This window comes from Narcine bancroftii, chromosome 2 (genome assembly GCF_036971445.1).
Source record: "Narcine bancroftii isolate sNarBan1 chromosome 2, sNarBan1.hap1, whole genome shotgun sequence".
In the NCBI taxonomy this organism is placed as follows: domain Eukaryota; kingdom Metazoa; phylum Chordata; class Chondrichthyes; order Torpediniformes; family Narcinidae; genus Narcine; species Narcine bancroftii.
Genome location: NC_091470.1, coordinates 46812649 through 46956827, shown reverse-complemented (window position 1 = coordinate 46956827; position 144179 = coordinate 46812649). Strand labels below are relative to the sequence as shown.

The window sequence follows — 144179 nt, the reverse complement described above, 5'->3', positions numbered from 1 at the left end:
GTCAAATCATCCCTATCCATTAGGATCGCTTCATATTTTAAAATTCTAGAGTCTGTAAGCCACCTTCCAGCACGTTGTAAGAGAATATTGCGGACTGTGTGAGGGGTGTGAACTATCATCGGGGCACCAAACATAATCTTTCGTCCTTCCTCAACTAAAATAGCAGTGGCTGCGATGGCTTGCACACATTCTGGCCAACCACGACAAACAGGGTCTAAAACTTTTGACAGAAAAGCAACTGGCTGTTTACAGCTTGCCCTCTCTTGTGTTAGTATTCCGGTGGCCACACCGTCTGGTTTCTGGACAGGCAAAATTGGGGTATTAAAAGGTGACATACAAGGTTCGAGTATACCATCTTTCACCAACTGGTCAATTACTGGCTGCAGCCCCTTTCGGCCAGCCATCGGAATTGGATACTGTTTTCGTCTAATTACTTGCTCAGGATCTTTTAAAGTAACTTGCAAGGGAGGAATATCTAACACTCCTCTATTGCCTCTTTTTGCCCATACTCCAGGATTTATTAGTTCCCGATCCTCCTCGGTTAATTCCTGTGGTCTGGTGCCGATAGCCAATTGGTCCTGCAAATCTCGTCCTAACAAACAAACTCCAGCTTGGGGAACTAGTAGAATGTCCTCCGTTACTAGCTTCTCTCTCATTTGTATTCTTACATCTTTTAATACAGGGACTGTAAAATCTCTTCCTCCTACTCCCAAAATCATGACTGTCCCCTCTATCTTAACACCTTCGGGTGGTTGTAAAATACTAGACCGGGCTGCCCTAGAATCTACTAAAAAGGTCATCTTGTCACTGTGGGGTTCTATGCTTAAATTTACCAATGGTTCTCCGTGCAGCCCCAGGGTGTGTATTGACTGAGAACCGTGACCCCCCCTATTCATAATCTGCTTCCATCAGTGCATAAGATTGCGTCTCCCTGGCTCGCATTGGGCATTCTCTCTTAAAATGTCCCTCCTTTTTACAATGGTAGCAAACTAATGCTCCTGTTTCCCAATTTCTACCGGGATTACCACAAGGTCCCGGGAACGGTCGTCGTCCCCGGAATTCCCCTCTACCCTTGCCCCTGCTCTGGTCTCTACTCTCCCACTCCCGGCACTCCTCCCAATGTCCAGGAGCTGGCACACAGACCCTACCCTTTCCTTGCTGTCCCTTCACGACTTTCTTGACTGCCTGCATCAAAATCTAAGCCTTTCCTTTCTGTTTATCCTCAGACCTCTGGACGTATGCCCTTTGTGCGATCTGTAAAAGCTGTGTCATTCCCTGTTCATGCCAATTCTAAGTCTTCTGCAATTTCCTTCTAATGTCTGGGGCTGAATTTGTAACGAAGCCCATTAATACCAATTGTTCACCCGCTGGGGATTCTATATCCAATCCCCCATATTGCTGTATGGCTGTACGCAATCTATTCAGAAATGCAGAGGGGGTTTCCTCGGGACCTTGGGGAACCTCAAATGCTTTCTTAACATTCTGTCCTTTTGGAACAGATTCCTTGATTCCTTTTATCAGATTAACCCTATATTCCTCCATTAATGTGCGACCATCATTGGTATTCTTATCCCAATTTGGTTTTGCCAGGGAGAATTTAAGTTCCCCAGGTATCGCCTCTGGTCCCCCTTGGTGTTCCCTATCCCAGACTCTAATCCCTGCCTGGCGAATCATTCCACGTTCATCCAAAGTGAACAGAGCCCTAAAGATCGATGTTAACTCATCCCATGTATATATATTTGGTCCCAAAAATTGATCTAATTGTTCGGCACATCCCTGAGGATCCTCTATCAGGGAGGTCAATTCTCTCTTAAAGTTACGCACCTCCGTACTAGTCAGGGACACATTTACGAAACTGAGACCCTCTCCCACAGGAACTTCCCGTAAAGGTCTCATCCAGTTAATTTCTGGCTTATCCTCTCCTTTATAATGTCTAGGTTCCTGCTCTCTGGGAAATGAATCCCGGAGGGTCTCACACTGTTTTGAATCAAAGTCTCCTCCCTCTCTTGTCAATTGAGGTGGTAATCTAGTACTTTGTGAACCCCTACTTTCTTCTCCTTTCTTTAGCTGTGGGGGAGGAGGGGAAGGTGAAGAAGGGTAGAGCATAGGAGAGAGGGGAAAGATAGGAGCCGGCATAGGAGGAGCATAAGGTGGAGGAAGGGAATGTAACACATCCCATCCTTGTGTTTCAGGGACAAAAGGTTCCTCATCCTTCTTGTCCTTATATTCCTTTTCATTCAAAACCAGTTGATCAACCGATCCACTAAGCCAGCAGGCTGCATATTCTCTGCTCTCAATATTATCTCTTTGATTTTGATAGAGCCAGATGTTCAATGCCTGACACATCCAGTCCTCATCGGATCCGAACTTTGGCCAATATTCCGAATTCCCTTTTATCGGGTTTTTAACCCATTCCAGACAGCAATACCTGACCATGGTCTGTTTGTCTTTCCCGTGGGTTCTTCCCGCACCTCAATCAGATAGCATTAATGCTAACAGACTTTGCTTAGTTATCTGATCGTCCCGTCCTTCCTTAGGACTATTTCCCTTGCTACTCACACCTCCCATACTAATAGGTAAGTGAAATTCCTCTTACCGGGATCCAGTAGCTATTCCTAGCGCGCTTCCTTAATGTCCTCCCATCATTTGTTCTCAATGCCTCTTCTCAGATATCACTCGGTTCATCCACTGACCAGTCACCTGTCGTCCGTGAGTCCAGCTGAATCAGCTGGGATGCACCTACTCTCATCGTCGGGCACTCTGTCAGTGGAGGGAGTGGGATCCCGGACGAGCCCCCATTTGTGAGAAACAGAAGTACCTTCACAGATTTCGCTCGAGACAAAAATTGAGAACAAAGAACATTTATTATACAACAATGCAAAGTTGGGTGCTTTCCCTTTACACTGGGAATACACACACATACTGGGGCTCACCCAACTTTTATACAGTTCATTTCAGTGTAGAGGTACCCTCCCCCTTACATTCTGCTTCCTGGATGAGTTTGGCATTAGGCAATCCTGTCTGCCTTCGTGCTGTTTCTGTGAACTTGGAGGACCAGGGGATATCCTGTCTGTGTCCCATCATGTCATTGTCCTTATTGACAAACCTGCCTTTGTCCTTATTCACACCTTCCCAACCCTCAGGGCTTACTAACTCTTATATGCAGAACTTGCTAATTCTGTCTAAGGCTTACTAATTACATATGCGGAACTTGCTGACTCTGTCTAAGGCTAGAAGACCTTTATCTTATTCAGACTAACTTTACTTCCTACATTCTATTATCTACCCTTATCCTATTCATACTGGCTTTAATTACACATATATCCATACTAGCTTTCTTCATCTCTCATATTTTCATATTAGTTTTACTCATCTCTCACAATCCTCACTTCAGATTTGGATTATGCTGGAATAAGGCTTTATTAATTGCATGAGTAATGTTGAATAAATTTAGACTCTCACTTGTATAAAATTAGTTTATTTATTCTCCAGTTAGATCACATTGTAATAGAATTTAATCTGGAATTCAATATTAAGAAACAATTACAAATTTTGACTGTTATTTAGAACTTTAAATTCAATTATAAATATGGTTTACTATTCTGTACACATCTGGAATTACATTCTATTACCATGTTCAGACTAATCATAAAAACACCAGAATAAAGAAATTATGTGAATATATAGGCAATAAAAATGAAAGTTCCTTCCATCCTCAAGGTTCAAGCAATATTGAAAGCTTCACTTGTAATTGTTTGAAGTATGGATATGATGCCATAAATAAAATATGAAGGCAGGTAGAAAATGGGAATAAAGAGAGTACAAGGTGATTAAAGGAAAGAAAGTGTGCAGTTTTGTTCAGATGTGGAAGTTTCCGCTGACAAGACCATTTACAGTTTAGATGTGCTTACAAAATTACAAAACCCTTGAGCTTAGGAGGTAGGTGTACTCTTTGCATTAGTCATCTTTTGACTTGGCCACTGGAATGTAAAATAGTAGCTTCTGTTTACACAGTTGTTATATAGTTGTTTTTAGCTGCATGCTGGAATTTGGTTAGGGGCCTGGTAGTATCTTGGAAATGTGAGCTTCTGCTTATCAAAGACTTCAATGTTTATAGCTGCCTTAGTTTCTCTTGTAAATTACGTTAAACAGCTGCTGGGTATTGTCCTTGTGTTATCCTAGTGTCACTTTAGCAGGTTTTAGTTTTCCCGTTATTGTTTCAGCATAAAATTCACAAATGGGGATGTTGTGGAGGCATTCTGCAGATACCACCAAACTTCCTTTATTTTTGCAGCTGAGTTATTTAAAGAGTGGTCTGTGATTAATTAAGTTATTTTGATGCTGCCTCCATAAAATGGTTTAAAAAAAAATAAGATGTTGGGGAACTGAAAGTAACTTCAAACATTCCATCCTTTTCTTTCCAATAAATGGCTCGAAGGTCCTGGGTTTATCCCAGATTTGTGGGTTGGCACAAGACTCAGTGCCATTCATGGGGAGATTTCCACTGGTGCTTGAAATGTGTGTGTCAGTGGATCTCGGGAGAGTAAAGCAGGCAGCAGGTGCAAAACAAATAGAGGTCCTGTGCTTTAAGGTTAAATACTGATAAATTAGGAGGTGATAAAATAGAAAGGTATGACTTTGAATTTAAAGGTGAGCTGGTGGTTGTGACGATGAAGAACTGAAAGACAGTGTTGAAGTTAATGAAACAAATGTCATGGTGATGGCCTCTGATTATAACATGACTCAATGCCTGTTCAATATTTTCCTCTCATCTATCTCATACAGCTCTGCCAGGACCTCTATCCCCACAGCTGTTTAAGCACTTTAGATTATATAACTTATTTCACTCCCTTCATTAGCTAAGTTTGTGGATCTTAAATGGCTGTTTCTTGAATAATCACCAGTTTTTTTTACGCTCAGTGAATGCCCTTTAAGATTAAAGGAGCTGCTTTGAAGATTGCAAGTACATGAAGCCACTTATGCCTAACAGCGTTGAAAAGCAAATGGGCGTTTTCATTCGTGCAAGTGGTTTGGTTAGCGCAAAGCTATTATAGCACCAGCTTGGGTTCGAATCCGACGCTCTCTTTAAGGAGTTTGTACATTCTCCCTGTGTCTACGTGGGTTTCCTCCCACCTCCAACCAGCCTACAGGTATTGTAAGTTAATTGGTGTATTTAGTGGGCATGGGCTCTTGGGCCAGAAGATCCTGTTTCTGTGCTCTATGTCTAAATTTAACATTTCAATAATTTGTTTGAAAATTTCTTTGAAGCAATGTGACCAGTAATATTAAAGGGAAGAGATCTATTGTCTGAAAATATTTCCGATAATAAGGACGATAATTGATTTTCTAACTGACTGCTGCAGGAGTGGTCGGTGCCTCATTTGTACAGAGACTGCCTGGACTTGATAGGATGCTTTCTTCTGACAGCACAGCTGAGCTAAAGAGGTGCCCATGGGAGGAAGTAAAATCTTGAATATGCACCCTGTTAATCCTGATAGAATTGGAGGGAATGTTTCTTTTCTTCTTTGGCTTGGCTTCATGGACGAAGATTTATGGAGGGGTAATATCCACGTCTGCTGCAGGCTCGTTGGTGACTGACAAGTGCGATGCGGGACAGGCAGGCACGGTTGCAGCGGTTGCAAGGGAAAATTGGTGGGTTGGGTTTTTCCTCCTTTGTCTTTTGTCAGTGAGGTGGGCTCTGCGGTCTTCTTCAAAGGAGGTTGCTGCCCGCCGAACTGTGAGGCGCCAAGATGCACGGTTGGAGGTGAGATTAGCCCACTGGTGGGGGTCAATGTGGCAGGCACCAAGAGATTTCTTTAAGCAGTCCTTGTACCTCTTCTTTGGTGCACCTCTGTCTCGGTGGCCAGTGGAGAGCTCGCCATAGAACATGATCTTGGGAAGGCGATGGTCCTCCATTCTGGAGAGTGACCCACAGTCTTCAGCAGCGTGGATTCAATATTGTCATGCTAAATGCTCTGTCTTTAAACCGTGGCATCTAAAGCAATTCCAAAAATGTTGATTGTTATTAGTGGATCTGCAGAAAGTTGTGGCTCAGTGCCTCGTTTTAATTGATCTGTGGAGATGATACCAAATGCCATCAACTGAAAACAAAATGCTGCTTTTCATTGTTCCTAAGATGAACGTGAAGGTCAACATGAACATTGAGGCAGGAAACAAAAAAAAAATTCACATCTTGTAAAGTCATCCAATGGCATTATATTGCCCCTATCTTACTGGTGGACTTTCTCCAGAGCTACCCGAGAGGAGGCTGCTGGTTACAGCTGAATCCAATGGTGAATGAAGTTTATTGCATCTGTACATTATGTATGTGACAATTAAAGTCTTACTTGCTGCAGGTTTCCTAGTGCATAATATACACTAACAATGCTTTAAGTATAATTAACACACAAGAAAAAAAGATAGTAAATAAAAAGAGAAATATATATAAAAAAAATTATCTGTTGGCTGAAAGTACAGCCTATGTAAATTTTGTATTGTTATAATTAGGCGAGGAGTTGGGAGGTTTGAGAGCCAGATATCTGTTTGAAAAAAGACTGTTCTTGAACCCAGAGGTTTCAGGTTTTTGTGTTTATATTTAAACTGTGTGTTTATTTTTTTTAAAATTCAGAGTTTGATGCCTCTGGGCAGTTTCTGTGAATGGCGATCACTTTCAAAAGTTGGATTGGCATTGTTATATATACAGGGTGCAGGGCGCTGCATGGACGACAGTTCCTTCTCACCCAATCTCTGGTATACTCAGTGCTGTGTGAAGAATTTAGCCAAAGTTGTGTCAGTGAAATCAACATAATGGCTGTCCCTGCCAGTAAAGGTTATTTAGTGCACTGTGAATCAGGAGCTCTACGTGGGGGACTTGAGAAGCTATGAAATGACAGCTGTAGAACTTGTTATGAATTGCATTGCACATCATTACTGCAAGCACCTTAAAATTGAGATGGAAGGTTTATTTCAAGTTAAGATATTTAATCAACTGTAACCTTTATGAAAGTTTCAACATGATTTCTAAGGTTTCAGTTTCATCAATAAGGTCATCAGACATTTTGGGTCCAATGTGATACCTTCTGAGCAGTAAAGCCTCCTGATTAGTCTTAAGAGTTGATGAGTGCAGCTCCTGGAATTCTGGCAGGCAAGCAGCTGTGTTTCTCCTATACATATATGGGGCAGCTGTACAACCAGCTGTCGCTTGATTTGAATCATAGAGGCAGGAGCTTCTGTAAATAGACCTGCCTGTAAGTAACATAATACCTGCTCAGACTCTTGACTGCAGATAAGTTCTACATTTCTTCAGATTCCTTATTAAGAATTGAAAACAATTATCAGATGATCAGCTACAGTATCCTAAATGCATTGTCGCAATTTCAGAAAAACTGTCTCAGGCATCCAGAAACTATTCTTAAATTGAACTAAAAATATGGAGATTATTACTGAATCTTTAAAAAATGCATAAAGTTTCTTAATTTGGATTGTTGCCTCAAAGGGTGAATGTTAATTAGAAAGGTCGCTTGATTAATTATATGGGAAACTGAACTGTTTGTTAAACTTCCAAAACTTGCATTTTTTGAAGTAGTTTGTAATTTTAGAGCTCTGTACAAAATTGGTAATGAGGAAGATCACTTTTTTGTGCTCCAGTGATTCTGTGTTGATGATGAAACCATTCAAAAGAACAGGAATAAGTCAAACAATCTCTTTTATGCCTGTACAGCAATCCATTTAGATAATGACTTATCTGATTTTGGCCTCCATTTCACCTTCATGCCTGTTTTCCACCTAAATTTCTCTTTTATTCATTCCACAGTTCCATATTTATGTAAAGATGCCCTCCAGGAATGGTTTCTCTGTACTGTCACCACCAGAATAAATAAATTGGGCTTTGGGCTTCCTCCTCTCATGTTGTGTGCCAACGTTTAGACATCAGCTTTTAGATCATACATATTTTAAAATAATAAATGCAGGAATAGGCTAGTCAGTCCCTCATTCTTGTCCCACCACAAGCCTCGTTTCTCTCATCTGCACAGCTTTCTCAGAGTTCCCATTTCTAGGATCTTTTAAAAAAAATCTACCATCTCTTTAAATAGCCCCAATAATCCTACACACTTCAGTTTTAAATGTTCACCCTCTAATTTTTTTAAACTATGCCATTGAGTTTCTTTCATGAGTGCAAGCATCTCAACATCTAAACAGCTGTGCTCCTTCAAGATCAGAAATGTTTTAATAAAATCACTAATGATTAGAACATAGATCGAATAAATTTAGCTGCTGATTCGGCAATCCTCTCATCCCAGACGTTAGGAGGCTGAATCTCATTTTTATGCAGATGTTGATCCACTATGTGAAAAGTGTAACATTTTTGAAGCTTCATTGATTCAAAATTGGGAGTTCCCCAATTTAGAAAAATTTTGGTAAAATACTTTCTAAACTTTATCAATGATTTTTAAGATCAAAATAGAACCTTAATTGCTTTGTTTGATTTTTCTCATGAATTGGAAATACCTCTGTCTGCAACCCAAGAGAAAGTTTTAGCCTTTACCATACTGATAGCCATCAAGCAATTTCACTTACTCATACACAGTGGTTACATGATTTAGGGTTGGAGAAAATTAGATGCAACATTAAAGATAGAAAGTTTCAATTTGACAAGATGTGGGGCCCATTCATGAACTTTTATCATTATTGGAAGAATTAACAAGTTTGGAGGCTCCTGGGACTCTCGATCTGCTGAATGGAGGTCGCTATTTGATCCATATCTTTACAATTCTTAAAAATTAACCATGGTTAGAGGCAGGTGTTAGATTAGTCAGATTATTATTATTTTTTCTTTGTAATTTTTTATCTTTTTAGAATAAATACATAAATATGGGCTTATGTGTGGTTATCAAGGATCATATCAACAAATAAGATGAAATTGTAGCGGCAGCGACACTGCTACTGAAAGGACACACAACCAGATGGGTTGAACTCAATGAGCAGAAAAACTGGTTTATTGCTGGCTGCCGGGCTGGACTTATACTCCCAGCCTGGACCTGGCTGAGAACTGCGCTGGGGGGCGCCGATGTCACTCGGGTGTCACGTGGTCCCCCAGTGCGGCCTTCTGAGCCCGGTGCTGAGAAGAAGGGGAAACCCCTGGCGGCGCTATTTTGGCCAGCTGCCCTGCCGCGTGGATTACAAGCGGGGCCAGTTCGCCTGCCTAGTGGCATGGCGCCACACAGCTCCCCCTCCCCCCCAGAACCGGCGCCAATGTCCTTTTTAGCTGGGTGGCCTCGCTTGTTGGACTGGGCCACAATCACTGGTTCGGTGGGGTCGACATGAGCTGGCTTCAGCCTGTCCACAGTAAACAGCTCCCACCTGCCGCTGGCGTAGACCCTGAACGCTGGACAACCCTGTATGGCCCCTTGTAAGGTCTCGCAGAGGTGCCGCAGGTGGGCCCCACCGAATAAAAACGTACTCTGCGGGGTGCAGCTCACTGGGGTCGTAAGATGGCCCTGTGTCGTGTCTGGGCGGCAGTAGGGGTGCGAAGGAGTCCAATTGGGCCCGGAGGTGGGGAAGTAGCTCGTGTGGAGTCCGCTGGGGGTTGTGGGGCGCATTGATGAACTTACCGGGCTGTGCCAGCGGAGCGCCGTAGACCAGCTCAGCTGATGACGCCTGCAAATCCTCCTTGGGCGAGGAGCGGATGCCCAGGAGCACTCAAGGCAGTTCGTCCACCCAGTTGGGACCGGTGAGTCGGGCCAAAAGTGCCAACTTAAGGTGGGAGACGCTCGACCAGCCCATTGGCCTGCGGGTGATAGGCCGTGGTGCGGTGTAGCTCTATCCCCAACCTGTTGGCGAGCTATGTCCAAAGCGCAGAGGTGAACTGGTGAGGTGATTCGGAATGTCAAACCGAGCGACCCAATCTTGCAACAGCGCTCAGGAGCAGGAGTCAGTGGAGGTGTCCGGCATTGGGATCACCTCAGGCCAAAGAGTGGTGCGGTCTACCATCGTGAACAGGTAACGGTTGCCCCGGGATACTGGTAAGGGCCTGACTATGTCCACGTGAATGTGGCTGAACCGTTCCCGGATATGCTCGAACTCTTGCATGGGCACCCTGATGTGCCTGTGCACCTTGGACATCTGGCAATGGGTGCATGTTCTGGCCCAGCCCGTGATCTGCTTCTGCAGCCTATGCCAGATGAACCGCTCTGCCACCATATGGACCATGGACCTGATGGACGGGTGCGAAAGGTCATGAATGTGATGGAAGACTTGCCTGTGCCACTGCTGGCTGTGGGGTGCCCATGGAGACATCACACAGGACAGTGCCTTCGCTGCTAGGAGTTCAGGAGGTCTCGGAACCACAGGTCCCTGATGGCAGTCCTGAAGGCTCACGTCTCCTTGTCGGACTTCTGGTCCCGGGCAAGCTGGTCAAAGTCGAGGCTGGGTGTCAGCGCGCAGATGGCCGTTTGTGAGAGTGCATCATGTTGTCCTTCCCTGCCTTGTGCTGAATGTCGGTGGTAAACTCCGACACGAAGAAGAAGTGATGCTGCTGGGGGGCCGACCAGGGATCCTTTGCCATCGCCAACGCCTAAGTGAGGGGTTTATGGTCAGTGAAGATGGTAAAAGTCCTCCCCTCCAAGAAATAGCGGAAATGCCGCACCGCCAGGTACATGCCCAGTTACTCACAGTCGAAGGCTCTATACTTGTGCTCTGGTGGGCAAAGAAGCTGGCTGAAGAATGACAGCAGCTTCCATTGTCTATTCACCTGCTGCTCCAGGACGGCGCCGACGGCTGTGACAGAGGCATCGACGGAGAGTGCCATATGCAGGTTGGTGTGCAGTGGGCGAGCATGGTAGCCTTCGCAAGTGCAACCTTGGTGGCCTCAAATGCACTGCAGGCCTCTGGGGTCCAGGTGAGCATTTTGTGCTTGGCTGTGATGAGGGCGAATAGTGGCTGCATGATGCGCGCGGCTCCTGGGATGAATCAGTTATAGAAGTTGACCATACCCACGAACTCCTGCAGCCCCTTGAGGTTGTCCGGGCGTGGGAACTCCTTGATAGCAGCGACCTTCGTAGCAGCGAGCCTGGCTCCTTTGGCCATGATGGTGTGGCCCAGGAACTGTATGGACTCTTTCCTGAACTGGCACTTGGCCAGAACATAGGAACATGGGAACATAGGAAGTAAGAACAGGAGTAGGCCAAATATGGCCCATCGAGCCTGCTCCGCCATTCAATATGATCATGGCTGATCTAATTTATGACCTAACTCCACCTACCTGCCTTCTCCCCATATCCCCTAATTCCTCTATCATGTAAAAATTTATCTAACCGAATTTTAAATATGTTTAATGAGGCAGCCTCAACCACTTTCCTGGTTAGAGAATTCCAAACATCCATTACTCTCTGGGAAAAACTATTTTTCCTCATCTCTGTCCTAAATCTACTCCCCCGAATCTTGAGACTGTGTCCTCTCATTTTAGTTTGCCCGGCCAGCTCAAAAAACCTTCCTACATCTATCCTATCCATACCCTTCATAATCCTATATGTTTCTATAAGAAGTCGGCCAGCCGGGAGAAGAGGACACGCAGGTGGGCCTTGTGTTGCGCCTGATCCCTGCTGGCAATGAGGACGTTGTTCAAGTAAATGAAGACCAAATCCAGGTCCCTGAGTCCATGAGGCGCTGGAAGGTCTGAGTGGCGTTCTTTAGCCCGAACGGCATGCGAAGGAATTCAAAAAAGCTGAAGTGGGTGATGATGGCTGTCTTGGGTATGTCCTCAGAGTGCACTGGGATTTGGTGATACCCACGCACCAGGTCAACCTTGAAGAATACCCTCGTACCATGCAGGTTGGCTGTAAAGTCCTGGATGTGAGGGATGGGGTAATGGTCAGTAACTGTTGCCTCATTGAGCTATCGATAGTCTCCGAAGGGGCGCCAGCTGCCAGAGGCTTTCAAGACCAGGTGGAGCGGTGAGACCCACAGGCTGTCAGAGTGCCAAATGATCCCCAGCTCCAGCAGATGTGAAAACTCCTCCTTCACTACCTGGAGCTTGTCAGGCAGGAGCTGGTGTGCCTGGGCGTGAACCGGTGGACTCTGGGGATGTGATGGAACACCCCGTGATGCAGTGAGGCAACGGAGAACTGTGGCCTGAGGAGGGCCGGGAACTCATCCAGGATTCGCGGGAACTCGTCCAGGATTCGCTGGAACTCGTCTCTGGGCCTGCTGATCGTGGCCATCTGCGGCTGCTCTGTGAGGGAGGCGTTGAGGTGAATAGCCTGGAAAGTCCAGGTGTCTACCAGGCACCTATCTCGAATGTCCACCAGGAGGCTATGGGCAAGAAGGAAGTCAGCACCCAGGATGGTGGTTGGAAGGGACGAGACGGTGAACCTCCACGAGAACTTTCGCCAGCCGATCTGGAAGTGAACTGTCTTGTTCCCATACGTCCGGATCTCTGTTGCGTTGGCCACATGGAGGGGAGATCCTCAAGGTTGGTTCCTGGACTTGATGGCCGTAGCCGGGATGACGCTGATCTGGGCCCCAGTGTCGACGAGGAAACGCCGGCCACTGACTGAGTCCCGCAGGTAGAGAAGGCTATGTTCTCGGCCAGCCGCTGCAACCATTAACAGCGGCCGGCCTGCTCATTTCCCTGGAACGAGCAGGGCTGATGACATTTCCGAGCCTTGGCTCCCCAGCACTGGTGGTAGAAGCAGAGGCCTGGAGCGGTTGCCGTGCCCCTGGTTATGCTCTTGGTGGCCCCTGCAGGGGCGGGTGTTCTACTGCAGTGCTAGGGGCAGGCTTGGTGTGGTTATGCCTGTGCCTCGTGACCTGCTGGACTGCCGAGCCCTCCGGGAATCGCTCGAGCCATAGCACTTGGGCCTTCTGAGCAACCTTCCTCAGGTTGGTAAAGCTCTCTTGGGCCAGTAACGGCCGGATATCATCAGGCAGATGGTCGAGGAAAATTTGCTCAAAGAGTGGGCAGATGATGTAATCACCCATGAGTGCGAGCATCTTGTCCATCAACTCCACCGGGGACCTGTCCCCCAAGGCATTGAGGTGCAGCATCCAAGCGGCACGCTGCTGCCTGGATAGTCTGAGGGATCCGGTGAGCACTCGCTTGATGGTCCTGTATTTGTCTTCAGCGGGTGGGTGCTGAACGAGGTGCAGCACACGTGTGGCGGTGGCCTGGTCCAGGGCGGCGACCATATGGTAGAATTTAGTCGTGTTGGATAAAATCTGGTGGAGATGAAACTGAGCCTCCGCGTAGCCGAACCAGGTCTCCGGCTCCTGAACCCAGAAGTCAGGCAGCTTGATGGCTATAGCACTGATCCCAGGTTTGCTCATGTTGGATTCAAAGATGTTTGAACCAGTCGGGGTCACCAATTGTAGCAGCTGCTACACTGCTACTATAAGAACACACAACCAGACGGGTTGAGCTCAGTGATCAGAAAAACTGGTTTATTGCAGGCTGCCGGGCTAGACTTATACTCCCAGCCTGGACCTAGCTGAGAACTGCGCTGGGGGGTGCTGATGTCACTCGGGCATCATGTGGTCCCCCAGCACGGGCTTCTGAGCCCGGTGCTGAGAAGAAGGGGAAGCCCCTCCCCGATGGTGCCATTTTGGCCGGCTGACCCGCTGCATGGATTACAAGCAGGGCCAGTTCACCTGCCTAGTGGCATGCCGCCACAAAGTATCCCTTTATCTATATAAAGGGATTTTCAATTTGTTCCATTTATTTTTTATTCAATATTATATTGGACACATTATGAGAAATGGATTAACCGTTAATTAATATATAATAGAATTAGATGTGGATAGGCATATGATACAACCTGCTGTATGCTGTTACTAGATGATTATGTATGTAGATTTATATTAAACAATAAAAAATATTTTTTAAAAAAGAAAATAATCTAGCAAATATGTCACACATGATTTATCTTTCATAAAACTATTTTGACCATAAGGATATGCAGTTCTCCTTATGACACATTAACCATCTAGTTTTTTTTTGAAAGCTGCTTACCCAGTATTCACCTACCTTCACTTCCTGTAACTGGATACTGCGGTTAACACACAATGATTCTGTGAATTTCCTTCTTACTTCCTGTCCAAGTTCGATAAGCTCTAGTAAAGCATTTTGAGATGGTTGTTAAATGAGAAGTATTACATATATACATTTAAATTTATTAAACTTGAGGATATTAAAAGGGCATTCACCATTATCTAGAGTTGTCATAATTATATGACTTCATAGAATATGCTTTGAATATGAATGGTGTTATTTATGGAGCATGTAATGAAGCTCTACAAATTGTTTGCCAACAACACCACCAATTACTGACAATCTGAGTCTAGTGACGTACAATTCACTGATTTACTGGCGGTAGTAGAGGCGTAGAACAGTTGGAGAGTTCCCTGTGGAAAGATGAAAAAAAAGAGGTTAAGTGGTAGAAATCCCCCACAGGAACCCACAAAAGAGAGACAGGATAGTTTATAGAATTGTAAAAAGAATGGGGGGAAGAAAAGGAAAGACAGCAAGAGAAAAAGGTGAAAAACGCTCATCTCATGGCAGAGAGGTTGAAGCTGAGGAGGAGCCTACTCAGAGGCCGAAGATGGCAGTGGCCACACGTTGGCACCTGTACAGGGACTTTCCCATTGGGAAGAGAGCACATGGGAGGAGATGAGTGAGGGCAGCCTGTGGGGGTTAAGGAGCGGAGAGATGCGGTGGAGTTCCTACAAAAATGGATACTGGATATAGTGGGGAGGGATAAAGTAGGAAATAATTTGGAAATAGAGTGGGCCCACTGATCTCTCACCCCATGCCCAGAGCCACACCAACGGCCACATTCTATTCTGGTGAGATTCCTGAGCTTGAGGATAGAGAGAGGATTTTGAGGACAGTGGCGGTGGGGGGAATAGCTAGGTGGGGGGGAGGGAAAGGGGCCTATTCTATCTGGACATAAGCACAGGAGAGAGTATAATTTGGCAAAAAAGGAATTGAATTTACCCTTCTTCACCCAGTAACATTGAAGATTGTAAGGGCAAGAGGGGAAAGAAGTCTTTTTTTTAAGGACCCAAAAGAAACAACGGAATTTGTAAGAACCCTGCCACTGCTACGAGACTGACAATAAATTTAAATAAAGGGGAAAGAGGGATCCAGGGGAAGATTGGATTGTAAATATTGAAAGTGTGGGGACTACAGATGGGCTATGTTTCTAAATACAGTGTTGATGTTTGAAGTGAATTATATATGTTAAATAAAGAAGAGATATGGGGAGGGAAGCATAAGTGGAAGATGGGAGCTTTGGGTATTCTCCAAAATGGGGAGATTGGTGCTAATAGTTGTTGATTTTGTGGGGGTGGAGAAGGATAAATTGTTGGATTGGGGGGGAGAAAAAAGAAGGGTTTTTTTTCCTGGGAAGCTTGGTTTTGTTTGGTTTTGGAATATGGGTTTTAGTTCTATTAACTTGGTTAGTTTTTGTTTGGAGCACGATCACCTGTGCCAAAGATCTATGGAAAAAAATCAGGACCGATGTCAAATAGAAGGGGACAAGAAGGAGGGGGATGGATATAATGGAGTGTGGTCCGAACATAATAGACAAGTCAATTAAATTAATAAGCTCTAATGTAAACAGGATGATTAAAAGAAAGAGAGTCTGGCTTACCTAAAAAAGATGCAGATGGATATAGCGTTTTTGCTGGGGATCCACCTTACAGAGCAAGAACATTTAAAATTAAAGAGAGGGTGGGTGGATCAGGTGGTGATGTCCTCCTTCAATTCCAGGGCCAGGGGAATGGTCATTTTGATAAGAAGTAATGTTCCAGTGGTAGTCAAGGATTTGGTCGCGGACTTGGCGGGGAGATTCTTAATGATACATACTCAGAATCCTGGACATTTATGAATATATATGCCTCAAATTTCCATTATGAAAAGTTCATACAAGATACAAGATAGGTACAAGAGAGGGTGAGACAGGTACAAGAGAGGGTCCCTGAGCCAGTGGCCCTCAACAATAAGTACTCCTCTTTGAGTACTGTTTGGGGGGGGCGGGGAAACAGACAGGCTGGGGAAGGCAGCAGTGGCTGTACTTCTGGCACAAGGTCAGTCTCTGTAGCCCAAGAGGGTAGGGAAATAAAGAGGAGGGCAATAGTTATAGGGGATTCTGTGGGTACATTAAAGAAAACCAGATGGTGGTTTGCCTCCCTGGTGCCAGGGTCCAGAATGTAACTTCTCGTGTCCATGACATCCTAAAGGGGGAGGGAAATGAGCCAGAGGTCGTGGTACATGTTGGTACCAACGATATAGGGAGGAAGAGTCAAATAGTCCTAAAAAAATGAATATAGGGAGTTAGGTAGGGAGCTAAAAAGAAGGACTGCAAAGGGGCTAATCTCTGGATTACTTCCTGTGCCATGTGATAGGGCAAGAATAGAATCAGGTGGAGGATGAATGCATGGCTAAAGGGGTGGAGTAAAGGGCAGGGATTCGAGGTCTCGGATCACTGGGACCTATTTTGGGGGAGGTGGGACCTGTACTGAACAGACAGTTTACATCTGAATCCCAGAGGGACCAGGATCCTGGTGGGGGCATTTGCTTGGGCTACTAAGGATACTTTAAACTAGTGTGGTTAGGGGAAGGGGTCCATATAAAGGAGAACAGCAAAGAGAAGGTTTGTCAGCAAAGAGAGAAGGCTTGTAGACAAAGTTTGGGGGTGGAAAGGCAGATGATCAAGGAGGAAAGGGATCAGTGCCATGATGGGGGATTGGGGGGGGGGGAAATGATGGTAATAAATAATAGAGTTGTCTGTAAATATAGGGATAAGCAGAATGTAAGATGTGTGAAATCTCTAAAATGCAGTTACTTTAATGCTAGGAGTGTTGTAAGGAAGGTGGATAAGCTGAAGGTGTAGATAGACACTTGGCAGTATGATGTGGTGGTGATTAGTGAGATGTGGTTGCAGGAGGGATGTGGCTGGCAGCTAAATATTTCAGGACAAATATTTCAGGTATGATAGAATTGGAGGGGTAAGGGGGTGTGGCATTGCTTGTCAGGGAAGATATTACAATGGTACTGATGCAAGATAGATTGGAGGGTTCGTCAAGGGAGGCGGTATGGGTGGAATTAAAAAATGGAAAAGGTGAGGTTACAATTATAGGGGTGTATTACAGACCACCTAGTGGTGAATGGGAAATAGAGGAGCAAATATCTAAGGAAATAGCTGAGATTTGTAATAAGTACAGGGTTGTGTTAGTGGGGGATTTTAATATTCCTAATATAGATTGGGAGACGCATTCTGTGAAGGGGTTAGATGGATTAGAATTTGTGAAATGTGTGCAGGATATTTTTTTTGCAGGTACCCACTAGAGAAGGGGCAGTGTTGGAACTACTGTTGGGGAATGAGTTAGGGAAGGTGACTGAGGTATGTGTTGGGGAGCACTTCGGATCTAGTGATCATGGTACCATTAGTTTCAACGTAATTATGGAAAGGGATAGGTCTGGTCCGACAATAAAGGTTTTTGAATGGGGGAAAGCCACATTTGATGAAATGAGAAAGGATTTGCAAGGAGTGGTTTGGGCTGATTTGTTTTATGGGAAGGAGTTAGAGGAGAATTGGAGATTATTTAAAGGTAAGATTTTGAAGGTGCAGAATCTTTACGTTCCTTTTAGGATAAAAGGCAGAGCCAAATGTTCGAGAGAGCCGTGGTTTTCAGGGAGATTAGAAAGTTGGTTTGAGATAAAAGGGAGGCCTACATTAAATACAGGAAGCAAGGTATGGACAAGATGCTTGGAAAATACATGGATTGTAAAAAGGATCTTAAGAAAGAAATTAGGATAGCAAAAAAAAGGTACGAGGTGGCTATAGTGAACAGGGTGAAAGTAAATCCAAAGGATTTTTACAAATATGTGAATAGCAAAAGGAGAGTGAAGGATAAAATTGGTCCATTAGAGAATCAAAGCGGACAAATGTTTGCGGAGCCAAATGAGATGGAAGAGATATTAAATAAATTCTTCTCATTGGTATTCACTAGGGAAAAGGATATGGAATCATATAGGATAAGTGAGGCAAAAGGGGTAATTATGGAAAACATAGGGATTAGGAAAGAGAGGGTGTTGGAACTTTTGAGGCATATGAAGGTGGATAAGTCTCTGGGTCCTGACAGGATTTTCCCCAGGACTTTGAGGGAAGTCAGGGAGGAAATAGTGAGGCTCTGACAGTGATTTTTCAACAGACTCTGGAGGGAGGCATGGTGCCGCAAGATTGGCGTATCACAAATGTGTTTTTTCTGTTTAAAAAGGGCTCCAGGTGTAGGCCCAGCAATTATCGGCCAGTAAGTTTGATGTCGGTTGTTGGTGAACTAATGGAAAGCATTCTTAGAGATAATATGTATAAATATCTAGAGGGCCAGGGACTGATCAGAGATACCCAACATGGGTTTGCGAGGGGAAGGTCATGTTTGACAAATCTTGTTGAATTTTTTGAGGAGGTGACTAGGAAGGTCGATGAGGGTAGAGCAGTAAATGTAGTATATATGGATTTCAGTAAGGCCTTCGATAAGGTTCCATATGGAAGGTTGGTAAGGAAGGTTCAGGTGCTAGGTATTAATGTTGAGATAGTCAGATGGGTTCAATGGTGGTTAGAAGATGGATACCAGAGAGTCATGGTGGAAAACTGTCTGTCAGGATGGAGGCTGGTGACAAGCGGTGTGCCTCAGGGATTGATGTGTGAAGTGGGGGAAACCTTCCAGAAGAGGTGGTTGCTGCAGGGTCAATTTTGTCATTGAAGAGAAGGTTGGATAGGTGCATGGATGTGAGGGGTTTGGAGGGTTATAGACAGAGAGCGGGTAGGTGGAACTAGTGGAGTTCTCTTAAATTGGTGTGGATTAGAGGGGCTGAGGTGGCATCTTCCCATACTGTAATTGTTATATGGTTATATATTCTTGAAAGTAACTGAAGGGTGTGTGAATGTCTTGATTGGCGGAGGATTTCAGTTTTTGTCTGGATCCAATCATTGACAAGTCAGCAAAGCAAGTGACAAGGGCCAGGACAGCTAAGTCTACCCTGGCCTTTATCAAAGAAATGAATCTCATAGATGTCTGGAGAAGGCTGAATCTGAGAGAAAGGGATTACTCCTTTTACCGAGACATGACTCCTACACTAGAATAGATTTATTTTTGGCATCAGGCCAATTGGAGGGTAGAATAATGGAAACCAAGTATATGGTACGACTACTGTCGAACCACTCTCTCTTGACTTTATCCATTATAATGCCAGATAAGCAGGCCTTGATGTATATATTGGCATCTGAACATGTTGCTTGTGGGAAAACTGAAATTTTGCAGCTTCATCAGGGCCCACATAGAATTGTTCTGTGAGATGAATTGCCCCTCGACTGAAGACAATTTTCTAATATGGGACACATTAAAGGCTTATTTAAGGGGCCAGATCATTGGATATACCAAAAGCATTAAAAGAGACACATGAAGGAGGTTAGTGCCCTAGAACTGGGGATTGCTCAATTGGAAAAGGATTACCAAAGAGTGGGTAAAGAAAATTACAGGAATTTGGTGAACAAAAAGCTCAAATACGTTACAAACATATAAAACAGAAGGTTGATTTTAAGATCTTGACAGCAGTTTTATGGCCCACAAAGTCTTGTCCTGGCAGGCGAGAATGGAAGAGGACTCGACAACAATTAATGCGATTTGAATAGGTGAAGGCAAGATCTATATAAACCGAAAGAAATAAATGATACATTTGAAAAGGTTTTACAAAGAATTGTATAAATCGGAATTAAGGGGTGATCCCAACAAAATAGATGATTTCTTGCTTCAATTGGACTTACCAAACATGGATCTGGAAGAATGAGGGGCTGAATGCCCCTTTCTCTAAAGAGGAAATCACAGAGACCCTGAGCTCTTTACGACCTGGCAAATCACCGAGAGAGGATGGTTTCCCCACTGAATTTTATAAAAAGTTTAAAGATCTGCTAATGCCCATTTTTATAAAGGTGGTGGATCAGGCGGTGGTGACACAAACCCTCCCGGAGTCTTTCTCAACAGCAATAATCTTGGTGATACCCAAAAAAGGCAGGAACCCATTGAACCCTGCCTGATATAGACTCATCTCATTAGTAAATACAGACTAAAAAATTATTGTAAAAGTATTGGCGAACAGATTGGCAAAATATCTGCCAAAATTAGCAAATCCAGATCGTTGGATTAGTAGAAAGGAAGCAGTCAGCAAACAATATAGCTAGACTGCTTAATATAGTGCATCTGGCATAGTTGGGGGTGGATCTGGCAGTGGATGTATCTCTAGATGTGGAGAAAGCCTTCGACAGACTGGAGTAGGACTTTTTGTTCAAGGTATTGAAGAAATATGGATTGGGTCAAACATTTATTAATTGGATGAAGACACTATATCATAAACCCCAAGCAAAAATTATTACAAATAGGCAGATGTCTCCAGTGTTACCATTGAATAGGTACAGTAGGCAGGGCTGTCCATTGTCTCCAGCGCTGTTCATACTGGCAATTGAACTTCTAGTGGAAGCCATTCGGCAGGATACAGACATAAAAGGGTGCACGGTGGGCCAGGTGGAACACAAAATCAACCTTTTTGCTGATGATGTATTAGTGTATTTGACAAACTCTGGGGGGTGGGTGGGGTCATTGGCCAGGCTGAAGACCACACTGGAAGATTATGGGAAGGTCTCGGGGTATAACGTATATCTGGATAGAAGTGAAATCATGCCTTTGACGAATGGAGATTATTGCCATTATCAACAGGGGGATCAATTCAAATTGCCACAGGAAGGCATTAGTATTTGGGAATAAAAAAAATATAAAGATTTACATAACTTATACAAACTTAATTATCTCCCTTTTCTCTGTAAGACTGAGGAGGACCTTGATAGATTGAGAACTCTGCCCATTACACTGGTGGGCAGAGTTAATTGTGTCAGAATGAAGGGGATGCCAAGGTTCCAGTATCGTTTTCAGTCATTATTCATTTAATTGCCACGGGTTTCTTCAAAACACTTGGTGAATGTATCAGACGGTCCCTGTGGAATGGTAGAATCTCTATGGAAAAGTTGACATGGGATCACAATTTGGGTGGGGGGGGGGTGGTTAAAAATACGAGATTTTAAAAGGTATTATTTTTCTTTCCACTCACATACCACTTTAAGTGATCCCTATGTGATTAGTAAGGGATTGCTTAAGGTGGTATGTGAGTGGGAAGGGATGGTTGAGAATTACTGCTCTAGATCCAATTGTTACTGAAATATTTTCCTTGAGAAAAATTGTCATTGACCCATTTCCTTTGGAGTTATGAAACAGTGCACATAACGAGTCAATTAGGTAGGATTAAAATAGTGGTTTTCAAACTTTTTCTTTCCACACACATACTACCTTAAGCAATCCCTTACTAATCACAAAGCACCTATGGCATAGGGAATACTTAAAGTATGTGTGTGAAAAGAAAAAGGTTGAGAACCACTGGATAGATGCAATACATGAAAAGATGGCAGGAGAATTTATATATAAATGGGACACCAAATTAATTTCAAGGAAAATGAATAACCCCATACTAAAGCATATTCTTCAGATATGGCAAAACATTAAATCAATGTATTGATGGAAGATGGGGGATATCTCCTAAAATGCTTTGACCCAGAACAAGTTGATACCCTTGACTCTGAGTAATAAGATCCTGGACACCTGGTGCCAGAAGGGGATCAGGTATATCGAGGACTGTTACAAACAAAGGCAACTCATGTCATTCGGGCAGTTGAGAAACAAATATGGTTTGTCTAATAGAACATTCTTCTGCTATCTACAAGTAAATATTTTTAAAGGGGAAAATTACGACTTTATGACCCTGCCTAGGACTAGTAATGTGGAGATTCAACAAGGTGTAAATTATTTCTTGAATATATTACATATTCCAGAGTGAGGGCCCGAAGCCAGGATTACACAAGTTGATGGAGAGTTGGGAGTCGGACTTGGGCACAACAATCAATGAAGAGTGGTGGCAAGACCTGTGTCTGGTCAGTGTGACTGGGGCCATTAATGCCAGGTACAGGTTGGTGTAATATAACTTTTTGCACCATTTGTACCTCACACCACAAAAATTACATAAATCAAAGCCAGAAATTTCAGAAATGTGCTTTAGGTGTGGTGTGGAAATTGGAACCTTTGTCCACTCCACCTGGCTATGTACAAAAGTGAGACCCTTCTGGGAAGAACTGGGGGACATAGTGAAAAAAAATATAAAAGTGGATTTTCCAGAAGATCCAGAGTCGTACCTTTTGGGAGATATTGTAAATGTGAGTTCTCGACTGTCCAAATACCAAATTCAGTTCGCGAAGGCTGCCTTGGCGGTGGCCAGGAAGTATATAACAGTTACGTGGAGATTCGACTCCCAATTAAATGCCACACGATGGAATATGGAAATGCAGAATTGCATTTCCTTGGAGAAAATCACTTACAATCAAAGTGTGGCACCATATCTGAAATACATGGGCATGTAGATTGACTAGCTCCCCCTCCCCTTGAAATATGGATATTATAAAAATCTGACCCAGTAGGGAAAGGATTGGAGTTAAGGAAATGGAACATGGCACAGGCAACGTTTGTGTTTTCTTTTTAGCCCTTTTTTTTCAAGTTTGTTTTAGTTTTGTTTTTTAGGTTTGTTCTTTTATTTCTTACTTGGGTGATTTAGATTGTTCCCTTTTTTAGGTCTTTGGTGGGGGCTGTGAACCCCACTTGTATTTATATAATCAGTATGGGTATGTGTTTGGGGGGCAAGGGCAGGGCGAGGGAGACAAAACACAGATTCTGTATGTTCCATGAATATTGAAAAAGATTATATTGATTGTTGAAATTACTTTGAGTATGTAAACAAAATCAAAACCAAATTATTTAAAAAAATGACTCTTTCTTTCTTGTCAAAGTTTTCTCCTGGAAATAAGTAACTCCTTTTAAAGCTGAAAATAATCTTAAATTGATAATAACTATTTCAAATACCTTGGAAAACATTAATTCTTATTCTCAACACTAAAATAGGTAATCTGGTTGGTGTTTGTGATATTTTGCTGAATGCAAAATTAGCAGTTCAGTTTCTGATATTCCATTCTGATATTGCATTTCAGAGGGCATTGTCGTCGAGTAAAACATCATATATAGTATTTACCTCTTCATCTATGACAATACTTTCAACTTTTTGCGTGCTTTAGGTTATGGAAGATAATGACCATGGGTGGGGCATTGGAATTGTATGAAATAATGTGTGGCTGCCTTCTCTTCTACAACCAGCACCATGAAAAGTTGTTTGCGCTCACACTATTGGAGATTAGATTTCCACATACTCAGTCACTGGAAGCCACATCTCTCCTCTCTGGGTTAGAAATATAAGCAACTATTCCTTGGTATGATGGCAAACCCATTTTTGCTGCACACAGTAACGGGTGAAAGATTGATACCAAAGTATTAAATTTAAATTTAACTGTGACAATAAGAAGTTTGCAGTGATACGCATGACATATTTCTCGAATGCTGGTCAATGTAGTAATCAGTTTTGGTGATGTTGCTGGGTGAATTAGGAGTCTGCCATTGATTTAAAGGGATTATCTTCTGTGAAAATATGTGTTCATCTGAAGAAGATGATGAGAAAATGCTTTACCTTTTACATGAACAAGCCAGGTATGAATATCCATTTGAGAAATGCACAATGGATCTGCTCCTCAAATATTCTTATGAAATCAAAGTTCACATTCTACCCAAGTGTGGTAATATTAATATCATCGTTCTGCTGCTTGATTTGTCATTCATGAAGATTACAGCTGATCTTTGGTGTAACTCTCTAAAAGCATTTTTCTCCCATATCCCTGAACATTTTGCTCATTTAACAGCTTCCCCCACCATTTAAGCCTCAGACACAAGGTACTTTTTTAAAATTTTTTTTATTTTTCACACTATAAACCATGTTGATCAAGATACATACATTTTCCTTCTTAAATATATAGTGTCGTTTTCTCCCTCCCCTTCCCTCCTCCCCTCCCTCCCTCCCTCACCTCCCCTCCCATTTATTTAAAGTTCAGAATATAAGATACATTAAACCCATCAAACAATGTTGTCACTCAATAAAAATAAACAAGAAATTCCACTGAGTCAGTTCTTTTCATTCTCTTCTCCTTCTGTCATTTTAGGTGGTAGATGTCCACGGTAGGTTTTCTCTATTGTGTTTCAAGTATGGCTCCCATATTTGTTGACACAAGGTACTTTGATGAAGAATTCACAGCACAAACTACAACCATCACTCCACCTGATAGAGGCATTTAGGTTCGATTCATGGAAGTTTTTTTTCAGTTGGTGCCCAATTGTCTTACTGGAAATAGGATCCCAATTTTAACCAAACAACGACCACAGTAGACATTCTAATTGTTGCTGACCCAGCCAATCTTAAAAATGTAGTATTTAAAAACATTTTTTTCCCTCTGACATTGCTTGTTTGTTGTTAAAACTATTCTATGATTTAGAAATCTATACTGTTGTTCTTTACATATTTCTATTAATTTATCTTTCTGGTATCTTCTTTCTTTGGCTTGGCTTCGCGGACGAAGATTTATGGAGGGGGTAAAAAGTCCACGTCAGCTGCAGGCTCGTTTGTGGCTGACAAGTCCGATGCGGGACAGGCAGACACGATTGCAGCGGTTGCAAGGGAAAATTGGTTGGTTGGGGTTGGGTGTTGGGTTTTTCCTCCTTTGCCTTTTGTCAGTGAGGTGGGCTCTGCGGTCTTCTTCAAAGGAGGTTGCTGCCCGCCAAACTGTGAGGCGCCAAGATGCACGGTTTGAGGCGTTATCAGCCCACTGGCGGTGGTCAATGTGGCAGGCACCAAGAGATTTCTTTAGGCAGTCCTTGTACCTTTTCTTTGGTGCACCTCTGTCACGGTGGCCAGTGGAGAGCTCGCCATAGAACACGATCTTGGGAAGGCGATGGTCCTCCATTCTGGAGACGTGACCCACCCAGCGCAGCTGGATCTTCAGCAGCGTGGACTCGATGCTGTCGACCTCTGCCATCTCGAGTACTTCGACGTTAGGTATGAAAGCGCTCCAATGGATGTTGAGGATGGAGCGGAGACAACGCTGGTGGAAGCGTTCTAGGAGCCGTGGGTGATGCCGGTAGAGGACCCATGATTCGGAGCCGAACAGGAGTGTGGGTATGACAACGGCTCTGTATACGCTTATCTTTGTGAGGTTTTTCAGTTGGTTGCATAATACATATTTTTGAGGTAAAATTTTTCGTGCACCAAGTGGCAGTTTAGCTATTGCCATTTGGTACTTCATTTAGGCCCAGGTGGCGTGAGAGTCAGACTATATTCTCTTGAGCTGCTGGAAATGTGACATCTGCTTGTTATTTGCAGTAAAGTTCAAACCATTTTATGTCAACCCTACAATTCAGGCAAAGAATCAACTGAAACAAACATGCAATAGAACACAATGATTTGTCATTGTTTAAGTATTCATCACGTATTGCATCATAGTAAAATTAATGTACTTTTATCTTGTTAATCCAAACAAATTTCAAATTAAATCTATTTACCTAGGGATGCAAATGTCTTAGATATGTCCATAATTCTAGGTCATATTAATACATAATTTCACAGTAGATCACCTTGTAATTCAGCTTTTACTGGACACTAACTGGTCATTATCTAAAATAGATCCTTCCCTGAGTCACTATTACATTCTCACTTGAATCTGAAATTTGCAGGATGTCTCCAACTCAATTTCAAATTGGTCCGTTGAGCACATGAACATTGGTGTTAGATTCATAATAATCTGTTTGCCAGGATCTGAACATTGATGGCAAAGTCACCAGTTTAATACCTATTTGTAATTGACTAGAGGAGTTCATGGTGAGCCATCTTCTTCATTCAATGCAGTCCTGGGTGAGGCTATTGTCGTGGAGCTGTGGAAATTCAAGTCCAGTAATAAAGTTTAAAATTCAGATTTATTGTCAGAGTGCAGTCATGAAATCACATACAACCCTGAGATTTCTTTCCTACAGGCCAGGCAGAATTTGTACTTATCATAGGGAAAAAAATATTGTACTCAAGAAAAGATACAAACATAAAAAAGAAAAATGTAAACAAAGAAAGTGCAAATTGTGCAGACAGAAAATAAATATTCAATAAAAAATAATGTGCAAAGTAGAGTCCTTAAATGAATCTCTGATTGAGTTTGTTCTTTAGGAGTCTGGTAGTAGAGGGATAACAACTGTTCGTGAACCTGGTGGTGTGAGTCTTGTGGCAGCTCTATCTCTTTCCTGATGGCAGCAGTGAGAACAGAGCAGGTCCTGGGTGGTGTGGATCCTTGATTGCTGCTGCTCTCAGCAGCGTTCCATGTAGATTTTCTTGATGATGGGGAGAGTTTTGCCTGTGATGTACTGTGCTGTTCCCACCACAGGCCTTTCTGCTTAGAGGTAATGGTGTCTCCATATGAGGCTGTGATGCAGCTGAGCTGCACTGATATCTCCAACCTGTGAGTGCAACCTGCAGAATTGCTTGATTTAAAAATTATAATTTGTGTAAACTGTCGTATAATGAACTTCAAGTTTGCTCAGCATTGTAAAGTAGTGAGATACAGGGTTTGGTCCTGGGTCTGTACATTAATTATCTTTGTATGTTAATTGATGACTCTTTGCAGGACACCAACTGCAGCTTAGACAGTGAAGATGATACATGATTACAACAGGATCCAGCTGATCTGGAGAAGTCAGCTAAAGAGTGGTAGATGGAATTTAACTTGGACAAGTGTGAGGTGTTGCTTTTTTGGGAAATTAAAGCAGGGCAGGACTTGCACAGTAAATGGAAGACTCCTGTAGAGTGTTATACAACAAAGACCTAAGAGTACAAGTATATAATTCTTTGAAGGTGGCAATGAAAGTAGACAGGATGGTGAAGGTGGTATTTGGCAGACATGTTTTCAACAGCCAGGGCATTAATTACTACAGCTGTAATATTATGTGCCATCCTAGTTCTCCATCTACAGGAAGGATATAATTTAAGCTGGAAGGGGGAGCAGAAAAGATTCATGAGGATATTACCAGCACTACTAGGTTTGAGTTATGGGAGCAACTGGATAGACTTGGAATTTTCTCCCTGGACTGTAAGAGGCTGAAGGGTGACCTAAAATCATGAGGGGCACAGAGGTGAATCATGGGGTCACAGTTTTCTAGAGTAGGGGAAAATGAAACTAGAGGGGAGATTTAAAAGGGGCCTGAGGGGCAGTCTTTTCCTACAGTGTGATGAGTATCTGTAATGAGCTTCCAGAGGAAGCAGTAGAAGTGGGCACAATATATTTAAGACTAATTAGACAGGTACATGAATTGAAAACTGCTAGAGGGATTGAACTGTACCCAGGCAAATTGGGACTGGTCAGGGAGACAACTGGTCAGCATGGATGTTGGGCTGAAGGAATTGTTTCTGTGCTGTTTATCTCTGTCTCTCAACATCTGGAACATTCTGCTCCTGCTAGGTGTATTTTTGTGTTGATATAATTAGGCACAACTGATTATTTTTACTGAACTGTTACTTAAAGAAAGCTCCCAAATAACCTCTTGAACTGATTGCCAAACCATCAAATTATAAAGTGATGGAATGGGTGTTACCAAGTTTCAGATTTCATTTGCAGAATATATTTACACTTCCTGATATGTAGAATGTCCATTCAAAATCATTCTTATTATGAAATAGGCCATGGCAGGTTTACTGAGACAAAGAGAAAATATTTTGCAAATGCACTGGCTTACAGTGCATTGATTAAATACCTGAAGAGAAAATGAAACGCCATTGGAAGAGAATGGAACTAATCAGATCGCTCTACAAAGTGCCAAACTATAATGTTAGATACATCTGACCTTGTTTTTACGTAACTATTGACTTGTCAGAGTTTTTTTAAAATTGTCACTTAATAATACATTAAAAAAATATTATATACAGTACATGATATACTTAAAGTCTGCTGTAAGGCAGAGTTGTCTTGAGCACTGCCTGGTGTCCCAAACAATAAGAGAAAGAGAAGCAAAAGAGAATCCTTTCAGAGACAGTGAGTGTCTGTGAACTTATTTCCATCGCTGTCATAATCACTGCAGCTGCAGACTCCAGTTAAAACTAACAGCAACCTGAGCTCTCGATCCAAACCTCTTGATACGATCAGGAAGCCTTCAGCACCTAAAGCCGTTTGGGAGCCCTTCTTGCCCTCAGCACCCTCTCTAATATGTGGTTCCTATGAACTAGCTGCTAGAAGCCAGAGCCTTGTATGGGTTCTTCAACCACATCACCAACAGTCCACAGCCTGTGCGAGTCCTTCAACCCCCAAGTTGCCAATAGTCCACTGAGCCCCTCGCTGGGTCCACTGCTGTAGTCACAATCAGTTATAAGAAATAGGTGGGGTAGCAACAGAGATCATTAAGTTGGCTTCAGCGTCCAATAAGATGTCAGAAATTGTGCTTCAAGTATGCTTTCCTCCCTGATCTTTGTGTTCTCTTGGTGGCTGAAGAATTAATTTTTTTAAAACCACAAATGACAAGCTCTCAAAATAGAGAATTCCAAATGTTTTTGACACTGTGCAAAAAGATTCCTTCTCTCAGTCCTAAATGGCTACAAGATTTCTACCACATTTATATTTATGGTGGGCAATCACTACAAATGGTTTAGAAGAATTGTATATAGGATATTCTGTCCAATTCTTTCTATTTTTTTTGTACATTTTACATCAGATAATCTGTACACCCTGTCACTAAAATTACAATTGACTTTAGCAAACTAGGTGTAAACAATAGTTCAATTTGACCAGTTTCAAACTGCACTAAAGCCAGTTCTTAAGTCCTGCATCTATACTTTTACTGCAGCAAACTAAAACCTGCACATTAAGATTTAGTATTTAATAAGATCTAAAAATAGTTTCAATCACATTCTGTGGAGATTTTGGAACCATCTAATTGAAAGATAATTTTCAGTTGTATACAGATGTGGAATCATTTTACAATATTATTTACTGTACGTTTACGGCCATTTTTCGGAGAGGTTGGAAAACATTTCTATCCCCATTGATAGTTAGGGAACCTAAATCAGAATCTGCAGCGTAGTTGTTCTGCCCATAACAGCAATTCGCCATCTGGTGCACACAAGCATAGCCCTCCAAACTGAAACTGACAGTGAATAACAGGCTTGGAAGTTTGAAAATTCACCTCAGAGGAACCTGGCTTTATTTCCCACCACGATTGAAACTTGGAATCCAACAGCAGGGGGAAAATAACAACAAAGGCATATATGCTCAGATTAATAAGGAATTACATCATTTCCTTTTAGTCAGTTCATTAACCTTGTTTAACTTAATTTTGTTATATTGCAGGCAGTCATTCTGTAGGTAACACTTTTACTGCCATTCATTTTTGCATTATGTCTATTTTGCACAGAACATTGCTGGTTCTCCCCTCACATACATAATACATTAATGACACAAAATATCAATCAACTTTGTTCTCTACTTGTGGGAAAAATGTATTAGATTGAAGAGTGAAAAAGAATATGAAGTTGGTAATGTTGCTTGACTGATCTGAAGCTCATCAGCATCTCGACTCTAAATGAGACATACATATACCTTAGTGTAAGAGTCAAAGGCCTGAGATTGCTTGCTGTGTTTGTACTCAATGAAACAAAACTGCCTTAGAGAATACACTGGGAACCAGCCACATTTTCTTTCTTATCCTGAGACACAAAATATTTCGTAAGTCTAGACATGTTCAGAATCTGCATAAAAGCAGTTGTGAATGACTGACAGATTGAATCCTTTTTTTTATATTGCAGAAGTGGGAACATGTGTCAGCTGTCACTGCATCTGCTAATAGTTGGATGTGACAGGGCTCGAGTCCTGAAGCAACAGACTGCAGGTTCAAATTCTAAAATCTTTTGACTTTTTTGAACAAGTGAATCTTAAAGAGAACAAGCTACCATTTCCCAAAACACCAGCAATTTTGTTAAGCTGCAAAGGTCAATTATTCTGTAACCATTATTCAACTGTCTAGTGGAAACACCGACAAAGGTTTTACATCTGCATCAACAAAAACCAGTTTCGGAGGGAAACCGAGGATAGCACTAGATAAATTAACAGAATGGTATAAACAAGGAGGCTTACAACTGCCAAACTTTAAAAATTATTATGGAGCCGCACAATTAAGATACCTATCAGATTTTTATCAAACAAGGGAAAAGCCAGATTGGACGAGATTAGAATTAGATAAAATAGGGGAAAAGATACCTGAACACATTATAAAAATGGGATGAAAAATTGGTGCAACAGAGAAGTTCTCCAGTATTACATCATCTCCTCAATATTTGGAAGAAGATTCATGTAGAAAGAAATAAAACAAATTATCAATTACCAAAACTAATATTGACGCAAAACAAGTTACTCCCTTTTACAATAGATAACCTTTTCTTTAGAGAATGGGAAAAAAAAGGGATTAAAAGAATAGAAAATTGTTTTTCAGGAAATAGATTCTTATCCTTTGAACAAATGAAAGATAAGTACAATATAACTCAAGATACAGCGCTGGCATATTACCAATTGAGATCCTACTTGAAGGATAAATTAGGAAGCAGCTTGAGTTTGCCAGAAGGAAGTAACCTTGAATATGTGATTACAGATACAATGATAATCAAAAGATTTATAACAAATATGTATATTAAACTGCAAGAAAAGGAGAATGAGGAAACAAATGGTAAAACTAAACAAAAATGGGAACAAGATTTAAATATAAAGATAAAAAAGGAAACATGGGAGAAGTTATGCTCCGGAACGATGAGAAATACAATAAATACGAGGTTACGTATGATACAATATAACTGGATACACAGGCTATACATTACACCTGAAAAGTTAAATAAATGGGACCCAACAGTATCTGATAGATGTTTTCGATGTAAAAAAGAAATGGGAACAACAATTCATGCAATCTGGACATGTGAGAAAGTAAAAAAAATTTGGGAAGATCTAAATCAGATATTAAATAAAATAACAGAAAACAATATACCAAAGAATCCAGAGATCTTCCTCCTAAGTAACATAAAAAACAAAGAATTTGGAATTGATTTGGAGGATGCACAAAAAAGATTTGTTAAGATAGCTCTAGCCGTAGCAAAAAAAATGTATTATGTCAACCTGGAAATTGGAAGATAATTTGAAAATACAACAATGGTATATAGAAATGAATAAATGTATTCCATTAGAAAAAATAACATATAGTTTAAGAAATAATATTGAAATATTCGAACAAATATGGGAGCCTTACATTAAATACAATAGCGAAAACCTACCGGGGACAATCATTACCTAAGTTAACAGAAGGAAAAGGAAATGAAAAGAATGGACTCAGTAGAATTTCTGGTGTATTTTTATTGAATGACAACATTGTCTGACTGGTTTAATGTATCCTAGATTGTATACCTTAAATGGACGGGAGGGGGGAGGTAGGGAGGGTGGGATGGGAGGAGGGAGGGGGGGGAGAAAATGGCACTGTATATGTGTGAAAAGGAAAAAGTGTGTACCATGGTTAATGTGATTTATGGTGTGAAAAATAAAAAATAAAAAAAAACAAAACAAAAACCAGTTTCAAAATGTCACACTAGCTTATAGGGAGATGGAATCATTGTCGGATACATATCTATGTGGGCATTAAGTGTGTATTTTAAAATCTTTTATAAACACTAAAGCAAATAAATGTATTAAAGATTAACAAATTAACCCATATATGTGATTTAAAATGGAATACAAGTATCCATTTCAAACATCAGGGTCTCTAGATCAAACCCATTTGAATTAGAATTCAAGACTGTTTTAAAAATGAATGGTAACTTTAAGCTTAGCTGCTTAATTATTTTCATGATTGTATTGCTCCTTAGCCTGATGCTGTTATGTTCAAGTTAGTTTATTTCCCAAAAATTATTTATCAATATTTGTCTCCAGAACCAAGGAGCCTATTGTTGACTTCAGGAGGTATACAATCCAGTGATCACTTGGGACATCAACAGTGAGCAAGTTCTCGAGAGTCACCATCTTGGAGGATCTTTCCTGGACCCCACACACTAATAGCATTGCGAAGAAAGCCCATCAGTGCCATTCTACTTCCTCAGGAGTTTGTGGAGGTTTGGTATGACATTGGAAACCCTGGCAAATTTCTACAGAGGTGTGGTGCAGCTGACTGGCTGCATCATGGTCTGGTATGGGGACACCAGCACCCTGAGTGTAAAACCCTCCAAAAGGTTGTGGGCACTGCCTGGGCATCACATACAAAACCCTCTTCACCATTGAGAGTATCTCTGGGAATGCTGCTGTTGGAGAGCAGCAGCAATCATCAAGAACCACCTCCCAGAACACACCGTGTTCTCGCTGCTACCATCAGGAAAGAGGTGCCACAAAACTTGCACCTGCAGGTTCAGGAACAGCTGCTACCCATCGGATTCCTCAACAACAAACTCAATCAGGGATTCATTTAAGGATTCTTACTTCTGCATTTTATTTTTACAATTCTCCCTGTATTGTTTGTGTAGAGTTCTTAATTTGTTTACATGTGTAAGTTGTGAAGTTTTTTGAACTACCAGTAAGTGGTAAATTCTGCCTTGCCTGCAGGAAAATGATGTCATGTATGTAGTCTGAAAATAAATTGTTACTTAACACTACATTTGTTAAAATAGATAATTTGTGGTTCATTAAGGTGAATTACTTATAGAGTCCTCCAATAGGATGCCAGCATGTTACTATTATAAATAGCAAAGACCCAGATTTGAATCTGTAAGAAATTTTAATGTTCTCTCCGTGACCCACGGGCATTTTTCCCTCGGTGCTCCAGTTTGCGCCCACCCTTCAAAACATACAGGGTCATAAGTTAATGGACACCACAGGATTCAGTGGTCACAATATGAAGACTTGCCTACAAACAGATGGCCATGAATACAGTTTTCTGCAACTACACTGATTGTGCTAAATGTTAACTCTGTTTTTACAGGGGCAAAAATAGCCAAAACAGTAGAAATGGAGTGATCAGAAATAAATATCAACTTAATTGTGCCTTTTGGAAAGGATATATACTTATAAGTGATACAAGAATGAAACAAAAAACAAGTGCAGTCCAGACTCTGCTTGTTGCCGTTTGTTACAAGGTTTGTAACAAGCAATAATTAAAATGCTATCTTACAATTAGAAATCTTACAGGAAAGACTCAGCAGGTTTGTTGGCACCTATGGAATTGAATATAGTTTAATCTTTCATTAGATGCCCTACATTCTACACATACCATCTGATCTGATGAGTATTTCCTGCATTTGAATTTATTTTTTGACATCGCCAATATTTTCATTTTGCTCCATTTAATTGTTGTTTATCAATTTTGTTAAAATAACTTGGATTCTATCAGTCTATTTCATTTTAGATAATAGGCTTCAACCAATAGTAAAAAAATTAGTCAATCAACCAATAGTAAAAAAATTAGGCTTGTACAATGGATTGAAGTTAAAAGAGAAAATTTGAGGGCCAGAGTTAAAACAATAGGAATTGGACCAGATGACAATTTTTTGAACAGGTGCTACTAGCAATAGATGCCGGCAAGGCAACATTAAAGAGGTAAAAAGGCTGGGTATGAATCAGGATTATGGTTTAACAGCTGGATGGATGGATTTCATGAAAATTAGAAAATCATCCAGAAAAGCTTAAAGTGAGTGCATAGAATAATGCCAGAGGACATTAAGGCAAGTAATATTGCAATATATAAGAAACAAACTGGATGGATACATGGATAGGTTTAGAAAGGATTTGAGCCAACGCAGGCAGGACTAGAGTGTGTGGGAAAATTGTGCCAAAGAACCTGTTTCAAACCTATATGAAAATAACAGGGCTGTCTTATGAGATGAACTCCAAAAATATTAAATTGAAAGTAAGCATGAATCCCCTTCTAAGTTTGAGTTAACCTGGCGACCATTTATTCAATATTTTCATTTGTGGTGAGTTGATCTGGCTCTGTTTTCTTTCTATGATTATGTATGATAATTGGGCTGTAAGATGAGATCGGAGTGATCGGCGTGGTTTAGCTCTATCTGTAGGGTTTTTTTTTAAGTTTTTTTTAAAGTTTTTTAAAAATTCAGATTTGTTTTTTCTTCTTTTTTGGGGTTTTTTTTTCTCTTTTTTCATATATTGTTATTAATTATATCTTTTTTTTAGAGATAGTTCACACCCTAAACTGATCAAAAAAATTTTTTTAATATTTTTATTCTGTAATATTATTGTTTAATATCTCTGTATTAATTCATTACTTACTATGTATTTTTTTTATATCTCTTTGAACTGTATGTGTTTATAAATTATAATAATAATAAAAAGATTGAAAAAGAAAGAAAGTAAGCAGTTTTGGTGATCAAGATAATCTGGAGGCCAAATCTCCAGCACAGATCCAAGCAAGAATAAATTTTGGGTAAAAGTACTAAGGGGAAATCAAAATCTGGACTGGGGTTTTTAAAAAGTGATCACAATTGCAGAAATCATTCATTTACTGATCTATGCTGCTTGGTAACATTATGTGTTAAACCAAGGATATTAACCTGAAACTTACACAATGCAGACATAACCTTACCTATTTATTTCTACTCTTACTTTTAACTCCATATTTTCAGCATTTTGTGGCTACATGATTTTAATATCCTTCTGTTATACAAAGATGGGAGTCTAATTTGGGTCACAAAATTTGGTTTTAAAATGCATAAGCATAGATAAATAAATCACTGGGGCCTAATCAGGTTTATTCAAAGAAAGAAAAAATTGTGGGTCCTGGCATAGGATACTTGTAACATTGATAGCTGCAGAGGAAGTGCAGGAACTGGGGAGGAAAGTCAATGTTTTGCCTTTAGCTAGGACCTACAGACTAACATCAGTTGTGGGGAAATTATTAGAGATTTTGAGAGTCTGTTATCTATCAGCATTGAGAAAGGCAAGGACTGATTAGGGATAGCCAGTATGGCTTTGTGCATGGCAAATCATGTCTCACAAACTTGATTTGGTGTATTGAAGAGGTGATTTTTATTCGTGAGGTTGGGCAGTAGACATTGTCTACATTGACTTTAGCAAGGCCTTTCAAAAGGTTCCATACAGTAGGTTGGTCCAGAAGATCAGATTGCATGCATAGATTTGCCAAATGGATACAAAAATTAGTTACTTGGTAAGAGCGTAATGGTGAAGGGTTATATTCAGACCGGAGGCTTGTGACAAATGATGTTCTGCAGGGATTGGCACTGGATTCACTTGTTGGCAATTATTGACATGGATGAAAGCATCATTAGAAAGTCCACTGCTGGTGCTAAAATTGATGGGAAAGCAGACCATTAAGGTCATCTATAATTACCACAGGATCTTGGTCAATTATGTCAATGGGCAGAAAATTGGGAGTTTAGTTCTGATGAATGTGAGGTATTACATGTAGTCAAACTAGGGCAGGACTCTCACAGTAAATGGTACAGCCCAGAGGACGGTCATGAAATCTGGGGTACAGGTACACTATTCCTTGACAGAGGTGAAGAATGCATTTGTGATGCTTGCCATCAGCAGTCAGGGCATTGGATGCAGGAATTGGGACAGAAGTTGCAGCTGTTCAAGATTTTTGCAATTCTGGAGACCTAGCTTTGGAAGGTTGTAATTCAACTAAAAAGGGTGTGAAGAAAAATTGGACAGGGAAGTGGATGGACAAGGGTTAGAGAGAGATAATGGGTCAAGCATATGCAAGTGGGACAAGCCCAGGTGGGCATCCTAATCAGTTTTGGGCTGAAAAATGTTTGTGCTATATTTATATATATAGCTCTTTCTACTTTATAGTGGAATGCAGTTTTTTTTGAGGCAAGAACAGTTGAAAAAAAAATCACTTAAAAAAAATACGGTTTTGCAGCCTTAACTTAGCTGCATATGAGTATTAAATGATGTTATGTACTTATTGCATTGAGAGAATTGCTTGATGGACAAAACTATTATTGCCCTCAACATTTCTTAATGTTTAGTAGGATCGCTTTGTGGAAAGCTCAGATTATCGGCCTATCCCCTTTTGTTAGTGTTGATATGCAATTTTGTTGAATTTGAAAAAAAGAGAAATAAAAATATAGGTTTAGGATGTCTTAATGGCTAAAACAGCTGTGCTTTCATTGAGTCAAATCAACAAAAAGGTTTAAAAAGTTGCATGGCATTTTCTGAGCAGAGATGTTCCAATGTACATGGTAATTTAGGGCAAAGAATTTATTAGCAGATGGCAAATGAGTGGACAAGAAGTTCAAAAGAATGGTCATGTTATAAGTTGCTGCTGTTACTAGTTTCAAACTACATAATCAGTTTCAAACAACTGCAGTGTCTACACTATTACAAGAACAAATCACGACTCAAAATAAACAGCACTGCTTGATTTGATAGCTCATTTAAAAAACTATTGGATCAATTAAATTTATTAATGCCTGACTTTTTCTAAAGTTTAAAGCTATAAGTTTAAAATTAGACCAGTAAACCAACTTTGTAAAATAAATTTGCACTTAAACCACAAAAGCTGTTAACATGTTGCAACTCCACTTAGTCCCCATCCTAATATTGGAGGAGGTATTTCTTTCTTCTTTGGCTTGGCTTCACAGACGAAGATTTATGGAGGGGTAAACGTCCACGTCGGCTGCAGGCTTGTTTGTGGCTGACAAGTCCGATGCGGGACAGGCAGACACGGTTGCAGCGGAAAATTGGTTGGTTGGGGTTGGGTTTTTCCTCCTTTGTCTTTTGTCAGTGAGGTGGGTTCTGCAGTCTTCTTCAAAGGAGGTGGCTGCCCGCCGAACTGTGAGGCGCCAAGATGCACGGTTTGAGGCGAGATCAGCCCACTGGCAGTGGTCAATGTGGCAGGCACCAAGAGATTTCTTTAGGCAGTCCTTGTACCTCTTCTTTGGTGCACCTCTGTCACAGAGGAGGTATAAATGACAATGAAATGGCACTGGTGCAAATCAACTACACCACTTGAAACACAAATTAATTACTGGCCTTAATCCTAACCAGAATTATAAATATAGCCCTTTAGCTTTTCCAGGCACGTCAGTTTCACATGACCAAATACCCAGATCTCAAAAATTACTGTTAATGGCTGCAAAATACTTAGCAATAGCAAGAACTAATGTGCAGTCACATTTTAGTGTCCTAGCTTTGTCCATGCTGCTGGTTTGCAGCTTACTACTACACTCTAGTGGCAAGAAACTGCTTTCAAATCTAAACCTCTCCCCTTCCCTCATCAGGTTTGATATGGGCAACGAGACTGTTGAACAACTGAATGAACTACTCATACTAATTCTCCAAGACTACTATTTATTAAACAGTGTGTGTATGTGTATATAGTGAATATGTATTGTCTGGTTGTGTATGCATGTTTTGTACAGAATACTGTTTGTACTTGTATAATCAGATGATGAACTTTATAATATTCCCCCCAGGGGAAAAAAGTGATCTACTAAAGAATGTGTTTAAAGTGAGGATGAGATTATTTAGAAGATGTACAGAGACCATTTTTTTTTTTTTTTTTGCAGTAGTTGGTGCCCAGAACAGGCAGTCAGGGTTAGTGGTTGAAGTAGGCAGCTTTAAAAGAGGCTTCTAGGTAGACTTGAATATGCAGGCATAAGGGTTTAATGTGGCATGTTTAGTGCAGCTATCATGGTCCAAAAAATACAAGGTTGGAAAGTATATAATCATGTAATTTTGTAGAAGGGATAATAGGCCAGACTATTTGAATGGGGAGAAAACGCAAAAGGACAACCCTCCAGGTTGAGTCGGTGAAGAAGGTAAATGCAATGTTGGCATTCATATGTAGAGAAATTATAAAAGCAGGGATGTGATGTTGAGGCTTTATACGGCACTGGTGAGGCCTCTTTTGGAGTACAGGGTAGTCTTGGGCTCCTTATTTAAGAAAGGATGTGCAGGCATTGGAGAGGGATGTGAAGATTTTCAGGATTTGCAAACAAGGAACATTTGAGTGTACTCCTCAAGTGTTCAGAAGAATGGGGAGGGGATCTCAGAAGCCTGGTCAGAGTAGATGTGACAAAGTGGTTTCCAATGGAAGGGGTATCTAGGAAGAGGGCACGTCAGGATTGAAGGGCACCCATTTAAAAGAAATGTGAAGAAATTTCTTTAACTTGAGAGTGGTGAACCTCAGGAATTTACCACAGGCTGCTGTGGAGGCCAAGTCATTGGCTGTATTTAAGGCAGAGACTTTCTAGGTATCTTGAGTAGTCATAGTATCAAAGGTTATGGGGAGAAAGCAGTGGACTGGGATGATGATAGAATGGATCAGCTCATGACAGAACATAGCAGTGTCAATGGGCTGAGTGCTGTAACAGTCTTTTATATACATTATATACATTTTTCTAGTCAAGAAAAACCCCAAACCATATTGACACAGTAAAACAATGCTGTCACATTAGGAACAATAGCCCCAACACCTTGGTTCTTAAGCAAGGAAACCTATTCAGGTGTACTTTGTTCATTACCTATCCAAATCCCATTTACCGATGGTACAGAAACCATCAGCCTTCCTTTAAAGTCAATTTCATTTGCAGATTCTGCAACTACAATTAGTCATCATGTTACCCATGACATCCGCAAACACATTTAAACTGAGGGTTTGTGGGGACATTAAAGCAGAAGAGTTTGAACAATGAACTTGATTTTAATTTCAAATTCCAAAAGTACTACAAGTACCTATAATAAAAGGCCAGAACAAATTGAGCAATACACTGAAGCTCTAGGGAACAAGATATGGCAGGTCCTGTGTTTGCATAGCAAGGGAGAGGATGAGGTAGGTTTGCTCTTTGGAACTATAATCACCCATTCAGAGGACCTTGCTTTCTGCATAAAGAAATTAATCTCCAGAAACAGTCATCTCAGATTCAAGAATTTCAACATCAATCCTGTACTCAGATGCATTATGGTCCTTCCATTATTCAATGAGTAATTTTCAACTCTTAAAGCAGACTCTGATAAGACTATTGAATTATGGAGAAATCTCAGTTGTCTTTCTTGGGGGGGGGGGGGTTGGTTGGTGGGGGGGGGTGGGGGGGAGGAAAATCACATCCTTGGCTCATACACCCTTTTGAAATTTTCCCAGCAAACTCATTAACACCATGGAGTGAATCAAGTATCTTGAGTCTTAATCAGAACAATATCCAACAGTAGAAAGTTTGTGGCTCACCCCCATATTTATGAAATTAATGAAGCTTTATTGCACACATCTACTTGTAGAATTAGTTTGGTCATGAGGTCATTGACGGGAAATGCATTTTACAACTAGTGCAACTTGCTGTATTAGATAGCTACCACACTTTGAAGTACAAGCTGATGAAAATTACATCTTCATCTGTGCCAGAGAACAAAGGAATATGTAGTTTGGTTTGGCAAAACAGTTAAAAAATTTATTATACAAATACACAATTAAAATAGAATATTACATCAACAATTGCTTCCATTTGTACACAAGTGCAAATCCTTTCATTACAAATTTGACTAGTCCACAAATCTTCTGTAGGATTGGTTTCATGAGACACAGTCATAGCAGAACACTTTATCCTCAGCATCATTTAAACTGCAGTGGAGGAAAATTAAATTAGTATGTATACATCAATACAGATTGTTCAGCATGAAGCCTTAACATATGGCAGCCATTTTATAAGTGATTGCATCTAACCACAAAAACTCACTATGTAAATCTCTTCTGCAGAAAGGCTAGAAGTTGCAAATTACTAGTAAGTCACCCAGAAGGGCAAAAAAATCCCAAAATCAAGCATCTGTAGAACAGTAATTAATCACAAGGAAGCCAATGGGAAGGATCAATGAGATTATTTTACTCAAATCTTGAATGCAAAATCCAGACAAAGTTAAATTTGTTGGCTTGTTTTGATACTGGACTTGATTTGGAGTGCAGCAAAGGTAGTCATGGGGTATTTACTCAACGTCCATCATTATGGCTAGCCAGGCAAAGACATGGATTCCCCACTCATGCATGGGGATTCCCAGACTGCAGAAGATGGAGCAAAGGAACCAGTTTAAAAAAAAGTTTTAATTTAGAACGGGAGATAATTAGACCAGTTTTGACAAAAGCAAGATTTCTGCTACCAAAGAACTTCATTGTTTGGGGTGGGGAGATGAGGAGCAGATCTCTACAGTGAAAAGCTACTTACCACCAAGACCAAGGTGGATGCAATAAAATATTTAGTGATAGATTTGCTCTCTTCCCCCACCCCACTTCCTCTGGTAAAGTCCATTGACAACATGCACTGAGCTCAATTTCACTTTCCAAACAAGTTAATCAGGCTATAGAAGCAATAAATACAATCACATCGCCCAAAATTTAACATTAATTGAAGGCTGCTGGTTTCAAGTTAGAACTTCAGATTTTAAAAGTTTTAAAATACAAAGAACTAAGATTACTTACTCAACAACTGAGCATATCGAACAGAAATTCTTTGTGCAGTGGTCACACATTTTGGTGCAATCTTCGCATAGCAAGTGGTCACATCGTGAGCATGATTCCTTGAAATTGGACGACTTCGTACAGATGAAACAGTTTATAATTGTTGGCTTGATTGATGCTATGTGGACACAAATTTGCACTTTTAGGTCAAACTAATCATTTCCAAATTCAAAAACCAAGTCATTATTTGGCAGAAACTTTTGATTTTGTCAGATTTGAAATGTCTGACATAATCACTAATGTAAAGAAACAAGGTTGATGCTCAGTCATTCCTCCCAATCACCTAACAGAGCAATAGAAATACATCAAGTCACATCTTCATGATGTTTTAACCCTAACTTGGAAGAGAAAAAAAATCAATTCAACAAAACCCTTGGTTATCCCAACTTTAGTTCAAAAAAAGCCATGTTAAGATTTGAACTCCTCCTATGCATATCTTTAACTAATTTAGCAATTCACTACAAAATAACATACTTACTATCAAAGGTAGCTGAGTTCAGTATTCAAGTTTCCATTTCAAATAATTTCACCAAACACCTATTGCAAGAAAGCAATTTCTCTGAAGCATGCCTAGTTTTTGAAGCCTCCAGGGACTCTTCTCCGCCAAAAAGTAAGAAATGAATCAACTAAAAGCAAAGACAACTAAGCAATACCACACACAGTCTAGATTTGTGCTCAAGACTCAAGAATGGACTTTGGAAAAGCAACCCAACTCTGCTTTCAGCATTCCATAAAAATACTGGCTTAAATACCAATAAATCACTTGAAAATAACAATTAAACAATCATTTTAAATATTTTTGTTGAACTCAACCAATTCAAATAAAATTATTTTCTATTTCTAAATTCTAAAATATTTCTAAATTAAAAACTCAACACAAACAATTAAAATTTAAATTGAACTCACATTTGTGCAAATATGATAAACCCCTCAAAAGTTGTCCATTCGGTCCAAGAAAAGTCTGCCCTTGGAGCAAGCCATGTGCTTCACCACCATTAAAAACATTTGCAGGTCCCTTCATGCAGTTATCCTCATGAAGAATTGGATCTAGTGTGCAATTTTCATTTAAATTGCCAGTCCACATGTCTCTCATAAAAGCCTGGGCTCCATTGAACAGTAAACTTTTAGTTTTTTCTGGAAATAAAAAAGTGATACAAAACAGTCAAAAAGATTATACAAGCCTATATGAATCGCAACTTCAACAAGAATTGGGGTTGATTACGAGACTGAGCCAGTGACCAGTGATACATCATTGAAATTAGGCCCAGGATCTTACTGTTGGACATCACATGGATAGTATGATTAGCAAGGTCATCGAGGACATGATAACTGGATAGTGAGGATATTAAGCTATTGCTTTTCCCATTTTACCAACTGCTCCAGGACAAAATTGAATTTAATCTTGGCAAGTGCAAATCAAGGAATGACCACCTACAGATCTCTTAGCATTCTAGAACAGACATAACTCAAAAGTATTTGATGCCATTATGGTCTCTTCACATGTTAGAGGGAAAAACAGACATGTGCTTGGTCAAGAAAATATTTGGGCTGTCACTTAAAAAAATCTTGAGCATACATGGCTATGTTATAGGTAAATCATTATATTGGATGGGGTGGAGGTACTGGAGAGTGAAATACACAAGAACCAGAAGGGGCTCCATAAATGTTTTTTCTCAATAATAATCTTAAGTCATACCAACTATATTCACCATTGGATTAATATTTGTCCAAAGGTAATGGAATCTCAAATTGAAAGATTTAATTTATAGAGGTACATTTGTATTTATAGAATGTGCAATTGCATGCATTTTACACTGTCTTGGACATCAGATGGCAAGAAATTTGCTTGAGATATTATCCAATCACTAAGTTGCTAGAAAGGATTTGGGGGGATATTTTTTTTTAAAAGGAAAGGTTTGATCAGGGATAATCATCTTAGCTCTGTGCATGGGAACTAATCTCCCACTAATTTGGAGATTTTTCTATTTGAAGAGGGACACAAGATTGACAATTGATGTTGCCTGAATGAACTTCATAGACACCTCAGACAAGCTGGTCCAGAAGGTTAGATCACATTCAATCCAGACTGACTGGCTACCAAATTAACATGGTGGTAGGAACCAGATCTTAGTGATCCTCCACTAATTTGCACATAGCTCAGGATGTAATCTAGAAATAAACTTACCACATATTTCGGCATACAAGTCAAATAACCCAAAAAATGGGGCTCAACTTGTACACCAGATATACTTTTGAGACCTTAAATTCAGCTCAAAATCCAATCTGCGCTGATCTGGCGTACAAGTCAATGCTTGAAAAACCGATTTGATGACAAGTCGACCCTTGAAAAACCAAAAAACCTGACTGCAACAGACTCTCATTGAAAACCACAATTAGCACCATTCAAAATCATCATCCTTGTCTGAAAACAAGGCATTTAGAACCCTTCAAAATCGCTATCATCAACTGAAGCAAAAGATGGCAGCAAGCACATCCATACTCTCACTGTTTAAGTCTGTATCTGATGAGGCGGTTTCAGCTTCGTCATCAGTGTCCCACAATAAATCAGCTTCCGTGCCATCAACTGCACAAAAGATACTGCACTTTTTAAACGATTTTATCATCTCTACTTTAACTTTGTCCCATGCCTTGAGCACAAAGTTACAAAGCACATCAAGTGACGTAAAACACAGTGCCCCACCTTTTGAAAATTACTTTTCTGCACTCAACATCCGTGTATTCCATTCCTCAGGCACATGGCTGATGAATGGCTTGTTCAAGAAGACATCGAGAGGTTGCAATATAGAAATTAAACCACCCGGATAACCACCAAGTATTATGTAGTACTAATCTACTTAGTTAAGTGGCTACAAAACACATCCCAGACCAGCAAACTCTGTTCTTTGCATAAACTGCCTGGCCCACACATTGTTTATCCATAGTTTTACACCATTTTTAGCCATCCATCCTTTTTCATGAAAATTTACAAAAATACCTCCAGGGAATTTCATTTTCAGTTTAACTTTGCTTTTGAAGATTACCATGGTTCTCAACTTTGTCCCGTCAGGCATGAACAATAATACTGCAGTAAACCTGGTCGTTTCGTGGCCTGTACTTTTGGTTCCCATAGTTTTAACACCTTTCCATTCCACTGTTCTACTGCCTGTCATGTCAAAATTCATGGGGGTTTCATCATGTATCCAATATTTGCCATTGCAAACTTGTGTTTCTGCTGATTCCGTTTAACAAACGGATGAAAACTTAATGATCAAGATCTTTTATTAGTTTGTGTAATTTTTGTTTTTTTGGCACAATACCGGGTTTTTACTGTTCAAGATCTGGGTGTAACTTGGTCCACTGCAGTGCAAGTGTTCTTATTTTATTTCAAGAGACAATGGAGCAATCTTGCTTCTGTTCATGTACCCATTCTGCAATGTGATTTTCCAGCTCTGGCCAACAAGTGATTATTTTCTTAAAGAACATTGCCTTTTTGGTAGGTTTCTCAAAGCCTCTTCTTTCTTCCTACAATCTCTAACTCACTTCTCATCAATTTTTTTTTATATTAACGCAACTCGCTTCACATTTTCAGCGCGTACTGCATTGTGTTGATTAATCCTCCATGACAGTAATCTATTGGGGGTCAACATACAGTGGTGAATAGGGCACCTCAGGCAGTCAGAAAATTGAGGACAACATATGCCAGATATACCATAAAAACATTAAAATGAGGCTGGGGGGGGAAGAAATCAACTTTTATGCCGGTTGACTTATACACCTTAATATATATTAATTCTCTATAGAAACAAGCACAAATCTATTTACCAACCTAATCTGGTGTAAATAAGCTGCAAGAATCCCCTTCTTGTTGAATATGTTAAAGGACCATGGGACCTCTAACAATTTTCAATATTTCCATCCACCTGGACAGAAAGGCAAAAAACTTGAAGCTCTCTTCAACAATCATTTGACAACGTCTCCAAATTCAGAATGGAATAGCAAATTACACTATTCTTGCATTATGGGTTCTTAATTCTATACTTGATTCAAAGCTCAAAAGACGTTTACAGATTCCTACAATAGTTAATATAGTTGAGCATTTGGGCAATTAAGAAACTCCATTCCCAATAATCATTATCCATTTTGAGGCATAGCCAATCGTCCTGGAAAAAGGGGGGGTGGGGGGAAGGAAGAGAGAGAGAGAGAGAGAGAGAGGCGCCCAGGGGAAAAAAGGTGTGGGACATGACAGAATTCGCATGCAGCGGAAAGAACCCATGTGAAATTTTAAGCAGTTGATCCTCCAGTGTTTCAGTTGTTCAAAACAAATGAGAGGGTCAAAACTTTTTTTTTTTAAAAAGTTTAAAAACTCCAACACGTTACTCTCCAATAGACCCGAGGCCTCGAATTTTTCTCCATTACTTCATATGTTGCATGACCTAAAAAAAACAATCGGGTGGAAACAAGTCGACAACCCCGACCGCCGCTGCCCGCGACAGACAAGGTCTTTTTAGCTTCAGTTCAACGCCGAGGGAGAACGTGGCAAGTCCTCTCGGTGTCAGTCAGCGCACAGAAGGGCTGCAAACGCTCGGTCAGGGGAGTGCAACTCACCCCGTGCCCGGAGGTCTGCCTCGGACAGGGAACGCCACACAAGGCGAGGCGACTTCAGAGTGGAGCCCCACCCCCACCCGTCAACAGGGGGCAGGGGATTGCAGTCGGAGTGAAGTCCCGGGAGCGGGCCCACCCTCCTGCCCGCCACTCACCGTACACCTCCCGCTGGTACTTGGGCCCGAGCACGCCTTCACTCAGCTCCCTCTGGGTCACATGGACCTTCCACTGCAGCGGCGCGGTGTCGCCGAAGGGACTGACTCGCTTCGTCATGTTAACAAGGCACAACCCGCTCTTTCCGCGCGGGCACTCCGACCTTTAACCTGGTGACGCAGCCAATGGGAAGACGACGTGACGGCGGCGCGTGCGCACGAGCGGGGCGGGGTTGGTTCCGTCGCGCCACCCTCTTGGGACCGTCTCCGGGGCAAATGTCTCCATGCTGATTGCTGCTAATTCTTTCTTTGGCTTGGCTTCGCGGACGAAGATTTATGGAGGGGGTAAAAGTCCACGTCAGCTGCAGGCTCGTTTGTGGCTGACAAGTCCGATGCGGGACAGGCAGACACGGTTGCAGCGGTTGCAGGGGAAAATTGGTGGGTTGGGGTTGGGTGTTGGGTTTTTCCTCCTTTGTCTTTTGTCAGTGAGGTGGGCTCTGCGGTCTTCTTCAAAGGAGGTTGCTGCCCGCCAAACTGTGAGGCGCCAAGATGCACGGTTTGAGGCGATATCAGCCCACTGGCGGTGGTCAATGGGGCAGGCACCAAGAGATTTCTTTAGGCAGTCCTTGTACCTTTTCTTTGGTGCACCTCTGTCACGGTGGCCAGTGGAGAGCTCGCCATATAACACGATCTTGGGAAGGCGATGGTCCTCCATTCTGGAGACGTGACCCATCCAGCGCAGCTGGATCTTCAGCAGCGTGGACTCGATGCTGTCGAACTCTGCCATCTCGAGTACAATATCAGTAATCTAAATAAAGTATACTCTCCCCAATAATTTTCTTAGGCTTGGCTTCGCGGACGAAGATTTATGGAGGGGGTAAAAAGTCCACGTCAGCTGCAGGCTCGTTTGTGGCTGACAAGTCCGATGCGGGACAGGCAAACACGGTTGCAGCGGTTGCAGGGGAAAATTGGTTGGTTGGGGTTGGGTGTTGGGTTTTTCCTCCTTTGCCTTTTGTCAGTGAGGTGGGCTCTGCGGTCTTCTTCAAAGGAGGTTGCTGCCCGCCAAACTGTGAGGCGCCAAGATGCACGGTTTGAGGCGTTATCAGCCCACTGGCGGTGGTCAATGTGGCAGGCACCAAGAGATTTCTTTAGGCAGTCCTTGTACCTTTTCTTTGGTGCACCTCTGTCACGGTGGCCAGTGGAGAGCTTGCCATATAACACGATCTTGGGAAGGCGATGGTCCTCCATTCTGGAGACGTGACCAATAGCAATGAGGTAAAACATGAAAGTCTGCAGACACCTGTCACATTTGTGGCCCGAAATGTGAAATTCATAACACTATCACCACATGCTTTACCAGTTGAACATCTCCATGTCTTTATTTTTCTGCTTCCCTTATTTCCTCATCCTGCACCTTCCACCTCCAGTGCATCTGACTTCCGGTCAGGTTAATACATCTCATGTATATTCATTATCATGACATCCCTCCTTTCACCAGCAATAAATTTGATATCTTTATGTTTAAATGTGAACACTTTAACACTATCAATAGCATTTTTCTGTCTTCTGAACCAACAAAACAACTTCCAATTCAAAACAAAAACAACTTCAAATTCCCTCTTCACAAAATGTAACATAAACATGTTATAACCAAATGTAAGATAATAGCTCAACTGTTGTTCTAATACAATGCTCACCTCGTATGCAAAATATAAACATTTAAATTTATACACCTCACATGTTTAAATTCCAATACTTTTTTTTTCATTTAATACCAAATAGTCGACTAAACAAAATGCAATTCATACAGCACTCATACATGTTCTTTATGATGTTCAAATGTTCCCATTATCATTTCTCTTTCTTGGTGAGTAACATTTCTGCGCTTCATTGAAACTCATTCCAACTATCACAAACTTTCACTTTCGTGATAATGCGGGCACGATTAGAAATATGGCACAAAATCTTCATATCGCTTAGGTGGTTTCCTGTCCCGTCTCGGCCTTCCTGCAATGCTACTGTCGCAACTTGGTTGTTCACCCTCAGCACCGGAAATACTGCTCGGTGCGGCCTCTGGTGTTTCTGGTACTCTGGCCACTTCATCAGGAATGCTGGTAACTACCTCTGGAACATCATCTGGTCCCTCTGGTTGAGCATCTCGTATTGGACTTCTAACCACTTCACTCGGTGTCAGTCTGGATTGGTACTTTTTGACACCAGACACGTTTCTTTTGTACAGGACTCCAGCTGGAGACTTGACTGTCACCATACTGCCGCTTCTGGATACAACAGTGTAGGGTTGATGGTAATAAGGTGTGTCTAGCTTACCACCACTCTCTTGCCTCACAAGAACATTATCTCCAGGCATGATGTCTGAGTACCTGGCCCCACGCTTCGAGTCTGCATACAGCTTTGCTGCTCCCTTCTTTTCAGCATTGTGGTCCCTCATCTCCTGGTTGTCCCTGATTTCCTTTATTTCGGGCATTTTTGTGCGGATTTTCCTCCCAAAAAGTACTTCTGCTGGACTTTTTCCTGTGGTTGCATGAGGTGTTACCCAATAGACAGCTACATAGGAGAGTAATGCTTCTCTCCAGTTCTGTCCTTCTGCATGAGCAATCCGTAATCGTTTTTCGATGGACTGATTTTGTCTCTCTACTTCCCCATTGGCTTGCGGCCATTTAGGAGTTACTTTATGATGGTGGATACTTGTGGTCCTCATGTATTCAACAAATGTCTCTGAAGTGAACTGTGGACCATTGTCAGAGTATAGCATAACAGGCAATCCATATCTCGCAAGAATCTCTGCCAATGCTTGTATTGTTTTTTCAGTGGTCGTAGTATCTGCTGTAGTAATCTACCACTACCATGATTGACTCACAGTTGGTAAAGGTTCAAGAAAATCAACAGCTACATCGATCCACAGTCCTGTCGGAAGTTGCGTACTCCGGATCGGCTCTGGAGGATTACTCCTACTTGTGAGTTGACACCCATGGCAGGTTTTGACGAATTTCTCTGCGTCTTTATCACAACCTGGCCACCATACTTTACTCCTGAGGTTTTGCTTGGTACCAACAATACTTAGGTGTCCTTCATCAGCTAATGATACGATCTTCGGTCTCAACCTCTGTGGTATCACCAATCTACACCCCCTCAATACACACTGCCCGATGCAACAAAGTTCGTCTCTAATGGGAATATATGCCTTGTGAATGCACTTGTCCCATTGTCCACTTTGGATACATTCTCTAACTTCCATGAGTTCTGGGTCATGTTCGGACTTTCGCTCGACTTCCCTCGTTGTCACAGCTCCCGGTGTCGACTGGATAGCTACGAAGCGTACAAAGCTCTCTGCTTCTGTCCCCAATTCTGACTTGGATTGTGGGCATCCATCTTTCAACAATCTGGAGATCGGATCAGCAATGTTTGCTTTCCCGGCAATGTGAACTACTCTGTACTTGTACGGTTGGAGTCTGAGCACCCATCGTTCTATCCTGGCACACGGTTTGGACCTGGTGGCATAGATCACCTCCAATGGTTTATGGTCCATGATGAGTTCAAATTCAATGCCATACAAATATGCATGGAATCGCTCACAGGCCCATACAAGTCCGAGTGCTTCTTTCTCTGTCTGAGAATATCTCCTTTCCACATCTGTCAAAGATCTGCTGGCATAGGCAATGATTCTTGGTCCCACATCATGCATCTGGACCAACACGGCTCCTAAACCTAAAGTCCATCCGCTATGACTTTGGTTGGTGCAGCTGGATCATAATACCCAAGAGTATCAGCATTCATCAGACTTTGTTTCAGAGCTGTGAATGCTTTCTTCTGCTCAGAGTCAAAATGGAATGGTACACCTTTCCTGGTTAGTTTCCTCAGTGGTTCTGCCAGTGTAGCAAAGTTAGGGATGAACTTTGCGCAATAATTAACCAATCCCAAGAAGCTCCTCATCTCCGTTGCATTCTGGGGTTCACATGCATCTGCAACAGCTTTCACCTTGGCATCAGCTGGGTTCAGTCCTTCCCATGTAAGCCTGTGTCCCATGAAGTCCATCTCTGAGACACCAAACTGGCACTTGTCTCCATTCACGGTAAGGCCTGCCCCCTGTAGTCTCGATAGCACACACCTCAACCGTTTATCATGCTCTTCCTTTCTAGCCACATGGACTATGATGTCATCAGAAATGTTGGCAACTCCAGGAATGCCTTGAATCACTCGATGGATTTTGTACTGGTAGATCTCAGGAGCTGCATTGATGCCGAACGATAGTCTCTTGTACCAGTACAATCCACAGTGAGTCACAAATGTTGTCACGTCCCTGGATTCTGGGTCCAGCTCTAATTGATGATAGCCCCATTTTAAATCAATTTTTGAGAACACCTGACTGGTAGTTAACTCCTGAAGTACTTCCTCCACTGTTGGTATGGGGTGTCGTTCTCAAATTATGGCTTCATTGGCCATCCTCATATCAACACACAGTCTTATGTCACCATTTGGTTTGGGCACGATCACTACTGGGCTGACCCATTGTGTTGAATGTTCTATAGGTTCAATAATGTCTTGCTCGATCAACTCTTTGATTTTGGCCTCGACTTTCCCACGAAGTCCAAATGGAGTTCTGCACACTGGTTGCGCCTTGGGTTTGACCGTTTTGTCCAATGCTGCACAACTTGATCCAATAACTGGTTGTCCAAATCAGCTACCATGTAATTGAATTCACAGCCAGTTGTCGCAATCTCGTCACGAACTGGGCAACCGTTTCTCCATCTTGTTTTGTTTTGCAAAACAAATGGCGTTGAAATGTAGCATTCGGTGTCACCACATAGTGTGCATTCAGTGCATCTACGGCTCTCTGGTATTCCTCCTTCCTTCCAGTATTCAAAAGCATCTTAAAAGTTTCCCGAACTGCGGGTCCTGTGGTGAAGAGAAGTAACGCCCTCCAAGAAATAGGCCACGACTGTCGGCGTAGGCTTCAAATTCTTCCAGCCATGCCTTCCACTTCACACTCACAGTGCTTGCATCACCCGTCGGGTCAAAATGAGGAACACCTCGAAGTGCTAGGAATTCAGCTCCTGTGACTGCCATGAAGAAAACCTTCCAGCTCAAAGCCACTGATTCAAAATCCAAAATGTTTATCACATTTAAAATCCAAAATGTTTATCCTCATCGCCAATGTCACATTTGTGGCCCGAAATGTGAAATTAATAACACCATCACCACGTGCTTTACCAGTTGAACATCTCAGTGTCTTTATTTTCCTGCTTCCCCTTATTTCATCATCCTGCACCTTCCACCTCCAGTGCATACCATCTGACTTCCAGTCAGGTTAATACATATCAGTCATATTCATTATCATGACAACACCGTGGTTGAAGTAAAAACACAATCTCAGCAGGTCGCGCAGTGTCGACTGAACAGTGTTGTTTGCTGGGGTGGCCCAGAGAGTCTGACTTTTGAGTCCTCAGACCTGTGGCGCAGAAAGGGACCGCCTTTTAATTTCAGCCTGTGGGGCTATGTTTCTTCTCGCATGCATGGACAAGTGCGGGCTTGTCCATGTGTGATGAGGGGGTAGTGTGACGGCGACTCAATGGGCAACATGGCTGTCTTCCCTACCCATAATCCCCCATGCAGCTGGAACCGCTCTGTGTTTCCCTGGTTGGCACTGGCAGAGTGGTTCCAGCTGTATGGGGATTATGAGTAGGGAAGATGACCATGTTGCCCATTGATCCCGCATTGAACTGCCGTCAGGTGCTAAGTCGCCTGATGAGATGCCAGTCCAGAGCGGTGCTCCTGGGTGCTCAAATAAGTGTGATGGAATTTGTTTTGGGCTAACCCAGCTCAGATATTGGGAGGGCAAGCTTGGATAATGGGCAGGCAAGGCAAGGACAGTGGCGTTTCCCCCCCCCCCCCCCCTCAGCAAGTGGGGTCCAGTGTATGTGCCCTACATGCTTCCTATTTGGCCTACATTTCCTTCCTCACAATCATTGGGGGTCCCAAACAGTCCACTGTGTATCCACGGGAGTTATCTATTATATTTGGTGCTCAAGCCTTCTCTACTTCAGAGACACTGCATGCAGACTGGGAGATTGCTTCACTGAGCACCTTCACTCTGTTTATATTAGTGTCAGGGATCTCTCAGTGGCAAACCTCAGCAATTCTGTGCCACACTCCCTTGCTAACATGTCTGTCCATGGCCTCATGTACTGTCCCACCAAGACCAACCACAAATTGGAGGAACAGAATTAATTTTCTGTATGGGCTTTCTCCATCTGGTTGGCATTAACTATGACTTCTCTGATTTCTCCTACTCTCCGACCGTTCTCCCTCCCTTCCCTTTTGTCTTCTTTCCTCCTGCTCTCCTCTCCCTTCCCTGACCTTCTCCATTCACAGAGCTAAACCCCTTTCCCCTGTTTACTTGCATGCCCTTCCTTCCTTATCCACCTATTACTTTCCTGTCTATGGGTCTGTGCTCCTCCCTCCACCATTTTGTTCAGAAGCCTGCCTACAGTTTGCTCATACTTTGATGATGGGCTCAAGCATGAAATGTTGGTAGTGTATCTTTATCTTTGCTTTATAAAGTACACTGTTTGAAATGCTTGGTTTCTCCAGTATTGTGTTTTTACCAATAACAATGAGGTTGATCTTCTAATTAGTCAATTATTTATTGTTTTAGAAAATGCAATTTGGATGGAGGTAGTATTCTGCACAACGTGCATTTGGAAACCAGGAACCAGTAAGTGAATATTGCATACTAGTAATCAGTATGGAATACAGTAAGCAAATCAGTTTGCTGAATGGCATAACATTCAGGAAAAATCAGGTTGAAACAACACAAAATTCCCACTTCATGCTCAAAATCCTAACAAATTGTCTTACAAGCAAATAAATAAAGAAACTTGCAGAGAGTTGCAAGCTTTGGAACAATCTATCACAATCTATCAAAATAGAGTAATTAAGGTAGAAACTGCTAATGTAACTACTGAGTCGTCAAAGCCCTCCTGGATAGAGAATTTGAAAGATTCACTAACCTCTGAGTGAATAAATTTATTTTCATCTCAGTCAGTTCTAACTTTTCACTGAGACTGTGACCCTAGATTCCAGATATCTCAACAAGGGAACCAAGTTCCCTGCATTCACTTTGCCCAGCCACGTAACAATTTTGAGAGATAACACAGGCCTAGGCCAAGCAATCTCTTCTTGCACACTAAACCCACCATTTCCAAAAACTGGTCCAGAGAAACTTTGTTGAACTCCTTCCATTCCAAGTACTGTATCCTTTTTTATGTTAGGAGATTACAACTTCACAAACTCCAGCTGCAGTTTCATCAGAATCAATTATAATTGCAGTAAGATGTTTTTACCACTACTCAAAGCTCTTGTAATAAAGTCCAACCATAACATTTGCTCTCTATTTATTAGCTCTCTTGGATGTTAACTTTAAATGATTTGTGATCAAAGGTATCATGGTCCATATAACCATATACAGCACAGAATAGGCTAGTTTGGCCCTACTCGTCCATACCAGAACAAATCCCCACCCTCCTAGTCCCACTGACCAGCACCTGGTCCATACCCTTCCAATCCTCTCCCCTCCATGCAATTATCCAGTCTTTCCTTAAATGTAAATAATGTCCTTGCTTCAACCACCTCTGCTGGAAGCTTATTCCACATCCCAACCACCCTTTGCGTGAAGAAATTTCCCCTCATGTTCCCCTTATAATTTTCCCCCTGCAATCTCAAACCATTGTTCCCCTTATAATTTTCCCCCTGCAATCTCAAACCATTGCCTCTGGTTTGAATATCCCCCACTCTTAATTGAAAAAGCCTATCCACATTGACTCTCTCTGTCCCTTTTAAAATCTTGAACACCTCCATCAAATTCCCCCTCAATCTTCTATGCTCCAGAGAAAAAAGCCCCAGGCTGCTCAACCTTTCTCTGTAACTCAAACCCTGACATCCTGTCAACATTCTCGTGAACTTTCTCTGCACTCTCTATTTTGATTATATCCTTCCTATAATTTGGTGACCAAACTGCACACAGTATTCCAAACTTGGCCTCACCCAATGCCTTGTACAATTTCATCATAACATCCCAACTCTTGAATTCAATACTCCGATTTATGAAGGCCAACATTCCAAATGCCTTCTTCACCACACCATCTACCTGAGTATCAGCCTTGAGGGTACTATTTACCATCACTCCTAAATCCCTTTGTTGCTCTGCACATCTCAATAGCCTACCATTTAATGCATATGACCTATTTAGATTTGCCTTTCCAAAATGCAACATTTCACACTTATCCGTATTAAATTTCATCAGCCATTTCTCAGCCCACTCCTCTAGCTTTCCTATATCTCTTTTTAAGCTACGGTAATCTTCCTCACTGTCCACAATACCACCAATCTTTGTATCATCTGCAAACTTACTTATCCAATTTACCACCCCTTCCTCCAGATCGTTAATATATATAACAAACAATAGTGGACCCAGGACCGATCCCTGAGGAACTCCACTAGTCACCGGCCTCCAATTTGACAAACAATTTTGAGTACTCTCTGACACCTCCCATCCAACCATTGGTGAATCCATTTCACTACCTCCTTATTTATACCTAATGCCTCCACCTTTTTTCCTCACCTCCTGTGGGGAACTTTGTCAAAAGCTTTACTAAAGTCTAACATCCACAGCCTTCCCAATCTTTTTTTGTAACCCCCTCAAAAAACTCTATAAGGTTTGTTAAGCCCCACAAAACCATGCTGACTACTACCTATCAATCCCTGTTCTTCCAAATATTTGTAAATGCCGTCCCTCAGAACACTTTCCATCAACTTACCCACCACAGATGTCAGACTCACAGGTCTATAAATTCCAGGATTACATTTGGACCCTTTCTTAAACAGCGGAACAACATGAGCCACCCTCCAATCCTCTGGCACTACCCCCGTGACCAGTGACATCCTAAATATCTCTGTTAATGGCCCCACTATCTGTACACTAGTTTCCCTGAGTGTCCTTGGGAATACATTGTCCAGACCCGGAGATTTGTCCATCTTTATCTTTTTTAACACTGCCATCACTACCTCCTCAGTTATCCTTATATGATTCATGACCTCCCCACTATTTTTCTTTACTTCAACTGGTACAATATTTTTTTCCCTAGTGAATACCAAGGAAAAGATATCATTTAAAATTTCCCCCATCTCCTCTGACTTTTCACATAGCCTACCCTCCCTATCTACAAAGGGTCCAATTCTATCCCTCACTAATATTTTACTTTTAATGTACCTATAGAAACCCTTTGGATTTATTCTGATTTGAACCTCAATGTTTCATGATCTGTCAGCATTTAATTAGTACTCAACATTTTTATTTTGTAGACCAAAGCAAATGATTTCATTTTACTACATTCCATTTCATAGAACTATGGAACACTATAGCACAGAAAACAGGCTATTTGGCCCTTTTAGTCTGTACCAAAACATCATTCTGCTAGTCCCACTGACTTGCACCTATTCTATCTCCCTCTAGACCTTTCCCTTCCATGTACCTATCCAATTTATTCTTAAAACTTTAGAGTGAGCTTGTACTTATCATGTCAAATGGCAGCTTATTCCACACTTCCACCACTCTATGAGTGAAGAAGTTTCCCCAAACTTTTCTCCTTTCACCCTTAAGCCATGTCCTCTCATATTTATCTCTCCTAATTTAGTTGGAAAGAGCCTACTTGCATTCACTGTCTATTCCTCTCATAATTTTGTAAACCTCTATCAAATCTCCCCTCAATCTTCTACACTCCAAGGAATAAAGTCCTAACCTGTTTAATCTTTCCTTACAACTCAATTCCTGAAGATCCAGCAACATTCTAGTAAATCTTCTCTGCACTCTTTCAATCTTGCACATATCCTTTCTGGACAACCAGAACTGCACACAATACTCCAAATTTGGCCTCACTAATGTCTTGTACAACTTCACCATAACATCCCAACTCTTATCTCACTACTTTGATTTATAAAGGCCAAGATGCCAAAAGCTTTCTTTTCAACCCTGTCTACCTGTGACACCACTTTCAGGGAACAGTGTGTCTGTATTCCCACACACAAAACTATGTTGATGGTCCTTAATCAGCCCATGACTGTCCAAATACCCATATAACCTATCTCTCAGAACTCCTAATAATTTACCTACTACTGACATCTGGCTCACCAGCCTTTAATTACCTGGTTTACATCTGGAGCCTTTTTTAAACAGCGGAAAACATGTGTTACCTCCAATCTTCCAGCACCTCACCCGTGGCTAAGGACAATTTGAATATATCTGCCAGGGTTCCTGCAATTTCTACACTAGTCTCGCTCAAGCTCTGAGGGAATATCATCTGGCCTGGGGGATTTAAGAAGCACCTCCTCCTTAATCTCCATATATTCCATGACCCTTCTGTTTGTTTCCCTTACGCACTATACCAGTTTCCTGTAAATACTGATGCAAAAAAACTGTTTTAAGATCTCCCCCATTTCATGAGCTCCACATATAGACAACCACTCTGATCTTTGAGTGGGCCAATTTTGACCCTTTCTATCCTTTTATTCTTAACATATTGTAGAAACCCTTCAGGTTTACCTTTACATTATCTGCCAAAGCAACCTCATGTCTTCTTTTTGCCTTTCTGATTTCCTTCTGAAGTATTTTCTTACATTTTCTATACTCTTCTAGTACCTCATTTGGTCCTTGTTGCCTATACCTGCTATACACTTCTCTCTTCTCACCAATATCCTTTGAAAACCAAGGTTTCCTCTACCTGTTAACTTTGCCTTTAATCCTGAAAGGAACACACAAACTCTGCACTCTCAAAATTTCACTTTTGAAGGCATCCTTGCTGGAAAACAACATCCCAATCCACTCTTCCTACCTCCTTTCTCATTTCCACAAAATTGGGCTTTCTCCAATTTAGAATCTCAACTCGAGGATCAGACCCTATCCTTATCCATAATTATCTTGAAATTAGTGACATGGTCACTGGACCCAAAATGTTCACCTACACATACTTCTGTCACCTGACCTGTCTGGTTCCCTAACAGGAGATCAAGTATTGCATCCTCTCTCTATTGATTAAGAAAACTTTCCTGAACACATTTCACAAACTCCAAACCATCCAGCCCTTTAACAGTATGGGAGTCCCAGTCAATATGTGGAAAATTAAAATCTCCTATTATCACAACTTTCTCTTTCTTACATTGGGTCTGGTATCTCTCCACAGATTTGCTCCTCTAATTCTCTCTGACCATTGGGCAGTCTATAATACAATCCTATCACTGTGGTCACACCTTTCCTGTTCCTCAGCTTTATATAGCTGTGATATTTTCCCTGACTACCAATGCCACTCCTCCCCCTCTATCACATCTGAAACAACAGAAACTTGGAACTTTGAGCTGCCAGTTTTGCCCCTCCTGTAACCAAGACTCACTAATAGCAATAATGTCATAATCCCACATGCCAATCCACACCCTAAACTTGTCTGCCTTTATGACAATACTCCTTTCATTGAAATAAATATACTTGAGAACATTTCTATTATGTACAAACCTTTGATTTCTGTCTATACATGCAGATCTCCCATGACCCTTATCCTCCTCCACCCCACTATATGCTCTAATTCTCTGGTTTCCATCCCCCTGCCAATCTAGTTTAAAATCCCCGAGAACAGCACGAGCAAATCTACCCACAAGTATGTTAGTTCCCCTCCAGTTCAGGTGCAAACCGTCCTGTTGGAACAGGTCCCACCTTCTCTGGAATAGAGCCCAATTGTCCAGAAACATGAAGCCTTCCCTCCTGTACCATCTCTTTAGCCACATATTTAGCTGCATTAATTTCCTATTTCTAGCCTCACTAGCACGTGGCATGGGTAGCACTCCTGAAATCGCAACCCTGGAGGGCCTGTTCTTCAAACTTGCACCTAACTCCCTAAACTCTCTTCGCAGGACCTCCTCACCCTTCTTACCCACGTCACTGGTCCCTACATGGACCATGACATCTGGCTGCTCACCTTCCCTCCTGATCCAAAGTTCATCAGCTCCAGTTCTCTAACTTGATTTGTCAGGAATTGCAGCTGGATGCACCTTTTCAGGTGTAACCATCAGGGACAATTATGATGTCTCAGATTTCCCACATCCCACAATCAAAGCAATCCACTGCTTTAGCTGACTCTATTTACCTACTCCTAATTTCATTAGATGAAATTTCCATCCCTGGCCTTACCTCTTTGGAATCAAGCTTTTACAAGTCTCTTGAGTCAAAGCTCTGCTCCTCTCTGGCCACTCGTCTTTCAGCTTCCCCTTCTTTTATTTGTCCCTGCAAATGATCTCAATTATTCTCTCCCACAAATCAACATGCTGTTTGACCCTTCAGTTGCCCTCCGTGCTCTTTTAAAAACATTTTAAGACTTTTTAATCCTCATTCACCTAGGCTGATTTTTTTCCACTCAGCGCTCTCCCGAGTCCGTCGCTCCTCCTCTTACTCCAATAGTCCCGAGATTGCAATGGCCTGAGCCCCCACTCCATGCTCTTTTTAAAAAATTTTTAAACCTCACACACACACACCTAGGTTGATTGAATTTGCTGTTCTTACATACTCACTTAGTCTACCTTTATCCTTTTTTTTACATTTTCTCTCTATTCATAATGCTTTCAAGTTCTGAATCAATATCAAATTGGAAACTACATTTGGATTACAAAGCTAAATCATTAACACAGACTGTGGATAGCTAAGGTTCAAGAAATGATTCCTCCAGTACCCATTAGTCAAACCCTGCCAACTTGAAAAACACAATTTTATTCCCATCTTATGCTTTCTGCCTATTCATCAATTTCAATCTATTTTGGGATATTACCACACTGAATATCTTCATAACATCTAAACACACTGCATTTTATGTTTTTGTTTCTTATTTATAGCCTCTGTAATATTCTTGTTTTTCGTTCACTGTAATTAGGCTTATAAGTCAATAGTTCCCCGATTCGCGTGACTGACATCACAATTGCCTTTATTACATCACTCAGCTAGGCTAAAGCATCCTTGATAGAAAATTGATGGTTACTTGTTAACAAGCAAACTATACTTTTTTTGACGCTTTATTTTATGTTTTCATCTTACAGTTTAATATTGTGAGTAAGATACTTAATTGGGCCAGTGATTAGAATTCATCTATGTACTTGGCAACTTATCTTAAATTCATTATTTGGTTATTGGTTAAAAATGGGTGAAGTATGTGGACCTCTTTCTGTATTACACATTGTCGTCTATTTTATTTCGTTTCCTTTAGAGGTTTTGGAAATAGAATATGAAACTTGATGTGAGGACTGTATGAAGTTAAAGTGAACAACTAATAACAGTTAAAGTGACAGTGAAATCTTTCCAGTTGATTAAATGGTGGTTATTTGGTATTCACTTTTTGATTTTATTCTTTACTCTGCCATTTCCCATCTTGGGTCTATATATTTCTCATGTTTAACAAGTAATGTAACAATTAAAGAAATGTGTTATTTTTAAATGAGATTTTTAAAATAAATATGATAATTAGCAGTAAATAATGCAGTTTCACCTGCCAATGTTCGTCTGTGATGAAATTGGCTGAAAATCAGACTAACAAAGACCTGAGTATTTGGAAAATGTAACAGAATAGTTAATTATCAGTTGCAATAATTTTGCTCTCAAGTCACAATATAGTTTAAAAAAACCCATTTTTTATGATTTCTACCTTCAGTCGTTTGTTATTGTGACAAAAGAAGAGATGGATTATTCCTGTCCCCCAATTGCAAATGAGTGCAGACCAGGGTAAGTACGAATGCAAGTTATTTCAATAGTTTTGCAGAACTCTGAAAAGGGATATGCATTACCAAAAGAATGGTAAAATATAGTTTGGCGCATTAAACATTATCAATGGGAAATGAAGCAACCAGCCAGACTTTATCGGAGGCTCTGCTGACATTTTTTAATCACTTCATTTCCTGTTGATAATCCACCAGTTTCACTGAGATGTAGAAAAAAAAAGTAATGGTTATTGGGTAACCCTTGAAAGTATCACTTGAAAGGAACAAAGTAGTGGCCTCCGTTTTTAAAATCTATGAATATTAGTTTCCTTCTCAACCTTGGGGCTCATTTTGTTTTCTCCAGCATTTCTTCAGATGGTGGCAACTGTAATGAGAGTTTGTTAACTGTGGTTGAAATCTTCAACCTGCCAATATTATGAAAATAATTGCACTAAGGATCCAGATATCGAAAAACAAAATGAGAGGATTACATACTGATGTAATTACATTTTCATTTCCTTAATGTTAACATCTTACTTTGAGGAGTACAAAATGTGAGTATCATGTATATTTCTTCAAAACAGTACTTTCCAACACTTTTTGTGAAAAATAATCACATTCTCATTATCAAAATCACATTAACAAACTTCAGTTGGTTTGTGCCATTTTGAGGATTGTAATGACTTATGGTTCTTGTGAAAGTCACATAACAGTTGTTCTCTCAATATGGGATGTCTAATTTCCTTGACAAAGATGCATTGTGGATACTAAAGAATCGAAAGTTCCTCTCCTTACATACAGGATCTTACCATTGCTGATAATGAGAAATTTTTGCATGTATATCTGATGTTATCTAAAAGTTAGACACAGTAATACTGGCTCCTGACCAGATAAGTCTGGTCCAATTTCATAAATGTTGCAATCTCACCAGAATAATCCATGAAAACAAAATTGACTTTAGATGCCACTTTAGAAGAAACTGTCCAATTACTACACAAATTCATTAGGCCAGAATTTCTAGTTTCAGTAGTTTAATGGCAAATATAATGTTAGATCATTTGAAACTAAAGTTTAGTGGAAAAATAACTGGAAAATGCCATTGTAAGGACAGGGATAGGTTAAAAACACAGCCAATGCCCAGTTAATGAATTATCGAAGGCAACCAATAATATCTATTTTCCTTTCTTCCTTTGGATGTATTTTTAAAAAATCACGCAGATTTACTGACAGAGAATCTATAGGTTTTTTCATGTTAAAAGAAAATCAAATTTGGATTGTACTGAGCAATTTCAGTTAATTGATTTAAAACATATAACATGAAAATGAGTAAAATAATTTTTGCAGGCATAAAGAAAGCAGATAAATTAAGAATATTATAGTCAAAATTGGAAAAAAAAGAGAGATTGGGAAATGTACAAAACAATGAAGAATACATTGCAATAAATCTATCTTGTGGATGTATTGTCTCTTTTAATTTAATTAAATTAGTTTACTATTATAGGTTTTCGAAGTACCCGCAAGTAAGAATTTTGATGTATATTGTACAATGTGTATGACAATAAACAGTAATTTGCATTGTCAATAATATCTGACATTTTAATAATCATTACAGAGAACAATATGTGGGCTTTAATGAACATTCAAATAACCTCCAAGTGCACTCAAATACTCCATCTAATTTATGTTGCGTCCCAACATCAACTACACCTCAAAAGCTGATTCCATTGGATGTGTATGGGAGACCAGATATCAATCGTTGGGTGACCACTTATCATGAGGCTTACAACACATACCATGATCCAAAGGATGTAAGTTAAAATCATCTTTTTGAATGAGAATAGTACACTGAACTATTCTCTATACCCAAGTGTGCGATTAGCTATACATTTTGTCAGTTCTGTGAATGCATTCCATTTGTGCAGCTTTTGAGCCACACAGTGCTCTGAGAGCAACAAAGCTTGCCAATGCAATAAGATTTATTTTAACCAATTTCTCAAAGAATGTGACTTGCTGTTAATTTGTATGCAAGTACATTTATCAAATCAACAAGAACTATAGCCAAGTTGTTATGTATCACTATCCTCCAACCTGTTTCTAGATGAATATGGCATGATCAATTGTGTCCAACAAGGGACATCTGCTGAGAATGCATCCTCATGAAGAAAGGAGGATTTGCTAACGAGTTTGAAGATGAATTGTTAAATGGGAAGATATAGATTATGGACTTTAATGAGGCATTTAACAAAGCATGTCATGTTAGGTTGATTCAGAAGATGTAGGGTTATGGGATCTACGGTGATTTGAAAGTTTGGCTAAGAATTTGGCTAGCCCGTAGATAGTGGTGTTGGAGGGGATTATTCAGGCTGGTGATCTGCAGCCAGTGGTGTTGTTCAGGGACCCCTGTTGTTTATGATTATGTAAGTGACTGGGATGTAAAAGTAAGTGAGTGGGTTAGTATATTTGCAGATGATCCAAAGATTGATTGAATTGCGGGCAGTGTTGAGGGCTATTGAAGGATACAACAAGATATAGATGTTACAAATTTGGGCAGACAAATAGCAGATAGTATTTTATCCAGACAAGTGTGAACTATTGCACTTTGGAAGGACAAATGGTATAGTTGATGATAGGGCTTTAAAAAAAAATCTGTATTTATTTTGATTATTCATGTGACATTTTTGAACTGGGTATTTTTGTGCATGCACCATGGTCTGGTGAGATGCTGTTTCTTTGGGTTTTATATGTACAATCAGCTGATAATGAACTTGAAGAGCATTGATGTGCAGAGGGACCTTGGGGGTGCAGGGTCGATAACACATTGAAAGTGTCCATGCAAGTAGATCGAGAGGTAATGAAGTGGCCTGCCATTTTAATTGACCTCTTAGTAGCCAGCTGTTTTAATTCCACCACCATTTCCACACCAACATGGCCTTGTGTACTGCCAAATAAAGTCTACCTGCTAAATGGAGGAAACACACTCCAACTAGATGGCATTTCCAGTTTCTGTTAAACCCCTCCCCAAATACCCCTCTCTCCCCAAATACCCCTCTCTCCTCAAATACCCCTCTCTCCTTTCCTCCAGCTCTCACCTTTTCCCTTTCATCTCAGTTTGGAGAGCTTCCCCTTTCCCCTATCACCTCAGCATTTTTTTTCTTCTTCTACCCTCCCATCTATATCCTCTTACTTGCTAGCTTGTGCTTGTCCCCCTGCTCTTTTCTCCCTCCTCTACCACTCCTCCTCACACCTTTTTATTCAGGCACCTCCATGGTTTTTGCTCAATCCTCGATGAAGAGATTCAGCCCAAAATGTTGATTGCCCTTTATCTCCTATAGATGCTGCATGGTCTGCTGAGTTTCTCCTGCTCTTCTGTTTAAGACTTGTGGTATGCTTCACTTTTTTCCTGTGGGGCATTGAGTAGAAGAATAAGGTCACATCCCAGCTATATAAACCTTTGGTGAGGCCACACTTGGAATATTGTGTGCAATTCTGGTTGCACCTTACTGGAAGGATGGGGAGGCTTTAGAAAGGGTACGGAAGAGGTTTACCAGAATGTAGCCCTGCTTCGAGGTATGTATTTGGGAAGGATAGGACAAATGGATTGATTTCTCTGGAGCATAGAAGAGTGATGGAGATGTATAAAATCATGAGAGGCATTTGATTGGGCAGATAATCAGAATCTTTTCCCCTGGATAAAAGCATCACATAACATAACCACATGAGTTTAGCGAGGTGGCAGAAGTTTAAGGGAGATCTGGAGGGCAAATATTTTACATAGATTGGTAGGTGCCTGGAACAGGATGCCAGGAGTATTGGTGAAAGCAGATACAAGGATCACATTTTAGAGGGTTCTGCATAGACACATGGATGTGAAAGTGATAGAGCACACATGTCAAACTCTGGCCCGCGGGCCAAATATTTGGCCCGCAAGATCATTTCAAAATTGTATTAGAGGTGGCCCGCCCTGCAGCGAGAGCCGATGCTGTTTTTTGGTAATGTCACCCCCACCATCCTCCCCCTTCATTGCACATCCTTCCCCATTGTAACACGAGAAATTGTAACACGAGAAGTCTGTCGATGTCATCAGCCGGCAAGCCAGTTGGAAGGCTCCCCGCACAACCAGTCACTTCTCCCACCTGTCGAGCGGTGCGGCGGATGGCGAGCGCCTGTGATTTCCTGTCGGCGCCACGGGCATGGCAGGCTGCGCACGGCCCCCGGGCAGCGCGAGCCCCATGCGACTGGCACTGGACGGCCCTTCCACAGCGCGAGCGCACTTCTCCCGGTCGCCACGGCCTTCAGCGCTTGCACCCGCGCTGGTTCGGCCCTGCACGTGAAGAGAGAGATGGTGGCTGTCCGCAAAGGCTGATCGGCAGCGCGCTGGGCCTGAGTGGGTGGGTAAGCAGAGGTGGGCAGAGGGTGTAGGTGAGGAGTAATGGGCAGGGGAAGTTATGGTGGTGCGAGGGGCAGTTAGAGGGAGGGATGAGTAGAAGAAGGGGTGGATAGGGAAGAGGTAAAAGGGGAGGGGCAGGGCGAGTAGGGGAGGGGTGATTAGAGGGTGAGAGATAGGTAGAGGGAGGAACAGGTTGAGGGGAGAGGCAGTAGAGGGGCGTGTATAGGATGGGGTGGGTAGAGGCAGAGCGAGTGGAGTGAGGGGTGAGTAGAGGTTGGGTAAAGGACTGGTCAGGTAGAGGGATGGTGGGTCGAGGGTGAATAGAGGCCTAGAGCCTGAGGAGTGAGCAGGAAATGCTGAGTCCTGATGCAGGCCAAAATGGACACAGCCTGTGAATGCTGACTACATCCCCACAGGGACCAAATATGTTTCCCTCAGGTCAAGCAAAGGGTGAACTTGAGCTACCTACTCCTGACCTGTAACATTATCCTCCTAAAGTTATATCCTAAAGTTTAACATTACATATGTTGAAAGAAGAGAAAACATGCAGATGTTGTTGAAAATTTTCAATAAATATTTAGTTCGGCCCTCGACTCAGTCCAAGTTTTTAATTTTGGCCCTCCGTGAATTTGAGTTTGACACCCCTGTGATAGAGGGAGTGCAAGCAGCAGAGCTTTAGTTTGATTTTAACATCGTTCAGCACAGAAACGAGGGCCAAAGGGCCCGCCCTGCATTGTAGGGATCCATATTTTTTCACAAAGAATCTGGAATTACGCGATTACATCCACAACTGTCACTCACCATTTGCATACATGATTTAGACTCAACAGTTGGAGGTGTGGAGTTATAATTTGCACCAAATCGAGGGGTGAATCTGATAATGTAGACCGATAATGTAATCCAGTGGATTGTTTCATGATTGTCCACCCATTGGTGAAGCTAATGTTTGTAGATAGAAGAGCAGAATGTACACCAACTTCTTGACTGATTTTTTTAAAATATATGTTTAAGGGTATCTTTAATTGGAAAACAGAACAACAAAAAGAAGCAAAGACAGGGTGCAATGGGTGCCAGCATAGTCCAAAGGTAAGTAGAAGATTAATATGTTCAAAGTGCAATAACAATTAAAAAAACACCATTGTTATTGAAAAATAGGAAACTATAAAATATATTTTTGTTTACCAAAAACATGCTTTCAGTTTTAGATGAATTTCCAAGATGGCCATTGTATAGTCTCAAGAGTAGAAGAACATAAGGAACAGAAGAAAGAGTTCTGGTACACAATCCTTTATCCGGATCCCTTGGGGGACAGTGTGTTTTGAATTTCGGATTTTTCTGGATTTCAGAAAGCCCACCCGAATTGTGCTGCTGTATCCACCCCCACCCCCTTCTAGTTGCCCGGCCGTCTACCCCAACCGCGGTCCATCGGCCGCCTGGCAGTCTCCCCCAACTGCCGGTCCCTCGGCTGCCTCCCCCAACTGCCGGTCCCTCGGCTGCCTCCCCCAACTGCCGGTCCCTCGGCTGCCTCCCCCAACTGCCGGTCCCTCGGCTGCCTCCCTCAACTGCCGGTCCCTCGGCTGCCTCCCCCAACTGCTGGTCCCCACACGCTGGATTTTGGAGCTTTCTGTATTTTAGATGTCCGGATGAAGGATCGAGTACCTGTACCTAAGATTGCCGATGACTCAAAATTGAGTGAAAAGTAAATTGCGCTGAGGATGCGCAGAGACTACAAAGATTTATAGATAGGTTGAGTGACTGATGGAGTACTATGTTGGTAAATATGTGGTCTTCCACATTATTTAAATGATAAAATATTGCAGCAAGCTGTTGTGCAGTGGGACTTGGAAGTGCGTGTGCATGAATCGCAAAATGTTGTTATGAATGTGCAGCTAATAATCAAGAAGCCAAATGAAATGTTGGCCTTCATTGCTGGAAGAATTGAATTTAGGAGCTGGGAGGTTCTGTTCCTACTTAACAGGGCACTGGTGAGGCCATACCTGGAGTACTATGTGCAGTTGTGGTCTCCTTACTTGAGAAAGGATATATTGGCTTTTGAGGTAGTGCAGAGCAAGTTCACCAAGTTGATTCAGAGATGAAGGGGTTAACCTGTGAGGAGATGTTTTCAGAATGTTTTTAATAAGTAAAATATTTTTTAAAAATACAGCATGATAACAGGCCCTTCTGGCGCAGGAGACAGTGGTCACCAAATACAGCTATCCCTCACTTTACATCACTTGCTTTTATGCAAGACTTACATTAGTACTTTTCTTCACTAACCAGTGGAAATCTGAAAAAGATTTTTGCTTTTACCAAAAAAGGTGAAAAGCGAAAATAGCGTTCAGTGGGCTGTCGGGAGAACGCAGGGCAGTAGGATCAGTGTGGTGACCGATAGCGGGCTGTCGGGAGAGCGCATGGCAATGGGTTTGAGAACACTCAAAAATTTTTCCCAAATCAATTAATGGTAATTGCTTCTTTGCTTTACACCATTTCAGCTTATGAAAGGTTTCATAGGAACGCTCTACTTTCGGATAGCGGAGATACCTGTTGCACCCAGTGTGGCCAATTAACCTACTTTCCCCAAATGTCTTTGGAATGTGGAAGGCAACTGGAGCACCCAGAGTAAACCCATGCAGATACGTGGAGGATGTAAATTCCTTCCAGACAATGCTGGATTCAAAAACAAGTCATTGGCCGTGTAATAGTGTTGTGCTAACTACAGCACTAAGTGTACTGCCCTATATCGAGTTGCCTAGAGCTATACACACTGGAATTCCGAAAAAAATGAAAGGGGATCTTGTAGAAATATATAAAATTATGAAAGGGATATATAAGATACAGGTAGGAAAGTTGTTTCTACTGGTAGGTGAGATTAGAACTAGGAAACATAACCTCAAGATTCAGGGCAGTAAACTTAGGATGCAGATGAAGAAGAGTTGCTTTTTTCAGATAATCTGTGGAATTCTCTGCCCAGATAGTTCTATTTTTGCATAGTAGGGGAATTAAGGATGTTGGGGAAAAGGTAGGTAGGTAGAAATGAGTCCATGGCTAGATCACCCATGATCTTATAACATAGTAGAGCTGGCTTGACAGGCCAGATGGCCTGCAGCTGCTCTTATTTCTTATGATGAATTTTGAGATGGATGTTGAACAAAGAAAGATAAAGGGAAATTGACCCTCTCCATAGTGAGTAATCTTTGAACTTCAAATGATGATATGTAACTGAAAAATTGCAGAAATTTAAAATTTTAAATGACAAATAGAAAATTCTGAAAACTATTCACAAGTCAGGCAACATTGGAAAAAAAAGGCAAAGAGAGTTGAGAAATTTATCTCCAGGGTTGCCTCCTTTGTCAGTGTAATTGTTACGAGATCAATAAAACAGCATGATATTGCTTGTAGAAGCAAGCATTTTAAAGAGCTCATCAATCAGGAAAGTGACATCCTGATATGGATATTATACCAACCTCCTCATTCTACCTTTTTTAAATTTTTTTTATTTTTCACACTATGAACCATATTGACCAAAATACACATAAACTTTTCCCTCTTGAATATACAGTGTCATTTTCTCCCCTTTTTACCTCCTCCCTTCCCTCCCTCCTTCCCAACCCCCTCCCCACCCACTCAACGTTCAACATATATGATACATTAAACCCATTAAACAATGTCATCACACAATGAAAATAAACAAGAAAATTGTGTCATCTACTTTTACACACTGGGTCAGTTCATTTTGTCTTCTTATTCTGTCATTTTAGGGGGTGGAGGTCCCTCTCAGTTGTGTTCCATGTACGGTTCGCAAATTTGTTCGAATACTGTGACGTTATTTCTTAAATTATATTTTATTTTTTCCAATGGAATACATTTATTCATTTCTATGTACCATTGTTGTACTCTCAGGCTCTCTTCTGATTTCCAGGTTGACATTATACATTTTTTTTGCTAAAGCTAAGGCTATCATAATAAATCTTTTTTTGTGCTCCATCCAAATCGAGGCCAAGTTCTTTACTTCTTATATTACTTAGAAGATCTCTGGATTTTTTGGTATGTTGCTTTTTGTGATTTTATTTAATACCTGATTTAGATTTTCCCAAAATTTTTCCACTTTCTCACATGCCCAAATTGCATGTAATGTTGTTCCCATACAGTGAAAACATCTATCTGATACTGTTGGGTCCCATTTATTTAACTTTTGGGGTGTGGTGTAACCAATTATATTGTATCATGCGTAACCTTGTGTTTATTGTATAGCTTTTCCCATTTTCATTCTTTATCTTTATGTTGAGATCTTGTTCCCACTTTTGTGTGGGTTTACAGCCTATTTCCTCGTTCTACCTTCTTGATGTTACTTTGGGACATATCTCTTCAGTTTGCTTCATGTACATCTAACCCATTCTGTTATAATCTTCCTTCCTTTCAATCTCGTATTGGGAATTGGATGCTTTTTCCTCATTATTACATAGTCATCTCTTCACACAAATTCATGGGTCTCGATCTTGTGTATTCTCCTTCCCACCTGGCAGAAGAGAACATTGAACACAATGATAAATATTAAGATCAGCTATTCTGAAACAAATGAAGATGATTGAGATTTCTGAGTGGTTGGCCATTCCTCCCAGCGGTTGGTGATAAATCACAGTCCTGCTCAGTTGCATTTCACATATTTCCTCATGGAACTAGTGAATGTAAATTGATTATTCACAAATGATAGCCCCACAGTTGAGGAAAATTCTATTTTTTTTTTAAAAAGTACCTGTTCCACAGGATGTTCAGCAAATGATAAGAGAAAAGTCACTCAATTAGAGTGTGCTCCATTGCATGACACATGCCTATCATTCACTGGTGCAATACATAAATGTGGTGGAGAAACTCAACAGGGCTTTGCCATTCCTGATGAAAGGGTCAGGCCCGAAATGTTGGTTACTCTTTATTTCCTATGGATACTGCTTGACCTGCTGAGTTTCTCCAGCACTTTTGTGAATTTGTGAAGCAAATTTGCTTGTTTAACTACCATTCTCCACTGTAGATATTCAAATTTTGGTGGGTCTTCAAGGAAGATAATTGGGCTTTTACCTGATTACTCACAGATCACTTGCAACAAATCAAGATAAGAACAGGGGACAATTCATTTTAAAGAGTACAGGGCCCTTCGTGTTCTCCTGAGCTGGATGTGGATGCAGCCCTTGATGGTCTTAATGCATGGATTTCAGGACTAGCAGTGGAGAATGCTGAATGGATTGTCAGATATACCAGTCAGAGAATGCTTAAATGCAAGAGACCACTTACAATGTGAGTGGCATGATGTCAACATTATTTATACTGATGTCTCTGTATATAGACATACATGATCATGACCTGGCTGAAGAGGTACCAGGTATTGGAACTGGGATGCAAGAGGGTGCTGAAGGCACAGAAGGGTCCCTAATTGTATTGGAGGTTTGGACCTAGAGCTCGGGTTGCCAATAGATTGGACTGTATTCATTATGGCTGTGGAGGCTCGGGAGTGCTTGAGGAAAATCCACGGACACTCGGTAACTCTGGGGGGGGGGGGGGATCTCTCTTTTGCTTCTCTTTCTCTGACTGTGAGAGGCATTTTCTGCCAATGGTGAATCTGTCTGCCTTACAGCAGGCAAAAGATAATTGTAAGTGCTGCTGTGCAAATGATTCTGATGCAAAGTGCCACAGGCTTTAATTAGCTTAAACTTTGTACACCAGTCTTAGTATCTTTTTGCTAGCTCCACGCCTGACTGTCCCATAAAGGGGTTGGCTCAAGACTTTAAATGGGCCAGTGATTGACAGCTGGCAGGTGGGGCTAGCTTCCCAGTTTGCTTACCTGCAGGCACAGTGGTTGCCGCCTGCAGTAGGCTGGTAGGGGTGCGGCCAGTGTATTGGTTGTATCACCACAGTAATATGACACTAACATGACATGACAATAAATGAATCTTGAAATGTTAATTGTGGCAATGAAGTTTCTGCAGACCTTCGAACTTGACATTAAGAAGGCAATTTTGAATGAATCACTAGTTCTTTAGTTTTTGTTTTTTCTTCACTCTAGTATTAAACAGCAAAGTGCTCAGTGGCTCATTGCTCAAAGGATGGTTTGGCCATGGAAGAAATAAGGGTGAGAGGAGACAGAGAGGTGAGGGCTTTGATCAAAGTTCTCTCCTTCCTAATTCATTGCACCTTCACAACCCAATCACACTTCTACTTAGTACTCCTCATGTTGCATAATATCTTGAGGGTCCAGTTTATATTTGCATAAATAGATGCATGAGCATCAAAACCAAGGAATTGACCAAGTGTATGTTGACAGTCACAGCAGAGTTTGGAGGAATCCGCTTCTAACTCTACTGAAGCAGTTCTACCATGTATTAGTCAGTGAAAGTATTAAGATATTTAGTTATACCAGAAGCACATAATGACATTGTACACAATGATACAGAATGCCAAATATGTTTTCCTTGTCTTTCATATTACTATTCACTATCACCTTCCAGTTTTGGGTCTTTGTTTAAATTTTTTTTTAATTTAAATTTTTTTTTATTAAACCTTGCAACCTAATGAACTGATATGAACTGATGCTGAATAATGAGCCCCTGTAAAAGTTATACATTTCTGAGTGAAAGAAATTGGCAAAAATTGTGAGTTTGACATTTGGATGTAAGATTAGTGAAATGATGGAGCTTAAGTAAGTATCCCAGGCATCTTGCTAATTTTGCTCCTTCTGTGGTGGTGATTGCAGCAAACTTTCATTTAGACCAGGGGTCCCCGAACTTTTTAGACCATTGACCCCTTCATGGAATCCTTGATCTGTCATAGATCCTCGAGCATGTGCAAAAATAAATAAATACTAATAATTAAGTAGATTTTTGTTACATACTTGAAAATAAAGCTAAGGCTTTACAACAAGCGATTACAAAAACAGTTAAAAAAAAGCTCTGTTTGTGGCCGGGAAGATGCCAAATGGAGCTGGGACGGAGACTTCAGCCGGAGTTGATGACGGCATCTTCATTCTCAACATCGGGTGCCGTGCTGTCCGCATTGAAAAAGTTGCCTCGGGCTCTCAGGCAGGAGTGGGGACCTTGGGCTTTCCAATTCTTTCAACCTCAAAAGTTCAATTGACCCCCCCAGTGTTCATCAGCACCCCCCAAACCCCCTGGCATTTTTTGACCCCTTGAATAGTCCCATGGACACCCTAGGGGTTAATATTAACCATTTTGAAGACCCCCTAATTTAGACCAAAATATTCTGCTATTCATCTTATGCATCTTACAAGTCTCATTTTGGTTTATACTCAATATATACTCAATAAAGAGTATAGCACCATAGTGCCATGGACAATATCAGGTTGCTTTACCTCTAGGGGAACACATATAAAGCCAACATCTACTCTGTAGATTTTCAAAGAAAATGGTGTGTTGTGCTAGAAGTAAATAAACAATCCACCTATCGAGCTCAGTGGAACAGTGAATATCCAGCAGTTTTTTTTTAGCTTGAAATCTGAGAGGTATATGGAAAGCTGCAGTATCCAACTTAACTCCATGATGAGTCATTGGAGAAACATATGGGTAGCTGAAGCAAGAGGAGCCAAGATAAAAGATGTCATTGTTGACATAGGTTGAAGCTAATATTGGATAACCAGGCAAGTCCCAACTGGTGTTGGGGCCGGAGATAATTTATGATGCGGTTTTGAGAAAGATGCTCTGCATTTCGCTTCTGGTATGTTCTAATGTTAATCCCAGTGGGTGAGTACATGTAAAAGAACTGTCATATAGGATTTTCTAATATGTAGTCAAGCTGGTGAGGTGGGGCCTAGTTCCTGATAAAGCCCTAGAGCTCTCTGAAAAAGGCATTGCTACTGAATCTGCAACTTTCTCAAAGGTCTAAGTTCAATAAATGTTTCACATCAGATTCTTCTCATCTCTAAATACTATTACCACTATACTCTATCAAAAAAAACACCCAAATTTCCTTTGTCTTTTCTCTCTAGGAAATTCATTTTGACAGTAATTCCATTTGTAAACTATGTAGCAATAATTTCACGTATTTTTGTGTGAGTAGTGCAAGAAGAATTGTGGAAAAGAATTGGCAGTATTGGCAGATGATTGGCAATTGTATAATGCAGCTCTGCTGTTTCAACATGTGAATGTGATTCATTCTGAAACCTAAATCTTCTTGGGATTCTGTGTAATCACTTTGACTAACCTTGCATGGTCATCAGACACTCAGGGTAATGGGAGTAAATGAATTAAAAGAATAGCCCAAGCCATTTTCCCTCATACAAATGTTTGAGTCTTCATTTGCTTCAAGCAGCCTTCTTCAATCTCTACACATTACAATGCTTCAGTGACCTATTACTTCTTGCACTGAGCTGCTTTCTCTCCTTTCCCATTCTGATCTTCGACAGTCCCTGTAGTGTGACAGATTGTTATATTTAATATTGTATATAGATATGTTTTAAAGGAGATAGATTGTGGCAGAATTTTTAGTGTAGGTCACAAACAAACACTTCAAAACTGATCTCATTTAAAATCCCAGAGCTCTGTTCAAATCAGACAGTCCAGGCTCCAGTGCCTTTGCAAAAACTTTGAAGAGTGCCTACAAGGACTTCACAAATATATGTTAATTGGACATGCCGTGGAGTAAGGGATTATTGTTTTGGAAAGCAACAGATGAACGAACTCAGAAGATTAGGTCCAGTGCTGCAGTCTGAGTGCAGTTTGCTGTTCTAACAGGGTTATGTGGTTTTCTATGTGGAGAGAGAGAAGTCAGTTCTACAGTTCAGCTGCAGCAGCTGGGACTGGAACAGGACAAGCTGGCAAGCTTGTGGAAAAACCCCATTTTGAAAACGGGTTGTGAGTTCTAGTTCAGCCTGGTCAAAGCCCTTGTGGTCCATACAAGAGGAAAGGACTGGCTGTATGTTTCACTTGAAATAAGGGAAACCAAAAGGAACTTGGTGATGACCTGAAAGAAAGAGGTTATCATCTGGAAAACCCTGATGAGGAAAGTTTCTTTGGCAAGTTACTGATGTGGCTGATTGGAAAGAATCAGTTGTGGGTGTCCAACGAGCAACAAATCCCTCTCTGAAAACTGACAAGAACCTTCCTGAGTGGTAACCATTTACCTTTCAAGCACCAAAGCCTGGTGAAACTCATAAATGTTAAATTCTGTGCACAGTATAAGAATTGCCTGCAACCAGTGAACTTGGAGGAGTGAGAAGTGAGATTAAACTGTGAATTAAACAACTTTTTTTGAACTCGCACACACATTACATACATATATTATGTGCACTTAGAATTAGAAGAGGGTTAAGTTAATAGTAATAAGTTAAAGTTTGATCCTGTTTTCATGTTTAAAGATATTTAAAAGCAATTTTTGTTTAAGTAACCATTTGTCTTGGTGAATTTCTATTGCTGCTGGGTTTTGGGGCCCTCTGGGCCCATAACAATAGACAACATTTTCCTTATTCTAATGTATCCTAATTTCAAAGTATCATCTTCCAAAAGCATGAGCTACAATATTCTGAATTTCAATCTCTTTAATCCAACAAATCAAACTCCATGGCTGCTGCTTTTAATTTGTTGATAAAACTGATAAACATTTTGCATAGCTTCACATTAAGACTTTCATAACAATTAATAACAAAATATTTACTGTAAACTAAAGATACACAAACTTTTAAGAGATACAAAAGATATAAACGAATTTAAAGAATCAAAAAATTCAAATAAAAATTTCTCATGCTTGTGCTTCCTCTACATCCTGAAGAATAATGAGCAAGTCATTAGTCTTGGTGGATATTATGACATTTTATATCATTAGTCACTATGGTAACACTACAAACAATGGTCTCTTAAAGAGATAGGCACAAAATTAACTAAGAGTTAAAAAGCACAAGGTTTTAATCTTTACAGTCCCCTCTATTTCGGATGGAAATGAAAACGGCCAAGAACTGGAAATCATAAAAATTAATTTTTATTCCTGCAATTTAAATTAGGTTCTGCTGAGCTAGAACCACCAGGAAAAGGGCTGTAGATCATATTGATGTTCAGAAAAGTAATTCTGCTTTTATTTCAATTGGTCTGGAAAGAAAGAAAAATAGACTCTGGCCTCGAGCTGTTGTTATCAAGTTGATTGACTAATTCTGGATTATTACAATAAATTTCACTTCATTGTTACATTGTCCCAAAGTGTTTCACAGTCAACTAAGTACTTTTGAAACTGAGAGAGAACTTTTAAAGTCTGTTCTGCTCAACTTCAAAATCTTCTATTATCACAAGATGGTTAGTAAACTTACTAATACCTATATTTTACAATATATTTCTGTAATTATTGATCCATTAAATTTAGAGCGATTTTGAATGAATTAGTCACATACTTAGAACATTAAAATAAAAAAATGATTAATTGTGATCTGGAGTAAACACACAATGCTGGAGAGACTCAGTAGGTCAAACAGCGTCCTTTATTTAGCAAAGGCTACATTTCTCCCAAAACGTCAGTTATGTATCTCTGCCTTTGCTATAGGAAGGACACTATTTGACCTGCTGAGACTCTCCAGCATTGTGCGTTTTTACTTTCACCACAGGGTCCACAGAAGCCTGTTTTAATCGTGATCTGGAGATTAAAGTATGAAAGAAGTAGTCTTTGGAAAATATAATTGGATGTATTTTCAAGAAATGGCATAAAATGATTCTTTGTTGAAAATACATTTTCTTTGTAGATTTCTATCTTGCCACCCCAAGGGACAATCGAACTTTGTAAAGGAAAAATTACTGTCAGGTAGGATTTATGGAGTTCACTTTTTGTACAATTTAAAATGTGTTTGAAGTTGTAACATACAGTCCTGAACTATCTGACTCTCCAGGGGATTTTTGTTAATCTTGAAATCAAATCTGATATGAAGTAACAGTTGAATGGTGGGCAGGACCAGAGTTCTGAGCAAACAATTTTGAGAAGCTGGATGGACTCAGTAGGTGAGGCAGTATCCATGGCACAAGTGCTCAATCAGCATTTTGGGTCAGAACCCTTAATTGAGACCAAAATGGTAAAGGGTGATATCAAATATATTGGGAGGAAGTTGAAAGGGTGCGGGGGTGGGGGGCGGGAAGAAGCTGGGGAAGGGCTAAGAGGTGATAGGGTATTGAACAAAGTGTGAGAAAGGCAGAGAAACAGAGGGAGACTACTCACTTTGGGGGGAGGGGAGGGGTGGGGGGGAAGAGAAACAGTTTTGCAGTGACAAGTAGAAATTCTGCTTTGTCTGCAGGAAAAAGAATCTCAGGGTTGTATGTATTCTGACAATAAATTCAAACTTTGCTTTTCTCTCTAACCATTCAAATATCAAATTTTAAATATGGGAGTAGGTAAAGAAAAGGTGGACACAATGGAACCAGATGCGGAGGTTACCTAACACTGGAAAAATCAATGTTATTTCATTGGGTTTAAGGCTGTGCAGGAGAAATAAAATGTACTGTCAACCAAGTTTTCACTTAGTCTCATCATGGCAATGGATGAGGCCAAGAACAGACAGATTAATTAGGGGAATTATGATTACCAACCAGGAGTTCTGACTTGAACCACAGACAGAACACAGGTGCCCAGCAAAGCTGTCACCCCATCTATGTTTGATCTTAGTCCTGTAGAGGATGCCACATCAAGTACATTGAATGCAGTAGATTAGGTGGGACAAGGTGCACATAAAACTGCCTCACCTGGAAAGGCTGTTTGAGCTGGGATGGAGATGAGTGGAGAGATGTTGGTACAAAGTTTTTATGAAATTACACTGAGAAGTGCCTCAGGGGCTAGAAGGGTAGGTGGGAAGAGCAGACCAAGAGGTGTTTGGGAAACAGGGTTTTAACTAATGAGACATCACCAGGGTTCCAAATGAAATATTTAAACTACTGGGAATCTAATATTTGTTGGGATAGTACTGGTGACATGGAAGGGAATGGGAGATTAGGAAAGAATTGGCAGAAAAAGGGAGAAGGGATTTGTGGCCTTTCCAGTTTAACTTTCTACTGACATTTAGGAATAGGACTCTGATTTGATGTTTCTTTAGCCCCTTTCACACTTGCAAGTGATCACAGGAATTAACTGCCTATCGGTCTTTAAAGTGTCTAGTGTGAAAGCAAAATCAGCTGAACGACGGAGTCAGAAGACGTTATCTCACGCCAAGGATTGACAGCCTCGACTCCTAGTACAATCCCCGGAGGCTGCAGATGCCGTTATTGCAATCAGGCAAGTGCAAAATGGGTAATTGCATTGTGGGATTGAAAAGTCCCAATTTTTGCGTGAGTGCAGGAAGAAAAGATTAAAATGAAGGTATAAACTTTGCCATGGGAAAGCGTAGTGAGAGAGAGAGAGAGAGAGAGAAAATAAATAGCAATAGAAGATAATTTTTAAACAGCCTTGGAAAATTGGTGCACGATTTATAAAGACCGTAGGGAAAAAGCAATGGTGGACCCAACTTCCCAGAATTCTGTGCAGCAGAGAAACCCCTGTATAATGCTCCATGTATGCAGCTGGGTTTACATCCCTTTCTCTGCCACATGGAATTCTGGGAGGGCAGGTCTGCCATCGCTTTTTCGCCACAGTATTTATAAATTGTACGTGATAATGCTACCAACTTTCCCATGCTATATAAATTGTGCACTTTAGCGCTACCAACTTTCCCACTCTGTTTAAAAATTGCTCGCTCTTGCTATTTATTGCTCGCACTTTCCCACGGTCCCTTATATAGGTTTATATAGGTCATCAAAACAACAACAGGAGCTGAAGGGCTCATACTGTGATGTACATAAATTTTAATTATGTTATAATTAGGCATGATTAATTTTGTTCAAATGTAAGATCATAATACATTGATCAGGATTTAGGGCAGGTCCACCATCTCTCGATGCATCATGAAGTCACGAGTAGAAGGTAGAACGGTCCTAATCCCGGGGATGGCTCCTTGCAAGTGTGAAAGCATTCAGTAGTCCCAGTTAGGAATGGTCAAGTGTGAAAAGCCAAACCTCCATTCCTATACCAGGACATTGAACGGCCAATTTAATGGATGCAACTGTGAAAAGGGCTTTTCTCTCCATAGATACTGTATGAGTTGCTGAGTTCCTCCAGCAGTTTTTTTTTGCAACTGACATGAATACTAATTTTTATGACATTTGGAGTCAAGGTTGAGGACCTGCTGTTTCTTTTGTTTGCATCACCTCCTCTGAGAGGACTGAACCATTGGTGGGATGCCGATGGACATATTTCGAACTGAGTGGGGGTAGCTCTCAATTCACATACAGGTCCAGATGTTGAAGATAAAGAATTTGGCCTTATCTAAATTCACGAAATGATTTTTGAAGCTACTTTGTGTATTTTGAAGTATTGTATAGTTTGAAGTAGTTTGTGTATTATTCTGTAAATAATGAAACCGTATATGTTGAGATGTACTGAACATTGGAAGTACATTGCCACTGCATCTTCTATGGCCAAATAAAGGAGATTGCTGTACCAATTATATATTTTTTTAAGAAAAATGGCATCACTCTGAAACAACATGGAAGAACTGTTTGTACTGATTACAAAGACTGATGCATAAAACTGAATATTTGAGAGCATTACTACTGATATCAACAAGTGTAGTTTAAAAATACAATATACAGCAGTTGTTATTTTTAAGAGATTCGTGTTGTGTGACATACTTTGTTTTCAAAGCTTGATAGCAACATTTGGTATAAATTGTAGGTTTAGAATAATAAAATTTTGAAAGTTTAAAAATTGTCTGAATACTATATACAGTAAAATCTCTGGTATTCAGCCCCTTATGGGGATTGGTAGATATTAGATAACTGAATTTCTGGTAGCTTGAGGTTCGTTTAAACTTCTGTATTTTTTTAACCTAATTATTTTGTGATTTTTTTTGCTGTTGTATGAATTCTGGATAACAGTTTTACTGTATTTCACAGTAATATAACACTTAAAAGTGAAAGATTGAAGGACAAAATAGGTTCATTAATATATGATTGTTTAATAAACATTGTAGTGAAGATTATGCAAGAAAAATTGAAGAATTAAAGTGTAAAGTCAGTCCTTATAGTAACTTGCAACAATCAAGTGAGACACCAAAAAGAATCCCAAAGGATGTATACGGGGAACCTGATACTTATCGCTGGAAGACAGAATATGATTCCTCATACAACATTAACTCTGACGCAAGTTAGAATTAACAGACAAGTGAAACTCGATTCATCGATTTGTTACATAATCTCAAGTCATGCATTACTGCCTCATATGCTATAGGGCATTTGGAAATAGGGGCACCAGCAACAGCCCAATAAAGTATTTTGGAAAAGACAAACAATGTTTTTATCTGCTTTCAGTGTCAAAATATTTTACATTTTGACTTTAATAATGTTTATCCATTGCCATGTAATTCAAAAACTATAAATATATTAAAATATTTAATTATAGTATGCTATAAAAATGCCACTCTATGGGCTTATTTTTTTTAATGGAGCTGTGGTATCGAATTTACATCCCATAAGTGAATTGACTGGTAACAAGGAATACAAACAGGACACAAATCCAACACTGCAAATCATGTATTTTTAAACTATGTTAGTTAACAAAATTAAAAGGTGGTTGCAAAAGTATGATTAAAGTAGAAGCTATTAAAACAAATGTGGAGTAATTTAAATGATTTTACTCTGTGTATTTAATTACAAGTATTACATGTTACTCATTCGACTTTTAAAGCAAATTGGATTCGGGTGTTCCATGCCACACCTTGTGTTTTAATGAATGAGAACAGTAAGAATAGTGTTGTAGGTATTCTCTCCCCGCAGTTAAAAATAACTTGCATTACTTTTTATATATATATCTACTTTACACAATATCAGAAATATTTAACCATTAAACAGTCCTGAATTTAAAGATTAAAGCAGTTAGTTATATATCCTCAAAAATTGTTGTTTGTTAAAACTATCAATTCTTGCCCTGTTGTGTATTTAGAAAAGTTGTATCACAGACTCCCTTGATTTTCCAACACCGATCCATTTAACTGAAAGAAAGTAAAGAGAAGTTTCAGTTGGTATATACCCCAAATTAGGTCTTTTTGATCAGTTTTTAAAATTGTAATGAGAATCAGACTTTGGGGAATTATTATGCCACTGAATGTCTTTGATCCATCAAGTCTGTTCGGGCAGTTTGCTATCAGACCCATTCCCTCATTCTTTCTCACAGGTTTCATACCAAATTGACTGGCTTTTCTTTTTTCTACTGTTGTTTTTATACTTCTCTGTATTCAATATAATGCATCATTTTTCTGTCTGATCTTGCAGTCCATTTATTTTTTTTGCAATCTGTTACTATCTTCCCATCATTGATATCCACAACTTGGAAATTTTATTCTGCGTGTGCACAATCAAATTATTAATATATTTATTTTTCCCCACAACTAATATTTGGGAAACACAACTATCCACCTTTCTTCACAAACATCTATTTATCACTTCTGTCTGCTCTTGATCATGAGCCACTCTTATATCCATGCTGTTACTGGCTCGAGGGAATGAGAGGCATCTATTTTGCATAGTTGTCATTTGTGTCACTCTTTTATCAATTTCCATTAAAAAAAATATTTGCATTCCTTTCAATTTTTTCCCACTTCAAAAAATTATTTGAGTTAATCAAACAGAATCTGTAACAAATTTGTACTCCAATTCAAATGCCTCCATCCTCATAAATATTTACCTCATCTGTTGTTATCTCTACTACCTACATTTCTATTGGAATTTTGGTAACGTCCTCCGTCTTGGTAAACACTGATATTCTCACTTAGCTTTCCAGCACTCCCTTCTACCTCAATGAATGTATCATTTTTATTTGTAATTTTACACACCCCTCTCTACTACCCACTTGCACATTTCCTTTTAAGTACCATTCTCTTTGTCCATCTTTTTTTCTTTTTCACTTCTGTTCCCAGATTGCTAAATTTAACTTCTGCTCCACTTGCTTTTTCACTTGACAAGTGTCATACACTTCCTTTTATTGTTTCACATTCTCCATATTTATCATCTGCAGAGCTCCATCTTTGGGGAAAATGAACAAGCCTTTACCTGAAACAATTGTTCTTTAAACTATAACGGAATAGTTGGTGATTGTTAATCTACTAGTGTTTATCCTGGTGAGATTCTATCTCATCCTATCGAATTTAACATTCCGCCAAACAAGTTAATAATTTGTACTTTAGATTTCTCCTTTCCCACCCCATTATTCTCCTCATTCCCCAAACTAGGTCTTAAACTCCCCCACCCCTGCCGCCTTTAAATATAAATGTGACATTTAGTTGTCATGTCACTAACAAGAAATTCTCTTCAGAAAACTCACTTGGGACAGCCACGTGATTTTCAATTAATCTGATGCAATTTTGAGCCTTTGGAGGAAGATCATCCCATGTCCGAGCATTGGTAATGCTGCTTTTCCAGCCTGGAAGTGTTTCATATTCAACTTCTACTTGATTCAAAATTTCCTGGTTTGCTGAAGGAATAATTAAATCACAAGAATGAATAAAGAGTAACTGTAATATTCTTTCAGAGTGTAACAGTAGAAACAAATTAAAAAAATTTCAAGAAATTCATACACAGCTAGTGGCATTAAATATGTTCAAGAGCAACATCAGTATATCATTCTTTACTTCCAAAATCCATTCTTTTGTCTTCAATGGAATGTTGCATTTTGGAGACAGAACACATTTGACACCACTGATCAAGGATGAATATCTAGGCAATTATAAGTCGAATAAGTTGAACAGATAGTATTAATCTAATGGTCAGGATATCTAAATGACAGAAGTAAACTGGTGCAACTAAAGGTATTAATAAAACCTCAGTGCTGGAGAAATTCAGCAGGTCAAAATAGCCCTTCATGAAGATATATGCAAAATGAGGGCAGGAGAGAAGACAGGGGAATGGGTAAGAGAGGGAGAACAGGAAAGTAGGCTAGCAGAACTGGAGAAGTTGATGTTACTGATATCCAGTTGGAGAGGCCCAGGAAAAAAACGAGTGACTTTACAATGGTCATGATCTGATGCAGTTGTTCTTCTGCTTCCTTTACCCAGATATGGGTCAATCAAAGTGACCTTTTCTTTGGACACAGTGTGGTTCAATAATTCCCCTGACAGGGAGGATCAGCTGAATTGTCAATTTCACACAGAGTTACTCTCAGTGTTCCATGAGATGGTGCTGATCAATAATGAAAGCTATTTCCTTCAGTGTTTCACTCACATGACTCTCTCATCACCTGTATTCCTGGATAAAGTAACAAATTATCTTTTTCTTCCTCTAGAGCAGGGGTGTCAAACTCAAATTCATAGAGAGCCAAAATTAAAAACTTGGACTAAGTCGTGGGCCAAACTAAATATTTATTGAAAATTTTCAACAACATCTGCATGTTTTCTCTTCTTTCAACATGTAATGTTAAAGTTTTTCTTATTAAAATAAATGTTTTTCCAGAAGAAGCATTAACAAATGAGAAATAAAATATTCAATAAATAATATTTCTCTATAGCCTTTAAGCTCCTTTTAAATGTATTTTTTTTCACAAGCCAACAAGTCAAAAAAATAACAACATCACTGTTAGGTCTGCTTTGTTCATGAATGAGTGAGTCAAACACCAGACTGAGTCGAAATCAAGGTTCTTTGTTCTTTATTGCCGGATTGTAACACTTGCAACTAACAGTGTTAGTTGGAGAAGGCGCATTCTGCAGTTCTCAGCAAGTGGTGTTTTTTATATACCTTAGGATACGTACTTAGTAAATTATCATACCATGACATTGTCCAATGAATAAACTGTTGCTGTCCCTCTCTGCTAGCCTCCTCCACATCAATTTGTCATCCCCACTCTTATCTTGAGAGTACAAGGTCATAACTGCATCTTGTTACGGCCCAGCACTGGGTGACTCCCTCTACATTCCCAGCTCATGATGTTTTTACCTAACAATCACCCACCTGTCTTGAAAGGTCCTGTTTTCTGTCTTTTATTTGGGCATTTTTCATAAGGGGTTTATTACATGTGAGTTAGGCGACAGTTCGCAGATGTTAATGAAAGTAAAGAGAGGAGGTGGGGGCAATTAGCGGGCTGACGCCAAAGCATTTGCAAAGCATTCTGGGATTTGTAGTATTATCTGTGCATGCGCTATACTGGCACGGCGGCCAGCGGGCCAGCTCTAATACATATTTGATATGATCTTGTGGGCCAAATATAATTATATCACGGGCCAAACTGTATACTTTCACCTTACGTATATCACGGGCCAAACTGTATACTTTCACCTTACGTTTGATCTCCCAAAGTGCAATACCTCACACTCATCTTTAAAAGGTACCTGTTCATGATGAATCTGCCTTTATTCATACTTCTCCATGAACAAATTGGTGTTAACTAGCATGAATGCTAAATAATCTAAGATAATGTGAACTCAACTATGGTTTCAACTCTGATGCAACATTAGGTAGTGAAGATGCCCTAGTCATTAATTCATGAGCATATTTCAGAAAGTATATTTGAAGAAAAAATATATTCCAAATGATTTAAGCAAATGCTATCCAGATAATTAAAATAATTTTAAAAGCACATGTATTTGACAGGTCTCCTTTTTTGAAGAAATTAAGTGTGATCAATCTTATGCTCTGAATATTACTGTATTTATGATTTGTAGTTTGATAATCATTACTGTTTTAAAGATGAATATTATTTTGAACGTGCTTGTTCTCAGCAATGGTACATCAAGAGGTTAGGCTGAGATTTGGAATATTTCAAATGAGCATCCTTTCTTGATGGAAATGCAATTTTTCCTGATTTGAAGGGAAGCTATGTTGGAAGATGACTTAAGGTTATTAATCATTTACCAAAAAAACTTGGTTTCATACAGTACCTGGAAAATATGGGATTCTCTTTCCATTCAGTTTGTATGCTAAACCGATTTTGATCTCATCAAAGGTCTCCAGGATATCCAGCTTCATCAAAGCCAAGCTATGGATTAGAAATAACGTCACTGTTAAAATGGAATGACAAATTCAAATTTTTTAGTAACCACCAGTCATCCACAACTTTTCTGCCTTTTAATGCCTTTGCGTCAGTGTATTTCAAATCGTTATTTTGCATGAAACCTATATTATGTAGATTTCCAAGTTATATGGCCCAGTAGTGCACATATCTTATTGGTTAGAAATCCAGCCACACATTAGAAATGGTTTTATGAAGATTAATAAAAGCTATTATTCCTCAATTGACCATAAACATTTTCTGGAAAGTATCAAGTTTTCTTTTGCCAGCTGTAAGCAAAAACAAGTTAGAAACGTGACAGTTTCAGATTTGAGGGAGCCGAGTGGTGCTTATTTTGATATTTCCCAATGGTATAAGTTGGTGATAGCAAACTGGCAATCTATCTTATCTCTGGATATATATTTGGTAAAATTCCACTCAGTTTTTATCCTTTTTTTTTTAAAGATAGTGTATGTGGTGGTGGATAATTTGTGGTAGATGCCTCCACACTCCCCTGTCCGCTCATCCCTCCCTGTAACTTCCGGTACTATCTTATGTAACCACAAGAGGTGTAACACTTGTTCTGATACATACCTCCTCTTCTCCACCATCCAGGAACCTAAACAACCCTTTTAGGTGAGACAAAGATTTGGTGCACCTCCAACCTCATCTACTGCATTTGATGCTCCTGATGTTTCCTCTTCTCAATCGGTGAGAGCAAGTGCAGACTTGGGGATCATTTTGCAGAGGATCTACACTCTGACAGCTATCCCGAGATCCTAGTTACGTGCCATTTCAACTCCCTTTTGCATTTTCATACTGACCTTTCCATCCTTTGACCTTTTCCATTGTCAATGATCCACACCTCATTTCCGTCCAAGCAGTCCACAGCCCAATGGCATGAAGATTGAATTTTCCATTTTCAGGTAATGCCCACTCCCTCTTCTTCTGAGCCATTTCCATTCTTCCCCCTTCCACCTGAGCCATTTACCCCCTTCCCCATCTATCCAACCTTTTCTACCCTGACTGCATTACAGTAGCCATCTCTACTCTGCACTCTCAGTCTTAATGAAGGGTTCCAGACCCAAACATTGACAATTCTTTTTCTCCCACTGATGCTCCTTGACCTGCTGAGTTCCTCCAGCAGATTGTTTATTTCTCCAGATTCCGGCATCTCCTATCTCCTGTGTTTTTACATATCTTTCTAATGTTACAAATCACACTTCTAGATTCAGATTAAACAATTACAATTTATCATTTGCTTTTTTTTGAGTGGGGGCTTGCTGAATCAGTCTACTAAATGAGCAAATGTAAAAAGAATTAATTAAAATGTTTTGGAATTAAATATGCTGAGTAAATATAATTCTTCACTGATAATGTAGTACATTAAATGAAATCTGCACCAATCTACTTACGCAGTAGAATGTACAATGTACTTACGCAGTGAATCCATTGATCATATTAGCATATTTCAGTATGACTAGATCCAACCAGCCACAGCGCCTCTTCCTTCCTGTTGTTACACCCACTTCATTGCCTCGGGATTGTAGCAACTCACCAATTTCCTGAAACATTGTACACGGTAGTTCAATCCATGAAATATTTGTAACACAACCTCATTTGGAACAAATTCAACTAAGATCACGTGACACTTGTCTTTGATTAAACAACAGATTGAAGAATACAGCAACATCAATTTAGACAATTGGAGCAATGATTTTATTAATGAGTGTTCCACTGCCACTATCACCTTTAGTTTTATCTCTATTTTTGGTCAATTGGACTTATTGCAATACTTCACCTACCTGTTGTAGAAAAGCACTCTAATAACAAACAACAATACCTTGAATTTATTTATGCTTGTATCACAGCAGAACAATTTACAAGAAAACAAGAGAGGGAGTGAGGTTATGATGGGGAATTTAGAGCCTTGATAGCAAAAGACATGTCTGCCATTGGAAATGTGATTAAAGTTGTTGAGCAAAAGGTCAGACTTGAAGGAACACAGACAAGGCCATCGATAATAGATAAATGACAAGGCGATGTGTAGAATTGGTGACCAGGGACAATGGATTTGTTCTAGATAGAGAGGAGAATTTTCTCTTCTAAAGTAGCAAAATGGCTAAAACAATGGACCAGCAATTCAGAGGCTGAGAGTAATGATACAGAGATTGGTTAAAATATTGTGGCAAATAGGAGATTTAAAAAAATGTTAATCTGGAATTAAAAAGTTAGAAACAATTTATCATTGTAAATATTGATTTGTTTTACTCATTGTGATAGTACAGATTCTATCACCAATGTGTATATGTACAGATTGTAGTGTAGGATGACTGTGATTGGCTGAGAGTGTAGCCACACCTACTGGCAGGTCTTAAAGGATTGCTCCTAGCCAGACCAGGTCATTCTGGACTGGTCGACCTACTTGTGATATGCTCCAGTCTTTTAGTTTGGATTTTTGGTTTGGATCAACAATTCTTTGGTTATTTCAACGCGCACTACAATTTTATTAACTAAAATAAATTTGAAGAGATGGAGCGTATGCTACGGCTGGAATGCCTCGACATCGACCCACAGTCAGCTACAGCCTCGAATGACTTTAAGCATTGGGAGAGATGCTTCGAAACATACTTACAGCTCACTGACCCTGCCGTGATAGAGGACAACCATCGACAACTAATATTCATGACTATGGTGTCCCCGAGAGTCTACCAGAGTGGCCAGGACATGACCACTTACTCCGCAGCCATTAAAGTGCTGAAAGGGCTCTACGAGCAACCGGTGAACAGGGTCTATGCTCGGTACAAACTTGCTACAAGGAGACAACAGCCCGGTGAGTCCTGTAGAGCTTATATTCAGGCACTAAGGGGAATGGGCAGGGACTGTGCCTGCACAGACAGAACTGCTGCGGAGACCACAGACGATCTGATTTGGGATGCCTACGTGGCCAGCGTCCGATCGAATGAGGTGAGGCAGTGCCTGCTAGAGCATGGGGGAGAAAACCTAGAGGATGTGATCCGGATTGCAGAGACGATGGAGGCTGCGGTTTTAAGTATTGACATGTACTCTCAGGGCTGGACCCCACACTCTGATGTGAGTAGGATGCCTCCTTCTACCCTACTACTGCTGCTACACTGCCCGATGCAACCCCAAAGCGTTATTTCTGTGGTAGGAACAAGCACAGCAGGTCCCAGTGCCCGGTGAGAAAAGCCAGGTGCCAGAAGTGCCTTAAAAATGACCACTTTGATGTCGTCTGTCACTCCAAAATGGCCACCATCAAACACAGTGCCTTGTGTGAAGCCCAATCACCACTCTCCCATTCAAACACTTTTTCCTCAGAGCTCTTGTCCAATGAGAGCGAGGACTCCACCGTGCGGGAGTGCTTGACATCAAGGGGCAGACGCCGAGCGTGTAAGGTACAACCCACCCTTGCTGCAACGATGTTCACCCTACCTCATGAAGCAACGTCCGACTAGGCCTCAGCCCCAACCTCAATGGCCGCCGCCGCTGCCGACCAATGACCTGCTGCCGTCGCTGGCCAGGGACCCGCCACCGCTGCTGCCAACCAGTGACCCCTCCTGCTGCCAACTGCGGACCCACCACCACTGAGCTAGCTGACCAGGTACCCGCCGCCGCTGCCGACCGGGGTCCCATCGCCACCGAGGCAGCTGACCAGGTACCCGCTGCCGCTGCTGACCAGGGATCCGCCGCTGCTGTGACTGACGCTGCCGACCCAGTACCCATCGACGCTGCCGACCTGGGACCCGACACTGCCGACCAGGGACCCACCACTGCTGACTGTTCCACTGCTGACCACCCAACCGCCGACGGCAAGCAGCGACCCCCAACACTTACTGTTGGCTGCAGGCAGCAACATCAACTCCTCGACACTGCCTTTTTAGGCCCAACTGTTTGCATGACGTCATCATGCAGGACTCCACTGTCCCCATGTCTTTGCATCAATAACCCTCGACCAGGACTTCCCCCATCCTCTCTCAAAAGCAATGGAACTGATTAAAGTTCATGGACACTATACCAATTGCTTATTTGACTCAGGATCAACTGACAGTTTTATCCGCCAGATCTGGCCCACCGTTGCAGACTGGCTATTTTCCCCACTGCACAGAGAATTTCATTGGCGACCAGATCACACTCAACTGGGGTAAAGGGGTACTGTGTGGTGACCCTGAAAGTCCAAGGCATCACGTTCACAGACTTCAAACTATTAGTCCTTCCCCAATTGTGCACCCCTGCACTGCTGGGTTTGGATTTTCAGTGCCAGTTTCAAACCATTTCCCTGCACTTTTGGGGGCCTCACACTCCGCTCACTGTCTCCACCCCGGAAACCTCCTGCCAGCGGCAGTTAGAGCCACCCTCCCCCGTGCCCTGGGGCCTCATTTCTAGTCTCTCCACCCTCCAAGATGCTCTGGCAGCGCTTTTTGCAAATCTCAGCCTGGCTGGAAGCCTGTGGCCACCAAAAGCCGGCAATATAGTTATGAACACAGGAAATTTATCATAAGCGAGGTGCACAGACTGCAGGACGAGGGCATTATCGAATCTAGCTCGAGTCCATGGAGGGCCCAGGTGGTGGTTTTAAAAACGGGGAGAAGCCGTGGATGGTGGTTGACTATAGCCAGACAATCAACCCCCTTCCACGGATCACAGATGTGTTGAATCAGATCACCCAATACCATGTATTTTCCATCATTGACTTACGTTTGGCCTATCATCAGCTCCCGATCCGCTGAGAAGACCAATCTTTCACGGCCTTCGAAGCAAATGGGCGGCAGTATCAATTCCTCAGGGTACCCTTTTTGGTCACAAGTGGCATCGTGATCTTCCAGCAGGCAATGGACCGGATGGTGGACCAGAACGGGCTGACAGCTACTTTCCCGTATCTGGACAATGTCATAATCTGTGGCCATTTCACGGAGGATCATGATGCCAACCTTGAGAAATTTTTTCAGTCTGCAATTCGGCTGCAGTTGACCTACAATTTCGACAAGTGTGTCTTCCGGACCACTCAGCTCGCAATTCTGGGTTGTGTGGTGGAGAACGGGGTGGTTATGCCGGACCCCGACCGCATGCGATCCCTTATGGACTTGCCCCTCTCACACCCAGAAGGCACTAAGATGCTGCTGGGTTTTTTCTCTTATTATGCCCAATGGGTTCCACACTATGCTGACAAGGCACGACCACTCATCAAGACCACCTCCTTCCACCTGTCAACCGAAGCCAGAGCGGCCTTCGACCATCGGACATCGCTGCTGTAATGCTGCACACCATCGATGAGTCCATTCCGTTCCAAGTCAAGAGCACTGGCAGCCACCTTGAACCAGGTCGGCCGGCTGGTAACCTTCTTCTCCAGAACCCTCCAGGGTCTTGAGAGCTGGCACTCCTCTGTTGAGGAGGCCCAGGCCATAGTCGAAGCAGTACGCCGTTGGAGATACTACCTCACTGGCAGGCGCTTTACGCTGCTGACCGACCAACGCGCGGTCTCCTTCATGTTTAGCAATACCCAGCAAGGTAAGATCAAGAATGACAAAATCGCCAGGTGGAGAATCGAGCGCTCCACCTTTATTTATGACATACTATATCGGCCAGGTAAACTCAACGACCCACCAGATGCGCACTCCAGGGGGACTTACATCAACATACAACTGGACAGGCTGCAGAAACTCCACAAGGAGCTCTGTCATCCAGGGGTCACTAGGTTCGCGCACTATGTCAAAGCTCGCAACCTGCCCTACTTGGTCGAGGAGATTCGCTCCATGACCCGAGCCTGCCTGGTGTGCACTGAGTGTAAGCCCCTCTTCTTCCGTTGGAGAACACCCACATCATCAAAGCCACCCACCCCTTTGAGTGTCTCAGCATAAACTTCAAGGGGTCCCTACTGTCAACCAACCGTAACACCTACATCCTTACGGCCATTGATGAGTACTCCCACTTCCCGTTTGCTGTGCCCTGCTTAGACATGACTGCCTCCTCAGTTATAGAGGCCCTGCACAGCATCTTCGCCATCTTCAGGTACCTCAGTTACATCCACAGTGATAGGGGGTCCTCGTTTATGAGCGCAGAGCTGCGGCAGTACCTTCTGAAGCGTGGTATTGCTTCAAGCAGGACCACCAGCTATAACCCATGCGGTAATGGGCAAGTGGAAAGAGAGAACGCCACCGTCTGGAAAGTGGTTACGCTTGCCCTCCGGTCCAAAGGAGGTATCCCCACCTCTCGCTGGCAGGACGTGCTCACTAGTGCCCTACACTCCATCCACTCTCTCCTATGCGACCAATGCCTCTCCCCAAGAAAGGATGTTCTCTTTCCCGAGGAAATCCAAGTCGGCTACGAGCATACCGGGGTGGCTCACAGTTCCCGGTCCAGTCCTCTTACAACGCCATGTCCGGTACTCTAAGAACGACCCCTTGGTTGACCGAGTGACTCTGTTCCATGTGAACCTGCATTATGGCTACTTTGAGTACCTGGACGGGCGGTAGGACACAGTCTCGGTAAGGGACCTAGCCCAAGCCGGATCAGGTGCACCAGTGCCTTTAATCCAACCTCCCCCTATTCCTTCTCCCCAGGTCAAGTGCTTGAATAGAGGGACCAGCACCATCCCACCAGCTCAGGCCAGACTGTCGACAACACCGTTGGGGAATTGAGCGAAGCAGTGGCTGCACCCTATGGGCCTGCCGGCGACATGACTCCGGCGACCCCAATCCCGGCACCACGGCGGTCACGCCGGATGGTCAGGCCAGTAAGCCCCTAACCTCCATCCACCCTGGGGTCGTTTCTCAAAGAAGGGGTGAATGTGATAGTACAGATTCTATCACCAATGTGTACAGATGGTAGTGTAGAGTCTGTGATTGGCTGAGAGTGTAGCCATACCTACTGGCAGGTCTTAAAGGATCCTAGCCAGACCAGGTCATTCTGGACTGGTCGACCTACTTGTGATATGCTCCAGTCTTTTAGTTAATAAAAGCCTTGGTTTTGATCAACAAGTCTTTGGTTCTTTCGACGCGCTCTACACTCATACATTTCAGGGAAGAGGATGTGTCATAATTTTCTTGATATGATCCATGTGCATCTCCCAAATCACATCAATATAGTTGAGTATTGTCTATGGCCTGGTAAATCACTCTTATGGATGAGCAATAAATTTAGCCCTGGCCAGAAATATCTGAATAAAAACAGAATTGTTACTTTTTTTCCCCCTATGATGCCTTTAAGTTTATTTAGCAAATTCTAGGTCAAATATAGATTTTATTACTGTAGGGTAATTGTTCAATGATTCTTGATGTTCAGGCGACATTTATAGACAGCTTTGGAGCAAGCAGTTCAATTAAAGCAAATTCAGGAGAGAAGTTAGTGAGGCAAAAGGGTCAAGACAAGAGCTAGTGAGGTGAAGCAGAAGCTAAGCATGGACAAAAAATGTGAAAACCAATCTTCAGATGTTATTGTGGAGGGCATTGAGTGGATGAGTAATGGCGCATAATGATAAATGATGTAGGAAGGTTAGACTATTTGAGGCATTGATGCAGGATTAAGAAGAAAATACATTGCATGCAATTCTCCAGGTCCAAATGGATACATTGAATGAATGAAGTTTATTGTTATAGATGCAGATACAACATAGGATTGGAATGAAAGTCTGATTTGTTTCAGCTTTTCTGATACACAAAATACACCCACAAATTAAGTACAATGAGCACATAAGACATTATGAAGAAAAATATAAAAGGAAGACAAAAGAAATCTAACAGTGGCTAGTAGGGCAAAAAAAATGTGCTGGGTCTGTGATACAGATTGGTGGATTTATGGAGAGGTTCAAGAAATATTCTGTTCTTGAATGTGTCATCCTGGATTTCAGGCATCTATATTTTCTAACTGAAGATAGCAGCAAGAAGAGAGCTTGCAGGGTGATTAGAGGTCATTTATAATATTAAATTTAAATTTTTACATTTAATTTTAAAAATGTAGACATACAATACAGTGACAGGCCCAAATACCCCAATTAATCTACAACCCCCCCCCCCCATACATTTTGAACTTGCTGCCTTTTTCAGACTGTGCCCCAGATAAATGTCTTCAATAGCTGGGAGGTCTTTGTCCATGTTGGTCTTGGCTATGTCTGACACTTTCAGCAGGTTTTCAAGTTTTCAAACAAGGCTATGTTCAAACCTGACAGGATACTTCCAGCCAATCATGTCAGGATGAAGACTGGTTATCCAAACAGGATTTGGTTATCTTTTTTACATTCCTATTAGATGTCATTAATTGGAGAATAACTGTTCAGTACATCAGGTGGGGTTGAAACTCCATTAAAGAGTTACAAAAAAAAAAGGAACTGGCAGGATAATTGATATACAGGGTATTTCATATACATTTTTAAATATTCAGTTTTCTAATCCACTAATGTGAAAAATTCTGACTTACATTTATTTGTTCAGTTGGGAATGCTCCAATTCCAACTCTCGTGGTATAGGCTTTGAAAACCCCATACACTGCTCCAATATACGATGGAGGGATTCCCAGTCCTGTGCACACACTTCCAGCAGTGCAGTTGGAGGATGTCACAAACGGATATGTTCCTTTTACAAAGCAAAGCAAAATGCAGTTGCTGGGAAAATCTTTCAATCAGCTTCATCAACAACTGAAAAAAAAATCTTGATCTTGCTCATAAATATATCAATGATCTTCAAATCTCCCAGGTAACAGCTGCTCCGGAACACAGAACGGCTGCAAGGCAGAGGACTTAAAATGAAAGGCCACCACCAAGGTTGAGGTCGGAAACATAGAGTGAGGGCCAGGATTCAAACAAGGCTGAAGCACAGGGGTCTGAGACCTCTCAGTAATATTGTCCATATTACTGACACTGGAAAGTAAAATCGATGACCTGAGGGCAAAGCTACTCAACCAGAGATACGCAAGGCAAATCTCAGATGTTTGCTGCACTGAGATCTGCATTGAACACATCAGACACCTCTATCCAACCAGATGGTTTCACGATCCATAGACTGGATCGGAACTCGGATTCTGGAAAAGGGAGAGGAGGTGGCGGTGTGTGCTTTTTCGTTAACACTGGAGTCATGTCGACCTCCAGATCTAATGCCTTAGAGCAAATCTTGATTAAATACAAACCCTTCCATCTACTCCAAGAGTTCTCATCTGTGATTCTCACCGGAGTTTATATCCCTCCCGATGCCAATTACAAACAGGCACTTACAGAGCTGTATGATGTCCTCAGTAAACAAGAGACAGACCAGCTCAATGCACTACAAATCTTAGTTGGTGGCTTTAACCAGACCTGTGTCACTAAAACCTTGCTTAACTACAAGCAGCATTTAACCTGCTGTACCAGAGGTCCCAGCACACTTGATCGCTGCTATACAAAGGAACTCCTACTGTTCTTTCCTAAGACTGCACTTTGGCAAGTCTGATCACCTGGCTGTGTTCCTTCTGCCTTTATACAGACAGAGCCTAAAAAGTGAGACTTTGGAGGTCAGGACAGTTGGAAAGTGGTTGCAGAGGACTGAAGAACGGTTACAGGATTTCCTCGAGTCAGTGGATTGGCTGGTGTTCAAGAAATCTGCTGAGAACCTGAATGAGTACACCAAGGCTATCACACACACTTTATCAAAACAGCTGTGGATGAGTGTGTCCCCACAAAATCATTCAGGGTTTTCCCCAACCAGAAGCCCTGGATGAACAACGAAGTCCAGAACCTGCTGAGAGCCAGATCACAGGCCTTTACCATATATTTTAGCATATGTCAACCCCACCCCCATCCTTTTCAGCCTCATTTTAAGGGTTTTATGGTATATCTGGTGTATAAGTTGACCCCTATTTTCTGGATGCCTGAGGTGTCTCATTGACTGGCGTACAAATCTCCTAATGTCTGAGATGGGCCGTTGACCGGCATATACGTTGACTTCCATAGATCGTGTGGATTGATCTGCTGGCTGTTGGCTGGAGGTGATTGATGTCATGGAGGGTCCATCGATACAATGCAGCACGTGATGAAAATATGAAATGATCTTTAAGTTGAAAGTGATAGAAATGGCCAAGAAAACCAACAATTGCATTGCTGCAAGAAAATTTGATGTCCCATGAGGAGTTGGCTAGAGATTGGAGGAAGAAAGAGAAACTTTAAGAAAAATACCAAAGAGGCAATGATCTTTGAGAAAAGGAATCATTCGTTAGTCAGAGTTGGAAAACCATGTTGCAGAATGGGTACATGAACAGAGGCAAGATTGCTACATAATCACCTGAACAATAAGAACATTTGCACTGCAGTGGGCCAGGTTGTACCCAGACCTCAATGATGATTTTGAGGCTACAGCAGGTTGGTGTAATTGTTTCATGAACAGGAAAAATCTGGTATTAGGCAAAAAAAATTGCACAGACACTACCAAAAGAGCTTGATCATAAATTATAAGTTTTCACTAGTTTATTATACATAACCAGCAGAAACAGAGGTTTGCATTAGCAGATTTCAGAAATATGGATGAAACCTCTATGAATTTTGACATGCTAGGCAATTGAACAGTGGAATGGAAAGGTGTTAAAACTGTGCAAATCAAAAGTATAGGCCACTAAAAGACCATGCATGGGTGACGGGTCAAAGTTAAGACCCAAGGTAATCTTCAAATGCAAAATTAAACCGAAAATGAAATTCCCTGCAGGTATTTTTGTTCATTTTCATGAAAAAGGAAGGATGGATGAAAATGGTGTAAAATTATATATAGACCATGTGTGGAATAGGTGGCCAGGCCATTTATGAAAAGAACAGAGTTTGCAGGTCTGGGATATATTTCATAGCCACTTAACTGAGAGTACTAAAAGTAGATTAGCACTACATAATATTTACATGGCAGTTATCTCAGGTGGTTTGACGTCTATATTGCAACCTCTTGATGTCTGCCTGAACAAGCCATTCAACGACCATGTGTGCGAGGTATGGAACACATGGATGTTGAGGGCAGAAAAGTCATTTACAAAAAGTAGGGCAATGAGTGCTGCATCATTCTTGCTGTGGAACTTCATGTTCAAGGCATGGGACAAAGTTAGAGACTGATAAAATCGTTTAAAAGGTGCGGTATGTGGTATCTCTTGATGGCACGGAAGATTATTTATTGTGGGACACTGATGATGAAGCTGAAGTCGCCTCATTTATTGTGGTTGCCGCCATCTTTGCTTCAGATAACGATAGTGACTGTGATTTTGAAGGGTTCTAATTGTTGTTGTTGTTTTCAGAAAATCAATGAAAATCTGTCGCAGTCGAGTTTTTTTCCCCAAGGTTCAACATACCCTGAATCAGTTTTTCAAGGGTCAACTTATACACTGGATCAGCACAGATTGGATTTTGAGCTGAATTCAAGGTCTAAAAGTATATCTAGCGAATGTCGACCCCCATTTTTTGAGAGATTGTTTTGGGTTTCATGATTTGACTTGTACACCGAAATGTACATATATCCAGATCAATGCAGCAGGAGAAGGTATGACCTGTGGAAAACTATCTCCCAGGTGAAGAAGAAATTCCAGATAAAAATGGATACAACAAGGGACACCTAAATGTCATAATCTTAATAAAACCAAATCCGGTAAAGTAGCAGATGGCAAAGATGTTCTCCTAGAGGAACTTAATGCCTTCTACGCCCGATTTGACCACAGTAACAGCGAAGAACCACCCCTCCGCACCCCCACGTCCCCTGACCATCCCATCCTGTCCTTATTTGAGGATGATGTGGATGCTGTCCTCAAGAGAGCGAATCCGAGGACAACATCCGGCCCGGATGGAGTACATGGCTGAGTATTAAAGATCTGAGCTGATCAACTGCCAAAGTATTCATGGATATCATCAATATCTCACTCCAGCAGGGCATGGTACCCACCTGTTTCAAACAGGCATCAATCATACCGGTGCCCAAGAAGAGTGCAGTAACCTGCCTTAACGACTATTGACCAGTAGCACAGTGATGAAGTGTGTTGAGATGCTGGTGATGAGCAGTGATGTGGATCCATTCTATCGTAGTAACAGGTCTACGGCGGATGCCATCTTACTGGCTTTACACAAAGCCCTGGAACAACTGGACAGCAAAGATGCATACATGCTCTTTATCGATTACAGTTCGGCATTCAACACCATCATCCCCTCAAAACTGATCTGTTAACACCCCACTGTGTAATTGGATCATGGATTTCCTCACCTCCAGACCACAATCAGTGAAGACTGATAAAAACTTCTCCACAATCTCCATCAGTACTGGAGCACCACAGGGCTGTGTTCTTAGCTCCTTGCTCTACTCAATTTACAGCTCTGACTGTAGCTTAATATGACAGTAACATCATCTACATATTTGTCTGATGATACAGTAGTGGGTTGTATAAAGGAAGGGGATAAATCAGCACACAGGTTGGAGAATGAAAATCTGAATGAATGATGCACGAACAACAACCTCTTACTCAATGTCACCAAAACTAAGGAGCTGATTGTTGATTTCAGGAAAAGAAGGCCAGAGGTATACAATCTAGTAATCATTAGGGGATCAAAGGTGGAGAGGGTGAGCAAATTTAGGTTCTTGGGAGCCACCATCTCAGGAGATCTTTCCTAGAATCAACACACCAATGGCATCGTGAAGAAAGCATTTTAGCCCCTCTATTTCTTTAGGCGTTTGCGAAAGTTTGGTATGACACCCGAAACCTTGACAAATTTCTACAAAGGTGTGGTGAAAGTGTGCTAATAGGATGCATTATGAGTCAGGTATGGGAACACTATACCTGTGAGCATAAAGCCCTCCAAAACAGCCCAAGACATCACAGGCAAATCTCTTCTCACTAATGAGTACATCTACTGGGAATGCTGCCTTTGGAGGGCAGCAGCAATCACCAAAGACCCTCAGCATCCAGCACACACTCTGTTCTAGCTGCTGCCATCAGGAAAGAGATAATAGGTGCCATCAGGTTCAGGAATAATTCCTACCCCACCACCATCAGACCCCTCAACGACAAACTCAATCAGAGGCTCATTTAAGGACTCTTACTTCTGTACTTTATTTATTTTATTTTGTTCTCTCAGTATTGCACAGTTTGTTTACTACTTTAGTTCTGTCTTCACCAAGGAGGACATAAGTAATCTTCAGGAAATTGTTGAGGATTGGGGACCTAATGTGAGGGAGGGAATAAAGAAAATAATTGTAAGTCAAGAGGTTGTATTAGTTAAATTGCAGGGATTAAAGGCGGATAAATCCCCAGGGCCGGATGGTCTGCACCCAAGAGTACTGAAGGAAGAAGCCCAGGAAATAGTGGATGCATTAGTGATAATTTTTTCAAACCTCCTTAGATACTGGATTAGTTCCTGAGGTTTGGAGGGTGGCCAACGTAACCCCACTCTTTAAGAAGGGAGGGAGAAAGAAACCGGGAAACTACAGACCAGTTAGCCTGACATCGGTCATAGGGAAGGTGCTAGAATCAGATATTAAAGATGTAATGGCAGTACATTTGGAGAATAGTGGTACCATCAGACGGAGTCAGCATGGTTTTGTGAAGGGAAAATCACATCTGATGAATCTAAGGATGTTTTGAGGATGTAACCAGTAAGGTAGATAGGGGTGAATCAGTGGATGTGGTGTATCTGGACTTTAGTAAGGTATTTGATAAGGTTCCGCACAGAGGAGTAGCATACAAACTTAAAAAGCTCGGAATAGGAGGTATGGTATTAAAGTGGATAGAGAATTGGTTGATGGACAGGAAGCAAAGAGTAGGTATAAATGGGTTCTTTTTGGAATGGCAGCCAGTGACTAGTGGGGTACCGGGGCCACAGTTTACAATATATATCAATGACTTGAATGTGGGAATAGATAGGAATATCTCAAAATTTGCAGACGACATGAAGTTGGGTAGCAGGGTTAGCTATGTAGAGGATGCTAGGAGGGTGCAGAGTGATTTGGATAAGTTAGGCGAGCAGGCCAGGATGTGGCAGATGCAATATAATGTGGATAAATGTGAGGTTATCCACTTTGGAGGTAAGAACAGGAAAGAGGATTATTATTTAAATGGTATCTGTTTAGGAAAAGGGGAGATGCAGCGAGACTTGGGTGTGGCTGCGCATCAGTCATTGAAAGTGGACGTGCGGGTGCAGCAGGCGGTGAGGAGGGCGAATGGTATGTTGGCGTTCATAGCGAGAGGATTTGATTCCAGGAGTAGGGAGATCCTGCTGTAGCTGTACAGGGCCTTGGTGAGACCACACCTGGAGTACTGCGTGCAGTTTTGGTCTCCTTATCTGAGGAAGGACATCCTCGTCATGGAAGGGTGCAGAGAAGATTCACTAGACTGATACCAGGGATGGAAGGACTTGCAATATGAAGAAAGGATGGATAGACTAGGCTTGTATTCTCTGGAATTCATAAGATTGAGAGGGGGATCTTATAGAAACATATAAAATTCTTAAGGGTTTAGATAGACTAGACACAGGCAGGTAGTTTCCAATGCTGAGAAAAACCAGAACCAGGGGTCATAGTTTAAGGATAAGGGGGAAGTATTTTAGGACTGAGATGAGGAAAAATTTCTTCTCTCATGGGGTGGTGGATCTGTGGAACTCTTTGCCACAGGAAATAGTTGAGGCCGTTTCCTTGTCAATATTTAAGAGTAGGTTAGATTTGGCCCTTGTGGCTAAGGCACACATGTCAAACTCTGGCCCGCGGGCCAAATTTGGCCCGCAGATCATTTCAAAAATGTATTAGAGGTGGCCCGCTGGCTGCCGCACCAGTATAGCGCATGCACAGTAATACAACAAATCCCAGAATGCATTGGCGTCAGCCCGCTAATCGCCCCCACCTCCTCTGTTTACGTTGCAGGGTCTCACCGTGGACTCTGGTTTTGGGGCCTGGCCGGTGTCAGGGGAAGCCAAGGCCGCTTCCCAGCGCCCGGAACCGGAGGCCTCGGGCCTGACCTCGCCAGGACCGTTGCCCACTCCCCCTCCCTGCCGCAGGCCGATTCACGACTCACGGTGACGGGGCCGCTGATCCGCCAAGATGTCGCCCTGCAGCGAGAGCTGATTCCCCCGCACTGTCGTTGTCCAACCCGATCGCCTGCAAACCCCGCCATCCCACACACAGGCCTGAGTAAGTATTATGAACTTTAATCTCAGGATAAACGATCTTCCAATAGTTTCATGTCACAGTGATAAATATATTCCTGGTTAAAAATGGTCCTGCACCTGGATACAAGCTCATTAGGCATAAAACCTGAAAAGTGTGTAAATCAAAGGATATCTGTACCAATGGAAAAAGGGCATGGCAAATAACCCTGCTAGAGTTCATGCCCACAATCAGTCACCCATTTGTTTCAGGAATCATGTTATTCTCCCACATTCTCAATAGCCCTCAGATTTTACTATTCGACAGCACACTAGCAACATTTGACAAATCCTCTATAGAGAAATATTATTTATTGAATATTTTATTTCTCATTTGTTAATACTTCTGGAAAGAGTTTATCCAAAACTATTATTAAACATTTATTTTAATAAGAAAAAGTTTAACATTACATATGTTGAAAGAAGAGAAAACATGCAGATGTTGTTGAAAATTTTCAATAAATATTTAGTTCGGCCCTGGACTTAGTCCAAGTTTTTAATTTTGGCCCTCCGTGAATTTGAGTTTGACACCCTTGGGCTAAGGGGATCAAGGGGTAAGGGGAGAAGGCAGGAACCGGGTACTGATTAGCCACTTCAGTATCTTGCCAAAGAAACTTTCCCCCTCAGGGTTCTTCAGATGATAACCTCTTTCTTTCAGGTCACTACCGAGTTCCTTTCTGTTTTTTTTATTTCAAGTGAAACATTAGACAGCCAGTCCTCTCCTCTTGTATGAACCACAAGGCCTATTACCAGACTGAACCATGCATTCACAACCCATCTTCCAAATAGGGTTTTCCACAAGATTTCCAGATGTCTCTCAGAGAAAAATCTGTTTGACTCTCTCTTTTTTGCAAAACCAGATGACCCTCTCAAGTTCCCCTCCAGACTGTCTGCAGCTCCAATAAATTCTTTCATCTGTTGTCTTTTTGTAAACAACAATCCATTAGTGAAGTCTTTTACAAAGGCTCTAGGGCCAACATGTCTTGCATCGGCAGAGCTCCAGTATTTTCAGTAAGATCTGTTTTAAATATCTATATAATGTCACACTATTTAAAAAAATAATTATTTAAAAACCAATGGAACTGGTCCCAAAGGGGTCCCTCATTGACAATTCAGTTAGTTTTCCGCCCTCATTTCTGAATAGGAGGTCCAGTGTTGCCCTTCCCCTCTCTAGTCAGGCCTTCTGCATGAGAAGTTGCTTGGAATTATATTCACAATCAGATATGGATGAGGGCAACAAGTGTGATATGTCCAAGTCTGTTAATGAAGAAAACCATATGGATGTCTGGTCAGTGAGGAGGATGCAGGGAGACATCAAATTAACCTGTGTTCTAGGAGTGGCATTAGGCACTTTACCCCATCCTCCAGGCCAGCTTCACCATTCAGTAAAATCATGGCTCATTTAATTGTAGCCTCAATTCCACACCCTTGTTTATCAGAACTTGTCTTTCACTCTCTTGCTTATCAAAAGCATTTACATCCTTCCTTAAACAAAGATAATATTGTACACAGTACTTCAGAAGCGATCTCCTCAATGACCAATGGAAATGGTATAACTTCACTTCTTCTGTATGCAATTCCTTTAGCAAAATAGTAAATTCTGTCAGCTTTCTTAATTATATTCTGCTCTTGCTATCGCCATGTTGGAGGGTCAGAACTCTTCACTTTTCCATTTAGACAGTATGATTTTGTATTTTATTCTGCCTTATTGACAATTACACATTTTCCTAATTTATATTTAATTGGGAATTTTTTTGTACAGTCACTTAACCCATCGATATCTATTTCTAGCTTCCTTTTTTCCAGTTCACACAGTAACTCTCTGACTATTTTGTGTCAACAGCAAATTGAGTAACCATATCTTCAGGGCTTTCATCCAAACATGATAATTATATGAGAGCTTACTGTCATATAAACAAATGCAAAGTACCATATGCACTGAAACTCCTACTTGTGCAGCCACACGGGTACACTGACCACAATGGTGCAAATTAAATAGCTACAATACCTCACGAGTCAGAAACTGACGATAAATACAAAAGAGGGGATAATTAAGTACAAATATGAGGAGTGTGCAGGCAGGCCATCACAATTAGTAGAAACATTGATTCAACATATTTAAAAACAAAGGTCAGTTGATGGGGTCCTGTTTCGACATCATTCAGTGGGATTTGGGTGCCCTGTTACTTGAATCATTAAAAACTAATGTGCAGGTACTCAACCAATTGGGAAGACAAGTGCCTTATTCTATGGAGATGGTTCCACAGTTGTCTTACTATAGAGCTTTAAGTTGTAATTTATGTCAGTATAGTCAGAAATGGATACCATCTGAATAATGAAATTATTAGATGTTTTTCAAATGCTGCATTTTCAACTGGGAATAACTGCCGGCATATCTATTCCAAGTAAAACTGAATTTTGCTCAATTAAGGCCCAAAATTTAACCACAAATTCTATTCAGTTTCTCGGCCTCGAAGTAAGTGATTGAGTATTTCTGTGATTGGTTCCTGCCTAACTATGCCATCTGGTGGTGAAATCCTGTGACAAGAGTAGGCTCATTACATTTATGATTTTAGACTTCAGGCTTGCAATAGCACAATCAAAGAATTTTGCTGATACACGGGCAGTCTAAAAAGGAATGTGGAGGAATTTTGAGTCAATTCCTTCACTGCAATTTATCCTGCAAGACTCCTACAACTTTTTGGAGGAAGCCTGCAATGTAAATTGTACCGGAAAAATTAGTTAACGATCATCCACTCTACTGCACAACTGTTGTACTCAGTTACTTGCAGTCTAAAAAGATGCCCAGTGTGAACAACCACACGAGCATTAATTACGTTAATTTTTTTCCGCTATTTTTCTGACATTGCAGTCTAAAAACCATAAATGATTGCTCAGTACTGTATTGCCATCTTCAAGCACAGCATGTGTACTGTATAATCAATGGAGACAGATCAGTGGACACAAATTGGCTATTCAAAATTTTATATACATTCAAAATGTATACAAAAATACATGGTCAGCTTTGTAGTATTTAAGTGTTACATAGTAATTTTCACATTGCTATACAAAATTTGAATTGCTGTAAAAGGCAGCCCGCCCACCAGGGTCCTGATGCCTCGGCCACTGATTCTCGCTTAGGCCCTGACCGCCTGCCCTCTGGAGCTCCAAATTACTATAACACTGACTCATCTGGGACCCAGCTGTTCGTGGGCCGGAGCTTCCAATGCCAACTCTTACCACAGCCCCGGGCATCAGCAGGCCGAGGATCTCGACAATGCAGACACTTAACACGGTCCTGACCTTGATGCTAGATCCCACAGGGTCATCATTCCTCCATCACAACTCCTTACCCTTCCCTATCCCCCTTTTACCTCTCCTACTCTATCCCATTTCCCCCTCCGTTCCCCAATTCTTCCCACCTCCCCAACTCTTGACCCTTTTATCTCCTCCCTACTCTCCAGTGACACCCTCTCCACCTCCCTGACGATCAACCCTTTGACTTCCCCAACTCTCCACATTCCCCTCAGACTTCCCCAACTGACTATATCCACCTCCTGACCACCCCAATCCTCTACCTCCCCATCGACCATCTGCTCTGACCTCCCCTACCTACCCTACATCCTCTCACATCCCCAACCCTCCTTCCCCCCGTGACTTTCCCTACCCACCACCTCCACCCTCTGACTGCTCCAACCTCCTCTACCACACTGGCCACTGCTTGGTCTTTACCATCCCCTCTGACCTTCCTCTCTCATAGATGGAACACTCTGCCTCAGTAGAGGCCTCACCTTCATTCCCCTTTTTCCACAATGAGTTCCATACGTGTCTCAATGCCAAACTCTTCTTCTGTTGTCTCTGGCTCAATGCCAACTTCCACAAACAGGATTCTCCTCCCTCCACTCAACCCCTTCTCCCACTTTGAGCCTTCTCCTTCCTCTTAGACACCTCATTCTAGCCAGCTACCTGCTCTGGATCTTTTCATTTCCAATTGCTCCTGAGACATCAACCGTCGCAACGTCACCTCCCCCCTCTCTTATTCCAATCTTACCTTCTCCGAACGCTCTGCTCTCCGCAACAATTCCAACCTCACTATCAAACCCGCAGACAAGGGTGGTCCAGTTGTGGACTGGCACACTGACCTCTACCTTGCAGAGGCCAGACGACAGCTCTCAGATACCTCCTCTTAATTACCCTTTCAACAGAACCCCATTACAGAACATTAAGCCACTATCTTCAACATTATCTCTAACCTCATCACCTCCCTCCCATGGCCTCTACCCTCCTTGTTTCCCATCCTGTACTGCACAGTTCTTACTCCTACCCAGGATACACAAAAACTCATTGTTTCCTCATTCTTCTGCCACCGAACTAGTATCATCTTACCTCATCTCCATTTTATTTCTCCCCGGTCCAATCTCTCCCCACCTACATCCATGATACCTCACGTGCACTCCATCTCTTCAATGCCTTCCAATTCCCTGAACTTGACTGGCTCATTTTCACTATAGTCATCCAATCCCTTTACACCTCCATCCCCCATACAGAAGGTCTCAAAGCCCTTTGTTTCTCACTTGACAAGAGACCTTCCAGCACCACCTTCCTCTGCCTGGCAGAACTTGTTTTCACTCTTAATAACTTCTTCATTGACTCATCCCACTTTCTCCAAATCAAGTAAGTAGCCATGGATACCCACATGGGTCCCTGCTATGCCTGCTTATTTGTGGGCTTTGTGGAGCAATCCACGATAAGAGCTTACACAGGTAAGATCCCTCGACTCTTCCTTCACTGTATTGACAACAATATCAGCGATTCCTCCTGGACGTGATGAACTTGTCCAACTTCATTCACTTCGCTGCCAACTTTTACTCTGAATACCCTTGGTCCATCTTTGGCGACACCCTCCCACTTCTTGATCGCTCTGTCTCCATCTCGGGAGACAAGTTTTCCACAGACAATTTTTTATAAACTGACCAACTCCCAAACTACCCTGACTACACATCTTCCCACCAAGCCCCCTTCTCTTCTCCATCTCTGGCATGGTTAGCTTAGTAGTTAGTGCAATGCTGTGACAGTACCAGAGATCAGGACCAGAGTTTGAATCCTGCGCTGTCTGGAAGGAGTTTGTTTGTTCTCCCAGTGTCTGTGTGCATTTTCCCTGGAAGCTCTGGTTTCCTTCCACCATTCAAAAAAATGTAGATTAATTGAGTGTATTTGGGTGGCGTGGGCTGAAAGGGCCTGATTCCATGCTGAATGTCTGTATTTAAATCTGTTCCCAAGAGGAAGTCTTACAGTCTAGATCATCCGAAATATCCTCCTTCTTCCAAAAATGTGGTTTCCCCATAACCACCATCAACTCAACCCTTACCTGCATCTTTTCCAATTTCCTGCTCCTCTGCCTTGGCCCCCTCTTCGCCCAAGATGCAACAAAAACAGCATTCCCCTCGACCTCACCTACCACACTACCTGCCTCTGCATCCAACACCTTATCCTGGGTAATTTCTGCCACCTTCAAAATTATCCCACAACCAGACATATCTTTCCTTCTCTGCCTTACACAGAGACTGCACCCTCACAACTCCCTTATGCACGCATCCCTTCCCATTAATTGCCCCCTTGGCACTTTACCCTGCAGTCACAACAAGTGCCACACTTGCGCCCACCTCTCATCGCTCACCACCATTTGGGGCCCCAAACAGCCCTTTAAAGTGATACAACACTTCACATGTATCTGTGGAATTACCTACTTACTGCATCTGGTGCTCTCGTTGTGGCCTTCCCTACCTCAGAGAGACTGGGAGATTGCTTTACTGAGCTGTCTTCTTTCCTCCAGCTCTCCATCCCCTTCCCTCTCAATTCACAGAGCCACCCCCCTTCCCTGTTTGCTGCTGTGCCCTCCCTCCCTTATCCACCTATTCCCTCCTGCCTGATGGACTGTGCTCCTCGTTCAGGTGCCTGCCTACATTTTGTCATTCCTTGATGAAGGGCTCAAGCCCGAAACATTGGTGATGTATCTTTATCTTTGCTACATAAAGTGCACTGTTTGACCTGCTGAGTTTCTCCAGCATCATGTTATTACTTTAGTGAAAATACTTATTCAAGTTTTAATATGCAACCCTGTTTCATCATCTGTTTCAGCTACACAGTAACTCCGACCATTCTAAAGTCCTAGCCTGCGTGGCAAACAAGTAAATGATTCAAGAAATTCAAATTTCTGGGTGTCAACATCTCCGAGGATCTGTCCTCGATGACTCCACACTGATGCAATCATGAAGAAGGTCCACCAGCAGCTCTACTTTGTGAGGAGTTTGAAGAGATTCCGTATGTCTCTGAAGATTCTCAAAAAAACTTCTACAGATGCTCTATATGGCTGGTTGCATCACTGTCTGGTATGGAGGTGCTGATGCTCAGGACAAGAAAAAAACTTTAGAGGATTGTTAACTCAGCCTGCAACATCACAGGCACCAGTCTCCTCTCCGTCGAAGGCATCTACAAGAGGCAGAGTCTTAAGAAAGCAGCCTCTATCCTCAAGGACCCCCATCACCCAGGCCATGTCCTCTTCACTCTGCTACCATCAGATAAAAGGTACAGGAACCTGAAGACAAGTACTCAGTGGTACAAAGACAGCTTCTTCCTCTCTGCCATCAGATTCCTGAATGAATAATGAACCACAGACACTACCTTCCTTTGACTTTTTCTTTATTTTGTCAGGTGGTCTCTATAGAAACGTTTGCACTGTGTGATGCTGCCACAAAACAACTTTGGTGACACATTCATGACAATAAATTCTGATTCTGATTCCAGACCTGTGGCCCTCAGCAAGAAAGATGAACATACTGTGTTATAATTCTTATGCTGTAATTTCCCACAGAGTATGGCCTAGATTCTCTTGCTTCGAGGCAATACTCATCTACTTTGGCAGTCTCCATCACTAAAGTGGGCTGCTAGCCTGAAAGATACAACTATGTCCCACAGGGACAAAAAATATGTAACAGAGACAAAGGGGACCAGAATTCTGCAATAATCTTGCATCAACTAACTTCAACTCATTGGTGATGCAATAGTGTGAAGGAAATAAATATTCAATAATAGGAATAATTGTCATTAAAATATTACAATTAAATTTGCGTTGTGCGCATTCTTATTTAACTAGTGAAACGAGATTTTAAAGACTTACCAAAATCTATATCGAGTAATGCTGCATTGGCACCTTCCACAAGGATTTTTTTTGCTGGACCATGAAGAGCTTCATACATAAAGTAAACACCATCTCGTACCATTGGCTTGATACGCTCAGCATATTCCTAAAGTAAGAGTTGAATATTACATGATGTTTCTGTTGAAGAACACAGATGTTTAAGCGCAGGCTGATGAAACACAATCTTTAATTAACATTAAATCTGCAAAATGATCAGATGTTTCCTATTCTTTTCTAAATTACTAAATTATTACTGTGCTATTTTCTAAAGAAAAGTGAGATTTCTATATCAAGAACTTGATAGTTTAATACAAGTAGTTTCAAATTTTTCACAGCATGGCCCCAAAACATCCACAATATTGAAAATTGGTTAAAGCAGGAGTTGATGACATTCAGAGCAAGAGGACCAAGAATTCTATTGCCAATAAGAAAGTGCAACAAACTCGTACTTGGCTTTCACACACGGATTTGATGTGAAAGTTTATTTCTCAATTATATCTTAATGGTAATTTTATAAATTTGAACACGCTTAATGATGCGCTAGGTACTGATTCCCTGCAGAACTTTCCTAAAACAATATAAAGTTATGGTTGCCCAAAGTAGACCACTCGATCCACTGATACTGATCTTTAACTGACGAACCCCCCAAGGAGGACCTGAACCTTGGGAACTGCATTCTACTTACCATCCATAGGTTTCAGCAATGTTATACATACTGGGAAATGAGGAACAGCTTAATCAGTTCCACCCAGATTGATATGGACAAGACGTCTGCTGGTATAGCAATCCAGGCAAGGTTGCTTGGAGGAGATTTGACTGCAGAAGATGACACATATCTGCTACTAATACCTTAGCAAACCTTCGCCACCAGAGTAACTGATCTCTGGAGAGTTAAAGGTACAAAGATAGCTTCCAGTAGACCTTAGGGGTTTAGGCTTTTCTAGCAATAGCTGATCTTTTTTTCCAGTACTTCTGTTGAAACCTCTGGCTCTTGATCATGCTGTAGGATAAGCGGAAACCCTACAAAAGCACCAATTTACCTCAACCTAGATAGTGATCCAAAGGCCAACCTCTGCAGAAGTACAAAAATAAGTTCCAACAATATTCTGGCCTCTTAAGTGAAGAGCAACAATTTGAAAATGACTGTCCAGCAAAAATGCAAGTTACTTGAGACCACTTTAAACAGTCTGGGTGCAGAACACGTCTGTCCAAAAGGATGCATACCAGTATTCTAACATGTCCCACACTAGGTTTTAATTTCATAACATGATCACAGTTTAATATGAGGAGCAATCAATTAAGGGGAAAGAGTCAGGCCTTGCATTAAGCATTCTTGACATTCTCCAAGATCAGGCTCTGAAAATGAGTACATTTCCTGCTGAATTGTTATTCATTTATTAGGATTATTAGTTTCTGAAAAAAATTGAATCTCAAGGAGGTCATTAACATGGTTGATGGGAGTGGGTTGTCCATATGGATTTCCAGAATGAATTTTATGGGTTTCCACAACTTGTGACAGAGAGGGTTATCCAGATGAGGTGAAATATATGGTAAGATAGCAATCCAGAAATGAGAGATGGATCCCTGGACCATGGTCAACAGAAATGGCTGGAATTGGGTTTTGAATCTCGGCTTTAAAGAATAGTGATAGTAAAGAAAATGTACATAATAGTCCTTCGTCATGAAAGGAAACCTCAGCTTTTACAGAAAGGAAATTGATATAAAAAAAAGTAATGCAAAATTGTGTGATGGCGGGGTGGAATGTTGCCAGTTTTTTTTTAAAGAGTCTTTTGCGGGTAATATTCTTCATTATGAGGTCCAAGTGCCTTGCACAGAAAAAAGGGAGCTCTTCCTGAGTCTTCTCTCCACTGTAGGAGTGGATGAGCAATGCGGTTAACTGTCATAGGATTAGAGAGAAGGAAAAAGAAATACAGGTACACGATCCTTTATCCAGAACTCTTGGGGGACGGTGTGTTCCGAATTTCAGATTTAAGCCCACCCAAACTGTGCTGCCGTATCCACCCCCAGCCCCTTCCAGTCGCGCTACCAGTCTCTTCCTCCCTCGCCCGCCCGACTCGCACTGCCAGTCTCCCCCACTCGCCTGCCCGACTCGTGCTGCCAGTCTCCTCCCTAATCGCCCGACTCGTGTTGCTGGTCTCTCGCCAGCCCTACCCCCGCAATCACCCGACTCATGCTGCTGGTCTCCCCCCAATCGCCCTACTCACGCTGCCGGTCTCCTCCCCCCGCCCCGAATCGCCCGATTTGCGCTGCCAGTTGCTCACCCGCCCGACTTGGACTGCTGGTCTATCCCCCTCACCCGCCCAAATCGTGCTGCCGGTCTCCTCCCCACTTGCCTGACTCGCGCTGCCGGTCTCCACCCCCAATCGCCTGACTCCCACTACTAGTCTCTTGCCAGTCTCTTGCCAGCCCAACTTGCGCTACTGGTCTCCCCCCAATCGCCCAACTCACGCTTCCGGTCTCTCCCCAATCACCCGACTTGCGTTTCCGGTCTCCCCCCCAATCGCCTGACATGTGCTGCCAGTTGCTCGCCCGCCTGACTCGCGCTGCCGGTCACTCGCCCACCCAACTCGCGCTGCCAGTCTTACTCCCCATTTGCTGGATTTTGGAGCTTCCTGGATTTTATATGTCTGAATAAAGGATTGTGTACCTGTATATTTTTTAAAAAATCCCAGGTAAAAATTATGAAGCAGATGCTGTAAGAAGTGGATTAGACAAGGATGCCTGAAGGAAACACCAATAAAGAGAATTGACCCAGAAAAAGATGGGCACCTCAGACTCTTTGACAATGGCCTATGTAAGCCAAGGCTTCTTAAAGTAATGTCCAAGCTCTGATCTGTCTTTCAGTTAAAACATATTTCTGTGTGCAAGGCAATGCTGTCCACTGTTCTTGGCCGAACAGAACAAGGTTGAACATGAGGCATGAAAGTGTATATAACAAACAGTTTGACAACACTGCCCATGTTCAGAACTGCATAATTTCTAGGCAAGTACTTCTTTTATACATCACAATTATTTACTACTTCTCTATCAGCCATAATATGAAATATTATTTCAGTACAGTATTGTGGAAAAAATAATCTAATAGATCTTTACACTTTCTTTCACAAACTATTCTTTTAGAGGTTTTCAAATGCAACTGGAAGTTTGACTTCACACCAATTTTTGCTTCATAGAATTATGTACTCAGTGCCCTGAAATTCAATGGCAATCTTGCACAATCAGCTTCTACTACAGAATATTAATATTTAATAAGCAATAGGTCTTGGAATTTTACTTTTGTTAAAATTGGGGATAGCCACATTATGATACTTTCTTTTAAACTTGTGTCCTTGTTATATTGCAGAAATTATTAAAAAAATGATGGATTAGTATGGACAATTACAATATAATCTTGTTGAAAGATTAATTTTGAATTATAACAGGTTAGTCCCAAAGTTATTTACTCTGCTGTGAGAAGTATATTCATCAAGCAAAGATTTAACATCTATGTATTCTTGCAGGCAATTTTGAATAACAAAACAATCAGTAATTTACTTAGGATATTCCCTTAATCTTTTTACCTTTAATTTTTTAAGTTGTCCTTCAATGTCAATTTTCAGACTTGGGAACATGGACTGATATTGATGTGCCAGAAGTTTAAATCTGTCAAAGATACAACAATTATACATTTCATTTCAATTCCGGGTCACATTTTCTGCACTCACATGTCTGTCCATGGCCTTATGTACAGTTCCACCATGACCACCCACAGATTGGAGGAACAACACCCTATTTTCCGTCTGGGCACCCTCCAGCCACAAGGCATAAACATTGACTTTATTGCTTTCCTTTAAACCTGCTTGCCTTTTCTTTCCCCTCCACCTTTTTCCTGTCCTTCTAGTTCTTTCACCCATACAGCCCTACCATTCCCCCCCCCCATTGCTGCTGCCCCTCTCTCCTTTCTCCACCTATCATCTCCCCCCTTTCTCCTCTCCTACCCTTTTATTTGGATGTCTGCCAGCATTCTCATACTTTGATGAAGGGCTCCAGCCCAAAACGTCAGTTATGTATCTTTGCCTTTGTTACTGCTGAGCTTCTCCAGCATTTTGTGTTTTCACAACAATTATAGAATACATCTTTTTCAGCTTCCTTTCCCTCTAAATCAAATGAAGAACTACAAATGTTTACAATACAGAAAATGGCCATTCAGCCCATTCTGAATATGCTGGCTCCTTACTTGAGCAATTCAACCTTATCCCACTGACATCCAACCCTTCCCTGTCTACTAAATGCATTTATCTTGATTTGTGGGAAAATGGCGGCCATGATAATCTGAAAGACTAAGTGAATGAAAGAGGCAATTTGCAAGCTCATAAATCACTGGATGTCTATGAAATGAGACAACAGAGATTCCTATAACAATACAGGAGGCCATTTAATAATTTCCTCACCACCAGACAGTTTCCATCCAACCATTTAAGGAGTTTCCAGTGTCTTAAATAAATCATTAGATTTGTGTACATGTACATCATAAACTTGGCTGTTCTCAATAAATATTTCAACAACATAAATTATATTTAGGATCTAAATGGCTGGCAGCATGATCACAGAATCAAAGATTACTGCAACACAGGAAAAGACTCTTTGCCCTACCAGGTTTACACTGATCTTAAAAAAACAATGGCGGCGCTACCAGAGCTGCTGTAATGACAGCGCTACCTCTGGTGTGGACCCAGGGAGAGTGGATAGAGGAGATACAGTGTTTCTCTGCAGGGTTCTATCGCTCAGTCCAAATACTGACAGCTCTGTACAAGCTTTAATCAGCCTGTTAAAGCAGCTGATGGTAGTTTATTTTAAAATCCTGTGACAGCAGCGTCTGTGTTCGGCAGTATCCTTGAAGGTTTGCAGACTCTGGAGAAGCAGAGGACCAGTGCAGGGCACCAGAAAACAGGGACTACCTCCCATTGAGAGGGAGAAGCAGAGGAGACAACGCTATGGGATGGTGACCATGCCTGCGGACCAGTGAAGGGCTCTGCAGCTACGAACACATAGGTGCCGGGTTGTTAGTGACTCAAGGTGAGCAACCAATGCAGGCTCCGGGCTGCTGGCAACTGATTTCAAAGGACTTGCATCAGGCTGCAGACTACTGGAGAATGGCTCCAGACTGGCTGAAGGGGTACCAGGTATTGGAGCTGGGATGCCAGAGAGGCTCGTGTTCAGTTCTGGTCTCCAAATTATAGGAAGGATATAGATAAGGTGGAAAGGGTGCAAAGAAAATTTACAAGGATGTTGCCTGGCTTAAAATACCTAGAGTAGAGAGAAAGATTGAAGAGGTTAGGACTTTATTCCATGGAAAATAGATGGTTGAGAGGGGATTTGATAGAGGTGTTTAAAATTATGAAGGAAATAGGTAGACTAGTAGACTCTTACCCCTGAGAGCAGGGGAGATTTAAACAAGAAGACTCAAGTTGAGGGTAAGGGGACAAAATTTTAGGAGAAACATTAGAGGATGCTTCTTGACTCAGAGAGTGGTGGCTGAATGGAATAATCTTCCGGAGGAAATAGTTGAGGCAGAGTCAATTCTTTCATTTAAGAGGAGGCTGGATATATACATGGATAATAGGGGGGTTAGAGGGCTATGGGTGGAGAATAATCAGGGGGAGCTAGCGGAGTTGTTTGAGTAAACTGGCGTGGACTTGTAGGGCCAAGATGGCCTGTTTCCAAGCCATAAACTGTTATATGGTTATATGTTATATATGGTGTTGTGAACTTTGGATCTGGAACTTGGGTTGCTGATGGTTTGGATGGAAGTCTATGTGGCTGCAGGAGCACTGGAGGAGAATCCATGGACACTCGGCATCTCTGGAGGGGCTAATTTTTGCTTCTCTTTTTCTGACTGTAAGAAGCACTGGACAATTTCTGCTGATAGCAAATCTTTGCCAAAGCGGAGTCAATTTTATGCAATATTACACCTGTTTTATTACATGACAATAAAGGAACCATGAATCATTGTGCATCAATCAATTTTAATCCCATTAAACAGCGTCTCCCCTGGTTATTCACATGCTCATTCAGATACTTTTAAAAATTATTATGAGTGCTTCTGTCTCCACCATTCATTTATGAACTGCTCTCTTGGTGGAAAAAAAAAATCCTTTCACAGATCTCTGTTTACTGACTCACACTTCAAATCTATGCCCTCAAGTTTAGATACCTCTGCTGTGGGAAGCAGTTTCTTCTAGACCAGTGGTTCTCAACCTTTTTCTTTCCACTCACATACCACTTTAAGTATTCCCTAAGCCATCGGTGCTCTGTGATTAGTAAGGGATTGCTTAAGGTGGTATGTGGGTGGAAAGAAAAAGTTTGAAAACCAGTTTTAATTGTACCCAATTGACTTGTTATGCGCAGGGTTTCATATCTCCAAAGGAAATGGGCCAATGACAATTTTTCCTCAAGCAAAATATTTCAGTAACAATTGGGTCAAGGGCATTGATTCTCAACCTTCCCTTCCCACTCACATCCCCACCTTAAGCAATCCCTTACTAATTACAGAGCACCAATGGCATAGAGATTATTTAAAGTGGAATGTGAGTGGAAAGAAAAAGGTTGAGAACCACTGTTCTAGACTATCTAAGGCCCCTAACATTTTGTATGCTTCACCATCACAAAAAAGATCAATGTTTAATGAACACTGACCTGCTCTTGTCAGAGATTTATTTATTAGGATACAGGCTTGAAGAATATCTGCATACAGTAATGGATTACATTGTTTGTTCTTATAAGGAACATAATTCCTGTTGCAATTAACTGTAAACATTTGTTTAAATAAAATGTCAACTTTTTACATGAACTAAATCAGCTTTAGATTTTAAAACAAACAAGTTCAGAGGAATTTGTGAACTTTTGACTAAAATAATTCATTATTTTTTTGCATCAATTTTTTGCTTTACTGTTCCCTTCTTTTTCTGAATCAAGCAGTGTTGGATCAATAGAAAACAACTAATTTCAAACCCCTGATTCCATGCAACTATGCAACACACAATGCAGGCTGCATAATGAAGCAGGTTATTCCATTTAAGTTCAAATATCTCACACAATTTTGCTGTTGTACCTGGCACTGAAGTCAGTGAAGTCAGCCAGCAGGTCACAAACACGGAGACCAGTTCGTGCTGCTTTTGAAGAGTATGTTGGTCCAATGCCTTTTTTTGTTGTGCCAATACTAGAAGAATAACATATCCTTCTTCACTCCATGGGCAAAATAAGCCTCTTTTATATATTTTCATTATGCTCAAAGCAGAGCAGCAGTTGTCTATTCATTTCATTTTAAAAATAGCTTGGCAAAGGAAAGTTGTACAAGCAAACTCTCAAAAGATAATTACACTTTACATTGTAATAAACAATGCCTTGCACAAAATGAAGAATCATTAATCAAGATGAAAACGATTAAGAACAAGATTAAGAATAATTAAGAATGATTAGGAATGAGATTTGAACATAACATTTTCAGATGAAGATTGGTACACTACTCTCAGTTTAATTAATGAATCTTCATTTTGTGCAAAGCATTGCTTGTTCCAATCCAAGGTGGTGCATAGAACACATACGTCCAAACTTAAATTATCTTGTTTTTATGCAGATATTGATCCACTATGTGATAGTGTAAAATGTTTGAAGCTTCACTAATCTATACGTTTTGGGAGTGCCCAAATTTACAGAGATTTTTAAACTATCAACGATTAAAGATCAAAATAGAATCATGTCCATTAATTGCATTGTTTTGGTGCATTGTTTTCTCCCTCTCAAACTATGTGCCGCTGTCTCCCATATCTAACTTCGGTCTGCAACTCAGGAGAAAGTTCTAGCCTTTACCATGCTGATAGCCAGAGGAGCTATTTTTTTGAAATGGAAAGATGACTCTTCACCCACCCATACACAGTGGTTATATGATGTAATCTCCTATTTGAGCTTGGAGAAAATTAGATACAACATTAAAGCTAGAAAGTTTCAATTTGTAAAGATGTGGGGTCCATTCATAGAATATTATTATGATAGGAAGAATTAAGAATTTTGAATGTTCTGGAGAGTCTCTCTCTGATTTCTGGAGGTCGCTATTCGATCCATAATTTCCTTTTCTTTTAAAGGTTACCTAGATTAGATGGAGGGGGTAGATTAGATTTAGTTTTTTAAAATTTTAATCCAGATTAATTTGTCATATATGGATTTCAACATGGTTATCACAGATTAATTTAATAACTTGTTCTCATATGGATTAAGAAATTGTCCCATTGTCCATTTATTTTGTACTTGTATGTTTATGAGATGACTTTTGTGTTTTCCTTAATATTTTGTATGCAAGTTAATATGTTAAACTCAACAAAAATATTTAAAATAGAAAAGATAATTACATTTTTAAAAAGATTGAAATGGGGTTATTTAGATTGATGTCAGTACGATATTTCATTGTATAATATTCTGTAATGTGATCCAATTCCATTGCCGACAAAAGTTGTTCCACTGACACCATATCTAACTTTTGTAGTTAAATTATGAATATGTTTTAAAATTTGTTTGACAGGATTAGTGGAGTTTTGCATTCAAAGGCCTTAGATAATTGCCTGAAAGATAAGACTATTTATATCTGGACTAAAATAAGACCGTATTTGTGGCTACTATTTACATTTATGTTTGGAAATATAGATATACTTTGGAAAACCCTCTTTCAAAAGGTTTCTTGGTATTTAACAAAACATTGGCATTAATAAAATCATCAGATATTCGTGTAGTGATTTTACAATCAGAAACATTTCTATAAAGTGCAGTACAACTCCAATTATCCAAATTTTGGTTCTCTGAAATCCTCATTTATCTGAAAAAAATTAAAAATTTCAGATAAATGAGAATATCTGAAACAAATCAGAAATCCTCATTTATGCAAAATTTTTTTCAGAGCCCAACTGACTTCACAGGTTGAACAAAAATTCACTCAACATGAAATTTGAATGATGACTGTCCTCATTTCAGGTAACTCCCTCCCCTCTCTTTCCATTTCTTCTTTACCTTCCCCTATTGACTTTTCTATCCAATTCTCCCTCTCAAACTATGTGCCGCTGTCTCCCAGTAGCAAGTCATCAGAAGAATCCCTTGTCCCAGCGTTTTCAAGGAAAGCAACCTCCAGGACAGGAGTGTGGATGTTGGGCTGCTGGCACTGTGGGGCCTCGGTGAGAGGTGTCGGTGATTGGCAGTGGCTAGAATTTTTTTTTGGTGAGAATTAAACATTATTTTAATGCTTAAAAAGCCTTCCCTTGCTGTTTTTTGTTGTTAAAAACCCTGTTACAAGTGATTTGCTGTTGCTACTGGTCTGTTTTTAAAAAATGACCTGTTATCCGAAAAAATATTTATCAGACATAGGCAGTGCCCTGACCATTTTGGATAATCAGAGTTGTACTGTATATGGAGTTTCGCAGTACATAGTGGCCTAGTCATTAACACGTTCTACATTCTAATATTCTGTTGCAATCAACATTTAACACTGAGACACTTTTTACTTTTTCCCCTCTTGTTCTTGTCGCTGGATTTCTTGGAGCCCATCAACTGCTTGATGAAAATCAAACACTGTCAAATTAAATAGAAAAACATTGAGTTGAAAACTCTTAGCCCAACAGGTATACTTTCTGTTTTCTTCAATTTAGTTTGAGAGAAAATATTAAAGGAAATTTTCCACTAATTGTTGGCAAGATATTTGAAGTTTTACTTTTTTAAAATGTCTCTGAACAATTTGACACTTACCTAAATGTGCTCTGTCTGAAATAATAAACCTCTTCTCCCAATCTTTTAAGCCTGATGAAAAAATGTACTTCAGTAAAAGAGATCAACATAGAAATGTAGTGCTTAAAGCATTAAGATATAGATCAATAAATTGTTCAGAACAGTTCCTGTTTGAAGTGACACTGGCTGTGTGGGAAGTGACCCACAAGTTTCATGATACTTTTACAGACTCACAGGATGGTACAATATGGGAGGAAGGCATTTGATGCATCAAGTCCATAATGGAACATGGATAATCCAACCAAATCTCTCCCAAATTTCTGCAAATTCTTTCCTTTTAGTTAATTACCAATTGAATCTTCCCCACAACTACTACTTGCCAGGCTTTGCAGACCAAAAATAGTTTTGGTTCTACTGCCAATCATCTTAATTCTAGGTCCCCTAATTCATGTGCCTTCCATCAATGGAAACAGTTTTTCTCTGAATCTCTTGCTTATACTCTTTATGATTTTAAATGCTTCCGTTAGATCTCTTTTCATCTCTCATCCAAGGAGGACAACATCAGCATAAATAAAGTTTGTCAGCTTTGGAATCCTTTTAGTAAATAATTTCTGTACCCAGTTTAAAGTCTTTACATGTGTAGCATCCAGAACTGGGCATAAATATCCAGCTTGAACAAACCTGTTTTTTTTTCTAAAGTTTATCATTCTTGGACTCTCTGTTCTGAAGTCCTGGATCTTTTATGTTTTAAAACCACTTTCTTAACCTGTTCTGCCACTTCTCACAAATCTCTGGTAAATAGGGTTGGCGCCAAGGGGGGGGGGGGCGTCTGTGGGCATTGCTCCCCAAATGAGGTGTTGTGCCCCCCCCCCCCCCCCACAGTCATGGCATCTCTGGCCATTAGACCTTCCCCCACTCTCATTCGCGACAGTAGCGCCTAGGTTGACGTCCGCTAGTGACTCTCCATCAGCCCCCGGCCGTGTCACTAGTGTGCATCAAATTTTAAAAAAATATTAAAAAAAAGGTCAGTAGTGTCTAGTGATGCTTGACGCAATAGAAAAAGCATCCGTGTGACCCATGTCAGAGGGACGGATGGCGTTAAAGACAGGTAGGTCCCTGCCAGCACCAGAACCCCCCCCCCCCACCGTTGACAGGTCCCTGATAGTACCCCGCCCCCCGCTGAACGAACCCCCTCTCAAAATCACTAATGCCCCCTCCCCTTACATACATTCTGGTGCCGACCCTGCTGGTACAGGGACTAAAGTCTCGGCTTGAAGAGATAAGGAAGAAGAATGTATGATACTGCAAGGTTTGTTAAATAAATATTCTCTCAGTTCTAGAATGTGATGAAGATAAAATCTAAACAGATATACACTTGAAACCAAAAAATGAAATAGTAAAATTCTTGAACGATGTTTGAAAATGTCAGGATGAAACTTTTAACAGAACTAGGATAGGTCAAAATTAAAATATTGTAAGTCTAAAATACAGAGAAACGAGGAATAGAGGGAACAAAAGAGAACTTGTGATAGATGGATTGTTGGAGGATTGAATGATAAAGCTGATAATATAACTAGTAGAAAAAAATGGTGATAAAGGCATATGAATTACACAAGATGTGGATGGGGAGGTATAAATATGAAGACATGAATGAAATCTGAAATTATTAGAATGGAATAAAGTGAAAACCTGTACTGAAAATGTGAAATATAAAATGTGGAATTGCTCATTTTCTGATACTATTGAATCAATGTTGAATTTGGATAGTTTCAATGTGTCTAGTGTGAAGAGAAAGTGGTATTCCTTGAGCTTGCTTTGGACATTTTTTTAAACAGCATAGGAGACAAAAGATCAAGGTTAAAATTTAGTGGGATAGAAATTTAAAATGATATGCAAATAGAAGCTTGGAGTCAATCTCACAGACGAGAGATGCTGCACAAAGCACTCACCCGACCCATGTTTGCCATTTTTTAAAATCCCACTATTTCTACCCATTCATTTTGGTGGGTGTAAGTTTATTTGACAAAGAAAAAGGAGAATCAAGGTATCCAAAGTAGTTGAGAGAGAGAGGTTGTTTCGAGTAAGAAAACTGGCATAGACAGAAGAGGCCAGTCAGGACTTCTTTATTGCAAGTACATAAATTAGCAATTAATTCTGATGTTAGAGTGTCCATTTTTTTTACATTGACTTAACAAAATTGCTAATCTAAAATTATATTTATCCTTATAAAACTATGATTTGGGGACAATAATAGAGGTCTGGTTCAAAGAATTAGTAATAGAATTTCCAACTATGATATTAAGGTAATTTGGGGTGCTCAAAGAAGATTCCAGGAGAAGATGATGACTTAAAATATAGAATATATTTAATTAAATTAAGGAACAGAAAAGCTATTCTACATGTTATAGTCTTTCAATAGTGGAAAAATTGCCAGTATATTGCAAAGTGATGACATTTTTTTGGAAAATTTTATTTATTAAATCAAGATGCATATATGGAAAAATACAATTAATGAATAAAACTTAAAAACAATTAAAAAAATACATACATGATATTTTAAAACTAACCCCTACAACCCCCCCCCCCAACTCCCCAACTCACTCACCCCAACCCACCCCACTCTAACCTACCCCAAAGGAAAAGAAAGAAAGAAGAGGAAAAAAGAAAAGGAGATCAACCATAACAACAAAACTTATCGGTTAATTACCATGGTTTGGAGTAACACCACTACTGTGCGGTCAGGAAATTCAAAAATTCAAACCCATATAATGCAAATACGGGCTCCAAGTTTTATTATAAAAAAATCCACGCAAATTATGTTATCCTCTCCAATGGAATACAAGACCTCAACTCCATATGCCATCTCTGAATACTCAAATCAGTCTCATTTTTCCAAGTAATTGCCAGACATTTTCTAGCTACAGCTGATGCCAATTTCAAAAATGCAATTTGAAATCTATTTAATTTTAATTCTAAACTCAACCTCTTCATATTACCTAATAAAAATACTAAAGGATCTAATGAAAATTTTACTTTCAGAATAACTTCTAAAAATTCCTTACGCCTATTCCAAAAAGGTTTTATTGTTTCACATGACCAAGTCAAGTGTAAAAAAAAAGAACTTACATCCTTATGACATCTAAAACATAAATCCAAAGAAATAAAATTATATCTCCTTAATTTTTTCAGTTAAATATAATTGATTAATTAAATTATAATGAACTAATCGATACGTTACATTTACAATTTTAGACATACTATCCCTACATAAATTCATTCAATCATCCTGAGAAATAAGTATACCTAAATCTTTTTCCCATTTCAATCTAGATTTATGTAAATCCAATTTAAACATTTTATTCTGCAATAAAGCATACATCTCAGATATAAATCCCTTCTTACCACCCTCAGTATGTAAAATTTCAAACTTAGACTGTCTAGGTAACCGTAAAGTATGCCCAAAATTATCCAACAATAAAGCTTTAATTTGATAATAAGAAAAAAGAGTATTTGAAAATATATAATATTCCTCTTTCATTCTTTGAAAAGAAATAAAATATCCTGCTTCATGACAATCTAGCACCAAATGAATACCCTTTTGATCCTATAACTTCAAAAGCTGATTAAGTGTGAAGGGAAAAAGTTTATTTTGATACAAAGGAGTTTTACCTGAAATCTTACCTTGAGTACCTATGACCATTTTTTTAATACCATATATCCATTAAATGTTTCAAAACAGGTAAATTATAATTACTCAATAATTTAGGATTTCATCTATAAATAAACTGATCCATCCTCTTGTCACTAATTTGAGATAATTCAATATTAGCCTATATCAAAGGTTTATCTATTTCAAAGATCCTATTAATAAATTTCAATTGTGCTGCATCATAATAATTTTGAAAATTAGGGAGCTGCAGACCTCCTAATTCATATTTCCATGTTCATTTTTGTAAAAATACCCTTACCATTTAATCCTTCCATAAGAATTTCCTCACCAAAGCATTTAAATCTTTAAAAAAAATTGAGGAATCTTACAAGGAATAGATTGAAATAAATACTGTATTCGAAGAAAAATATTCACTTTAATACAATTAACTCTTCCTATTAATGTAATTGGTAAATTTTTCCATCGATTCAAATAATGTTTAATTTTAGACAATAATGACAAATAATTTAATTCATATAAATGACTATAATTACAATCTACCTTAACACCTGAATACTTAATTTGATCCGACTATTTGAATTTCACAATATGGCTACAAGAAGAATAATCCATTTCAGCTAATAACATAGTCTCATTCTTTTCCCAATTAATTTTATAACCTGATATCTTACCATACTATTCCAACCTGTCATGTAAATACCTCAAAGAATTCTGAGGTTCTGTTAAATATATCAAAACATCATCTGCAAACACATTAATTTTAAATTCATCAGATTTCACCTTAATATCTTTAATATTACTATCTTGTCTAATCATCTGAGCCAAATGTTCAATAACTAATGCAAATAGAGCTGATGACAAAGGATAGCATTGTCTAGTCGATCTGGTCAACATAAAAGGTAAAGATAACTGTCCATTTGTCATGACTCTAGCAGTAGGACTTCTATATAAAGCCTTAATCCAACTAATAAAAAAAGGGCCAAATTTAAATTTCTCTAAAACTTTAAATAAAAAAACTCCACTCTACTCTATCAAAGGCCTTTTCTGCATCCAACGAAGTAACCATTGGTAGGTTAGATCTCTCCCGAGAAGTGTTAATTAAAGGAATCAACTTCACAATATTATCTGCTGAATAATGATTTGTAATAAAGCCCACCTGATCTAAATGAATTAAATCTGGTAAATATTTAGCCAATCTATTAGCTAGAACCTTTGCTGCTATTTTATAATCAACATTTAATAATGAAATTGGTCTATAAGACCCAGCTTTCAATGGGTCCCTATCTTTCTTAAGAATAACTGTAATAATTGCTTGAGAAAAATCCAGAAAAGAATGAACCTCTGCCGTCTGTTTAAATACTTCCATCAATAATGGAATTAATAAATCCTGAATTTTTTTATAAAATTCAAAAGTAAAGCCATCATCCCCTGGAGACTTCCCATTTGGCATGGATTGAAGTGCATCTATTACTTCTTTAGCAGTAAAATAAGCATCCAAATCTTTAATATCCTTACCTCTCAAAGATGGTAAATCAAGATCAGATTAAAAAATTATCAATTTTAATTTCATCCTCCACTACTTCAGAGGTACATAATTTTTCATAAAATTTTCTAAACATGTCATTAATCTCCTGAAGTTTATATGTAATAATTGATTCATCTCTAATAGTATTTATTGTTCCAGCAACTTGTTCTGTTTTTAATTACCAAGCTAATACTTTATGAACTCTTTCCCCTAATTCATAGTACCTTTGTCTAGTTATCTGTAATAACTTTGCAATGAATTATATCATAACTTCATATTAGTTCAAGGTATTTTCTAAACTTCAGTTTAATTTTGCTGTAGATCTTTTTCTAATATCTCTATGTCCTTCTCTAATTTAGTTACATCAGCTACATGTTGTTTCTTAATTTTAGCAGTAAAACGAATAATTTGTCTGCTCAAATGTGTTTTAAAGGATCCCATAAAACAGATTTACTATTAACTGAATACACATTTATTTTCAAAAAGAACTGTATTTGATCTCTTATAAAATTCTACATTTTTCAACAACAAAGAATTAAATCTCCATCAATATGACTTATCAATTCTCTCTGAACCAGTACATGTTATTAATAACAAAGAATGATCAGACAAAATCCTACTCTTATATTCAGCCTTCAATACACGACCTTGCAATTGTGCTGATACCAAAAATAAATCTATTCTGTAATAAGAATCATGTCGAAATGAATAAAAAGAAAAATCTTTCTCTTTAGGATTTAATCTCCTCCATATATTTACTAAATTCATATCTTTCATTAACACCATCAAATGTTTAGCCACTTTAGTCCAAACTACTATTTTTGGAGATTTATCTAATAATGGATCCAAACAATAATTAAAATCACCTCCTACCATAATTTTTTCATATGCTTGATTTCAATTAAGAAAAGAATGCAACATAAATTTCTCATCCTCTACATTAGAAGCATAAATATTCATTAAAGTCTAAGACTCAGAAAAAAGATTACAAATAACAATCAAAGGTTTACCAACTGACTCAATAACTGATTCCAATTTAAAAGATAACTACTCCTCTTGTTTTTGAATTAAATGAAGACGCTATAACTTGTCCAACCCAATCTCTTTTCATTTTCTGATGTTCCTTCTCAGTCAAATGCATTTCTTGCAAAAAAGCAAGATTAACCTTTAATTTTTTTAATATACACCAATACTCTTTTTCTCTTAATCGGATTATTAAGCCTGTTAACATTAAAAGTAGCAAAATTTAAATTAGCCATCATTCCAATTTATTTCAAAAACCACCTTAGCACACATGGTGAAACTTCTCTCCATGGCAACCACACAAAAAAGCCTAAATAATCTCATCAAAAGAAAAAAAAACCCATATAAAAAAGATCCCCCAAAAAACAATATTACCCCCTCAATTATACGGGAGTGACAAATGCCATGAAATGGCCAATGACTTTAGAAGGGTCAGTAGTCAAACCCCCCCCACCCCAAACAGAACAAAAAAAATCAACAAGTCATTTCAAGTATGATATGCTTCCTCCAGATCTCTATCAACTTGATCATCATTGATATCGATTTCAATCATTTTCTTCTCTCACCCTCCATTCTTCTCCTTCTGAAGTGGTGCAGGCTGTTGAGAAAAGCTTACTTGACTTTTCATCTGTTTATTATCTTAGCAAATGTGAGAGCTTCAGCATCACTAAAAAACTGAGATTGAAAGTCTCCATAAAAAAACTTTAAGTACAGCAGGATACCGAAAAGCAAATTTATATCCTTTCTTCCACAAAACAGCTTTGGCAGAATTAAATTCTTTACGCCATTTAATAACAGCTTGATCTCAAATCAGCATAAAAGAAAACTCCATTATTCTTAACTACCAAGGGGCCTTGATTACTTCTTGCATTTTGAACTGCAACTCTTAAAATCAATTCACTTTCTTGAATAGCATAGACATCCAATCAGGATAGAACATGGAGCTTGACCTGGAAGAGGTTTCCTTCTTATTGCTCTATGAGCTCTATCCAACTCCAAACCATTTGGAAAGTATTCTTTCCCCAAAAATTCATGGATCCACTTCTGAAAAAAATCGAACCAGTTCTGGACCCTCAAAATCTTCGACTGATTCTCCAACGCATCAATTTTCTTCAATAAATTATTTCTCTGAAATTCCCAACCAGTAAATGAATCTTCCATCTGACCCATCTTTTCCATACATTGTTCCACATCCTCCTTACAGTCATGAAAATCTTCCTCAGTCTTCTTAAATTTATCTTGTATCTTATCCACCATTTTCACACACTTTGCCACATCCAACTTAATAGATGATATCTTTCCCTTCATATTATTAAGTTGTTGCTTCATAGATGAAAAACCTTGAACCATCTGAGTTGCCAAATTTTCTATCAGTTTAGATATATCAACTTGACTTAGTGGGTCAGAATAATGGAGGTCACATTTAAACTTCATTGAAACCTGTTTAGATATGGGCCTATCCTTATATATAATAGTCTCTTACTCCTCTGTACCTGGATAGGTTTCTTCTTTTTCTAATTCCCTTCCAATGTCACCTTCTTCCTCCTCCATCGATGCAGATGGTATTTCAGCAGATTCAGATATCCCCTCCTGTCACCCTAGCATGGCTGGGCCGAGAGAAGTTGGGCCCTCCCGTAGCACCTCATAATCTGAAGGAGGACGTCTTCAGGCTCCGGTGCCATCTTCCGCAACGCTGCATGAAGTCGGCACCGGAGTCAAGTGAGTCTTACCCAGGGATTGCGGTTGTGGTCTTGGATGAGCAGGAATTGACTCCGCAGGCTCCATTTCAAAGGTAGTCTCAAATTCTTCCATACCTGATAACTGTTTAGATGTTGTTTTTTAACTGTTTGTACTTCTGTTTTCCTCATAATTGCTTTCCAGAATATATTAACAATATTTTCAAAAAGTTACAAAAACTTTAAAAATCGGGTTTTTAATAGTTCTGCCGGGGGAGGTGTTTTTCCACATCTTCTTCCTATGCCATCACGCCATACCCCCCACAACAGGAGACATTGATTACCTTACTACTTTGGGATAAAAAGGCAAAAAAAGTGAGGAATTCTTGAAAGGAGTATAAATAAAACTTTCTTGATCAATGTGCTTACAGCCAGACAAGGAAATGAAATGCAGAATTTAAATCAAAGCAGTCATATCTCAGAGCAACTGTAATTGGGGAACAGTGATGATATCATTAGATTTAGAATGCATTTAAAATTTAAAATATTTAATAGGAGGAGGGCATATTTCAGTTAGGTAATATCTGATCCAATTACTTTTTAAAAAAATTGGCAATTTAAACAGTAATAATTTAAAGGAGGTCTTCCCAGAAGGTGATTACATGAACAAGACATCCAAATCTACTGTTTCCTGTTTGTCTAAAGTTATGGGTGTACAAACATGTCACATAGGGGACTATTTTATTACACACTACAAAGGAACACTACTCAGTAGTTGAACTAAAATACCTGTCTTTTCATTTTTCTCAGCTTCTTCAAACAATCCAGGCAGATGTATTACAACACCATTCCCTAAAGTCGTAAAAACAGTGAGATATATTGGCACATTGAGATATTGTAATCCATAACAAGTTAAATGTTCAACATTCATTTTGGAGTCAATAAAAGACCCTTCACCTTACAGAGAGAACAAAGAGTTCTCTGCATTGATGCCTTTTGCTGTGAAATTCAAGATTTTTGAAGATAACAATTTTGCGACTCTCAACAGCTTTACATCTTCCTTCAATTAGAAACATAGAAACATAGAAGATAGGAGCAGGAGTAGGTCATTCGACCCTTCGAGCCTGCTCCGCCATTCAACGAGATCATGGCTGATCTTAAAGTTCAGTACCCCGTCCCCGCCTTCTCTCCGTAACCTTTAATATCCTTATACTGAAGAAATATATCTAATTCCCTCTTAAAAATATTTAATGAACCTGCCTCTACTGCCCTCTGTGGCAATGAATTCCACAGATTCACCACCCTCTGGGAGACACAGATTCTATTAGACATAGAATTTGTCAGGCCAATCTGCAGTTCACGATGCCCTAATAATGCTATTGCCTCCCTTTTGACTCTAGAAACTGATATTCAGATTTCACTGTAAATAATGAGGTACTTTATCACTTTTTACAAGTTCTTTGGACAGAAATATTTTGAGTAAAGATGTTCTTGTTAAAATCATAACAAATGATCTTTAACCTAAAAGCCCTGTGTGACATTGCATCTTCACAAAGCAAGTATACAGCATGTATGCAGAGTAGTGGAAGGAAAGTATTCTGCCTGGAGATCTGTTCTGGACCCCCTGCTCTTTATGATTTTTATAAATGACTTGGAGAAGAGGTGGAATTATGAGTCAGTAAGTTTGTGGATAACACAAAGGTTGGAAGAGTTGTGGATGAAGCTGAAGGTCATTGAAGGTTACAGGAGGATATAGACAGGATGCAGAGTTGGGCAGAAAAGTGGCAGATTAATTTAAATCTGGATAAGTGTGAGGTGATGCATTTTGGAAGGACTATCAGAAGGATTAATTGTTGGTTACTTAAGAGTGTGGATTAACAGAGGGACCTTGGGGGTTCAAATCCATACATCCCTCAAGGTTGCCACACAGATTGATAGGATAGTTAAGGCGGCCTATGGGATGCTTGGATTCATTAATAGGGGAGTTGAATTCAGGAGAAGAGAGGTCATGTTACAACTCTACAAATTTTTGGTAACACTACACTTAGAGTATTGTGTTCAGATCTGGTCCCTTCATTATAGGAAGGATGTGGAAGCTATGGAGAGGTTGCAGAGATTTACCAGGATGTTGCCTGGACTGGGAAACAAGTCTTATGTGGTGAGGTTAGCAGAGATGGGACTTTTCTCTTTGGAATATAGAAGAATAAGAGAAAACTTCACAGAGGTCTACAAGATAATGAGAAGCATAGATAGGGTAGACATCCAGCACCTGTTTCCTAGGGCAGGATCAGCAAACACCAGAGGACATATGTACAAAGTGAAGGAAGGGAAGTTTAGGGGAGACATCAGGGGTTTTCTTTTCTATAAACACAGTTATGGGTACCTGGAATGCTTTGCCAGGAATAGTGGTGGAAGCTGAAACATTGGGGCATTTAAGAGGTTCTTAGACAGACATATAGATGAAAGGAAAATAAAGAGTTATGAGGTAGGGAGGGTTTAGTACTTTTTTTAGGAAAGGATATATGGGTTGGCACAATATTGAGAGCTGAAGGGCCTGTACTGTGCTGTATTGTTCTATGTTTTTCTGTTCTATCTTTCTTGGTTTTCTGACTGATCACTTATCTCTACTATTCAGTGACATGAGGTCACATATTTCACAGATCGCTAAGTTTATTGCCTTGATGGTGACTTTCTTTGATAACATATATTAATATTTGTTTCTATTTCACCACTGGTGTGGAGATCATAGAAAGACATGACCTCATTTTCTCTAAACATCTTCAAGCTTACAACAGAATTACTAAGTAATCACCAGAACAGATGCAATCTCAGGAATTATGTTTTTCAACATAATTCACTAACGGTTTTGAAAATAGGCAATTATAGTATATTTTAAAACCAAACAATGGTGACACAAGCTCACCATTTAAAAAAAAACACATTTATTTTACATTAGCTAAGTCAATTTACTTACCTAAAAATGAAATAGCTTTTGGGTTAATAATACCACTTGGAAAAAGGTGGAACTTGTATTCTTTTCCATCCACCACAACAGTGTGGCCAGCATTGTTGCCACCCTACAATAAAGGTAAAATTGTAAATTTGTGTTTACAGCAAAGATTCAAAGGTGAAAATGTATTAAATTGACACATATTGCACATTTGTAGAAATAGATATGCAGCTAATGTGGGAAAAAAAGAAAATGGACAAAAGATTGGTTCATGAGGGTTGTTGGACAAAGTGTGAACTGCCTGCTGCAAATTGCATGGACACCGGCTACTGAACTACCATTGCACACATTCTTTCAGGGGCTTTGGAATGTGCAGGAAAAGTATGACATTTGAGCCCTCAGCCAGTGTATGGAATGGAGGGGAGTGAGATTGTAATTGAATTCTGATGGCTCGTCTCAATCAGGACTGGAGGGATGGGAATGCTGTGGAAATTTAGGTATTGTTGGTTGGAAGCTATCAGAGCCTGGAAAGTACTAGTGGGTTGGCCCAAGATCAATATTGGAGAATAAATAATGAGCACAACTCGATTAACTGGTAGATGTGCTGATATTGTTGCTGAGGAGCCTAATTAAGAGGGATTAAGCAATCGCCAATGATACCCTTGAATTAAGTAGAGTGTGGATTTAAGACCTCCACAACAATTGAAATAAACAAGTTAACCTTTTCTTGTTGAGGAAAGATTCAGATTAAGGGACATTCATGCAAAATTCTGGAATTAAATGTTGGGTTACACAGAGGTTGGAAGAAGCAGATCACAATTAATGAACTTACTAAATAAATGACAGTAAAAAGCATACTCATGGCACCGATTATGCGCTGCATGGGAAATGAAGTCACAATGCATGCACAATAAGCTCCATTAATAGGTGTGTCATACGCATAAAGAATTGCACTACAGTTTATGGAAGTGGACAATGCAGGCTTCTTAATTTCAGCCTGTCCACCCACACTCTTTCTTCCTTACTCTATGCCTTCAAGTTAATGCTGTTTTTTTTCCTTCACAGCTCACTGTAGCTGCACAGCTGAGTTAATCAGGTTAATATTAGAATCATAAATTCTTAAGTTCAGTGACAAAGCACATGGAGTCCCAATGTGTTGAAACACCATACCTCTTCAAAAGGCTGCAGATGAAAAGTTATGAATAGATTATAATGACTAATCGGACATAAATATTCAGTTATATTTTAATTTTTGATAAAAATTGCAACAAATATAAAGACACATGAAGGGGTTTGATGGGTATGGATTGTCATACATCTTCCCTATTACCTCAGTATAAACACTGAAGGGCTTTTTGCACTGGCAGGCAGGGACACTTCATATTGGATATTTATCTCCCACTGGATTGCTGTGGAATTTTGACTTTTGGATTGGCAGACTACAGATGCTAATTAAATTTTTAAAATTTAGACACATAGCATGGTAACAGGCCATTTCAGCCCATGAGCCTGTACTGCCCAATTACACCCAATAACCTACAACCCTGAATTGTTTTGAATGGTGGGAGGAAATCCACGCAGACATGGGGAGAATGTACAAATCACTTACAGACAGTGCAGGATTTGAACCCCAGTCCTGATTGCTGGTACTGTAACAGTATTATGCTAACCATTACACTAACATGCCACCCTAATTCCTAAAACTAATCCATGAGTAGGGCAACTGAGCAGGAAAAAAAAAGGTAAGTTCATAAATGTAAACATTTTCTGGAATTCTTGTGGCCTGAAGGAGGAATGATTCTCTGGACTGATCAAATAATTCAGCTTCGGCTGCTGTATCTCATCTTGCAACACTAAAATTGCATCAATGTTTCATCCCTGGCTCCAACACTTTTTACCAAAGGTTACTTTGTCATGGCTTCTCGGATTTTGTTTTCCTTCTTCATGCTCTAAAATCACTTGTGTTGTTTTTAATCAGCAGACTATTTTATTTAGAGTTAAAGTCACAAGTATCCAAATATACAGTGTCGCCACCCACAGCTGTCCTGGATGCTAATCCTGTAGCTACATTTGCCTGCTGTGGTGGACACCTGTAGGATGGCCCTGATGAAGATATCCATTCTGCTATTCTTCCACAAGGCACAGGGAGTTGCAAGTGGCCATTAACCTCTAGTGGTGGATCCCGAAACCCATACCCAACACTTCTAGTCCTGAGAGCCTTCAGGACAATGACCATGGTTTTAAATTCCAAGACAATTAAAATAATTTCAATGGGTTTAAATATTAAAACATTTAGAATTATTTAAAATGTAATTCAAATAATAAATTTAGATACAATACCTTAAAAACTGAATAAAGAAAATAAATATAAATTGAAATAAAGAAACAAAAAAACAATGTGAACTTTTCAATAAAAGTCAATAACCTCCTTTAAATGGGCAATGTTTTTGTTGGTACGTTGGTCATGCCTGGTATATAGTTGAAATGCCTGTCAGCTCAGTGCAAGAGCTGTTGCTGGACTCTAGTGTTGAATTCAGTAGACGGAGTAGGATGTCTAATCTACTAGCATCTGACCTCCTGTGTATTTCTGTCATCCATGTCATGGAATGATGACACAGAAGTCAAACATGCATTGAACATCAGAGAGTGGATGAGAAGCAGTTCCCTGATGTGTTACTTAACAATGTCCTCACATGCAAGAAATTGTAGACAAGACCTATTTCTAGAATAATGGAATAAATCTTCAGTTTCTCTACTCACTGTCCACAGAAAATGCATCAAATAATTTTTTCATTGTCCAGAATGACTGGCATGTCACTGCTGTATTAATGGGAATTTTTTTTGTCATATACACAAGTACAATGTAAAGGTGTGCCAAAATTATTACCTGCTGCAGCCAAACAAGTATGCAAGATGCACCATCTGCCACAGCATACATTATATGATCACAATGTACCAAACCAGAAAAAGAGATAAATATTCACAGTTGTAGACCAATCAATTTGCTAGGAGAGAGTTATACACTGTTTGGGGAGAAGAGATTAAAAAGGACCATTTGCGGGGCTGGGCGCTTTAGCGGACCAATCAATCATGATTCATTAGCAGGAACAAATAAAAGTGAAGCCACATGCAGAGCAGCCATTGTAATTGCAGTGTGTGAATGGCCCACTGTAGGAGTGGTGAGTCAGAGGCTTTGACTTGAGGGGCTTCAGTGAGCAGAGCCAGAGGATGTGCGAGAGGTACAGGCAAAGTCAGGTAAGATCAATTCAAAATGACCCAGAGTAGAACGTGGAGATGGCAGCTAGGGCAGTGGTATGCTCCTATTGCAGCACGTGGGAAATCTGGGACAGCACAAGTGTTCCTGATGATTACACCCTCTGCAGCTCCCTTCAAAACGTGTGAGGAAACTGGAGCTGGAAGAACTCTAGATCATTCTGGAGGGAGAGGGGGTGATAGATAGAAGCTATAAGGAAACAGACTCCACCTTCCTCCTCCAACCTTTTTATTTGGATGCCTGCTGGCATTCTCTCATATCTTGATGAAGGGCTCAGTTATTTATTTCTACCTTTGCTACATAAAGGATACAGTTTGACCTGCTGAGCTTCTCCAGCATGTGTTTTTACTTCAACCACAGTGTCTATAGATTTTTGTAATTTACTTTCCCTTGGGAGTTGTATACAGGCCTCCAAACAGTATCTAGGATGTGGCATTTAAAAAGGGCAACCTTACAATGGTTATGGGGGAATTTCAACATGCAGTCTGATTGGGAAAACCAGGTGGGGTCTGGATCTCAAGGGAGAGAATTTGTAGAATGTCTATGATATTGGCTTCTTAGAACAGGTTGTGCCTGAGCCGACTTGGGAAATGGTAATTCTGGAGTGGGTATTATGTAATGAACTGGAATTGATAAGGGAGTTGAAGGTAAGGAAACTCTTAGGAGGCAGAGATCATAACGTGGTAGAATTTGCCCTGCAGTTTGAAAGGAAGAAAGTAAAATCAGAGGCGTCAGTATAATGGTGGAGTAAGTGGGACTACAGAGGTAGGAAAGGCACGCTAGCAGGGAGGATGGCAGAGCAGCAATGGGTGAAGTTTCTGCAAGAAATAAAGTGCAGAACAGGTATATTCCAAAAAAATAAATATTTGAATGGCTGACATGAGAAGTTAAAGCCAAAGTAAAGGCAAAAAAAGGCATGCAAGGAAGGAAAAGTTAACGCTTTTAAAAGAGTACAGAAGGTGACCAAGAAGGTCATTAGGAAGGAAAGGAGGTTTGCAATTAAGATCAAAAAGAATACAAAATGCTTTTATTCAGTAATAGTAAGAGTGAAAAGAGGCTGACATTGGACTAATAGAAAATGATGCTGGAGAAATTATAGTGGGAAATGAGATGGCAGAGGAACTCAATGTATTTTGCATCAGTCTTCACTGTGGAAGACATCAGCAGTACACCTGACTTTCAAGGATGTCAGGGGAAGGGAAGTGAGTGCACTCACAAGAGAGGTGCCTGGGAAGCTGAAAGCTCTAAGGATAGACACATCTCCCAGACCAGATGGAATGTATGCACAGGTTCTGAAAGAAGTAGCTATAGATATTGTGGAAGCAATCTTAATGATCATCCAAGAATTAATAGATTCTGGCATAGTTCCAAAAGACTGGAAGGTTACATGGCTACTTAAAAAGAGAGGGAGGCAGCAGAAAGGAAATTATAGACCCGATAGCCTAACATCAGTGGTTGGGAAGTTGTTGAAGTCAATTGTCAAGGATGAAGTATCAGAGTATTTGGAAGTAGGCAAGGTAGGCCAAAGTCAGCATGGTTTCCTTAAGGGAAAATCTTGCCTGATAAACTTACTGCAATTTTTTGAGGAAACCACACGCAGAGAACATGCAGAGGATGTTGTATATTTGAACTTTCAAAAGGCCTTGACAAGGTAGCACATATGAGGCTTCTCAACAAGTTGAGAACTCATTGAATTACAGGAAAGATACTAAGACGGATAAAGCATTGGCTGGTCGACAGGAAACAGAGTGGGAATAGAGAGATCCTATTCAGGTTGGCTACTGGTTACCAGTTGAATGTTAATTATTTGGATTGTGGAATAAATGGGTTTGTGGCTATGTTTGCAGATGATGCAAAGATAGGTGGAGGGGCAAATAGTGAGGACACGGAGAGGCTGCAGAGAAACTTATATAGATTAGGAGAATGGGAAAAATGAAAAATGAAATACTGTTGGAAAGTGTGTGGTCATACAATTTGGTAGAAGGAATAAAAGGTCAGATTATTATTGGGATGAGAAAATTCAAATTTTAGAGGTGCAAAAGGACTTAGGAGTCCTCGTGCATGATACCCTAAAGGTTAACCTCCAGGTTGAGTCCGTGGTGAAGAAGGTGAACACAATGTTGGCGTTCATTTCTGGAGGAATAGTATACAAGAGTACAGATGTGATGTTGGGGTTTTATAAAGCACTGGTGACACTTCACTTGGAGTATGGGGTATAGTTTTGGGCTCCTTATTTAAGAAAGGATATGCAGGCATTGGGGAGGATTCCGAGAAGATTTACAAGAATGATTCCGGGAATGAAGGGATTAGCATATGAGAAACTTTGACAGCTCTTGAACTATATTCCTTGGAATTCAAAAGAATGAGGGTGGGATCTCAGAAGCATTTTAAATGTTGAAAAGAATGGACAGAGGAGATGTACAAAGTTGTTCTCTATGGTAGGGGAGCCTCAGAAAAGAGGCCATAATTTCAGCCTTCAGGAGGGTGCCCATTTAAAACAGACATGGAGAAATTTCTTTAGTCAGAAAGTGGTGAATCTCTGGAATTTGTGGCTCTGGAAACCATGTTGTTGGGTGTACTTAAGGCAGAGATTGAAAGGTTTTTTTAATAGTCAGGGCATTGAAGATTATGGGGAGAAAGCAGGGGAATGGGCCTGAGTGGGAGAATGGATCAACTTATGAAGGAATGGTGGAGCATATCAATGGGCCAAATGGCCTATCTTTGCTCCTTTATCTTATGACTAAAAAAGTGAAGTTTCAACAGCACAAACAGATCTTTTGATGATCCCGGACTACTTATGGTTATAGTTAGGGAAATGCAGGGAGGTTTAAGAATGTGGTAGGTGCTGGATAGAATTAGCTCTTGAAACGAGAGGTACTTGACATCAGGCTTCTATACCTTCTGCCTTAAGGTAGCATCAAGAAGAATTATGCTACAGAGCAGTACAGATCACCATTGAGGAAGGTAGCTTTAATACTTCAATCAAAACAAGAAGTCAAAAATATATGCTCTTTTACACATCAGTTAAGACTTAATGCAACTGATTCACATCCATTACGTATTAGTCATTTATTTCAGCAAAATATATTTGGCACAGAAATATGGCTTTACTAATGGAAATCTCTGTGAAGTCGTTATTCAGACAGTATTTTTAATCTTTTTTTATTAAATCACTGCCAAGTTATAAGTCAACAATTGTGATCTAGTTTCTCAATGAGTTTATAATAACCTCTTATCGTGCAATGAAACCTTTATATCTGCTGTGACAGATGACATGGTTTTACAGCTTGTGTGGCTGCCAACAACAGACATTTAACTGACCTTCTCATGTTTTAACTTAGCACTCAAATCTGACCTTTAGCTAGTCTGCAAGGGAAAACTGGAACAGATACTTTGGCTTAATAAACAGAAAGATAATGAATGGGATCATATCTCAGAAGCTGGTGAATAAACTGTCTTCGCTAGTACTTCAACAACACCCCTCTCTGCAAAAACCCAGTCTATCCAGGTTGGCAACAAATCCTTGACCAAGCACTGGCGCACATCAGGGCTATAGGCTCAGCCTGCAACTGTTCATGCAACTGACTCACAACTGCACTGCCAGATTCAGTTCCAACAAAATTATCATATTTGCAGATGATACAAATGTAGTTGGCCTCATCAGCAAATATGATGGGCTACATTTACAGAGAGGAGGTTGAAAGGCTCGAACTATGGTGCAAGTCTCAATGTTGACAAGACCAAGGAGATGACCATGAACTTCAGAAGGATAAAGGTCAACCATTATTCACTACACATCAATAGTTCCATCATGGAGAGAGTGGAGAACACAAAGTTCCTTGGTGTGGATGTAAGTGACAATTTATCCTGGACTCAGAACACCTCCTCATTAATCAAGAAGGTGCAGCTGTAATTACAATTCCCGAGGCTGAGGAGGGTCCCCATCTTGACAACCTTTTACAGGAAAACATCTGTGTCCTGTCTGGCTGCATCACTGTGCGGAGTGGTAGCTGCAAAGTCAAGTCTACACAGAGGATCATTAAAACAGCCAAGAGGAATAATGGGGTCTCCCTTTCCACTGGAGCACAATATCTTCAACCCACTACCATCAAGCTGGTACAGGAGCATCAAGATCACGATTGCCAGGCTGGGGTATAGCTTTTTACCTTCAGGTTGCAAGAATGATGAACAGTATCCTGTAACTGTGAAACTCATCCCAAATATTTATATACAATATATTTATTTTGAATATTTATGTAGAGGCCATTGAATAACTACATTTTCAAATAGAATTTGTAAGAGACTGACAATAAATAAGTATGTACCAGTCTGAGATCTAAAAATAATGCAAAAATCCAACTCCTAGCTGTTGATTTTCCAGAATAAAAACTAGCATTAACGTCACTGTGATCCAAGTACAGCAAAATGTTCATGTCAACATATTGCAGTCCATCCAAGGAATTTGAAGACAGTGGGAGGCCAATAAATAAATCTAAATTAGGGTTCTTGGATTTATCATAAATAATCTTTGAAAGCACTGCAATCAATTATTCTAGAAAAGTGGGCAAGTAGATAGAATTTGACTTGGAGAAGTGTGCCTCCAGAACTCCCACAGCCTCTGTAGCCACACAGACTCCTGTTTGATCCATTGGCAACCAGAACTTCAGATCCAAACCATTTATACAATCAGCAAGCCTTCAATGCCTGAGGCCCTTCGGGATCCCTTCTTGCCCTCAGCACCTTCTCAAATCCCGGTTTCAATACCTGATTCCAGTAGCACACAGCCTGTGGCGAGCTCCCGACTGCGTTGCCTGCAGCCTGTGTGGGTCCCTCAGCCACTGAGCTCCTCACTGATCCACCGTCATGTTCACCGTGCTGAAGGGTCGTCTCCTTAATCGGGCACATTTCTCCCTGTTTCTGGTGTGCTAGACTGCTTCTCCCCTTGAGTCTGCAATCCTTTGTGGCCCTACCCAGCACAGACACAGCCACATTGGGCACAGACCTCTGCAATTCCAGGTTTTTAACATAAAACACTGCCTGTACAAAGCTTTTAGCATTAGTACCAGGTGATTGAATCTTTCAGAGTAGTGTTGTGTAGATGGTCTCTGGGGTCCACACCAGTGACAGCGCTGCAGATAAAGCAGCTCCGATAGTACCTCCATTTTTTTTAAACCTTTTTAAATGTTGGGATAAGAGGAATGGGATTGTGGACAATGTAGGAGACCGCCAAGAAATAGGACATCTTGCTTTCAGTTAAATGAGTTATTTCCCACCTGTGCTACATCCCATGTCATAGTTATACAAAAAGTTGCAACACTAATTTCAATCCTGCACCAGGTCATATTTTCCAATCTCTAGCTTGGAAGGTTGATGTGCACCTTACACTAGTTGATACTGCCTTTCAATCATTAATCGTTAGCATTAATGATCATTAGTATTTGCATTTTTCCACATATCCATGGAAGTTCTTATTTTTGCTTCATTCATATAGGCATGTACTTTGTTGGATTTTGTTATCAATTCACACTTAAAACACAGATCTGGATACTAACTATTTTTCTTATTTTGATGAAGTCTGAGGTATGCAAACTGGCTGACGCATTTCCTATGATCCCATAGTAAAAAGTATTTCTTAGGCTTCAAAGTGCTTTGTGATTCCTGAAGTGCAAGGAGAGATACTGGACCTTAATACTGTAATCACTCTGCTCCATCTTGTGACTATTTTGTGACTATAAATTACCAGCAATAGGATAAATCAGTAAGGTAGGGTTTTCAGTGTACAAAACATTCAACAATTCAGATTTGCTTTGATTTTCCACTAAAACAATCGTTTGATAGAAAAAAATGCTGGAAATGCAGCCACTCATTTTAATATTCTACTAATCAGAAAAAAAACAATTGTGTCTCTGATCTATGACTTCCAAACTGGTAAAAATTATTTTATAACATGGATTTACAGATTGTATTCATGTGCTCAGTGACAATAAAAATCTCCACCCCTACTTCCAATCGTTAATATATATAACAAACAATAGTGGACCAAGGACCGTTCCCTGAGGAACTCCACTAGTCACTGGCCTCCAATTGGACAAACAATTTTCTACCACTACTCTCTGACACCTCCCATCCAACCATTGCTGAATCCATTTCACTACCTCCTTATTTATACCTAATGCCTCCACCTTTTTTCGTAACCTCCTGTGGGGAACTTTGTCAAAAGCTTTACTAAAGTCTAAATAGACAACATCCACAGCTTTCCCTTCATCAACCTTTTTTGTAAACCCCCTCGAAAAACTGAATCAGGTTTGTCAAGCATGATCTACCCCTGACAAAACCATGCTGATTACTCCCTATCAATCCCTGTACCTCCAAATATTTGTAAATACCATCCCTCAGAACACTTTCCATCAACTTGCCCACCACAGATGTCAGACTCACGGGCCTATAATTCCCAGGTTTACATTTGGACCCTTTCTTAAACAACGAAACCACATGCGCAACCCTCCAATCCTTTGGCACTACCCCCGTGGCCAGTGGCATCCTAAATATCTCTGTTAATGGCCCCACTATCTGTCCACAAGCCTCCCTGAGTGTCCTAGGGAATATTTTGTCCGGTCCCGGAGATTTATCCACCTTTATCTTTTTCAACACAGCCATCACTACCTCCTCGGTTATCGTTATATGCTTCATGACCTCCCCACTATTTTTCTTTACTTCAACTGGCTCAATATTTTTTTTCCCTAGTGAATACCGAGGCAAAGAAATCATTCAAAATTTCCCCCATTTCCTCTGACTTCTCACTCAGGCTACCCTCGCTATCTACAAGGGGTCCAATTTTATCTCTCACTAATCTTTTACTTTTAATGTACCTATCAACTTGCATTTTCTGACATGATACACTTAGCAACAATCCATTATTTTGAATTAAAATAAAATCAGAGTTTTAATGGATCCTGGATTTACTTACATCCAGACCACAATGGCAAAAACATCTCTGCAATTTCCATCAGTACAGGAGCTCTACATGGCTGTGTTCTTAGTCCCCTGCTGAACTTGCTTTACACCCATGACTGTGTGGCTCAGTATAACACAATCTACAATTGTGCTTACAATACCATAGTAGTAAATTAAATTAAAAAGGGTGATGAGTCAGTATATAGGAGGGGGAATGAAAACTTGGCTGAATGGGGCACCTACAACAACCTTGTACTCAATGTCAACAAAACCAAGGAGCTGATTGTGGACTTCAAGAGGGGAACACCAGAAGTGTATGATCTAATGAAGTGGAAAGGGCGAGTAAATTTAAATTCCAGGGGTGGGGGTCACCATCTTGGAGGACCTTTCCTGGATCCAACACATGAATGTCATTATGAAGAAAGCACGATGGCACCTCTACTTTCTCAGGAGATAATGGAGATATGGTATAACATCGAAAACCTTGACAATCTTTTACAGATGTGTGGTGGAAAGCGTGCTGACTGGCTGCATCACAGTATGGTATGGGGATACCAATACCTACACAGAGAAAGGTAATGGACACAGCCCAGAACATCGCAGACAAAACCCTCCCCATCATCGAGAACATCTACAGGGTATGTTGCTGTCAGAGTGCAGGAGCAATCATCAAGGATCCACACTAACCAGGACATGCTCTGTACTCACTGCTGCCATCAGGAAAGGGGTATAGGAGCTTCAAAACTTGTACCACCAGGTTGAGGAACAGTTGCTACACCTCATCATCAGAATCCTGAACAGCAAACTTGATCAGAGATTTATTTAAGGACTTTTACTTTGTATATTATGTATTATTGAATATTTTCTGCATTGCAGTCCATTTACATTTTTCTCTTTTGTACATGCATCTTTTCTTGAGTGCCCTTTTTTTTGGACAAAGTAGAAATTCTGCCTGTTATGTATTTGACGTTTCAAGGACAAACATGGCGCTTCATTCATTCTTTAATACAGAACTAAAATGATTCCCATGACAGCGCCATCATGCTGATAAGATGTCATACGCACGCAGGTGAAAATACCTAACAGTCTTCTCCGCCCACAAAAATAAATGCTTTGTGCAAATATCATACAGGCAGTATGATTACTAATCTACAATAACTACGTTCTGCCCATTGACTTAGGGTGAAGATTACAAGTAATTATAAAATAAGTACAATGTGTTGGATCGCCAAGTCATTGAACGTAGTCTTTCAGTAATTCTGGAGGATGTTTTTCTCTCTTTGATTGTCTCAGAAATTGCAAATTTGGATCTCATGATGAATAACACTAACACAGTCTCCTTGAAGCTGCCTACATTCTGGACCTCAGGCTGTTGTCTGGTTCCAACAGGTTAAGGCTCAGTTTCCTATTAGGCAAATCACCGCTGACACCATGAAATACTATTACATGGTCAGTTCTCTAGACCAGGAGACCACTGGCAGGATTGCCAACTTCCTGCAGCAGCCCCCCACTGAAGACAGGTATGAGGCATTTTCAAAATCTCCCATCACAAGCAAGTAGTGAGGCTACTGCATATGGATGGCCTGGGTGACTGCACACCATCCGCTCTCATGAGTGGCATGCTGGCGCTGATGGACGGTCACAGACGCTGCCTGCTGTTTGAACAGATGCTGGAGGACATTCACCTGCTCCTGGCCGATAATGACTTTGGTGACCCTCGCAGGTTGGCTGCCTGAGCCGACGCCCTATGGCAGGCTAAGCAACATGGTGGACCTGCCATTGACTATGTTACTGATCACAGACCAATCAATATGGCAGAGCAGCATCGACCAAATTCCTGTCTCGTACTGTTTCAATGCCAGAGAGAAGGCCTAACACAGCTGGGGATAGCTCAGAGAAGGAATGGTGGTGCTACTACCATCAGTGCTGGGATTCCACTGCCAGCCACCTTGCTTGCATCTGGGAAATGCCTTTGCCGGCCATCGTTGACCAGAGAAGGCCTGCTGTTTCTTTGGGGCCGGCATTCCGGTTGGCATTTCCTGGTTGACATAGGAGCAGAAATCAACGTATTGCCTCCCACAAGCTTGTGCCAGAAAGACTGTGCCTTGCCTTGCTGCGGCTAATGACAGCAATATCCGAACATGAGGAGTGCTGACCATCCCTCTGGTCAGGGATTGGCCCCTGCTGATTTAAACAGACCTTTCGCACTGGCAAACATATCGTAACCCCTGCTGGGTGCAGACTTCTTTTAAGACCCTACAGTCCCTCTCCCTATTCCAGGTCACTCTACCAGCACCTCACTTCGACTCAGTGAGTTTCTCTTACAATGCTTATGCCAAGATCTTAGTGGAGCTTCTGAGCATAGTCACCCCCCCCCCCCCAATTCTCCTCAGCCATGCTGAAGCATGGCATCCACCATCACATCCCCACAGAGGGACCTCCGGCACACACCCAGGCCCGCAGGGTGCCTCCTTACAAGATGCAGCTTGCCAAAGAGTAATTCCACAAGATGGAGGAATTGGGGATAGTACAACATTCTGAAACTCTATGGGCATTCCCCTGCACATGATACGCAAGGCATCTGGTGACTGGAAACCTTGTGGTGATTATCAGTAGCTCAAAAATGTCACAACTTCGGACAGATTCCTGGTTCCCCATATCCAGGATTTCATTGCTAATTTTCATGGCGCTAAGATCTTTTCGAAAAGCAATCTGGTTAGAGGATACTATCAGATCCCAGTGCACCTTGACAACGCCACAAAAACGGTGCTCATCACTCTTTTTGGGTTATTCAAGTTGCTGTGTATGCCTTTTGGGTTAGAGAATGTGGTGCAAACTTTCCAGGGTCTAATGGACTTGGTAAGCCGTAGCTTGGACTTTGTGTTCTTCTATCTGGATGATATTCTTATTGCTAGCTGCTCCAGTCAGGAGCGCAGCATGCATCTTTGCCAGTGCCTGCTGGTCAAAAAAAATCCTGCCAAATGCCAGTTCGATCTTACAATCATTGATTTCCTCGGCCCTGCATTGACCAGCATGGGGCAGTGCCACTTCCTTCCAAGGTGGAAGCTATGCGTAATGTAGCCGGTTGCGCTGATCCGCCAGTGAACCAGATCACAGAGGTGCAGGATCACGCGGGGCTGAGAGCTTCGAGACACTGGGAGCCTCCAGGTTGACATCACAATGGTCCTGGGGGCAGCAAAGCATCATGGGTGTTGTGATTATAAGGTCACATGGGAGTTCCAGTAAAATCCGTTAAAATGACTCATAAGGACTACTGTGCCTTTGTTCGCTAAAACTAACATTTTTGTAACATTATTCTTCAAACGATGATAGCAGATTGATTTATGCTACATTGATTAAAAATGTTAATAAAATTAACAAATACTAGAGATATTAAACATATATTTATTCCTAATTAAGTGCATAAGAAGGCAGTCAAGTGCCCAACAGTGGACCTGAACTTACTGCCGCAACTGTCGGGAGTTACGGGTGTATCATGACTACTGTGTTATGCCCTTGTTTTTAACATTTCAAAGTGAAAATCTCCTGCACAAAAGATAAGAAAATAAAAGTGGAAATTTATTCAGGATCATATGCAATATCAGAAAATGCCAGGGAATTTCAAGTTAGATAGCTACTGTAGAAATAGAAACAGGTTTTGGCAATATATTACTGGGTGTGCATGTTTTTTCCAGACAGCTTGCATGTTGTATTCATGTACGGACCAAATTAACTCCATTTTTTAAAAAAACCCCAGAGTATTTGGTGCTCATCACAACTTTGCAATAGTTACTTGTAAGCAAAATTTTGAATGAAAATTATATAAAATGAAAAAAGATTTACCATCATCTTTAGCATCTTTAAAAGTTGTCGAGTATACTTCTCCTTCATTGTTTTGCCACAAAGCACGCACATTAACAATGACTGATTTTTGTGAATGGCAAAGTATGGTTAATACCATCTGCTGCACAGTTCCTCGTGGAGTGCTGCCAGAGCTCACCAGAGTGGCACTCCAGGCACCTCTGGGTCACCGTTTTTGGTGAGCCCCTCAATAAAAGAGCACCGCCCACCCCAGGGATTATGTTCAGAAGGGAAATATGGAGCTGATTTTGGAAGAAGTTGAAATGCGATAGTTGAGCATAATTTTGCATTAGATTAATGAATTTGGAATGTTAGGGTTTTTCCTTCTCGGTTTGAACCCAACTTCCCACCCTCTGAACAAGAAGTTTGCAGGTACTTATTCCAATGAAATACATTTCACCTGTAATCGATCAAATGCATATTTACAAATCAAAATTTGAATGAACATTATATTCTTTATGACAGAACCATGGAATGGTTAAGACTGGAATAAACTTTGATGAATTATTAATCCCATTTTTGTATTTAACAAAAATGCGATCGATTCAGCATTAAAGCGCCGCATTTAAACATTGCAGCCTAACAATTGTGGTGGAGCAAATGTGGAAAACGACTGCATTAACTATCAGTTCCAAGTGCGTCAGACCTTGAATGACAGGACACTTCATAACCGAACAAAATCAGACCTATTTTTGGTGGGGCCGGAGGGTGCATTTCATTGCCTGGTGTGCAATGTTGCACCTTATCCTCCTATCAGTGGAAGGAATCAGTTCCACACACATTTCCCCAACGTGGACTCCAAGCCGCGCAGCAACATGTCAAGTTTCTCTTTTGGTGAATAAATCTGTTTGCAACAGACGCTCGATCGCGAACTTCTTGCTCGCTCGTTACCGAAGTTTCGAGGAAGACGACCAGCGGCGTGTTTACCTGACACCGGCACACAATGTCAGCATCGGTGGCCAGCAGATCCACGACCTTGCCCTTCCCTTCGTCCCCCCACTGAGCACCGAGGACCACCGTCACTTTGTTGTCCCCGTTTCGGGCCCGTTTGCAACCCGTGGAGCTTCTGTGGTCGCTCCCCCGGCGGCCGAACTCGCTCATGGTGCTCCCCCGGGCAGAGCGGAGAGCCCACGGCCGGCCGCGTGCACGTCACCGCCGCGCGCGCCGCCGCCTCCTGCTCGCTGACGTCACCGCTGGACCGCCCAGCTGCCAAAGGCATTGCATCCCGCGAGGGCGCAGGGACGGAAAAAGGTGCACGTTAAAGTTGGAGAATCTCCAAGTTGGGGGGGGGGGGTCATGGTTTTAGAGTCGAGGTGTAGCAGTGTACCTGCTTGTGGTGATATGTTTCCTCCATTGTATATATGGAGCTGATGACTCCTCCCCTGTAGTCCTGGGCCAGAAAGGTTGAACCACCTCTCCCTTCCCGCCATTCCTAGATCTGGATCTGGGCCAGCAAGGTTCTTCTGTTGATTAAAACCTATCCATCCCTCCCCTGTAGTCCTGGGCCAGAAAGGTTGAACCACCTCTCCCTTCCCGCCATTCCTAGACCTGGATCTGGATCTGGGCCAGCAAGGTTCTTCTGTTGATTAAAACCTATCCATCCCTCCCCTGTAGTCCTGGGCCAGAAAGGTTGAACCACCTCTCCCTTCCCGCCATTCCTAGACCTGGATCTGGATCTGGGCCAGCAAGGTTCTTCTGTTGATTAAAACCTATCCATCCCTCCCCTGTAGTCCTGGGCCAGAAAGGTTGAACCACCACTCCCTTCCCGCCATTCCTAGACCTGGATCTGGATCTGGGCCAGCAAGGTTCTTCTGTTGATTAAAACCTATCCATCCCTCAGCCCAGTCTTGGTGGTTACTGATCGTGCACTGCCCTGCTTTTGGCTTGGAAGTAGGAATTTTTTTTTTAACAAACCTTTAATCAAAGAAATTGGATACCCCATTGAGTTTCTCCAGCATCTTTGTGTATGGGCGGACCCCAACATCTGCAGACTTTCTTGCTTGGGAGGTTGTGCATCTGTGCAGTTACAGATAGGGACACAGAAGGAATCCAATGTGCTGAGAGTGTTATATGGCAAGACCTGGCACCTCACCACCTCGAGCAAGGTTTCTCAAACTGGGTTCTGGGGAAAGGCATAGGGGTCTGCTGAAGAAATGACAGGGAGTAATAACAATCTACCTGTTTTTCTTTAAATCACTTTGTGGTGATACAACCACTCCACTGGTTGCACCCCAACCAGCCTACTGCATGGGGCAACCACTGTACCTGCAGGTAGGCTGGCCCCACCTACCAGCTGTCAATCAAAGACTCGAGCCGGCCCCTTCAGGGGACAGCCGGACATATGGTGCCAGCACAAAGATACTAAGACTGGTGTACAAAGTTTAAGCTAATTAAAGCCTGTTGTACAGTCTGTGGACTTTACATCCGAATTATTCGCACAGCAGCGCTCACACACATAGGATCTCAGTCTTTAATTCAATTTGTTTCTGGGATGGCAGCAAACAGGGCACACCACCCTAAGAAAACAAAATGGCATCCTGATGCCTGCGCATCATTTTCAACCAATAAGAATTTGATTTCTTTTGGCACAAAGTGGGCCATATTTTAAAGATATTCCACCTGTAGAATATCAAGTACCATGGATGGTTGGATTAAAAAATAAACTAGGAGATAGGATCATTCATCTGAAGAAAGTACTGAGATGCCACTATTTTTTTCATGAAGATTATGCAACAAAAAAAAAACAAAATACAGAAGCTGACTTGATGCCGCTTCTGGCATAAGGATACAACTATCCAATATTGTGCCCAGACTATGCTTGTCTTTTAAACTGTAATTAATGATGGGGGTTCCGTGATTTCCAAGAGCTCCCCAAAAGGGTTCTGTGAGATAAAAAGTTTGGGAAGCCCTGATGTAGAGAAATACTAGGACTGGAGGCTGAAATCTTAATTACCATAAAAGTTGTTGTTGAGCATCTTAATGGAAAAGGGAGTGAGGTTAGATGAGGTAATTTGAGTACTTTAGACAATTGAAAGTCCGGCAATCATTGATGAAAAGTTGAAAATTGGGTATGTTAATGAGGACAGCTGGAAGATTGTGGAAGTCTCAAAGAATGGTTGGGTGAAGGAAGTTACATGGAAATGTGAGAGTAATGTGGATTGAAAATGAGGTTATTGATTTTAATTTGAAAGTGTTGTAGGACTTGAAGCACCTGTGACCTTTGTGAATGGAACTTGGTGCAACTTAGGATATTCTGTAGAGTTTTGAATGGTGAAGCTTACAGAGAAGGTAAAAGATAAGAGACTGACAGGTGCTCATTGGACTAGTTGATGGTATCAGCAGGAGATGACATGAGGTGCAGACAAAAATGATGATGCTTACAAAATCAGATATTGGAAATTTTGCAAAGTGAAGCCAGTGGTTTTTAACCAGACACTGGGTGGATGTTTGGAATCCTTATATTGATTTTGTCATTGAAGAAAGAATTGGATGAGTATATGGATGGGAGGGGGAATGGAGGGATATGGGCAGGGTGCTGGTAGGTGGGATTAGAGGAGGGTACTTGGATCAGTCCAGACTAGAAGGGCCAAATTGGCCTGTTTCCGTGCTGTAATTGTTATATGGTTATATGGACAGGGTATTATTTCTGAATTGGGTATAACTTGGCCATATGGACCCAAAATGCATTTGGACGTGTGTTGGTTTCCCACAATGGCGTCAGTGTTCAAATTTCAACTCAGTTTGCACAGAAAATTTACATTTTAAATTATTTTTAAAAATTTATATTTATATATTCAACACAGTAACATGCCCTTCCAGCCCATGAGCCCATGCCACCCAAGTACACAAATTAACCCACAACCCCCACATGTGTTGAAGGGTGGGAGGAAACTGGAGCAACTGAAGGAAACCCACACAGACACAGTGAGAACGTACAAACTCCTTACAAATAGTGCCGGATTTGAACCTTGGTCGCTGGTGCAGTATTAGCGTTGCACTAACTGCTAGATTCAAGATTATTTTATTGTCCTGTAATAAAACAGAAAGTATGATATAATAAATCAGCATAAATTGGCCAGTGGCCCTTACAATCAGAGAAAGAGAAACAAAAGAGAGTCCCCCAGAGACACTGAGTGTCCATGGATTCACCTTCCACACTCTTGCGGCCTCCGCAGCCTCACAACCTTCAGTCCAAACCATCAGCCACCCGAGCTCCAGATTCAAACTCTGAGCACTCTCTCGTGTCCCGGTTCCAATACCTGGTTCCCCTCTGTCAGTCTCCAGCAGTCCGCAGTCTGGTATAAGTCCTTTGACTGAAGTCACCAGCAACCCGCAGCTCCCATGGATTCCTCGCCTCAATACACCAAGAGCCTTTAGCTACAGAGCCCCTCAATGATCTTTCATTGTGTTCTCTGTCCTGTGGGACGTCTCCTATGCTTCTCCTTCAAAGGGATGGCAGATAGAATTTTTCTCAGACAAGTGCAAGGTGATGCATTTTTGGCTATTAAACCAGAGCAGGGAATGCACATTGAATGACAGGATTCTGGGGAGTGTTTTTGAACAGAGAGACCTTGTGACCCAAATAAATATTTCCCTGAAAATATCTGCACTGGTAGACAAAATGAT

At 40.8% G+C, this 144179-nt stretch overlaps 2 protein-coding genes across 2 annotated transcripts; both read right to left on the bottom strand.

Annotated features, from left to right (window-relative positions):
* Positions 1 to 38737: 38737 nt before the first annotated feature.
* On the bottom strand, positions 38738 to 45482 carry siva1 (SIVA1, apoptosis-inducing factor). Its single transcript, XM_069916556.1, has 4 exons — positions 45315 to 45482; positions 41464 to 41691; positions 40519 to 40675; positions 38738 to 39669 (listed from the first exon to the last, which is right to left on the bottom strand). Exons 1-4 carry the CDS (start codon positions 45430 to 45432, stop codon positions 39621 to 39623), a joined length of 552 nt encoding a protein of 183 aa, XP_069772657.1. The 5' UTR covers positions 45433 to 45482; the 3' UTR covers positions 38738 to 39620.
* A 32010-nt stretch (positions 45483 to 77492) lies between these two features.
* On the bottom strand, positions 77493 to 140720 carry adss1 (adenylosuccinate synthase 1). Its single transcript, XM_069916555.1, has 13 exons — positions 140481 to 140720; positions 125489 to 125591; positions 123304 to 123366; positions 114642 to 114692; positions 114401 to 114467; positions 111967 to 112074; positions 108437 to 108518; positions 104835 to 104961; positions 90958 to 91112; positions 83968 to 84092; positions 82418 to 82515; positions 79873 to 80022; positions 77493 to 78544 (listed from the first exon to the last, which is right to left on the bottom strand). The coding sequence occupies exons 1-13, from the start codon at positions 140652 to 140654 to the stop codon at positions 78492 to 78494; spliced, it is 1356 nt and encodes a 451-aa protein (XP_069772656.1). The 5' UTR covers positions 140655 to 140720; the 3' UTR covers positions 77493 to 78491.
* Between the last annotated feature and the right edge of the window lie 3459 nt (positions 140721 to 144179).

Excerpts from the sequence above, each read along its gene's own strand:
- siva1 (XM_069916556.1), bottom strand. The coding sequence starts at position 45,432 with ATGACGAAGCGAGTCAGTCCCTTCGGCGACACCGCGCCGCTGCAGTGG. Across the intron at positions 41,692-45,314 it reads GTACCAGCGGGAGGTGTACG|AAAAAACTAAAAGTTTACTG; the intron begins GTGAGTGGCGGG and ends TTTTATTTCCAG. Across the intron at positions 39,670-40,518 it reads TCGATATGCTCAGTTGTTGA|TTTAAATGATGCTGAGGATA; the intron begins GTAAGTAATCTT and ends CCTCCACTGCAG.
- adss1 (XM_069916555.1), bottom strand. The coding sequence starts at position 140,654 with ATGAGCGAGTTCGGCCGCCGGGGGAGCGACCACAGAAGCTCCACGGGT. Across the intron at positions 112,075-114,400 it reads CAAGAACAAGAGGGGAAAAA|TATTGGCACAACAAAAAAAG; the intron begins GTAAAAAGTGTC and ends TTATTCTTCTAG. Across the intron at positions 91,113-104,834 it reads ATTACTCGATATAGATTTTG|GAACATATCCGTTTGTGACA; the intron begins GTAAGTCTTTAA and ends GCTTTGTAAAAG.